General features: G+C 40.4%; 1 protein-coding gene, 5 long non-coding RNA genes and 1 pseudogene across 21 annotated transcripts in view; 2 read left to right on the forward strand and 5 right to left on the reverse strand.

Moving 5' to 3' along the window:
• The window catches only part of LOC140637923 (uncharacterized), a 12,540-nt gene extending 31 nt beyond the window's left edge, over positions 1-12,509 (reverse strand). The window contains exons 1-2 of one of the 2 annotated variants that reach the window (XR_012035025.1): positions 11,719-12,509; positions 1-3,930 (exon numbers count right to left, since the gene is read on the reverse strand). The exon at positions 1-3,930 is cut by the window's left edge and continues 31 nt beyond it. This is a non-coding gene — a long non-coding RNA (uncharacterized lncRNA). Of the gene's footprint in view, positions 3,931-10,911 lie in introns of both variants that reach the window. The other variant, XR_012035024.1, reaches the window with a different exon arrangement.
• On the forward strand, positions 11,803-16,221 carry LOC140637922 (uncharacterized). Its single transcript, XR_012035023.1, has 4 exons — positions 11,803-12,473; positions 12,633-12,709; positions 13,056-13,145; positions 15,851-16,221. It is a non-coding gene; the product is annotated as an uncharacterized lncRNA (long non-coding RNA).
• Positions 13,273-15,264, reverse strand: LOC140637926 (uncharacterized). The gene is made up of 3 exons (XR_012035031.1): positions 14,594-15,264; positions 14,168-14,348; positions 13,273-14,061 (listed from the first exon to the last, which is right to left on the reverse strand). It is a non-coding gene; the product is annotated as an uncharacterized lncRNA (long non-coding RNA).
• A 19,468-nt stretch (positions 16,222-35,689) lies between the features above and the next one.
• LRRC8B (leucine rich repeat containing 8 VRAC subunit B) lies at positions 35,690-121,316 on the forward strand. Of its 13 annotated transcripts, none has more exons than XR_012035016.1 (13): positions 35,731-35,774; positions 65,733-65,838; positions 78,389-78,443; positions 88,173-88,273; positions 89,546-91,710; positions 99,917-100,046; positions 106,107-106,181; positions 108,087-108,197; positions 110,169-110,414; positions 111,740-112,062; positions 114,123-114,318; positions 116,649-116,745; positions 120,380-121,316. XR_012035016.1 is itself a non-coding variant. In XM_072834400.1 (7 exons), exons 5-7 carry the CDS (start codon positions 89,572-89,574, stop codon positions 105,380-105,382), a joined length of 2,280 nt encoding a protein of 759 aa, XP_072690501.1. In that variant the 5' UTR covers positions 35,738-35,774; positions 65,733-65,838; positions 78,389-78,443; positions 88,173-88,273; positions 89,546-89,571; the 3' UTR covers positions 105,383-105,823. The 13 variants fall into 13 exon arrangements, 3 of the variants coding, with proteins under 3 accessions (XP_072690500.1, XP_072690501.1, XP_072690499.1); XR_012035013.1 differs by lacking the exons at positions 116,649-116,745; positions 120,380-121,316 and adding exons at positions 114,745-114,822; positions 115,034-115,131; XR_012035012.1 differs by lacking the exons at positions 116,649-116,745; positions 120,380-121,316 and adding an exon at positions 114,745-114,909.
• LOC140637925 (uncharacterized) lies at positions 68,202-78,297 on the reverse strand. Of its 2 annotated transcripts, none has more exons than XR_012035029.1 (5): positions 78,251-78,297; positions 72,657-76,787; positions 71,440-71,633; positions 70,149-70,281; positions 68,202-69,755 (listed from the first exon to the last, which is right to left on the reverse strand). It is a non-coding gene; the product is annotated as an uncharacterized lncRNA (long non-coding RNA). The 2 variants fall into 2 exon arrangements; XR_012035030.1 differs by having other exon boundaries at positions 72,657-77,721.
• LOC140637924 (uncharacterized) lies at positions 89,546-114,625 on the reverse strand. 2 transcript variants are annotated; one of them, XR_012035028.1, is made up of 3 exons: positions 114,317-114,625; positions 114,040-114,180; positions 89,546-93,692 (listed from the first exon to the last, which is right to left on the reverse strand). It is a non-coding gene; the product is annotated as an uncharacterized lncRNA (long non-coding RNA). The 2 variants fall into 2 exon arrangements; XR_012035027.1 differs by lacking the exons at positions 114,040-114,180; positions 114,317-114,625 and adding an exon at positions 100,055-100,444.
• Positions 121,317-130,869: 9,553 nt separating the features above from the next.
• The window catches only part of LOC140637921 (palmitoyltransferase ZDHHC6-like), a 4,653-nt pseudogene continuing 13 nt past the window's right edge, over positions 130,870-135,509 (reverse strand).

Raw genomic sequence — 135,509 nt, forward strand, 5'->3', positions numbered from 1 at the left:
AAAAGTTACCATTTTTCCATGATCTTATTAATAACAGAGCCTCAAGCCAATGCTCAAACAAATGTCAAATTGTTGAAATCACAGACTATATATTTGGCCACAATAAATTAAACTAGTAATAAAAAGTAAAAGGTAACTAGAAAAAAATTTTCATGTATTTTAAATAACCTGTAGGTCAAAAAGAAATAACAGTAAGAACGAGAAATTATTCTGAACACTTCTTTCTAATGACAAACGGTGTATACGTTCTTAATTTGAGTGACAGTCTCAGGGGTTATTTTGTGCTATCTAAAATGCAGGGCAGGGCAACCCAGGTGGCTCAGCGGTTTAGCGCTGCCTGTGGTCCAGGGCCTGATCCTGGAGACCCGGGATCGAGTCTCATGTCGGGCTCCCTGTGGGGAGCCTGCTTCTCCCTCTGCCTGTGTCTCTGCTTTTCTGTGTGTGTCTCTCTCATGAGTAAATAAATAAAATATTTTTTTAAAAAATTCAGGATGTATTTCTATTCAGTTGGAAAAATACACCATGGTACTTTCACATCAAATATAATTCCCTGCCTTGTGAAAACACATTTTGAGTACCAGGATTGAATCTTCATTGGCTTAATATTAATAACATCCCATAATGTCTCAAGTTAGTTCTTGTTGGCTAGAAGCTGGGTGTTTATGTATATGTGTATATGTATGTATGTTTGTATGTATGTATATCTTTTTGAGAGAGAGTTTGCACATACGTGGGGGAAGGAGAAAAGGGGGAGAGAGAGGAAGGGGCAAAGAATCTCAAGCAAACTTCTTGCTGTCGGGGGAGGGATGCTTCTGTCTCACACCCCTGAGATCATGATCTGAGCCAAAGTTGAGTCAGTCATTTAATCAACTGAGCCACCCAGGTGCCCCTAGGTTTATATTTTTAAACAACAATGGAAGATAAAATAGATCCAATCACTTTATTCTAGTTTTGTATCATGCGTGTCAATCCCTGAAGGGGAAGAAGGTCTTTTTAACGTGATTTTCTGTATGCCTAATTACTTGAGTTTATGAGTAAAGACAATATGCTAGTCAAAATAATTTCTCAGCCTGGTATAAGCATCAGCTTGCTATAATGGGAATAAGTTTAATTTAAAAAAATCTTAAAATGAACTAGCCAAAAGAACACTTTTAAAAATCCTTTCTTTTTTTTTTAAATTACATAAATTAAGCCATTTATTATAGACTAGCAATGTTTCAAATGGTGGAGCTTCTACTGGTCTTTCATCTCCTCCAGTCTTCTGATGGCAGACTTCAATGTGAGGGCAGAAATGGTGTTGTAGTTGCAGGTATGTAACCATTGCAGGTTGTGGATATGTAACCATAGCAGGTGCCACTGGCTATGGTTTTCATGCCAGATGCTCATCTTTTCATCTTGGTTTTGCCACAGAAGGAGCAAGTGTACTTGTCACGCTGGCTTATTTCAATCTTCATCACCATTTCCTGAGGGAGGCACCATAACGGGTCCTGTATTTACCGGTGATTTAGTAGACCTTCTTGGTGCGTTTTGCCTGTTGCCCCAAGCGAGGTCTGAGCCTAGAGACAAAGAGACTTCGATCACAAACCTGAAAGTCCTTTCTTTAATGGAAGATTTACCTGTTGGTGAGTTTCTTTGACTAGCATTGTAGCTCACTTTGATTATGAATTAGTAACTTCTACAATTGAAAATAAGTCACTGAGCCACCATGAAAAGTTCCTGAAGAATCACAGATGGTACATTTTTTTTTAAAGATTTTTAATGTATTTATTCATGAAAGAGAGGCAGAGACACAGGCAGAGGGAGAAGCAGGCAGAGGGAGAAGCAGGCTCCATGCACCGGGAGCCCGACGTGGGACTCGATCCCAGGTCTCCAGGATCGCGCCCTGGGCCAAAGGCAGGCGCCAAACCGCTGCACCACCCAGGGATCCCAGATGGTACATTTTAAAAGGACATTATCAAAATATTTTAGTTAGGAATTTTGAAATATGAAGAGTTATTTCAAAATATTCCTGGTAATAGGAGTCAGGAATGACTTCAATTTATATACATCCCCAAAACTGCTGCTCCTATAAAACCTTAGATTCTGGAAGTAGAAGACATGTGCTTGAGTCCTAGCTCCGCTGCACACTAGCTGCACGCTTAAGTTCTCTGAGCGTGTTTCCTCCTTTGTCATATGGGCATAATGATGATACCTCAAAGGTTTATCTTTATCAAATTCTGTAACGACTATGAAAATGTTTTATAAATTATATATATTAATTAGCACGAAATGCTATTAAGTAATAAAACATATGTTTGTTCAAATTCTACTATCAGTTATTGGCCTTAGAGATAAAGAAAATACATTTAAGTTCTTCCCTATTCTATTACAATATTCAAAAAAGCAAAGAAAAGTATTAAAAACTCTTGGCAAATGAAAGGCATGAGTTGCCCTGGGTATAATTGAATCTGTGGAATACTAAGGAGCTCTAAAAATTGTCTCCAGATTATTCGCCAAGCTAACTCTACAGGGAATATGCCAGCACAATTTAGTAAAAAATTATATGAATACTCTATCACATGGAGGTGATAGTGGCATTTGTTATGGAGACTAGAAAGATAAATAAGGTAAAATCTCTTGTCTTTGAGAGCAAAGAGTAATGAATAGCTCTTAGTCATCCATCATCAGTTGGGATAATTGTTTTAAAAATTATCCCTGCCCCCACGTCTCTTTCTCTCTCTCTGGGTCTGCATGTCTTGCTATGTAGCTGTATTCACTTAAATGTATTCATGTGTATATGAATATATGTGCACAATTGACTATATATTCATATATCATCTTAATAGCCTCAGGGATCATTTCTTACCCACAAAATTATTTATCCCAAAACAAATTCTTATCTCACTCTTTCCCAGCTCAGGAAATGGCACCACCATTCAGCTGGTTGCTCGAACTATAAGGAGCCTTGAAAAGTAAGAGTGAAAATAAACACTGTTTTATAAATGAACTTGAAATTGTAAGAGAAGATATAATAATAATGATTAAAGGTTTATATACCAAATACTGCTCATCTCATTTAAACCTCAGAACTATGCTATCAATAGATAATTCTTTCAATCCAATTTGCAGTTTAGGAAACTGAATCATGGTTTTAATAGCTTGCCCAAAGCCATACAGGTAATGTATTATAAAATCTGGAATTAGGGACGCCCGGGGGGCTCAGCGGTTGAGCCTTTGGCCCAGGGCGTGATCCTGGAGACTCAGGATGGAGTCCCACATCGGGCTCCCTGCATGGAGCCTGATTCTCCCTCTGCCTGTGTCTCCGCCTGTCTCTCTCTGTGTCTCTCATGAATAAATAAATAAAATCTTTAAAAAAAATCTGGAATTAAACCCTAGATCTGTCTTATTATAGAAACGATTGTGTGTGTGTATGTGGTGTGGTGTGGTGTTCATGAAAGTATGTGTAGGGCAGCCCGGGTGGCTTAGCGATTTACCACCGCCTTCAGCCCAGGGCATGATCCTGGAGACCCCGGATCGAGTCCCATGTCGGGCTCCCTGCATGGAGCCCGCTTCTCCCTCTGCCTGTGTCTCTGCCTCTCTCTCTCTCTGACATTGTTTTTAAATTAATTAATTAATTAATTAATTAAATGTTTTTTAAAAAGAAAATGTGTAATTATTATTAAAAAATGTAATAAGGAAAGCAAACTTAAACATCTAATCTGTAATGTGAAAAGCGCAAAAAAAAAAAAAAAAAAAAAAACCTCTGTACATATTGATAATAATCAGATAAATATTAAAAGGCCAAAGTCGGGCAGCCCCGGTGGCGCAGCGGTTTAGCGCCGTCTGCAGCCCAGGGCGTGATCCTGGAGACTCGGGATCAAGTCCCACGTTGGGCTCCCTGCATGGAGCCTGCTTCTCCCTCTGCCTGTGCCTCTGCCTCTCTCTCTGTCTCTATGAACAAAAACAAAAACAAAAAAACTTTAAAAGGCCAAAGTCATAAAAGGACACATTTTAAGGGAATGTGCTGATCCCTTTTTAAGAACTCAGGGGCATCTGGGTGGCTCAGTCAGTTAAGCATTTGTTGATTTTAGCTCAGGTCATGATCTCGGGGTCATGAGATTGCGCCCCACATTGGGCCCTGGGCTGGGCATGGAGCCTGCTTGGGATTCTCTCTCCCTCTCCCTTTGTCTCTCCCCTCCTCCATTCACATGTTCTTTCTCTACCTAAAAATACAGACATACAAATAAAGAAACTCATCAAGATAATGTTAGTGGACCATGTTGCTATCTTGATCTGGTAAATTCTTTCCAACAATGGCCAAAATCCTCTTGTCTCTGGATACCCAGGCTACTTCATCCTGAAGAAATGGAGTCATTTCTCTTCTCTTCGAATCTAGATTGTACTTGTGAGTTTTTTTGTCAAAAATTATATGACAGAAGTGACTCTTTGACAGTTCAAGGCCTAGGTATTAAAAAAAAAACCATGATAGTTCCTGTTTTTACTCTTTTCGAAGGTAGCAGCCATATAAAAAAGCTCAGCTATCATGTTAGACAGGAGCAGCCACTTGGATGAATAGGTGGGTTCACGGAAGAATAGATGGATGAATAGATAGATGATAGATTAGATAGTTAGACCAATAAAAAATATATAGACACCGTGTATATATGGAGAAGCCCTAAGTAATAAGAGATTTTGAGGGAAAAGACAGAAGCCCAGGCAATCTCCAACTGATCCAGCCACCCCAGGTGAGGCACTAGACTTGGCAAGTTAATCTTGTAAATGTTCTGTCTTCAATCGAATCACCTCAGGCAACATCATATGAACAAAGTCAAGCCATCCCCACTGAGTCCTGCCCAAAATGCAGAATCATGAGAAAAAGAATAGTTGTTACTGCCTGTTGTTTTAGTTATTTACTGCCATGTAACAAACCACCCCAATTTATAATACATAACTGAAACAGCTAGAAAATTGGTTCATATTATATTTTACATTGAGCAACAGAACCAAAAGTCATGAATGTATAATGACTTGCTCAGTTTTTTTAATCAAGCTGAAGCTAAATAACAAGTTCTTATTACTTGCAGCTTAGTAGAGACTATGAATCTTTTGTCAATATAATGCCTGTAGTGACTTATTTTTGATGTTCAAATTTGGAAGTAACAGGGCTCTGGCAAACATCCCATTTACCTCTCAAGCGTAATATAACAGATTTTGAAAGGTTAAGACAAAAAAAAAAAAACCTGAGTCTTTTGAGAGATGTGATTAAGAAACTAGGATATCTAAACAAATTATAAATAGAAAATATTCTTCCCAAAGTCTTTCTCAGTTTATTTAGTTTAAAACAGCATAAATTAAATTTAGGGAAGCTTCAGTGTTTGAAAAGGAGAATAAAAGAAGTTTAAAAAGTCAGAAATCATTTTACAATAGCTGGAGACAAAGTCAAGTTCATTTTTTTTTTTTTTTAATTCCTGCCAACCTGGGCAAGACATAGATGAATGAGCTCCAGAGCCCACTTCCATCCTCAAACTAGGCATTGGTCTCAGTCCTTTGTGCACTAAATTTCAACAAGAACTATTTAAAGAGAGCAATATTTTTTTGGATTGGATTTCAGATCCCAGTCTGTTTTCATTGGTCATCTCATGAAATTGGAAATGGCTAGAACACAGACAAAACCAAAGACTAGGAAAGGTTTCTGGAGATTAAGAAATACAGTAAGTGATTGAAAAGTGGACTCAGAAAACCTCTATAGAAATTCTGGAGTAAACAACCATCTGTCTGGCACATGTGTCACTGCATTTATCACCAAATTTGATGATTGAATAAGGTGATTGAGGACCTATCCTCTCAGTAAGTCATAGGCATCTCTATCAATGCTGCAAGGCCAGCGCAGGAAGACAGTATTCCTCACCAAGAGTATATGGTTATCTGCCCTTCCCTGCTGGATGCCCCCCTCCACCCAAATCTCTCTATTTGTAGAAGGGTATTCAGGAAACCTTTCTAAATCATGTATTAAGTGACGAGGAAGTTTACATGCCAGAAATCTCTAGCTTTTTGACCCCTTTTGATCCCAAGATTTGATCCTAGATTTGACCCCAAATCTAGATTACACTAACAAACCTAAACTGCACCACGAATTTAAGAAATAATCAATATATGCTCCAGGCTCTGTGCTAGGATATACATATTAAAAGTAAGAACTCTCGAGAAAATAAATAATCCAAGTAACTAATTCACAAATTATTGAAACTTCTATCTATAAAACTAATTGTTTAGATAAGACTCCCAATCACTGCAATCAGCACAACAAATGTTTTTGCTGAGCCAACTACTCTGATACAAAACAGAGTAATGGTACATTATATTTTTTCTTAAATTCTATTCATTTTGTTTTTAATAGTTAAAATATCCATATGGTTCAAAATTCAAATGGGTGTAGTGATAAAAGTCAAATTCCTATCCTGTCTACCCACCACCTTGTTCCCTTGCCTTGAGTTTCTTGTATAGTCATATATTTTCCCCTTCCCACATTTCTTTTTTTTTTTTAAGATTGTATTTACTTATTCATGAGAGACACAGGAAAGAGAGAGAGAGAGAGAGGCAGAGTCAGAGACACAGGCAGAGGGAGAAGCAGGCTCCATGCAGGGAGCCTGGGATCTGGGTCTCCAGGATCACGCCCTGGACCAAAGGTGGTGCTAAATCGCTGAGCCACCGGGGCTGCCCCCCTTCCCACATTTCAAAACTGTAAGTGGCCACCTTATATTTGTATCTTGTTTTGCAGGCACATATAGATAAATTATACTTTTAAGCCCCAAAACTCCCTGAGGTGGCATTTATTCTGATATTACAAGTGAAGATACTGAGAAAACATTTAAAACACTTAGCCAAGGCAGTGATGGCACATAAACCTAGCTCTTCTTATTCCAGTCAACATTCCCCTAACTGCACTTCAACATCCTTATTTATTCATTCATCCCTCCATTTATTAGTGCATAGATATGTTATTTTTTTTAAGTAGACTCCACGCCCAACATGAAGCTTGAACTCATGACCCTGATATCAAGAGTCACATGCTCTACTGACTGAGCCAGCCAGATGCCACATTTAGCAAATATATATTAAGCTTCCGTTATATGCAAAATAGTATGTTAGATGTTTTAGCATGTATATATTTTGGTGAGACACAATTTCTTCTTCCCAAAAGCTTAAATTGTACAGTGAAAATAAAAGATAGATTGTTACAGTGTAGTTTTACAGCCATTACAATATGGAAGTCCTAAAGAGGAAGCAACTATTTTGCCTTGATATATCTAGAAAGGTTTCGTGGTAGAAATGGAGTTGAGTCAATTCTTGAACTACAAGGAGAACAGAAATAACATAAACATATACAATTAAAATGCATATATTTACAAAGTGGTGTAAGCATGGCAAAGGCATTTAGTTAAGTAAATAAAGAATTTTCCATGGGAACAAAATGTGAAACCTTCCAAAATTCGTTGATTTGTTCACATAGTCTTCTCCTTCTCAAAACCAGAATTGCACATTTAGTCATAAAGATGTGTTACTTTATGCAAAGCATAGAATATTTTGGACATTGAATAAAAGAGTAAAGCACACTAGTCTTAACCTCCACTTCTTGCAATGACAAAGTAATCAGGTCAGCCCTCCCACATACAACAACTAAAAGAAGTGGAAAAAATATGCAAACATATGTTTTAAGGCATCAGAGCATTAAAAAGGTAAAGAAAAATTAGGTGGCCAAATTCTGGAAAAAGAAACCCATAGGGTTAAGCCAGGCAGTGGGGCTGCTTGTCTGCAAGGGATATCCACCAATCCCAGTAGCAACAAGTGAGAGGCCAAGAAGCTGAGCCATGATGTAAACAAATTCACATGGTTAGCAGGACAAAATGAGCTTTCAGGACCTGCCAAGGATTGAAGATCCTGATGGTCCATTAGCGTCTTATTGGAATCCCAAAAGACCCTACAATACAAATAAGGTATTATCTGGAAGGGGCAGGCCCTTCAAGGACTGTTGTTCAGCTTTGAATACATCAATTCCTGATTAGATATCTGGGTTTGCAAACATAAATCCTCTCTAGAAGAATATGACATCATCCTAAAGATCTAACAATCTCTATAATATTCTCACATAATTTTCAGTGTTCAATACTCCATCAAAAGTAACAAGCCATAGGATGAGGCAGGTCAAAGAAACACCAAATAAGAAAAATAAGTACACAAGAGATACAAATAATGAATGACCAAATATGTACTTTTTAAAAGTTATGATTAACGTGGTTAAAGAAATTTTTTTAAAGATTGAGTTTTCCAAGAACCAAAAATCTTTTTTTTTTTTTTTTAAGGATCTCAAAAGAGGAAGGAAATTCTGCCAAAGGATACAACATGGATGAACCCTGAAGTCACAAAAAGACAAATATTGTGTGATTCCACTTATATGAGGTAACTACAGTAATCAAAACCAGAGACAAAGTGGAATGGTGGTTGTCTGGGGCTAAGGAAGGGGGAATAAGGAGTCGCAGTCTAATGGGTATGAAGTTTCCATTTGGAAACATGAAAAAGTTCTGGAGATGGATGGTGGTGATGGTAGCACAACAATGTGAATGTACTTAATACCACTGAACTGTACACATAAATAATTATTAAAATGGTAAATTGTATGTTATGTATATTTTGCCACAATAGAAAATTATTATAAGGAGATAAGAGAATCACATGGAGATTGTAGAATTAAAAAAATAAAACCACTGGAATTAAGAACTCAGTGGATAAATTAGGGGCCAATTAGACTGCCTTCTATTACTGCTGAAGAGGGGTTTGGGGGAATGACAATAGAGCATAAGAAAAAAGCCAAAATAAATCACAGAGACAAAAGATGAAAAATATAGTAAATTATATAAGAGAGGGGATACAGTGACACTTAACATATACTTGAGTTTCAGGGAGAAAAAGATATGAGAAAATGAGGCAGAAGTAATATTTGCAGAGTTAATGAATGAAAAATTCCCACCTGATACCACTAACCTGTATACTTAAAAGTGAGTGAGATGGGGGTACCTGAGTGGCTCAGTGGTTCAGCATCTGCATTTGGCTCAGGGTGTGATCCTGAGATCCTTGTATCAAGTCCTGCATAGGGCTCCCCACAGGAAGCCTGCTTCTCCCTCTGCCTATGTCTCTGCCTCTCTCTGTGGGTCTCTCATGAATAAATAAATAATAATATCTTTAAAAAACCAAAAAAAAGTGAATGATATGTGGGGCACCTGGATGACTCAGTTGGCCAAGCAACCATGTCTTGGTGTCACTCAGGTGATGATTTCAAGGTTGTGAGATGGAGCCCCATCTCATCTGCTTGAGATTCTTTCTCCCACCCCCCACCACACACTCACTCTCTCTCTCAAATGAATAAATAAAATCTTCAAAATAAAAAAATTGTTTAAGAAGTGAGATGTGGGGATCCCTGGGTGGCGCAGCGGTTTGGCGCCTGCCTTTGGCCCAGGGTGCGATCATGGAGACCCGGGATCGAATCCCACGTCGGGCTCCCGGTGCATGGAGCCTGCTTCTCCCTCTGCCTGTGTCTCTGCCTCTCTCTCTCTCTCTCTCTGTGACTATCATAAATAAATTTTTTTAAAAAATTAAAAAAAAGAAGTGAGATGTGAGTTTTATGTTATCTATATTTTACCACAATAAAAATGTAAAAATTTGAAATAGTATCCGAGTCTTAATTATAAAGAAAATTAAAATCACTGCAAAAAACATTTAAATAGGGAGAGAATATAAATGAAGTTCAAATGTTCTGTTCTTCAGCTCTAAAATATAATAATAAAGAGTTGATATTAAAATGATGGAAAAATGATATACCATAGAAACTCTAACCTGGAGACCTGGGAATCGAGTCCCACATCGGGCTCCCTGCATGGAGCCTACTTCTCCCTCTGCCTGTGCCTCTGCCTCTCTCTCTCTGTCTCTAATAAATAAATAATCTTTTTTTTTTTTTTTAAAGGAGTCAGATGCTTCACCAACTGAGCCACCCAGTAGCCCCTGTATGACGCCAGTTTTAAGCACAAATATAAGGGCATTTAACTCATATGTGGAATGACCAAAATTTCACAACTTGTATTTTATAACCCATCCATGCATATTGTTTTATTCTATCAAAGCAGTGGAAACTGCACAAAACTAACTGCTGTTTCCATACACTTCCACGTATGTTCACATTCTCTACCTGTGGCCTACTTGTGACTAAGAGAAGAGCAACTAGAGTTTGTCCCATCTTGCCTTTTCCTACCCTGTCAGCATTTTCAGAATGAAGTGGTTAGCTACTAAAGGGAAGTTGTGTTTCTTGGAAACCATTGCCTCTTTCTGCATCTGATGCAAGTTTGAAAGAAAGCACAGCCTGTCAAGTCCGTCAGCACCCCTTAGTCAGTCTGTAGCTGTCACATACTTAACTTCTTTTGAGTCTTGTTGGACCCCGTGAATAGCCACTCCTCAGAATTCTAGGCTTGTGGGATATTGGTCACATGCAAACAAAGCCACAATGAACTAGGATCGTGCATATTATGGCTTTCTCTTCTGGTTATGCATCCAACTTCATTTACAAAACTCAAGTTTCAAGATAAAATGAGTAAGAATTTCAGGACAGTAACGATAGAGCCTTTAATCAAGTGCAGGGTCCTTGTGAGCTAGGATCCTCTGGGACTTGACAAGATGCATATGCATGAAACCAGCCCTTCCCAGTGAACTGCCTCCAGATTTATAGCCAGATTTATGCATGCATATGTGCACCAAAAGACACGCTCAAGAACATTCATAATAGCCTCGTTTCTACTAAATAACTGAAAATAATTCAAATGTCTACTAACACAAACTGAATAATTGTATAGTATAATATATACATTTATAAAATGAGGTACTATATACCAATTAAAATGGAAGAACTGTAGCTCATCCCAATATAGATGACTCCACAAATACAATGGTGAGCGAAAGAAGCCAAACACTAAAAATATATGCTGTATGATTCCTTTCATATAAAGTTGTAAATCTGCCAAAATGATGCTGGAAGTCAGGATAATGTACACTCCTGGGAAAGAAGGAAGTAGCCATGGATTGAAAGATGAATGAAGATAATACTCTTGTCTTTTGGCCTGGGTGGTAATTATACAGCTGAGTTGACTTTGTGATAGTTGGTTGAGCGGGACATTAATAATTTGTTCATTTTTCTGAATTCAGTCATACTTCTCTTTTTTAAATTAAAAACTAGAAGTATGGAAAAATATGGGAAATATATGGAAAAAAGTATTCCTTTATTTTTATTTATTATAGTAAAATTGTAGGAAATTATGAGTTGATAAGAATTTTTTTGATTGACAAAATATTAATGATGATATATAGCATCTGCTATAATAATCATAAAAACCGTAGTAAATCAGTGCGTTACAGACTTAAGTTTGATGCTTAGGAAATTCCTCTTTCGTTACTATGACAAATCACCATCAGAGATCTTTACTTTTCTAATGACCTTATTTCCTTCTGGTAGTGTAGACTGTTCCATATATCTCCAAATATCACAATGATGGAATGATTCATGAAAATTGTTGAGATTTTTGCTAAAGTTATTATTTCCTATAATATTATGATTTTGTAAATATACATATATAGTGATGTCTTGAATTTCTGCTTACAATTATCATGCATTGAGGAAAAAAACAAGGAAGGAGAACAAACCTTGAATTATTTTATGGACTCCAGGTACAAGAGAATAATAGTAACAATCCAGCCTGTCAGTGATGACAACAATGTCTTGATTCCTACACCTGTTGAACACATAAAGCAAAGCATGTGACTCCATAATTATTAGATTCCCACTCTGATGAGTTGGTTGTAGGAGTAAGTAATCCTTGAGAAATAATCTTTGGTTTCTGATGTAACTGGAAGAAGGATCTGTGGGAAGCAGGGAGAAATTCTCTAAGAAGATTGAACTGTGGCCACAAGAGGGTGTTGTGAGGAGCAGAATGGCTGATTCCAAGGCAATGAGATCTAAGGCCATCAAGTGCCATGAGAGAAATGCTAACATCATCTTCATCACTAGCTGCAACCATTCCAAATCCTGTACAGTTTTCTTCCCTAGACCAACAAGGGTAAACTAAGAAAATTAGGTAATCGGTGACTACTTTTCCTGTTTGTCGACTCTACTTAATAAGTAGCTCTCTTCCTTTTCAGGATGTTGATGTTGAATACTCAATTTAAACAGCTCACATGGATATATTAGGGAAGACTAGAATAAATTTTTTCTCCTATCCTCAGTTCTTCTAGTGAACTCCAGTTCCTACTAGAATAATTATGGATGACAACATAACTATTCTAGAACCATTCCAACCCTTTATGACCATTACATGTTACCTACTTACTGGATTAACACTATCCTGCTCAGCATTTATGTAGAAAAATTAAAAATGTGAATGAAGATTACAATTGGCAAGGTTCTATAACAATTATGTACCTCTCTAAAGAATGAACAGATAAAAAAAAAAAAAAGAATGAACAGATATGCCATGTCTATACTATATCTGTAATATTTCATTGTATTTTGTATAATTTTTATCTATCTTTTTCAAGTTCATGGATTTTCTCTTTATCAGACTTATTCAGGTTGTATTACATTGATTGTTCAAAGTTAACTAGAAATCAACAAAGAGGAAGTATTTACAATGACAAGGTAGGTGATGAAAACCCTTTGACCACATATTATGAAAGAAAGAAATCTGAAAGAAAGAAAAAGCCAGAAGTAGGGGTTGTCCATTCTCACTTCTGATGCGAGAATATGCTCAATTCACTGATGTCAATGCTTTATAAATTAGCCATGCATGCAAGATTTCTTTTTCCTTTAATATTTGCCTAAGGTAGATTGTGAAATTTAATGATCAATTCCTTTAATGCCTTCATATAACTAATATTACTTAAGCCTTTTTTTTAAGGGCGGGATTAAGATATTTTATACTTTAAAATCAGACAACTGGGAAACAAAGAGGTTAAAACATCTTCAATGCTGGATGCTGTTTTAGATTCTAGGAAGATGTTCCTCAGTCAACATGTTGCTTGCAGTGGTTTTGAAGGTATGCCCACAAGTTCTTTGAATCTCCTCCCTTCAAGAGGTAAGGCTTAATTCCCTTCCCCTTGAGTGTAGGTGAGTTTTAATGACTAATTTCTCATGATTTGGATAGAGCAGATGTGATGGTATTCAGTTCTGAGATTAGAGTGTAAAATATCTACAGCTTCCTCATCAGGAATGTGCTGCTTCTGTCCTGGATCACTGACCCAGGGAGAAACCATGTCATAGCAGGCTTGTGGAAAGAGGCTCATGTGAGGAGGAGAAGCCAGGGGAATGAGTGTGGAAATGGAAGCCCAACCCCAGCCCAGCCTTCATAGGCTGCAGCCCAGCTGATAGTCGAACTACAACCATGTGAGACATCTTGCAACGGAACTATCAGCTAAGCCGCTCCAAGCTTCCTGACCTTCAGAAACTGAGATAATCAATATTTGTTGTTTAAAGCTGTAGTGTTTGGGAGTAATTTATTACAAAGTGGACAACTACTATAGATCTTGGTATCTGGAAGTGGGAGGTTGCCACAACAAAAATCTAAGGTGTGGGAGTGGCTTAGGAACTGAGTAGTGGGCACCGAGAAAAACACTGATGAAAGCCCAAAGTGTCTTGAAGTAGCTATTAATAGATGCCGCAGAGTCTTTAATAAGGCAGTGGGTAAGGGCTGGCAGGAAGGTGATGTAATTGTTTCTTAAACATCTGTTTCAATTGATATTTAATTCCAAAATGAGATGTCAGACTGTATATACATTTGCAAGTATATCTATGAGAACCGTTACAGCACTTGTAAAACCCCTCACCTAGGGGCACCTGGGTGGTTCAGTTAGTTAACAGTCCAAATCTTGATTTTGGCTCAGGTCATGTTCTCAGAATTGTGAGGTCAAGACCCACAGTGGACTCCCACTCTCAGCAGGGAGTCTGCTTCAGGGTTCTTCCTCTGCCGCTCTTCCTACTTGCTTTCTCTCTCCCTAAAATAAATAAATATTTTTAAAAATAAAACCCTTCACCTCTTGGAATGATATAAGACATAGAGAGTATACTGCGAGAATGGAATCATAAAGAAATTTCACCTACTGAAAAGAGTTTTGGGGATTCCTGGGTGGCTCAGTGGTTTAGCGCCTGCCTTCGGCCCAGGGCGTGATCCTGAAGTCCCAGGATGGAGTCCCACGTCGGGCTCCCTGCATGGAGCCTGCTTCTCCCTCTGCCTGTGTCTCTGCCTCTCTCTCTCTGTCTCTCATGAATAAATAAATAAAATCTTTAAAAAAAAAAATGAAAAGAGTTTTGGCCTTCTTCCAGTGAGGTGAGGAAACCTTCACGGAGCCCCTGGGAGACCAACCCACGTTCCCTGAGCTGGGGTGTGACCCAAATCCGAGCACTCTGATGGGATACTGAGGCGACTGGTCTGAAGGTCAAGACAGAAATATCTAAGAGATTTGCTGCTGTTGACTCATTAACAGAAAATGAGAGCTAGTCTTGGAATCATTTTTAAAGGGATCTTACCTGTTCAATCACGGCTTTGGCCAGAGAGCAAGAGGTCCCCAGAGAGTCTGGGCTTGGACTGGACTGCTGGCAATTGGAAGCTAAGGAGTGCCTGTCACCAACAGAATGGGGAGCATTACACTCTGTGGGAGTTGAGGTAGGACAGGCCGGACAGGTGAGCTATCAAAGAGTTCAGGCTGGTCCCAGAGAGAGAAAGTCAACTCTAAACATCAGCCACCCTGAAAGGAAAACGAGAGAATGAAAGTACCTAACAAGTAGGTACTTTTTGTTCTCTCTCCCCTTGTCCCTCCCTGAGCTCCGTGCTTTATAGTGTTAAGTTCAGGAGAGACCTGAGGGTAACTTGGTGGGAGGAGCAACCTGGTTCCTCCCTGCCAAGATTGCTAGGAAGCAGCTCAGGATAGGAGGCTGGAGAGAGAAGGGAAGGAAGCCTTACCTTGAAATGAAAACTAAAATTTGGACTAGACATGCTCATTTCTGAATCAAGCTCTGTTTTGAAAGTTAAAGCAAACATGGGACTTCCTATCATTAAGCCCCCTTGAGCTTTTATCCAGTAGCAGGAAAAACATTTCTCTTACTGAATACACTAAGGTGACAATAGGAGCAAAAATAAAATTGCTTTTTTTATTGCATTTCTCAAACCGTGGTTATTCAATATACCAGTTGTACTTACTATAATGGAAATATTATTCAGCCTAAATCATGAAAAAATTTTAATAGGAAATTACACTGCTATCATGAAAAAGTATGATTATAAATAATGGCAACAATGCCTTACATTTTAAAAGCTTTTAAAAAAAAACTTAAAAATCACCTTCACATCTATTTTTAATTATCTCTATAACCCTTCACGGTAGTAGCAGGATAAGATATTAATTAAGTGCTACATCCAGAGACCTACATACCCACAGCTCTCTAAACTCTCAGAGGTTATAAATCTAATATAGATTAATAAAATAAATTTTAAAGGATCCAGCTCAGCTTAGTTCCTCAACTCTCTATTTCTCCCCACCCAGCATCACTAGATCTAGATCCAGGTCCCCCTGGCTGCCAGGATCCCAAGGCCTGGCCCAGGACTGCTCTAGCCCCGCATCCCAGACCTACCTGTTGCTCCCTTTGTTCTGAATCTGATTCTGGCGCTAAGCCCCACTCCTGGTATCTGGGCCTTCACTGAATTTCCAGTTTGAGCATCTACTTCCTTCACTTGCAGTTGGCTTCTGCCCATCTTCATTATTTGCCTATATTCCTTTTCCTTTCCAGGGCTTCTTCTGAAGGTCATGTCTGAAGGACTGGAGGCCTGTCCTAGAAATCGGCCCAGGCAGTTGAGCCTTCACATCCATTGACAAATCTTCCTCAAGTCTTCATTGATGCATCTTGCTCAAATGCCAGAACTCCCTGCTACCGTTCTGTTGCTGACTATTTGCCTAGTGGAACCTGACTGTATTTTTTGGAAAGTCTACTTACCTGACAACATGAACCCCAGCTGAGCATATGCATCAGGGTCCAGCTCCTCTGTGGGTGGTTTATTGTCAGGTCCTATCCCCTCATATGAGCCTGTTCCGATGGCAGTAATTGACATGCTCTACCAAATCTCAATAATAACGACTTAACATCTGTTAATATCTTATTAAGTTCTAGTCATTGTGTGAAATACTTTATTTTTTTATTTGGTCTTACAACAACCCTATGAGCTAGGTACAATTGCCTTTTACAAATAAGGACTTTTTTTTTTTAAGATTTTATTAATTTATTCATGAGAGATGCACAGAGAGAGGCAAAGATATAGGCAGAGGGAGAAGCAGGCTCCTCCCAGGGAGCTGGATATGGGATTCGATTCCTGAAACCCAGGATCATGCCCTGAGCCAAAGACAGCTGCTCAACCGCTGAACCACTTAAGTGTCCCCCAAATGAGGAAATTGAGGCACATACTGGTTGTGTAATTTTCCCAATATTAATTACTCTTAAGTGGAAAAGGCCAGATTTGCTCAACCATGTAGAAGTTTCTAGAAAAATTGCTAATTTAATGCATGCACATTCAGCAGGAGAGAAAGGCATTCCATTGACAGGCAATGACACAGAAAAACTTAAACCTTGTATAAAAGAAGGCTAAGTGCATTTTAGGAAAAGGAAGGACAAGTAAGAACAAATTTTCTCACACAGATGAGAAAAACTACAAAGAGAAAAAAAAAGTCGAGTCTGCTACTAGACGACTGGATATTTGTCAAGAGACAAAAGAGAAAAAGAAGAACCTTCTGTCACCAAAACCCTGGAGAGGGAAGGAAGCCCAGTCTTAGCCCTGCTTGGACAAGAGCTGGAATTGCTCCAAAGTGCTGCAGGAAGCTGTTGGTCATGTTGAGTGCTTCAATTCACTTGTCAGGAGAATTTTCTACCATCTAAGGAGAAAGAACATGGAGCTCAACAGAACAAGGGTCCATAGCATCCAGGCTCCACCTCGGACTTTGAGAAAATCATCTCGTTTTTTCTGAGTCTCAGTTTCCTCAGTTATAAAATGGGAACATTAGCATCGACCACTCAAGGTTAAGATGTTGATAAGAGATACGTATGTCAATAAACACTACAGCTACCTGGTGCAACACAGATGCTTGGCAAATATTTAATGATACCTTGCTGATGTGTGGAGAGAGAAGGGGAAAGACGACCATGATGCCAAGAAAAAGATTCTAAGCTGTATGCCTAGTTCCCGGCATGTAGCAGGCAAACAATAAATATTTGTTGGGTGAACAAAGGAGTAAAACAAGAAATAGATAAATCCTAGTGACTCCATCTCATGACTCAGAATAGAGTTGCTTACATAAGAGAGGGTAGCATATTTGCTGGCATCTGAAGTGCTCTCCAAAGTCCTGTCATCCTCTATGTCTCCCAGGGCTTCTAGATTCTGCAGGCTCCGTACTGCTGCCACACTGGAATGTCCTCGAGGCTTTCCTGCTTTTCTTTAGCATATAGGAATCATTTAAAGTAACGCATGTCATGCCTGTTGCATTTCAGAACTTTCATATGACTAATGAGAATTTTCCCAGGCTTTTCCCTGGAGGTAGGGTGGGTGGAGAAAAGGATAAACCGGTCATTTCATAGGCTAGCCTCCTCAGTTGCCCGGCTGACCTCGTGGTCCATATTCATGTAGTGGTAAAAGGGTGGCAAAGGGCATTACTTGAATATGCACACATGAAAGTTCTGGAGTGGCATAAATGTGACATCTAGTACTTTGAAAAAGAATTGCAAGTTGGAGAGAATCAATAGGAGTTCCAGCAGTACACAGGGTGGATTAAAGGAAAGTCACTATAGAATAAATTCATTCGAGAAAAATGCTTAGTCACACAGCAAAGTTTTCATCACATTCTGAGAGATCGGCTGTGTTCACTCCATACCAAGAATGAAATAAACTACAACATCCTAATGAGCTAAAGATTTTTCATCTTTTCACAAAGAAGGAACAGAGAGTTATGTATACTGATGGCTTTGAGGAGTATTTAAAACTAGTAAATGACGGACACCTGGGTGGCTCAGCGGTTGAGCATCTATCTGCCTTCTGCTCAGGGCCTGATCCCTGGACCAGGGATCGAGTCCCCGCATCAGGCTTCCCACAGGGAGCCTGTTTTTCCCTCTGCCTGAGTCTCTGCCTCCCTCTGTGTGTTTCTCACGAATAAATGAATAAAATCTTGAAAAAAAAATAAAAGTAGTAAATGATGCCAACTTGCACTGCAATTAATAAATACACAAAGCTGGTGACATGGAAAGGGACACCAGCTGCTTTCAGGGACCCACCCTTTGTGTGAGGGCTGAATCCTCAGAGCAAAAATGAATGCTAATGAAGAGAACTGACTATCATAAAAGATGACTGGAGTCATCATATGCTAGTTGGTTTAGTTCCAACTCAAACAGCAGACCAATCTGTGGTACTCTCAGATCTTTCTACAGGCTGGCACCATGCAACAAATAGCCCATCTGTATTGCTGGGGATGGCACCAATGAGAGCAGATATCTATTTACATAAAGACAGATTTCAACAGCTAAAATGATCCTATATTTGGCATGGCTTACTCATGAAAACTGAGCATTTAATATGCCAGTAGGCTATAATTGGTCCAATGAATTGTTTTCTTCATGCATGGTAAATTTTCAGTGTTTTTCAAGAGGCTAAACCTACAATTTGCAAGGGCTTAAAGCTAGCTAACTAGAAAAGTTATTTTACACGAAGTTGAAATGTAACAATCTGGCCCTTTGTACTCAAAAAATACTTATTACTTCCTTTCAAAATCAAGGGGGTTTTTTGGTTGCTTTTTCTAATGGTTTATAAAATGGTTTAAAAAAAAAATAAGAAGAAGCTTGCACTTTGAGGTCTACTGGACCTGGATTGTAAACATCTTTCCAGTCCTTGCTAGCTGTATAGCCACAGTTATTTGTGGACTCTGTTCCTGATCTACAAGATAAGGATGGGAACACTCACCTCAAAAACTATTCTGATGCTGGATGGGACAAAGAGAGAGCACTTAGCAAAAAGTCTGGAAAAATTGAATATTAGATAAATATTAGTTACCTCTGTTTTCTTCTTCTCTGCACCCAAAGTTCTAAGAGAATCAAATACAATGGTTTTAAATTTTAAATTTATGTAGCTATAACTGTAATAGGTATACCCCTAAAGCTAGTGCACAAATTGAATTTTTAAAAATCTTATTAATACTAATGTTTAATGGAGCGCTGGGGTGACTCAATCGGTTAAGCGTCTGTCTCCGGTCAGGTCATGATCTTGGGGTCCTGGGATGGAGCCCAGGGTCAGGCTCCCTTCTCGGTGGCAGCCTGCTTCTCCCTTCTCCTTGTGCTCTCTCTCACTCTCTCTCAAATAAATAAATAAAATCTTTAAAACTAATGTTTAAATCAGAGTTTACACTTAAAGAATCCTGTAAAGTATCCTTGCTTAGAATAAATAACTACCCCTAATCAATGTTTATTTTTAAAGATTTTATTTATTTATTCATGAGAGACAGAGAGAGAGGCAGAGAGAGGCAAAGGGAGAAGCAGGCTCCCTGTGAGAAGCCTAATGGGGGACTCGATCCAGGACCCCGGGATCACGACCTGAGCCAAAGGCAGATTCTCAACTGCTGAGCCACCCAGGCATCCCTCAATCTGTTTTATAATTCTGGGTTTCTGTCTCCCCTATGAATACTTTGCCTCAAATGAGATCTATCTCTTTTAGTTCTTTGTAAGCCAATAATTACATATTTATTCATCAATGTCAGTAGACTTTGAAAAAGAATATTGTATAATGTTTATTATATTTCCTATCTAAAAACATACTGTCATCAGGAAGATAATAACATTGGATTTATTCAGAATCATGGGGTCATTGTTACATTTCAGTCTTCCGTGGAAAAGGGACTGACTGCCTGCGGTGGGGGGCAGGGGTGTATGTGTGTGTGTGTGTGTGTGTGTGTGATCACATAAAACATAAGCATATACTCCAACCTAGGACATAATAGATGTTTAATGACTTTATGATTGCAGCAAATATTAAGCTATTATTAACCACTAACACTTCTTGAATTGGCTTAATGGGACAGAATCTTAAGGGTTAGCAAGAGGAGAAATAGATTGAAAGCATGGAGAGGGTCTTATCCTCTCCATTTGCAGTAGACTTTGGAGTTGTAAACCCTGAAGGGGAAGATAGGGCCATTGAAGATAAAAATTCAGTGCAAATGGAATACGGTTGACAGAAATCAGAAACACTAGACTATTCCTAGTGTATAAAAATTATCATGTATAGATTCTCATCTTATATTGTTATAGTCTTAAAGTGCTCTTCCATTGTTGCATCATAAAATCAAAATGATAACAAAAATAATAGTGAATTACAGATCAATCTGATTTTGTAAGGAATTGAACGTTAGTAGTGGTCATCTAGCAACAGATACCAATCATTAGTACCATTGTTTCACGTGTTCTGCTTAATCCAATTGTGAATTCTGAATTTATTTCCAATGAGAAGAGATAAGGAATAATTTCCTAAGGACAATTTAGTTTTAAATTCTTCTAGAAACTGCTGTAAGAAACCTTAAAAAAAAAAAAAAAAAGCATTGAAATGCCATCTGCTAAACAAATACTCTGGCATGACAAATTTAAACAATGTGAAATCCAAGAGATTAAAAATATGATTCAATCATATTACCAATCTTGGCTGCCATTGAAAAAGCAGATGTTAGAGGAAATTTTAGAAAATATTCCATTTGAATATAATATATCTAAATTTCTCCCAAATGTCTTTGTTTATAACTCCCCCAATATTCATATGTCAATGAGGTCTTTGTGATTTTGTTGTTGAAGTTATTAACTTGTCAGATCGCACTGCTTTTTCTGGGTCTGAAATCAAAACTTCTGTTTTAAAATAAGAGAATTACGGTTTTGTGATTAAAATCACCACTTTTAAATATGTCTGTGGTATTCAACTGGCATACCATTTGGAGTCCTGAATGCTACTGAGAGGGTTACTTACCTGCTAATGTATTTTAAATTAGCAAGACAAAGAAAGTGATTTCTAGCTCCCCACTACATGTTCCCTGGCATATACGGGGTTTAGTTAGGTACCTAACTTACCATTTCAGGGAATATTATTCTTACTGGATGGCAATTTCTCTTTAACCTAACCTTAACAGAAAAGGTTTTGAAATGGTCTCTACCATCTACTTTATTAAACATCTTCAGTGAAAGAAGAAAGCACTTGTCACTCCTAACAATGAGTAGGCTCAGTCTGTAAATCCTCCTTCACTTTGTTCTTACTGAGAAATATCACACTGTCACATACCAAAGAGAGACCAGGTGTGTGCATTTTCTTTTTACAAAAACATAGCTCTTTCTGAAGAGGTTGCCGCAGTGTGGTATTTAAATTGATGTTCATATAGTATCTAACTACTTAGCACTTGAACCACAATGGGGCTTTGGGGGCATGTAGACTTCAACCACTTGAAGTCTCTCAGTTGCCAATTAACCTGAAGGAAAATATTTGCCATGCAGGGCTCTTGCTTTAGGGAAATTGCTCTACTCCTTGCTAAACCAAATAATTTAAGCATATTGAGTGGAAATGGGTCCATGAGCAATGTTCCCAAAATTTTCACTCCTTGGATGACATTAACCAAGGAGATTGCAACATTGTTGGGCTCTGACAAGGCTGATCTCAGAAGCCTTAGGCCAAAGCTAAGGGCCTTTGTATTCCTGAATGACCACTGGGAACATTGTTAGTCCTGCCCTGGCACTCCCATGCATGCCCCTGCTTTTTGCTTTTTTAATTCTTTTCTCTACTGTCTCTTATTCTTTCATTTCTCTCTTCTTTAGTTCTTGAACTCTTCTTTACCTCTGTTGAACTCCACTCCAAATCTTTTTACTAGGACAGAGTATCCATCCCTAGATGAGATGGGTATTGATTGGCTGCTATAGGGCTCACACTACCTCCCTCAAGAGACGCCTGGGGACTTGTGTATCCCCGTATCACCAGTTCTCTAAAAGCTTTCTTCTAAGAAGATTTCCTCAACAAACCACATACAAGGGATTTCCATTTTAGTCTTGCTTCTGGAATGCTAGTCTAACAAATTATCATTATTATTATGATTACAAATAGATCTTCGGCTTTCCACTAGCAACCATAGACACTTCAAGCACTCAGCTAAAGACAATGCTTATCTATACTGGAGCAAAGTTTCCTTTTCCTAGCTCTACTTCTGGCATGACAGTGTGCAACTCAGTTACTCCTCAGCAAAACTAATGAAAGTAAAAAAAAAAAAAAAAAAAAACTAATGAAAGTATTTCTAAAACAACCATTTAAAAATGCTTAACCCCATGGACATAAAAAATGGAAATGGCCCTATGGGTATACAGTAAATGAGGAAACATTTACTTGAGAATATTTACTAAAACTCCATAAAACAGCCTGTCGTATTTGAGATAATATCCATACCCTCCCCGCTAACTTCCAGCTCTATGAGATGGGAACTCCACTCCAGACTAGTACAGTCAAGAATACAAGGTTCTGAATTCCCCAAGCTTCTAATTGGAGGGCTATTTTCCTGGGAGAGATAAGACATTAGCATTTCTCATGGTGTCCCTACCTACTAGTTGCTAAGGCAAATGTCTGGACAAGTGCAGCCAAGAGGAGGGAACTCTAGTCTTCTACTAGCTTCCACTCAGGGGACAAAGTCTCTACCTTGGCACAATAGAACACTGAGGTCCCAATTTCTCTTGCTTCAACTCATAGGGCAGGGATACAATGCCAAGGGAGACAAGCCAAGGACACCTGGTGTTATTACTCCCACATCCACTGAGTTCTCAGTTCTTTAAGCTAGGGTTTTGCGTAGGAAGAAGTGAGCTATTGTTCCTTCCCTCAGTACCAGAGCTGTGGCTCAGAAATTTTGGCAGGTAGAAAAAGCAGGCCATAGAACAGAAAGCTCAAGCTCTTTCCCCAAAGAAACTAACTTCATTTGCAACAGAATATGAAGTTCAAGCCTAAGGGTGCTTTCAAAAACTGTACAGGTTTTGGTGGAAGACAATTGGGAGGAGACTGATAGATTCATGAGAAATATAGGCTAAGCTGTGAACTAAAGAGTTGCTGGGGAAAAATAAGCAAAGAAACAGGTAGAAGAGCTTTCCTAGAGTCTGAATAAACCTCAGACACTGATGTCAGGAACTGTCCCTCCAAAGGAGCCTAAATTTGATTGGATTAGTATATGAAGCAATTTATTCCCCAGGGCATTATTACAAACAATAGAGCAAGCAACGAGCAATTACTGGAGCTACGCAGATGTATGTGGGCACATAAACAGGCAGAGAACCACACCAAAACCACTGTCCCCCCAGAGTGACTGTGAGCATATCCAAGGATGGGCCCCCGAGGAACATCAGAGGTTCATCTTATGTGTGTTTATCAAGGTGGAGAGGAGAAGCAGGGAAGAGACTTCACTAAAGTAATCTAACCAGTCCCTAAATAAGTAAACAAGCTAATAACAACAAGCCCCAGATGAGGAGAGAGATGAAGCCAGTACCCAAGTTGCTATAATATATGATCTAAAATATTCTGTTTCCAAAAAATATGAAACATACAAAACAAACGGGAAGAAAATGTGACCCATATATCAGAAGAAAAGCAACAGAACTGTCTGTAAGAGTGATCAGATGTCAGACTAGTCAGAAAGACTTCAAAGAAGCCATTATAAATATATTTAAAGAACTAAAGGAAACCACAATTTTAGTAAAGTATGATGACAATGTTACATTAAACAGGGGACATTAATGAAGAGATAGCAGTTATGAAAAGAACCAAATGGAAATTCTCGAGTTGAAAAATGCAATAACTGAAATCTGAAGGTTCACTAGACAGGCTAAGTTGAAAATTTGAACTGGAAGAATAAAGAAGTAGAGAACTCAAAAATAATCAACAAAAATTATACAAGCCAGAGGACAGAGAGAAAAAAGAATGAATAAAAAGAAACAGAGCTTCAGAGAAACTTGAGACCCTGTTACGTACAAGAAAATACATGTTGTGGCAGTACCACAAGATCAGAGAGAACAAAACAGAAAATATTTGAAAAATTAATGGCTGAAAATTACCCAAATTTTCTGAAAACCATAAATCTACACATACAGGGAGTTCAACAAACAATGAAGGTAAACTCAAAGAGATTCATATATAAATAGATGCACTGTAGTTAAAATGCCAAAGAAAATCTTGAAAGCAGCAAGAGAAAAATGATTCCTTACTTATAAGGAAATTCAATTACTATTAACAGTCAACTTCTCATCAGAAATAATGGGTGTCTGAAGGCAATGGGATAACATAATCAAACTCTTCAAATTTGGAAAACTGTCAACCAAGCATCTTATCATTCAGAAATGAAAGTGAAATAAAGACATTTGGATAAATAAAAACTGAAAGAATCTGTTGCTAGCAGAGCTGTCTTTCAAGAAGTACTAAAGCAAATTCAACAGACTGGAAAGCAAGTAACCTCAGAAAGTAATCTAAATCCATACACACAAAGAGTACTCGTAAAGGTAATTCTGTAATTATAAAAATATAATACGTATGTATGCAATTGTATTGTTGGGCCTATAACATACAGAAATGTAATGTATTTGCACATAATAGCACAAGGAGGTGAATGGGGACAAAGCTGTCCTGGGCCAAGAATTGACTCCAGATGTTAACTTGAATCCACAGGAACAAACGCAGGGGATCTCAGATGATAAATAAGATGGTTAATATAACAGAAGTTGCAAATTAAGTGCTTGTTCTTTCCACTTCTTTCAGCTTCTTAAAAAAAAAAGATTTTATTTATTTGATAGAGAGAGTGAGAGAGAATGAGCAGGGAGGGGCAGGTGCGGCAGAGGGAGAGGGAGAAGCAGACCTCCCCACTGAGCAGGGAGCCCAACATGGGGCTCGATCCCAGGGCCCCAGGATCATGACCTGAGCTGAAGGCATATGCTTACTGACTGAGCCACCCAGGTACCCCTTCTCTCAGCTTCTTTAAAAGACATACAAGTAATAATAATTACAACAATGTGTTATTGGGTTTATAATATACAGAGAGGTAATACATAATAATATCACAATAACAGAGAAAAGAGAATAGAGCTATATGGGAATGATGTCTCTATATCTCACTGGAATTGTTAATATAATTCTGAGCTGTTTTTTGATAAGATCTACATGGTAAGACCTAAAGCAATCACTAAGGAAATAACTGAAAACATATAGCAATAAAATCATTAAAGAAATGAAAATGCAACTTTAGAAAATATTCAGTTAATGAAAAGTAAGTACTAAAGGAAAAATAGATGAACAAAAAAAAGACTTGAGGCATATAGAAAACAACATGGTAAGTTTAAGTCCATCTGTACTCATAACAAATGTGAATGGACTAAATACTTCAATCAAAAGGCAAAAATTTGTCAAACTGGGTTTAAAAAAAAACAGGATCCAAATATAAGAGATACAGTTTGTTTCTAAATTACAAATAGATTGAAAGTAAAAGGATAGAAAAAGATACATCATGTAAACAACAATAGAGCTGGAGGGACATTTTATAATGAGGAAACTATCAATCCATCAGGAAGGTACAATAATTATAAACACATGCACCTAACAAGAAAACACCAGAGATATGAAACAAATATTGACATAAAAAAAAGGAGATATATATATATGTATATAACATTCCATATCATTTTTAAGCCCTGGCAAGCATTCATTATAAGTCCAGATGCACAGTTTGGGAGTACTTGATACAGAATTCATTCTTGTATATTTTTTATTTTAAAAAATTAGCATACCTGAGAGTTTGCCTAAAAGAAGGTAAAAAGTTTATAAATTCAATAGAACCAAAATAACCAAATTGCTTTCTTTTACTTCTTAATCAGTTGTTTTGGCATTATACAAACACAACCTCAGATGATTTTTTTTAGTTGAAAACAAAACAAAACAGAGATGCCTGGGTGGCTAGTGGCTGAACATCTGCCTTCGCCTCAGGGCGTGATCCCAGAGTTCTGGGATCGAGTCCCACATCGGGCTCCCTGCATGGAGCCTGCTTCTCCCCCTGCCTATGTCTCTGTCTCTCTCTCTGTGTCTCTCATGAATAAAGAAATAAAATCTTTTAAAATTAAAAAAAAAAAACAAAACAACGGAAATCACTTGACAGGTTTACCTCTCCAGGAGATCTTTATATGGCAAAGTACAGGTTTAAAAAATCCACCAAAGCCTGACATTTTGTCCTATGGTTACTGCAACTGGGTGTATTTAGAGGACATTGATTTTGTTTAATAGCAGTTATATTGAGATGTAATTCACCACAAAATTCATCTTTTTAAGGCATACAATTCATTGTCTTTTAGTATTATGCACACAGTTGTGTAATCATCATCACTGTCTAATGTTACAACATTTCATCACCCCCAAAATAAACACCCATTAGGTGTCACTCTCTGCCCCTACTCCCTCAACCCTTAACAAACTATTTGTGTGTGGATTTGCCTATTCTGGATATTTCAAATAAATGGAATCATAAGATATGTGGTCTTTTGCAACTCATTTCTTTCATTTAACATGTTTCCCAGGTCCGTCTATGTTGTAGACTATACTGCATTACTTTTTATGGCCAAAAAATATTCCGTTATATGGATATACCACAATTTCTTTATCCATTCATCAGTTGATGTACATCTGGGCTGTTTCTACCTTTTGGTTATTATGAATAATGCTGCTATGAACATTCAAGTATAGGTTTCTGTAAGGTGATATTTCACTTATTTTGAGGAATAAAATTGCTGGGTCATAGAGATATTCTATGTTCAACATTTTGAGAAGCTGCTAGGCTGTCTTTCAATGTGGGTACATCATTTTACAATCCTATCACCAATGTTACGAGGACTCCAGTATCTCCACATCCTCACTGAGACTTGCCATTGTCTTTTTATTTTAATCATCCTAATGAGTCCGAAGTAGTATCTCCTTGTGGTTTTGATGTGCATTTTTCTACTGACTAATGATGTTGAGTATCTTTTCATATGCTTACTGTCCATTCATATATCTTTTTTAAAGAAATGGCAACAAATATTTTGCTTATCTTAAAATATTGTGTTTTTTGTCTTTTTTATCGTTTTGTCTTTTTGCTTTCTCAATATTGATATTTTAATTAATGCTGCCCTTCTCTTCTTATTCACAATGAGTGAGAAAGAATACAAAATTTGCACAAATGTTTAGATACAAATGCTCTGAAGAAAGGTCAGAAATAGAAGGCAAAGAAATTTGAGTGCAAATCATGTCATCTCCAGATATGTTTTGAAACAGTAAAATGTATCTATCTGCCAAATCCTATTTCTAAAATCCAGGACTTCTGAACTCAAACCAGAATCTGCCATCAAAAGCTAATTAACTGAATTCCTGCACTATGAATATCTCCAGTAGAGAGCACTAATGTTTCTTTTTATTATTTTGTGTAAGTAATGCTAAAATTAAAAGAAGGCTTAGGAAGCAGTTACTACCCTTTCTGATTCCCACACATCTGAGAACATAAGACACAAAGGCATTTATTCCACATTCGCTAGCAGTTTATTGAGCACTCACTATCCCTAGATACCATGTTAGACCTTGGGATATGGAAGAAGAAACCTTATATTTTTCACTCTCTAGAAATTTAGAGTCTAGTACAGAAGCTTGGTCTAATCTCCCAATAACCCCTTCTTTCATCAATCAGAGAAAGTATTTACTAATTAATCATCCACTTTCCTATCTCTAACCACACACATATATATGTATAAAGATGCATAGACCAACTGTCCTTGTTTGAGAACAATAGATTCAGAAGGGCCTCAAAGACAATCTACTCAAAATCTCTCATTTTGTGCATGGGAACTCTTAGTTCAGAGTGGGTCACTTACCAAGGATCATGATAAGAGCTAAATTAATGTTTCTGGAACTATCCTAACCATATTACTCATCTAATCCTTACCACAACCCATTTTTCAAATAGAAGACTAAGGCTAAGAGAAATTAAGTAATAACAAAACTTAAACAGCTCATAAAGGCAAAGCCAACGTTTGAATCCAAGTAGCCTTGCTCCAGAATCCATGCTTTTATCCACTAGGCTATATTTAGGTAGCTATTTCTAAAGTAGTCATAATTTGTTAACTCACATTTTTGCACTGTCCTGCATGCCGTCTTGTATGCTAATCATCATGGGTTTGGGCCTCTCCAAAGCCAATCCTCTGGTCAAATGTTATCAAAGAAATCTCAAGGTATTATGACACTTCATAGCCACAAGACACTCGTTAGAAAAAAATGGCCCAATGCCAATGTGGATGTATATGTTACCAAGAAAGAGGAGATGAAGACCTCCACTGCCATGAGAAATGTAAGTGATCTTGTAATAAGTAAATATTTTTTAGCTAACTTTGGAAAATATTGCAGCTTTGTCGATCATCCCCTTGTCTTCTCAAATTGTCCCTATCTACTCCTTTGCACTTCCAAATCCCAGTCTCTTAAATTTGTTGCTTCTTCATGCAGTGAGAACATATTAAACCTGGGACCTGAAGTGGACAGAGCTAGGGCTTAAATCCTCAGATGACCCTGGAATATACCAAATAGAGAATGTGTGCATTTTAGAAATTTCAGACCTCTTTTACTTCATTTATTCATTCATCATTTGGCAAATATTTATTCTGTGCCCGGAATGAGAAAATCACTGTGTCAGTTTCTGGGGATATACTAGTATATGTGATGGATGTAGCCTTCATCCTCCAGAGGATGTTAGGGATCTGCAATTAAGCAATTGTCATCTTTCCGCCCACTAGGCCACTGAATGATGGCTGGGCTGTAGGAGGTTTAGCAGAGTGCCTCAGCAAGGCCGGGGACTGCTAATAGGTGACAGCACTATTAGTATACAGAGTACAGAAGAAGTAAGAGAATGTGGTTCAGAAATGACTATCATACATTGAGTGATTGGTGTGAACTCAAAAGTAGCTTACAAATAGAAATTATTTGCATTTTTGTTATTTACTCAGAATGCACATATCTTTTTAGTCCTGGACCCTGAAGAGCAAAATATTATATTTGCTTATTGAACTGATAAGTAAGTTTAGTAAATCCAGGAATTCTGTTTAACATTCAAGTTCACTCAAAGATGAAGATAAAATTGTAAAATTTCCACTCACCTATATACCTGTTTTCATCCTTCAAAATGCTTCCCCCTCATCTTTACTTGTAATCAAGTTGTCTGTAACTCCCCCACCTACACAAGGCCTTTGTCAGCCACCAGAGCTGTTCTACTCACTAAAAAAACAGGTTCCATGGAAGCTCTGAGTTCTTTAATTCACTCATCAGATCTCAATTTCTCCAAGAAGTTTTTCCTACCTTAACCCACACTCTCCTCTACCAGTGTAAGCCTTACTACTTTTGCCCACCAGCTTTGCAATGAGAAAGAACATCTGCTTTATTATCTTACTGCCCTTTTTCATAAGGTAACTAGATTAAATTAAACTATTTTTTTAAGATTTTATTTATTTATTCATGAGAGAGAGAGAGAGAGGCAGAGGGAGAAGCAGGTTCCATGCAGGGAGCCCGACGTGGGACTCGATCCCGGGTCTTCAGGATCACGCCCTGGGCTGAAGGTGGTGGTAAACCCTGAGCCACCTGGACTGCCCAAATTAAACTATTATAAAGTATATTTGAGTCATAGGCTCTGAGCCATGTCAGTATCCTGTGTTAGAAGATTCTCCTGGGTCCTATATTGCTCACTTATCTGGTGACCTATTCACCTCTATTTTTTCAAGTTTTAAAAACTTCATGCTTCTTGAGGGTAAGTGTCCTTTTGCCCTTATATGCTCTGAAAACAATAGTTTGGTGGAGTTAGTAAATTAGATGCAAAGAAGCTTACAGGGATAAGTCAGTAGAATAAGTAGGTAATTGGAAAGTGTGTCTGCATTTAGATATGCAGGGTTCAGAAACCCAAGCCAGAGAGGATGGTGTTGTGGGGACAGCCTGGAGTTTGGTTAGTTAGTCCTTATTGATTTATAACATCCCGCCTACCATTCTCTGGAGGAATGCTGAGACACTGTGGACCTCAGGAAGGCAGAGACCACATCTGTCATGTGGACCAGTGTATCCCTAGAAACTAGTATGGTATTTTGCATAGAATAAATGCTTGTTGGATGATAAATGAATGAGTGAAATGAAGTCTGGGACTTCTAAAACATGAATGAACTATTTCTATCTTCTTATATTGTTCATGATGGATACTATTAAATACCTTGTAAAATATAAACTCCTCCCTAGTCTGTTAGTGGCTTGACCTAGGTCTCATGGCCAGAAGAGCCACCAGTAGAACCCAAGACTCCAAGTCCAGTGCTCTTTCTTGCATGTAATCTTTTTCTTCCCCAGCTCTAAAATGTTCTGAATTCTGTTCTTTTACAATTATTTTTTCTTCTTAATAAACCACAGTGCTATAGTAGCTCCTACCTTTAAACAATCAGTTTAGGGGTGCCTGGGTGGCTCAGTCAGTTAAACGTCTGACTCTTAATTTTGGCTCACGTCATGCTCTCAGGGTTGTGAGATCGAGCCCCACATTGGGCTCCATGCTGGGTGTGGAGCCTGCTTAAGATTCTCTCTCTCCCTCTGCCCCTCCCCTACCTCTCTCTCTCTCCCATTCCCCCTCTTTAAAAAAAAATAGGTTTAGATGAGAATTGAAGTCCAGTATTCAAAGTACATTATATTATTTTTTAAAGATTTTATTTATTTATTCATGAGAGACACACAGAGAGAGGCAGAGACATAGGCAGAGGGAGAAGCAGGCTCCATGAGGGGAGCCTGATGCGGGATCCGATCCCAGGACCCTGGAATCATGCCCTGAGCCAAAGGCAGACGCTCAACAACTGAGCCACCCAGGTGCCCTTCAATGTATACTATAATTAGCAAATGACCTAATATCAGACAAGAAATGCACAGGCATGTGCACACCTACACACAGCTGCTGAAGGGTAAAAAATGGGCAGAAATCAAGGTATGGCTGCTTTGAGACCTGAGTTACTCTCAACCAATGGATGGGTTTGCTATGTTGAACCTCAGAAACCAGCCATGGTAACACCACCAGGAAACCTCTTGCCCAGATTCCAACGTGGTTCATGGAACACAGTGCGACTCCTTGCAGGGATCCCAGCAATCACTGTATCAGTCACAGGCAGAACTCAGCAGGGCTTTTTAAAATCACTTAGCAGAAGCTGAGGAGCACCAACTCTGCTTTAATTCTAGGCTTTCAGCCTGGCTTCGCTTGCAAATATTTTCTTAGAAGTCGCCTCCTTTTTATGGATAGAAAGGGACAAAAGTCAGTAACTGGCTGGCTGCTGTATGGTGGATTCCAATATGTGACCCAGATGACAGTATGTATTCTTTAAATGGGATGCATGGGAAACTTTCAAAGAAATATTTGGACAACTTCCCAGAAGACAGTTCAGCTGGGGATGTCGGGTATCCTGCTGCAGGAATTGGTGTTTTTCCTTCGGAGAAGAGGCTTGGAGGTCACCTTTATAGCACTTTTCTCATAAGTAAGGGGCAGCATACAGTTAAGGCGGTGTGTGTGTGTGTGTGTGTGTGTGTGTGTGTGCAATCAGCAGGGTGGGTGGTGAGAACAGAGTAACTCGACATGAATATGTCAGCCTGGGACCATGATAAGGGATCAACTCACACTGAAGTGCACAGCAGCCTTGCACAATTGCAGTTTGGATTTCTAGGTCAGGCTACTTTATTCCAAACACATGTGCAATGTCCTACTCATCCTGTCCTCAGAATTCCCACCACTGAGCTCATCCTCGGGGGTTATTCTCAGAATTTTCCTTAGGCCCAGGAACACTCATGTGAAACCTCTGAAACAAGTAGATTGAAAAGGTCAGGAAAACATGGTGAAGTGTTGGCCAAAAATAAAAATTCTTTATCAATAACAACGTGCTTGGCCATAAGCCGAAACAGGGGATTCAGGCAAACTCTCTGAGAATGCAAAACTGTAAATAACTTCTAATTTTTATTCTTTTCTTTTGGCCTGACATCTCAGTAAAACTAACAAACTTGAACCATGATGCTGAGACAATATTTAAAAGTAATATTCCAGTTTAGAATCTTAAAGCTACCCAAACTTCCTCAGACCCGTTCTCAGTATGATTCTCCTTCAACTCTACGTGGACCGCCAACTCTCCTCTGTAGATGCCATCTGGGGATCCCTGAGTGGCTCAGGGGTTTGGGGCCTGCCTTCAGCCCAGGGTGTGATCCTGGAGACCCGGGATCAAGTCCCACATTGGGCTCCCTGCATGGGGTCTGCTTCTCCCTCTGTGTCTCTGCCTCTCTGTGTCTCTCATGAATAAATAAATAATATCTTAAAAAAAAAAAAGACACCATCTGGGTATACCTCCTGTATGCTATCTGGATATACCCCCCATATTTAAAACCTTAACTTTCAGAACATGATTTATTATATTTATCTCCCTCACTTCTGAGAGATCCCCAGTCTTTCTTTTATATTGTGTAGATATCAATGTTTAATTAATTTAATGAAAGAGGATTTTTATTATCATAAATCATTTTTAGAATGCAGAATTGAAAAAGAACTGTTAATATTGGATAATATTCAGTCTTCCATTAATCATAACAATTTTCTCAAGATTCAGAAAAAATGAAACTCTTATCAACATAGCCACATGGAGCTTAGCTTATGCTGATGACACTCAGAGATGTGGGGGTTTTTTTTGTTTGTTTGTTTTTCTGTTCTCAGAGAATCAGCTCAGAAGTAGCCTGACAATATTTTGGACTTCAGTTAATTTGACTGTGGAAATAGTGACTGAGTCTCATAGATTTTTTCTTTTCTTTTCTTTTTTTTTTTTTTTTACCAAAATAACTTAATCAGAGAGTCCCTTAGAGAATTTCAGATATTCCTGTAATCCTGTAAAGACTGACATATTCTAAGTCATATTCTAAGACTCCACGGGTTCTGTTTCCAAAGAGATTATAAGGTAGTGGTAAAACTGGGTACAGACATGAAAGCCAAACAGGATTTGTGTTTCTCATTATAAGGTCTACCCTGGGATGCCAATAGTTTCCAGTTAGTAAATACTTTCTCCTCATTATGGTCCCATACCATGTGCATAGTATTAAAATTCTCAGGGACTAGCATTAGAGGTTATTCTTCTTTCTCCTCACTGTAATGCAAGCAGAAGCTTATATGAAGCATCACAGGAGGAAGAAGAAACAAGAGAAACATACACTGGATGTTTCAGAGGAGGATTCCCAGAAGCAATATCACAAATTCAAAAGGCCGTGTTCTCCAGTGTCAATAATAAATGCTGCCATCATAGATGGCGACTTAGTTCATGAGACTTGGGATAAAATAAACATATTTATAAGCTACATGCCTGAGATTAACCCAGAGCTAATGCAGTCTTAATGAACTTGATGACTTTAACCTCTTGCTAATGGTAACTTGGGTTACCTAGCATGGAAGTCACTTTTTTTTTTTTTTAAGATTTTATTTATTTATTCTTGAGAGACACACAGCAAGAGACAGAGGCAGAGGGAGAAGCAGGCTCCATGCTGGGAGTCCGATGTGGGACTCGATCCTGGGACTCACGCCCTGAGCCGAAGGCAGCTGCTCAACTGCTGAGCCACCCAGGCGTCCCTGGGAGTCACTTTTTAATTCATACCATCATTAGAATTGGAATCTTAGCAATCACCTAGTTTATAATCTTTTATAAACCAAGAGCTTGATTCCCAAGGAGGTGAAATAACTACTCCCAGTCACACAAGTAGTGATATTGCTGTCATAGAAGATGGATTATCTGTCCATGAATTTGGAAGGAAAGGGAAAAAGTCCTTTCCAAACATTCAAAGATACATATGGAAAATTAGACATTTTCAATTCTGAATCTCATGACTTTATAATCAGCTTATAACACTCACTTTTTTCCTGGTTTCATATTTAATTCTGTTTATCTTCCTCTCCAGGTGGTAAGCCCTTTGAGGAGCACACCTAAACCTAAATTGGCTTAATAGATCTGCACACACACAGCATCTCACATATAAACTCAAAAAAACTCTATGAATGAGGAAGTGCTGAAATGTTCTTTCAACCTTTCCTCCAAGAAGACAGCTGCCAACCCAGAATGGAGTGGACAAGGAAAGAACAGAGCAGTGTCAGAGAGACAGCCTGCTTCCTACTCCGAGTAATTTACTTATTTTTTAAAATTTCTTTTTATTGGAGTTCAATTTGCCAACATATAGCATAACACCCAGTGCTCATCCCATCAAGTGCCCCCCACTCAGTGCCCGTCACTCAGTCACCCTAATCCCCGGTCCACTTCCCTTTTCACCACCCCCTTGTTCGTTTCCCAGAGTTAGGGGTCCTTTCAGAGTAATATAAATTGTAGTCCCAATCTCAACAGTCTTTGCGGACACAATTTGGTCTCACAGAACTCAGTCACGCCAATGACTTTACTCACATTTACACAAGCCCACCAGATAACGCCGCCCCAATGCTTTTAGGGTCTTCATTTTATTCCTTTGGGAAGCCCCTGTACAAACATTTTTTTTTCCCCAAGGTTTTATTTATTCATGAGAGAGAGAGAGAAAGAGGGAGGGAGAGAGAGAGAGGCAGAGACACAGGCAGAGGGAGAAGCAGGCTCCATGCAGGGAGCCCGATGCGGGACTCGATCCCGGGTCTCTAGGATCACGCCCTGGGCCGAAGGCGGCGCTAAACCGCTGAGCCACCCGGGGATCCCAACATGTTTTTTTTTCTAATGGGAATGTGATTGCCATAGCAACTGAGAGATATCAATGTCGCCTAATTGAATCATTGTGTTGATGATACTCTGTGCAAAATAAATAAATAAATAATAAATAAATAAATAAAATAATAATAATAAAATTTAAAAAACCCAGATAAATCTGGGGTGGGGATGCGAGTGGGGCCTGAAGGAGAACGACAAGGTTTAGCCCCCGAATTCCTGGGTTCGAATTCTCTGCCCCAGGACGCGGCGCGCCCCGACCTCGCCCCCGCCCCCGCCCCCCCCCCCCCCCCCCCGCCGCCGCCGCCGCAGGGGGAAGCGAGCCGGGCCCAGGCGGGCGGCCCGCACCGGGGACCTGAGCGCGGCCGGTCGGGGCCGCGGGGCGGGCGGGCTCCCACGTGCGCCGGCGGGGCTCCCCGGCGGCCCAACACGCCCAGAGCGAGCGGGTCGGGGGCGCCCGCGGACACGCCCGGGCCGGCTGCCGGCGAGCGGAGCGCGGGGCCACGCGGCGCGCTGGGGGGGGGGGGGGGGCGGGGGCGGGGGCGAGGCCCGGGGCGCCGGGGTCCCGCGGCGGCCGCCCTCCCGGTCCTCTTCCCCCGCCGCCGCCGCCGCCGCCGCCGCCGCCGCCGCCGCCGCGCAGGCCCCGCCCCCCCGCCCGCCAACCGAGTCAGCGGTTCGCGCCGCCGCGCCGCGATTGGCCGGCCCGACGCGCCGCGTCACAATGGAGCCGGTCGGAGGCGGCGAGCCCGGCAGCGCCGGGGCTTCCCGCTGAGCCCGCCGCGGCCGGCAGCCGGGACCGAGCCCGCGGGGCGGCGTCCGGGGGCGCGGGGCACGCGGCGGGGAGCGCGGGCGCCCGGGGCCGGGGTCGCGCAGGCAGGTAGGTCGCGGCGGGGCGCCCCCCGCTGGCGGCGGCGGAGCCCGGGGCGCGGGGCGCGGGGCGCAGCAGGTGGGGCCGCGCGCAGGTGCGAGGCTCACCTGCGGCTCGAGCCGGGCCTGCGGGCAGGTGGCGCGGCGGCGCGGCTGCCCGGGCGCCCCCGGAGAGCGGGAGCGAGCCCCCTCCCCGAGAAGGGGCGCCGCCGGGTGCCGGGGTCGTTCGGGCGACGGGGCGGGCGGCCGCGGCCAGGAGGGCCCCTGGGTGTCCGCGCCGCCGCGGGGTCCGGGCGCCGCCGCTGGTCCGGGCGCGGTGCGGGGCGCGGGGCGGGGCGCGGGGCGCGGGGCGGCTGCGGGGCCGGGCGGGGGCGAGCGCACCTCTCCCGGGGGCGCCCGCCCGGCCCCCCGCCCCCCCCCCCCGCCCCGGCGCTGCTGCCGCCGCCGCTGCCCGAACCCCGGGTCCCCGCGTCTGACGGCGCTGGCGCTGCTCCCCTGCCGGGAAGGGCGCGGCGGGGGCGACCTCTGCCCACGCGGGGAAGCCAGCACTGTCCTCCCGGGCTCCCGGGCTCCAGGCGAGCAGGTCCCGAGAGGTCAGAGGTGCTGGCTCGTGACTCTGTCCCAACTGACTTCCCAAAGTCCATAGGTTGCCTCCAGTCAGATGACATTTGTGGAAGACTTGCGCTTGGTGCAAGAAAGACTCTCCGCGACCCCCTTTCCCTTCCCAAGAAAAGGAAATTTCGAAACAGAACCCTGCGCCTGAACTTTCTCCAATACGTCTGCCTTGCCTGAAAACTGTTTTTGAGACTCCGTGAAGAGATGGCAGTAGGGAAATCTTAAATTGCAGATATGTAGCCAGTTTGAAATAGTCCATTTGTGCCCCGCTTTCTAGGAGAAAATCAGATGGCCTGTGTCTTCATCAGACTGTTCTGTCCCTGACACCCAAGTGTAGGCTTGAAGTGCTCAAAAGAAGTCAAAACGCAGGATAACCGCATTCCTAGGATGTCCAGGTTGCACCTCCTGAGAAACCAAAACTGCTCCTTTGAGTCGTGGGTGCCAAGGTGACTTTCTTTGGCCCCTGGCCTTCCTAGTCGGTAGCACCACTCGTGAAGAGGATATAAAGTGACAGCTAATCCCCCAAGTAGTTGGGCCTGTGTGATTTAAGAATATAAGCCTTACCATGTGTGACATTACTTTTTAGTTCAAGTAACGAGGGAGGCAAAGTTGTCACAGATTGTATGTACACTTGAGTCACGGCACTTTTTCTTGTACCCACTACCCCCCTAAAGTGTTTTTATTACAGCAAAAAATAAAAATCTCCACTTTAGAATTAAATTTACTATTCTTTCAAACTTGTTCTGTTTTTCTTCACCCGGAAGGGTGTTCCAACATATCCAGCCTAACGTGTATTTTCACATATGGAGTGATTTTATTTGACTATTTGGTAAGATTTCCTTTTGTGAGACCATTCCACGTTGCTGTTTCATTCTTCGGAATCCTCACAGTGAAAGCACCACGTTAATTAAGATGAAAATGGCCCTAATCAATACAACTGAAAAAAGATACCGGATCCTCCAAGTTGGTTTTTTTTTTTTTTTTTTTTTTTGACTTTATTTTTTAGAGCAACTTTAGGTTCACAGCAAAATTGAAAGGAAAGTGCAGAGGTTTCCCTTAAAGCCCCCCCCCCCCATGTGTAGCCTGCCCCATTATCAACATGCCCTTGCCAGAGTGGTACATTCGTTACACTCAGTGAGCCTACCCTGATACTTCGTTATCACCCAAAGTCCATAGTTTACATTAGGGTTCACTCTTGGTGTACAAATGTATGGTGACGCGTTATCCACCAGTTTCATAACAGACTGTGGTCCTAGATCACATTATCACTGCCCTAAAAAATCCTTTGTGCTCCACCTTGCATCCTTCCCTCCCCATTAATGACCACTGATCCTCTCATGGTCTCCATAGTTTTGCCTTTTCCAGGATGCCATAGTTGGAATCATGCAGTCTGTAGCCTTTCCAGACTGGCTTCTTCCACTTAGTGTTATGCATTTAAGTATCCTCTAGGTCTTTTCATGGCTTGATAGCACATTTCTTTTTAGCGCTCAATAATATTCCATTGTCACTCCAAGTTGTATAAGACTGTGTGGGTAATTTTCCTGCAGTGGCCTGAAATTTGTGTTGTTTTTGTCTTGTTTCCTTGAAGCGGGCAAATATTTTAGTAGTTAGAAGATTCATGCTTTAGCCAAAGTTTTTATTTGTGAACGAGTTAAATTTTATTTTCAAATCCTTCTTAATGGTATCTGAGTATTTTTATATGCTTTTCTAATTTTTTTTTTTTTTTTTTTTTTTTTTTACTGCTCATACAGAAAAAGAACCCAGCCTATTTAATCCTTAGGTTTTATTTGGTGTCTCTCAAGTTGAATTTCCACATTTTATTTTTGTTTCTCCTTTCCATCCTCCTTCTAGCATACACTGAAAATATCAGAGATGAACCTACGCCAGACCTGTCGTGTTACTCCAGACTTGGTGGAATGGTTTGCATTGCCTTCCACGTAGCATGTCCCTCCCTGGTCCCCCTGACTAAGAGAATGCTGGATGTTCCACAAACAGTTCAGGCCTGTGACCACTCAAAGGGAATCTGGGAGGTCCAGTTCTAGCATAGGATTTTTTTTTCACCAGCTGTAGAATGCATTCTGATCTCTGCCGTGTATATTTTCATATTCCTGTCTTTACTTTTATTGCTATCACCTACTTTCATTTTATTTCCCATCTATATTTTCTACACTTTCCACATACCTTTATTGTGAATTTTTTTTTTTTTTTCTGTCATTTAAAATAATGTCTTTGGGCAGCCTGGGTGGCTCAGCAGTTTAGCATCGCCTTCAGCCCAGGGCGTGATCCTGGAGACCCGGGATCCAGTCCCATGTCAGGCTCCCTGCGTGGAGCCTGCTTCTCCCTCTGCCTGTGTCTCTGCCTCTCTCTCTCTCATAAATAAATAAATAAAATCTTTTTTAAAAGTAAATAAAATAATGTCTTTGGTGGACATTATTTTTCCTTTTCTGAATTATGAAGATTGATCTTAAATAAAATGAGGCCTAATTCTAATCACTGAATCTCTCTGCTAAGGTCTTAACCACTGTTGTTCATTTAGAAATTGAGGAAAGGGTAATAATAAACTCCCTGTTCTATGACTTCCTCTCATTTAGGATTCTGCTCAATTGCAATACAATTTAAATTCACGTCTTCAATGCTGTTGTGAACCTGTGTAAAGGAAATGAATAAAAATGAGTTGTCGGAGCTCTGTTCTTGAACTTTCCTTTTGCCTTTTCGACCTTTATGCTGTCTTTGATACGGGTCACATGCTTCTGCTTGTCCCTTTCCAGACTGTGTATCTTTGAACTTCATCTCCTGCTTCTTCAATTTCAGAGTTCCTTGTAATTCTTCCTTCTTGTCAGTCTCATCCTGTGGCCATTTCCAGGGCTCCATTCCCCAGTGCTTACTCCTCAGCCAACATGCCAACAGCATCTTTCTCAGAAGCTCCCAGCTGCACTGCTTCTGTTTCTTTTCCATTGCCAGCCCTGTGCAGGTGACTGAGCTCTCCCCCCACCCATTCCTGATGGAGACTAAATTCTTTATTGTTGAGTACCATATTCCTTCCAATCCTTTCTCAGGTGTGCAGATTTGAGAGCATATTTGAACCTTACTACTTTTCTTCCATCAAATTCCTTTTCACCATTTTTACATTGCCCTCTTCCCCCAATATATTGCAAATGATAAACAGGAGTTCTTCAGCTTCTGCCTGAGTGTGGACTTTGTAGAGGGGCCTGATGAACTAGTTGCTGGGTTAGTTAAGATTAGCTGCCAGTTACAGAGACTGCAAAGAACAGTGGTTTAAACAAAGTGTTGTTTCTCTTTCACTAAAAAAAAGTTTTTGGAGAGACAATCCAGGCTGGTATAATGATTTTACAGCCTTTTGAGACCTAGGCTGATTCCATCTTACAGATCTATGACACATCAGAAGAGGCCCTCAACTTCATGGTCCTAGATGGAGCCTTCGCCATCACACTTCGGTTCCAAGTAGTAGAAAGGAGGAAAGGAAGGTAGGAAAAAAGGGGAAAGGCAAGAGACCATGATCTCTTACAGAAATTTCATCATACACTCCTTGTCACATCTCTTTGGCCAGAACTTGGTAATGTGACCTCACCTAGCTAGAATAGAGACTGGAGAATATTGTCCTTATTCTCAACAACCTTGGGCCCCATTCAATGTGAATGATTCACATCCTTAGGAAGGAGGGAAGGAACATTATGGCAGCCAAACACCACAGTTATTCTACACCTCTTCTTTCTTGACTATTATTTCCTACTTTACAGGATGCTTAAAATTAAAGGAAATATTAACATTAAGGCATCTAATACAATAGCTGGCATAAAACAAGCTTTCAGTAAATGATAGTTCATGTGTCTCTATATTCCTTTGTCATAAATTGTCTAGTTTCCCTGCTAATCCTTGGCATCCAAATCCTAATTTTTTAAATTAAACTTAAATATTTGCCCCAGTTGGTAGAATGAGACTGTTTGTAGTCATTTGCCTTTTCATGGGAGAGTGCAATGCATTATTACTATCAGCATTTACTTCTGAGCTTAACACATGGCTTAGATTAAAAATATAGCTCTTATAATCAAATAGACCTGCATGTGAAACCTGGCTCTGCCACTTACTCAGGATGCAACCATAGCCTCTTGTATCCTCGTATCCTCAATTTTCTTATCTTCAAGTTGAGGGTAAGAATCGGGAGGATTAAAGTAGAGTCTCTAATAAACTGCCTGATAAATTAAGTGGTAACTTTTTTTTTTTTAATTTGGCTTAATCTGGGTGAATCTTTCTGAGAATGAACTCTTATTCCATTTTTAAAAAGTTTTAAAATTGTTCATCTTCATACATATCCAAATAAGTATTGTTAAATTGGTGTACACTTTTTGAGAATTGTCTCCAAAATCAGTTTAAACACAAATAGCAGCAAAGTCTTTCCTGTTTCTTTTTTTTTTTTTTTTAATCAAAAACAGAACAGCTCAGCCTTAACCTTCTTCAACCTTGGCTTGAATGATTTTTTTTTGTTGTTGTTGTTGTTGTTGATCTGCTTTCAGAAGCTGAAGCATTTCCACCAATGACTATATTTCATAGTATTTTTTTAGCATCTATTTAGTAAACAGCTCCTGTGTGCCAGGTACTGTGCCAGGTTCTGGGGATAGAAGGTAAGCAAAAATGTACATGGTCCTGCCCCCATGGAGGTTGCAGGTTACTAAAGGAGACAGGTGAATGAAGCAAGTAAATGTAAGTGGCAAGTGAAAAATTGCCACTACAAAAGTTGTTAAGAAGGAAAGGGAAACCTGGATGGCTCAGTCGGTTGTGTCTGCTTTCAGCTCAGGTCAGGTCTTGATCTCAGGATCCTGGGATCAAGCCTGCATTGGGCTCCCTGCTCTGCAGGGAGTCTCCTTCTCCCTCCCCCTCTCCCCCTGCTCCCTCTGTCTCTCCTTCTGCTCATGCTCTCTCTTTCAAATAAATAAAATCTTTTTTTATTTTTTTAAAGGGAAGTACAGGTGGTATAGAAGCACATGTGAATGTCCTATGGTCAGAGGTTAAATGATGACTTGAGGAAGAAAAAAATTGGCCAGTGAGCTGAAGTAAAGAGATGGTGTGGGAGTGTAGTTTGAAATGAGCTCAAACATGAAATGAGCCTGCCCCTAGGCATGAATCGTAATGTGTCACAGGTTTCCAGCACCATTCCAAAGAAGGCATTTCATAATGCTTAGAGCCATCTTTAAAGGAAGTGCATATAAGCTATACCTTCTCAATGTGATACTCTGAAAGGGGCTACATAATTCAGAAATAATTTAATTATTTTATAATTTATTCATGCTACATTAGCAGAGTTTAAATACAGATTTTTTTTTTTTTTTTTTTTGATATACCAAGCAGATGCATCTGAGAAAGTTGGCTTTAAAGTAGAGTCTTTTCAGAGAGGGTCATAGGGTTGATCTGCATCACCCTTAGCAAGTGGAACTTAAAGCCATTTGGTTGAGTGAGGGCCATATGAAAGATTATTGGCAGAAAACTAGGGAGTCCATAAAGCAGCAGTGGAAAATGGCCACAGGATAGGGGGCATGGGCAGTGTGTTCCGGATCGCTGGCTAGACTACTGTGCCTCAGGTGGCCTGTGTTAGTAGACAACCGCAACATCCAGTTGCTCCTCAGCTTTCAGGAGGACGTAGACAAGAACCCAGCTCAGCATATTGGCAATGGGGTACCATTTTTCCCTGCCCTCTAGCTGAGCTATTGGAGGAAACTTTGGAGGAAATGTTGCCTTTCTGATCCAGCTGCGAACCTTGGAGGGTGGGCAAGGAGGTTCTGCTTCTAGGTAGTGTGTTAGGGCATGACCAAGCCTTGGGGGCAGAGCCACCTGCCATTTTAGTGCAGATTGTTTCTTGCTCTGAGTGGATAAATATAAAATGAATTTTGTTCATCTAAAGATTTTAAAGCTCATCTCTCTAGGCAAAACTAAATGAGTTTGTTCTTGGCCCTATTTCAATGCCAAAATAGGCAGTCTTCACTGAGCAATGGCTTGTCTTCCAAAAGCGTTTGTGAGTCATGGTGCAGTTTCTCAGATGCCAGTGTTGTGTATGGTGGTCAGGTTGCAGGCTTCCCCAAGAGAGTTTGCTATGCTAGTGCTGCCCTAAGGGGCCCGCAAGTTTTTCACCTTTGCCCTCCCACACCCTCCCAAGAATACCCTTTGAACTGGGACTTGCTCTCATTCCACACCTGCCCCGATATTTGGCATTTCTCCCTCAGTGACACACCAACTTTGTTCCTACCTCAGGGATTTCTCAATTGCTATACTGTGTCCAGAAATGCTCTTTATGAATTTTCATGAATGCTTCCTTCTCAATGAAAGGTCAGCTCAAATGGGACTTCAGAGATACTTTCTCTGACCTCCTCTGATAAAGTTCCTATGCCCCCCTCACCTACCCCATCATAGTCTTTCTGATCTTGATTAATTGCTTATTTTTCTCCTATTCCCCTTACCTGAAATTGAATGAATGGGTCTTCCTTGTTTACCTGCTCTTGAGCCTGGTATATAGTAAGCTTTCCAAACTATTGCATGTGATATTGGGCAAATTTTTTTACTTCTTTGAACAGAGATTGGGGCTAATACTTGCACTGTCCATTTCAAAGAATAAATGAGGGAGTCACTGTACTAAATGTACTTTTGTTTCCCCAAAACTTGTTATTTGTCTTTTTTTTTTTTTTTTTTTGTTATTTGTCTTTAGGCTCCATATTTTTTGTGAATAGCAATACTATTTACCCAATTACATCACCCATAGAACTCTAGAAGTCATTCTGGGCTTCTCCTTGCCTCATTCCCCAAAACTGCTCCTTATACAGTTTGTAACCAATTTGTCCAGGGGCCATGCCCTTCAGTTTTTTCCCATCTGCACCCTTCCTGCACAGCGCTTTTACTGCCTTGAGTATCTTCCAGGATAACTGCTAATGGTCTTCCAGCTGGTTGTTCAGTTTGTAGTCTTCTGTATCCTCCACCCTGCAAGTTAGTTGTCCATACTGCAGGAAAATAATCATTCTGAAAGGCAAATCTCATACCATGACTGCCCAGTTCAATAACCTTTAATGACTTGCTTTGCCACAGGATCAAGTCCAAAGGCCTTGGTGAACCATATAATCAAGTCTTCCTTTGTCTGCTTCCACAATTTTCCAGCTTCACCTCTTGCCACCCTGTCATTTCTAAATCACCAATGCATCCACCATGGACAGTGTGCATGGTCACAGTCGCATACCAGCCATCCTAAACTATTTGCAGTATAGGGAGCAAGGCATGAGGTAGCCAGGTGGCTGTACTCTATGGCTTTGTTCCTTCCCTCTACTTGGGGTGCTAGTAGCCTCTTGTCAAACATCTGCCCATTTTTCAAGGATCAGTTCAAGCATACCTATACTGAAAGACCTTTGCAGACGCCCTCTCTCTGCCTGCCACCCAGCAGAGCTCCACATTCCCTCCCCTGTGCTGCCTCTGGGTTTTGTACACCTGTTGTAATACCTATGCCAGAGAACACATCTGTCACCTCCTAGGTGCCCCATAAGGATTGTTTTGTTCATCTCCTGGGCTTCCTGGCCCAGACATCATGCTTGGCATATACATGAATTTCTGGGAAAGAATTAGGAATAAAACCCCACATACTTATTACCTAGTCCTGAGATTTGTGTCGGTAAATACTTTTGACTGATATTTGACCAAAATTTGAAAACTCTCTATGAAGATTAGAAGTAGGAAGCAATTTTGCGTATATATGCTGTTAATAGATATCAGTTGAATGGCCAAAATATTTTGTCAATGAGCTAGTGTTTACTGAATATTTACTGTGTTGAGTTATGGATTTGGTAACTTGCAGGGGATGCTTCCGACAGATTTTGCACTTTTCTGAAATAGTCTTGGTTTTGTTTATTAGAAGTAAAAACTTCTTAAGTCAGTGCAAGCTCTTGGCTTAGAGGTAGTTTAGAGTAATATCTCTGAATGTTTTTCTTCTAGATCTCTAAAAGGATTTTGAAAAACTATGTGCTCTCCTCATACATTTTAAAAGTTAATATCTAGGGGTACCTGGGTGGCTCAGTTGGTTAAGCATCTGACCTGGACTCAGGTCATGATCTTAGGGTCCTGGATCAAGCCCCATGTTGGGCTCCCCACTCAGTGAGGAGTCTGCTTGTCTCTCTCCCTCTGCCCCTCCCCTGCTTGTGCTCTCTCTGTGTGTCTCAAATAAATAAAACATTTCAAAATAAATAAATATAAGTTAATAACTAAAGTTTTTAATTATGATTTAAATAGTTGTGAAAGATGACATTTGATACTATACTGATTTCCTTTAATTATTTTTTTTAAAAGATTTTATTTATTTATTTATTCATGATAGTCACACAGAGAGAGAGAGAGAGGCAGAGACACAGGCAGAGGGAGAAGCAGGCTCCATGCAGGGAGCCCGACGTGGGATTCGATCCTGGATCTCCAGGATCATGCGCCGGGCCAAAGGCAGGCACTAAACCACTGCGCTACCCAGGGATCCCTATACTGATTTCCTTTAAAAACTCTTTGTAATGTACCCAATGGAAGCTAAATTAAATACCAAAACGATTTCATGTCTATTATAACATCATCTAAAAAACATATGAATAAAAAACATATGAACAAGCTTTTCCAGAAGTCAGGAATTTTACATAGTTGTTTCATTTATGGAACTCATTTCATTTCTCTTTTCCTATAAAACTTAATCCCAGTGTAACATTCTTATGTTTGAAAATCTTTCATTGATTACCTTTTCAAACTCTTAAGAGACACACACATTTACGAGTACTGTATATCTTTTTTAAAACTTCTTGTGACAATAAGGCCCTGTTAAATAAAATTTCTTTTGGATTAAGTTGTCATGATTTTTACTAGTAAACAATTGATCAGAACAACAAGTATATTAAAATTTTGATGAATCATTTTTAGATATAGGTACACTTTTGCAGGCAAATTATCTCTCAGTGAGATGCTTGGGGCTTAAAAATAGTTTATACATAAATATTACTTATTGGTAGAGTAAGGTAGCCTTTATTATCAAATCAAGTGTTTCTTTTTTTAATGTAGTATTTAAGAAATCTTGCTACATAAATAAGTATATAGGGAAGAAGGTAGTATAATTTTACTGTTTCTTTTTTAGAGGAGAGGAAGGGCAGAGGAAAAGAGAGTATCTTAAGGAAGCTCCGCACCTAGCATGGAGCTGGACACAGGGCTCCATCTCACGACCCTGAGATCATAACCTGAGCCAAAATCAAAAGTCGGATGTTAAACTGATTGAGTCACCCAGGTGCCCCTACTCTATTTTTTAAACTCCTAGTTACATGCCAAAAGTTAGCTAGTGATTGATCACAAAAATGATTTTCAGTTTTTCTTTTCTTTTCAGTTTTCTATTGTCTATTGATTAGGTCTTGCTCTAGCATTTGAAGCAAAAAAATTGGAAACTTCCCCCTGACTCCAAAAAGATTTGTTTCTTAGTCATGAAAGTCATTCACTTTCATTGCATCTATAACTTTTACAGGTATTTCAAAATGGCCCTCTGCTTGGGGCTTGGAGAGTTTTATATCCCAAGGCAATGCACTCACTGTAAGCAGACTCCTGAAAAATGAAATATTTGCCTTTCTTTCAGAATGTGGGAAAAGATAAATGGTGAAAAAGGAAAAAGGAGCTGGCTAGAATCAAGAGGACATCTGGTGTTTTGAAGCAGGCACTTTTAGACAAAGATTAATTGGTGATCTAGAGTAGATTCTACCAAAGTACCCTTCTCTCCAAAAAATGACCCCCAAACCTCAGACCCTGTTTGAAGATCAACTGATTTGGCTGCTACAGAAAACTTTTCAGTCAAATTAGCTATCAACTCTAAGGGAAAGGGCCCCTAACAGGCCAATTTAAAGACTTCCTCTTGCAGTGGGTGAGGGGGGTGGGGGTGGGGGGGACAGGAACATTCACTAGGGAATGAGAGTGGTTCGAGCACACTGACTTCTTTATATATAACCAATGTAAGCTAATTTGATACCAAAGTGATTTAATCACCATCATCCACTTTAAAAACACACAAACTCCCAGAACAGTTAGAAATTATACATAACTTTTTATACTCATTGTTAGACTGGAAAATAGAACATTGCAAAAAAAAACAAAACAAAACAAACAAAAACCAAAAAACAACAACATTGGTAAAGATCACCAGACCCTTATTTGACTGATAGTGAGCTGGGTGAGTAGGTGACTGATTTCTTTCTTTCTTTCTTTTTTTTTTTTTTAAGATTTTATTTATTTATTCTTGAGATACACACACATACAGAGAGAGAAAGAAAGAGAGAGAGGCAGAGACACAGGCAGAGGGAGAAGCAGGCTCCATGCAGGGAGCCCGAAGTGGGACTCGATCCCTAGTCTTCAGGATCACGCCCTGGGCCAAAGGTGGCGCTAAACCACTGAGCCATCCGGGCCCACCCTAGGTGACTGATTTCTAAGAATAAGTCTCAATCCTACTGGAGAGAAAAAACGTGTTTTTCAGAGATTTGTCAAAAATGATAATTTCTAGGGTTCCTGGAAGCATCCAGCTCCCTGCTCAGCTGGGAGTCTGCTTCCCCCTCCTTCACCCCCACTTCGTGCTCTCTCTCAAATAAATAAGATCTTTCAAAAAAAAGAATGCTAATTTCTTCCCAGGAGGAGGTTCTGAATTACAGCATGCAAAAATGTTTGGTTCCAGGCTAGATTTGGGACTTTTTTTTCTTTACAGAGTAATGCGTCCTGAAGGGAGAGGAGTTGAGCCTGGCTGTCATCCTGTTGAATAAAGAGGCTTTACTGGGGTCCTCCCATTTCCTGGATGCTCTGGCCTTGTATGAGTGAACTCTAGAGTGTTGCCTGCTGTTGTACCTCCCTCCAAAAGCTTATGGCAAATCTCTCCTGAAGCACTTTACGGGAAGCCCCACCACATTACTTATCTTTGTAGATTACTTTTTTTTTTTGGTAGATTACTTTTAACATACTAAAACATTTATTCTCCTGATGACCTGCAGTAGGTGGGGCAAATATATTTGCATGATATAAATGTGGAAATGGAGTTTGTAAAGGGACACGTGGCTTGTCTAAGCAAACCCAACAAGTTAGCGGCAGATCTGATATCTGACGAAGCAGCTTTTTCTACGGTATATTGCTTGGCTCCTTTTCCCAGATGTGTTATAAAAGGCGCTAAGGATTGGAAAACTTCCCGTAAGGATTAAGCAAAATAGATATGCTTGCAACATGCTTAGTAAAATGCACGCTGTTAGCAGGCCCCCCGACCCTTAAAAAAAAAAAAAAAAAAAAAGAATGCATTTGAGTTTTTTGTTCTCCCATGCTTTATTTTGTAGCTTTTAAAAAATTAAATCATTTGGGGTTTTTTTGAGCACTTAATGTGTGCTAGGCATTGTGCCAGGCACTGGGAATAAATCCAACAGTGAAAAGAGAAAAAAAACCCTTTTGCATGGAGCATACATCCTAGAGGAGGGGAATATAGATAATAAGTGCAAGATAAAATGTCATGTGCTATATGCTATGAAGAAAAATAAAGCAGTATAAAGGGCTAGAAGGTGGTTGGTGTGGGGTTTAGATAGGTGGTCAGGGACAGCATCCCTGAGGTGGGGACTTGAAAGGACCTGAGTATTATGCTCACCTGAATCTGAGTTCAAAGCCTTGGCCTTATTTGGGTAAGTTGATTCAAGTCATGGTATTCTAGTGTCATGTGGAAGAGACCTTACAGAGTATCTGTTGATTTTTAACTTTATGTCATAGATATCCTTGAGAGTTTCTCAGGATAATACGCATACACTCATATGCATAGCATTTTAACATGCCTTGAGATCAACCTTAGATCCCCTCACGTTCGCATCCCTGGTCTAATTCAGTCCTTTCTTTTTACTAATAAGACATTAAGGTTGAGAAAGGCAAAGTAAAAATTGTCCGCAGAGTCATAACTAGTTAGTGGCTGTGTAAAGATTCCCACAAAGTTGTCTGTTGCTTTTTCCGCTAAAATCTGTAAGTTTCTAGAGTGGTTTTGTTTTGTTTTGTTTTTGAGAGAGGGAAGGGGGGAGAGGAAGATGCTGAGGGAGAGAGAATCCATGCCCAGTGCTGAGCCAAACATGGGGCTGTATCTCATGACCCTGAGATCATGACCTGAGCTGAAATCAAGAATCGGACACTTAATTGACTTGAGCCACCCAGGCATCCCAGTTGCTAGAGTGTTAAACTCTCTCAAACAGGGATGCCTGGGTGGCTCAGCAGTTGAGCCATCTGCCTTTGGCCTAGGGCATGATCCCGGAGTCCCTGGATCGAGTCCCATATTGGGCTCCCTGCATGGAGCCTGCTTCTCCTCCCTCTGCCTGTGTCTCTGTCTGCCTCTCTCTCTGTGTCTCTCATAAATAAATAAATTAAAAAAATTTTTAAATATGTTTAAAAAAAACTCAAACAACTGTAGTCTATGAAGCATCTCCTGCTTTTTTTTTTTTTGTATATACATCATTTTTATTTACATAGAGTAAAACCTGTGTCGTAAAAAGCCTATGGTAGTAAAACAAGTAATTTATGTAGCTAGTAAGGATCCTTTCCCTATTTCCTGACAAGTAATAATGTTAATAAATCGCAGGTATTCCAAATACTCTAGAAAGGAAGACACGGCTGGCAGCAAAAAGGAAAGAGAAGAAAAAGATCTTGGGAAGATTTCTTACAGATGAAACTTGGGCCCATCATGACTTTAAAGAGCATAGAGGGCCTGATCGTGCCTTTGAAGATCTCTGAACCTAGGGAGAGCAGAGGGGCTGCACATGGGAATGGCCTTGTCCCAGTTTCAACAGGGGCAGTGCCTCCCTAAGATGAAACAACAGTCACCCCCCACTCACTACACAGTGATTTCCTTTTGGGACATTTTATACAAAAACTTGGAAGATGAATGTGTCACTTTCAGAAAAATATCCATTGTATCAACTTATATTCTCAGCCACACTTTCTTAACATATGTCTCAACTTTCAGTATTACAAAGTAACCAAAAAATCGTAATAGTAATCATCCATACTGTGAGATGAGTACCTGATTTCCCAAATTGCAAGCTGTTGTAAAAATTTCTATTTGCATACAAGATTTTCTAACAAAATATATTTGGCTTTAAAACCTCAGAAATCTAGCAAGTCTACCTTCTGTAAATAATGATATTGAACTTTTAGGCTGCTTCCTACTGTGGCCTACTTAAAGACAAAACCCACTTTTTCAGTAGCTTGCCCATTAGTGTACTGACAGCTCTGATAGAAGAAACTTTAGCCTTTTCTCTCTTAATCAGTGAAAGGCCCTTTCCCCCATATTCCCCATCCCCACCCCCATTTTTGGGTATTTCTAGCCTACTTTTCCATCTGTGTGCCTTGTTACTATGGTGATGGGCACCATAGAAATAGAGAACAAAGCAGATGTAATGCGCATCTCCTACATGGTTTACAGTGCTAAAAAGGGATCTAGGTTTTTCAGGCATGGCTTGATCTTTATTGGTGGCAGAACTGGACCAGCCCAACTTGGGGGAGTACCTGGGGTTACAAGCTGATTTTGGCTTCACTATTCCCATTGTTCTGCACTTCACCAGACCTTTCTCTACCCATGAGTTATGAAGGTGAAGGAAGAGAAATGGGAGCCTGCAGAGAGGATATAGTACAGAAATTAGTGCCTCGGAGTCAACCCACCACAAAAGACCAATATTCCTGCCAAAGCATATTCCGTGAGCGGGAATCTTGGACTGGTTTTAAGGTTTACTTGTTCCTAATCCTATTGCTTGATTTTGCATTATTTGACTGAATCTTTCAATAGAGCAGATATGCTAGTTTAGGTTTTTCTTCCTTTCAAGGTACTTAAATTCTTTTTTTAAAAAATCTTGATGACTAACAGCTTGTAGTGTTAGCTCCCATTCATTGAATTTGTTTAAGTGGTTAAATTACTAATGTGTGCTTATTGTATGCTTGCTTAGGATTACAATGAAATGTTTCCTAGATATGGTAGGAATTGGTGTCTTCCATAACATCTGGTAGAAGGTGCCGATAGGTATTTTTTTACATTTTATAAAGCAGTCTTTACACCTAATGTGGGGCTTGAAGTTACATCGCTGAGATCAAGAGGCATGTGCCCTACTGACTGTGCCAGCCTGGTGCCCTCCCGTAGGTATTTTTTAACCTTCCACATGCCTTGTTTTTCATATATTCTATCTTCACGAATCATATTCTTGAGTGCTTCTAAATTACCCAAAGATTAAATACAGTGTTCCAGTTACTCCAACTTCCAGACAATTATTTATTATATTATTATTATTTTTTTTTTTTTGAGAGAGAGAGAGAGTGCCTGTATGCAAGTGAGGGTGGAAGGAGAGGCAGAGGGCAAGGGAGAGAGAACCTTTTTTTTTTAAGATTTTATTTATTAGAGAGAGAACCCGGACAGGAGAGGAGCTGAGGGAGAGCATAAACAGGCTCCCTGCTGAGCGGACACAGGGCTTGATCCTAGGACCCTGAGATGATGATCTGAGCTGAAGTTGGACACTTAACTGATTGAGTCACTCAGGCATTGGAGGGACTCTTAAAGAGCATGTACAGGGTAAAATAATTTAGCATAGTGTTTTAGATATAAAGTCCTTGCGTATGAACAAAGTTTTGGAGCTAAGGAAGTTGAATGTTCCATGTCCCCATTGCACTATAGCATGAGAGCCTGAAGTTCCTTCTAGCTGTAACTTATTATTTCTTTGGCCATGTGGTTCCTTTCTTTTTACCCGATAAACCTGTATTTTGCCTGTTTGTTATCTGCTGTTATGGCTTACACACTGGTGTGAAAATATGCTTAGGTTAACCCCATACTCTATGACTTTCTTATATACTTACACAGTGTACCCCTCTCTACAAAGGCAGCTTTCCCCCTTTGTGGAATGAATGAAGACATCCCTGGAGTGGGAGTTGGGAGACACGGTGCTGACGCTGGCTTAGCCTCCACCTGGAGTGGGCTTGGAGATGCATTTATTTTATTTCATTTTAATTCAGTTAATTAGCATATAGTGTATTATTAGCTTCAAAGGTAGAGTTCAGTGATTCATCAGTTGTATGTAACACCCAGTGCTGGGGGAACCAGGGTGGCTCAGTGGCTCAGTGGTTTAGTGTCTGCCTTGAGCTCAGGGTATGATCTGGGGTCCTGGGATCGAGTCCTGTATCAGGTTCCCCACAGGGAGCCTGCTTCTCTCTCTGCCTGTGTTTCTGCCTCCTCTCCCAGTGTCTTTCTCATGAATAAATAAATAAAATCTGAAACACACACACACACACACACACACACACACACACAAACCCATACCCAGTGCTCATTGCATCACATGCCATCCTTAATGCCCATCACCCAGTTATCCCACCCCCCTACCTCCCTCGCCTCCAGCAACCCACAGTTTGTTCCTACGGTTAAGAGTCTCTTATGGTTTGTCTCCTCTCTGATTTTGTCTGATTTTATTTTTCCCTCCCTTCCCCTATGCTCCTCTATTTTGTTTCTTAAATTCCACATGGGAGTGAAATCATATGATGATTTTCTTTCCCTGGTTGACTTAGCATAATACCCTCTAGTTCCACCTACATCTTTGCAAATGGCAAGATTTCTTTTCTCTTTTTTGATGACTGAGTAGTATTCCATTGTATGTATATACCACATCTTCTTTATCTATTCGTCTGTCAGTGGCCATCTGGGCTCTTTCCATAGTTTGGCTTTTGTGGACATTGCTGCTATAAACATAGGGGAGCAGGTGCCCTTTGAGATCACTACATTTGTATCTTTGGGATAAATACCTAGTAGTGTGATTGCTAGGTCATAGGATGTCTCTATTTTTAACTTTTTGAGGAACCTCCACACTGTTTTCCAGAGTGGCTGCACCAGTTTGCATTTTCACCAGCAGTGTAAGAGAATTCTCCTTTCTCTACATCCTCCCCAACAATCATCATTTCCTGGCTTGTTAATTTTAACCATTCTGACTGGCGTGAGGTGATATCTCATTGTGGTTTACCCTGATGCTAAGTAATGTTGAGCATTTTTCCATATGTCTGTTGGCTGTTTGTCTTCTTTGAAGAAAAGTCTATTCATGTCTTCTGTCCATTTCTTGACCATATTATTCTTTGGGCATTTGGAAATGCATTTTTAACCATATAAGCAGCACACAGGTTAATCAGGAGGAGCCACAAGGAAGGTTTTAAAACCACGGCAGCCCCGGTGGCGCAGCAGTTTGGCGCCGCAGTTTGGCGCCACCTGCAGCCTGGGGTGTGATCCTGGAGACCTGGGATCGAGTCCCACATCGGGCTCCCTGCGTGGAGCCTGCTTCTCTCTCTGTCTGTGTCTATGAATTAATAAATAAAATCTCTCTCTGTGTCTATGAATAAATAAATAAAATCTTAAAAAAAAGGAAGGTTTTAAAACCAAAGGTGACATCAGATTTGTTTGGGGACATAATGAAGGTATAGAGGATGTGTTGGAGAGTGTTGGAGATAAAAGAGATTATCTTGGGAGACCAAGTAGAGCAGTGGGGTTGGAAAAGAGGAGACTAATATGAAAGAAATTTGAGAAAGAAGTCATAAGATTAAGTTGTCCCATTTCCTTTCATCACAAGGATCCTATGGCAATTACTTAATACAAACTATGCTCACCAAAGTTTTACTGGTCTGTGTTACTCCTAACTTTTCAATTGTTTTTCATAGAAGGAATAGAATACTCTCCTGATTACTTATTGGGTTCCCCAAAAGCCTCAAATTTCAGAGTATTATTGAACATATATTGGCACAACTTTAAAAATCATAGCTTCCGCTATAGACTGCTTGCCTCCCTCCCTTAATTCATATGTTGAAACCTAACCTCCAAGGTGAGGATATTAGGAAGTGGAGACTTTGGGAATTGATGAAGCCATGAGGGTGGAGCTCTTATAAAAGAGAATCCAGAGAGCTGCCTTGCCCCTCCTCCTATGTGAGAACATAGTAGAGAAGAGATTCGTCTATGAACCAAGAAGTGAGTTCTTACCAGACACCAAATCTTCTGGCATCTTGATATTGGACTTTGCGGCCTCTGAAAGTATGAGAAATTAATGTTTGTTGATGAAGCATCCCCATCTATGGTAGTTTGTTATAGCAGCCTGAATGGACTAAGACGGCTTCTTAGCATGGATATCCTGTGACTGGAAATGAGAAGAGACTTGTTAGGAGAAGTAATATTTGTTCTGTGGGAAGAATAATGACTCTGTGCACAGGAGAGGTCTGCTGACACCAGGTAATCACTCCATGCAGGACAGCTCCTTGTCTTCCAGAAGGCCTGAAAACTGTGGGCAGATTGGCTATATTTTATAGCCAGAAGAGAACAGAGCTTGTATTTGTGGAGAGTTTACTCCTTTGTGGGTGACTGTTCTCTGATCCCTCCTAGGCGAAGGGAGTTTCCGTTGCTTTTGATGGTATCATCAATGGGAAGGTAGAAAGCAGGCTAGCTAGTATTATTTCTGTTTCTTTGATTAAAAAGCTGGCGTCCTGATAGATTGCGTAGCTTGGCTAAAGTTAAGGTAGTTGGTAGGCAGGATTCAGTTCACTCTGCTCAGTCACCTTGCTCAGACTTCTGCTGCACTTTTTACTGAATGAAGGAGGGCATGGAGAAATGCACATTTCATCTTTTGTTGGTTCCATGGAGATAAGCTACTCTTTATTCTTCTCAGATATCTCTTGGGAGATCATTCCTGGGGCGCCTGGGTGGCTCAGCGGTTGGGCATCTGCCTTCGGCTCACGTCATGATCCTGGGATCCTGGGATCGAGTCCCACCTCAGGCTCCCTGCGTGGAGCCTACTTCTCCTTCTGCCTGTGTCTCTGCCTCTCCCTCTCTGTGTCTCTCATGAATAAATAAATAAAATCTTTAAAAAAAAAAAAAGGAATTATTCCCATTCGTGCTAGTTCTACTATTACGAGTTTACTAGTTGTTCAGGCTTAGGTAAATCACACAATTGCTTCAGTTGCTTCATCTGTAATGATGACCCTCCTGGAGTTGTTGGAAGCATTAAATAAGTTAACTGACATAAAGGGTTTAGAAGAATATTTAAGGTATGGTTACCTTGTGATGAGCACCAGCTTCTGTGATTCTCATAATGAACTGCTGTGATTCTCATAATCAGCTACTTCAGCCTCACATCAGCTGGGGCCTAAGCATTCCCACACGGAGCTTGTTTTGTCTTATTTACCTGGAAGGAACTCGTAGGGCAAGTTCTACTTGATTCTTTGGATAGTTTGTAATTTGTCATTTCAGTTAACTAGGCTTAAATGGACTTTTTCCCTGGTCATTTTTAAAGTACAGTCAAATTGCTTAATGTTGACAAATTAGGCTTGCATAGTTATTGATCAAATAGACACACTATAGACAAATTAAGGAGAAATTAGAGCTGTCCCAGCCCCAGATCAGAAAAGTCTCTTGAGTTTTTGTTATAGCCTGGAACTTTTTCAATCCTCAAGTTGTCCAAAATTCGATTTTGAATTACTCAGCAGAGAGACAAGTAAAAAAGAAAACTGAAACCCCAAAAAACAATAGTTTCATGTTTTTAATGGATATTTGGGGATAGGTAGGCTTTAACCTTGGAAAATCTTTCATGCAAATTGACCATCATGGGTACAGTACTCAGTCACACAAGTTGAGGTGTTATAAAAATTATTTTTATTTGTTAGAAATTCTAGAATTCCTCTGTGTTTTTTTTTTTTTTTTCCTCCCGTTGGACATGAAGGTAACAGAATCAGAGACTGGTAGTTTCCTTATTTTAAAGAGTCTATATGAGAGAAGGTTTATTCTAATCATCTCATTTTTGATAGACAAACCATGATAACCATGATTTGAAAAATCTCTGTGAGCGTGTGTTTATGGAGAGCAAGATGTAAGGATACACAGGGGTTACCTGGTGTGTGCAGGGGGAGAGGAAGGAGAGGAAGGAAATTCTTGTTCTCTAGTTTACCCTTTTGATTCTTGTGTTTTTCCTCTCCAGGGAAGTCCTCAGAGATGTGGCACATGGTGAAGTCTTACAAAAAAACTTCTTAAACAAAATGTTTCCTTTCCTAATGAGATTCTGCTCTACTGCTTTGTTGTCAGTGTGCTGGGAATTTTGAAATATCCTCTGCGTATTTCTGTGGTTTTAACCTAATAATTTTATTTGGATTTACCAGGTATAGCAGCTGTTGTTTTCACCGACTATTGCTAAATTGCATTAATGTCCAAAGTTGAAAAACTCTTTTTTTTTTTCTATGTTGGCCAAGATTATTTAGAGTTTTATAAAATGTAAGGCTTTTCTCCAACTCTTGTAATTTTCATTTTCTTGCAAGAAAACTTATAATATGAATATTCTAAAGGATGGCTTAGGCTGAACATCTCTCTCCGGACACTGGTGCAGCTTGTAGTGTGGTATGTAGAACAGTGTTTTCCTGATAAAATCATCTATCCTCTTTTCTGCTGGGAGAAGGAGAGACCTCAATTCCATTGTAATTTAAGTAGTGTTTGGTGTGATATGTTATGGTTGCAGTTTGATATTAATGATTATCCTTTGGCAAAGCAGACTGCAGTGAGGGGCCAACGGCTTTAAAAATGCCCTCAGAGAGCATAAACTTGGAATTACAACAGCTTTGTTAGATAATTCTGCAGTTTTGTTCGGAGGGAATCAGATGATGAATTTTGCCTTTCCATTTAATTATTTCACGTAACATGATTCTTTGTAAATATTTTGCTTTCTATGCAATTTCTTTTTAGGGCTTCTTCAGTTAGTCTGAATTGCAAGGTCGTGGCTTTTGAAATCTCAGAAAGATATGCTCTTATATTGCTCATAGGGTTAATTTTGTGGGTTCTGAATCCCACCTGATCTCTATACTATCTATCATATTCCCATTTTCTCTGTTGAGAGCTTAAATTTTCCTCCTACATTCAGATTCTAAGGCGATAGTTTTACTTGTCAAATCATACAGCCAAGCATTTCTGCATTTATAGGTAACGATGTCTATCAACAACATGCCCTAACAATTACAAAGCTATTTTTACATGTGTAATTGAGTTTGATTCTGATAGTCCAGTGAGGCAAAGAGGGAGCATGGCTGCAGTTAATTCCTATTTTATGGGTGGGCTCTGAGAAATTACTCAGACCCAAAATAACACACAAACAGAAGGGTGGGAACAAGAATCCAGGCCTTTTAACTCCAGTCCAGTGTTATTTCTGCCTGTCATACTGGGCCATTGAACCCTGGTCTGTGCCATGAGACATTTCTCATATAAGGAGTCTGGTCAATATACTGTGTAAAATTGTATTTAAATTAGGTTTAAAGTCAATTGAATTTAACGCACTTCATAAAACCAAAGTAGTATTCTTAAGTTCTTTCCCTTCTAAGCATTTGTTATTGCTCTATATGTGTAGTGAGAGATGCTTTCCAGGCTAGGGACATTGTTAGTGAACAATTTAAGAGGTAAGGAACAACAAAAAAGCAATAAGAGAGACGTCCCAATGTGACATGACTAAGTGACAAGTTCAGTGGAAATGACGTAGGAGGTGAGACCTGAGCTGAGCTTTGCAGAATGACATAGAATTTGGAAAGATGGGGGTGGGTAGGGAGAGAAAATATCAAAGCAGAGCTTTGCAGGAAAGAATACATGTGATGCTGAAATAAATGTGGATGAAATGATATATCCAGGGTGGCTCAAAATAATCCTGAGCATGTGATGGGAGTTGGTAACTGTTGAAGCTGGATGAAGGAGATATTGGGGTTTCCTTATACTATTATTTATAGTTTTGTATATATTAGGAATTATCTTCCTGGTAAAAAGGTTAAAATATAAAAATGGTACAGAAAGGTACCAGGTTGGCCTACCTGGAATGAAGGGTTTATTCAAAGGCATAGTGGGAAATGATGTTGGAAAGGCAGTTGGAGATCAGATTTGGTGGGAGAGGGCGTTCATGACTATACACTGTAGAGTCTGGGTGAGTGCTAATAAACACTAGACTTCACTGACTGGACTTGAGTCTTACTTACTGCAAGGTCAAGGTGGACTTTCAGTGCAATCTGCCATCTTCATCAAGGATGAAAGGATGGCCGCAACCCACTTATGTCTTAGTAGGCCCTACGACATCTCATCTAGCATATTCAGTTCTGGAAGGCACCCGAGTTTCCGTGGTGGGACTTCTTAGGCACAGAAGAGTATCTCACATTTTGCGAATCTTCCTAGCAGAATATTTCATTAACTGAAGGTTGTCTATCTGGAAGGGACTTATTTTCCCTTCTGCTACCCCTTTCCAGACCTCCTCTCTTGTGGGTCTAAGAGTGGGCAGTTAAATGGAAATATAATCATCACTATGATTCTCCAGTGATATGAAGATTTGTGTGCGTGGTGGATTCTAATCTCCTGAAGACCGATTTTAACAGAAGACTGAGTTATACGTGGTGGCTCTGAACCATTTAGAAAGCCTTGATGTGGGGCAGCCCGGGTGGCTCAGCGGTTTAGCGCTGCCTTCAGCCCAGGGCTTGATCCTGGAGACCGGGGATCGAGTCCCACATCGGGCTCCCTGCATGGAGCCTGCTTCTCCCTCTGCCTGTGTCTCTGCCTTTGTCTCTGTCTGTGCGTCTCTCATGAATAAATAAATTTAAAAAACGTTTTAAAAAAAGGAAAAAAGAAAGCCTGATGCTTTACTGTAGCTTTCTGAAGCAGAGCTCCTTCTTTTTTCCCATTTAAAATGTTTCTCTACTGCTAGGGAAAAGGAGGAAAGACATGTCAGAAATTTGGAGAGTTGGTAATATTAAGGAATGATTATTTGGATGGGATTCAGTGGCATGCTAGAGTGGACAAGAGCTGATTGTTGTGTTTTCAGGAACTTTGCAAGCCACGTGTTAAATACAGCCATTAAGCAATTAAATTATATAAACTTGAGATATAAAAATAAATGATACTCAAAGCTCATCACTTCCTAAACATTTTACTATACTTTGCTATTATCCATGCTCCTAAGATTACTTATGTCTCATGTATCTGCAGAGCTCAAGTCCTATATAATAGCATCTGTATCTTTGTTCTCAACCCTGCATTCAGTGCCATCATGTTAGTAGCTTGAAATTGACTCTGGTGAGAATAGTTAGGCCATGCAAATTGACAAAGACTACAAATCAGGTCCTTTTCTTCCCCTGCCGGGAACTGATTTATTGAATATCTACTGTTCAATTGATCTATTGAATATCTAGGTTATATTCAGGTTTTAAAGACTCTTTACCTTTTATTTATTTATTTATTTATTTATTTATTTATTTATTTATTTAATAAATTTTTATTTATCTATGATAGTCACACTCACAGAGAGAGAGAGAGAGAGGCAGAGACACAGGCAGAGGGAGAAGCAGGCTCCATGCAGGGAGCCCGACGTGGGAGTCGATCCAGGGTCTCCAGGATCGCGCCCTGGGCCAAAGGCAGGTGCCAAACCGCTGCGCCACCCAGGGATCCCGACTCTTTACCTTTTAGAGATATATTCTGAAACAAGACAGATAGAATATGATATCTAGAATTTATTTCAAGTAATCCAGTGGGAGTGGGTATTTTGATTGTTGTATCAGAGTGATGGGCGCATGGGCTTCATTATGCCCTTTTTTTTTTACTTATATGTATGTTTAAAATTTTCCATAATAAAAAAGTTTAAAGCAATAATTAAGGAATGCTACAGTGAAAATAAATAAGTTGCCTATACCCAACAGATAATCTGGTACCTGTCGGTCCCCCAAACTTTGATGCCAACATTCCATTGATAAAGTATTTTCTTTTTTTTTTTTAAGCATTTTTTAAAAATTTATTTACTCATGAGGGACACAGAGAGAGAGAGAAAGAGAGGTAGAGACACAGGCAGAGGGAGAAGAAGCAGGCCCCATACAGGGAGCCCTATGTGGGACTGACTCAATCCTGGGTCTCCAGGATCACACCCTGGGTCAAAGGTGGCGCTAAAACACTGAGCCACCCGGGCTGCCCGATAAAGTATTATTTTCTAAATGTAGATCCCTATTTGTAACTGTTCATATAGATCACTGAGTTTAAATGGCTGCTTTTCATGAAATAAAATCAAGAAATCACTATGTGCAGTTACCCATATCCATGAGGACAGAGGAATCCAGGAGAACCCTCCCTAAGACACTGAAAACCTCTCTCTTCACAGTGGGGGAAAAATGCATTTGTTGGAATGCAATCCTGTTTGCAGAACCAGTTGTACAAATAGATGAAAATGAATCAAGTTATTGCTCAGAGGGCTACTTTAGACTACATGACAGCTGTGTACCCTTTAGATTTATTTTCAGTCTAGCTGATTTGAGTCATTGCTCAAGAAAGGAGTGCTGTCAAGTGAATTGTCTTCTGTGCAGATGACAAGAGCCTTTCTAAACATTGCCTCGCTGGTACAAGTGATGTGTTTAGAATTGTTGGCCTATGAATTAAATTAGACCCAATCCAGTGACTTCAGAAGCATAGCATGGGTTGTGTACTGACTGCATTTCACAAAGGGTGCACAAGTACAGTGTGTTTCCTCATACACATCTAGACATCAAATGGAAAATGTGTAGTGTAAATTACATAGACTAAATCTCTTCTTCCCTAAGTTTAAAGTTCTTTTCATTTTATTCTTAATAGGAACTTAGATTATGGTAATACCTTCTTCTTGTCTTTGTGTCAGAATTCATAGTAACTAAATTCAGTTGACCAGAAAAAAAATGATGGTGAGTGAGGGAAAGCAAGTGGTCACTGTGATGATCCCATCACATGGTGTGGTGAGGAAATTATTAGGTTTTATAATTAGGATAGGGACGGACTGTAAGAACCTTGAAGAGAAAGTAGTCTAGAGTATTGTTCTGTAATTTTAAGTTATGTGAGTCTCCGGTCCGTGTAGAAATACACTTAGACTGTTCATTAGGTTTAACCACAGGGGAAAAAAAAAAATCAAAGTGTCAAACAATGAAAACAACAGATGTCAAACTCAGGTATCCTGGGTCAGACTAAAAGGAAGCCTAGACTGAAACAGAAAGTGAGATCAGGAAACCAGAAGTGAGAGTAGCATGCGTAGAACAAGAACCATAACTCATCCTCCTAAGACAGAGGCCAGACAGAGGAATCAATGGGAGAACCTGGAAGGTTTTGAGACCCAGCTGCAGTTTTCCCCATGTTAAAACTCCTTTGCACCTCTAACCTTTAGTGTCCTGTGGGGTCCCACCACAGTGTAAGTCCTGAAAGAATTTCTTCACAGTCTACAAATTGAAATCATGGTTCAAGAGTTAAGAGTGCAGATTGAGACGAGTGCTAATGAAAAACACATGTTAAATTCTTGAAGCGTAAGAATCACAGGACCATAATTGATTCATATACAATATTTTTTTGAGCCCCTATTATCTGGGCTATGCGTTGGGCGTACCACAGTGCACCCCACAGGTAAAAGCCCTGTGTTCTTGGAGCTTACTGCCTAGTGGGTAGATCTAGACAATAGACTAAATAATTATATAGTACATTAAACAGAGATAAATTAGAGGAAAACAACAGGAAATATTCTCCAGAATTAGATTCCCCAAGGATACATTTTCCAACTCTATCAAAGCTAACGAAGATTGATAGTTCTAAAGATACAAAACACACATCTGGAATTCCTTCATGTTTCTATTAATTCTGCTGATAAGCCAAATATATTCACTGTTTTTATAATTAGCAAGTTTAGAGCACAAATGAAGGTTGAAGTACTTTTTTTTTTTTTTAAACTGAAGTAAAATGAAATACATGCCCTTACATATTTTGTGAGAGAGTTGGCAGTTCATGATCAGGAAGGCAATGGTGATTTCTGTCAGGTGTCTTTGATTACTTCCAATCCTGTTTACCTCCAAATGAACAGACAAGTAGAAGCCATTCAAAGCAAAGAGGCTGGGGTGTGTGTGTGTATATGTGTGTATGTGTATTACAAAACACAGACTTTATATATTAGTCAAGTTGATTGCCTTCATTAAAAATTAGTCTCATCTTTAAATGGAAATATTTAGAAAGGAGGGTACAAATGAATTTTTTATGGGAGATGGACCCAGATTACATTAAGTTTTTTTATCTTAAATGATTTTTTTTCCAAGTTACCAAGGTTATAAACCCAGTATTGGCCAGAGTCAGTACCAAAAATGTGCTAAAAATTCATTTATATGTCCTCCTCTCCCTGGGGGGCTTCAGTTTGTATTTCCAGCAGCCTACTAGACCTCACCATCTCTATGGCCCACAGATATTGCAAACTCAATATTTTAAAAACCACACTCATCACCCTCCACCAATTTTTAACCATTGACCATTGGCCCGGACTAGGGTGGTCACTTGTCCTTGAGCCCTGAGCATCTGGAACATCTAGTCTGCCACCAAGTCCTCTTGATCAATACCTGAGTAATCCAAGAATCTATGTCCATAAGCTATTTAGGAGAGTACCTGCTTGAGGGAGTTAAAAGTGTTTGCCTTTATCCCCTCTTCTCCTCCCATCTAGCCACATCTTTGTTTAAACCATCTTCCTTGTTTTACCCCTTGGACTATTGATCTGGTTCCCTACCTGCATTGTACATTTTCCCCTTCTAATGAATCCTCCATGCTACCACCAAAGCAGCAAATTCTAAATTTCTACACTTAAAATTTGACACTGACCAGATGACATCACCCCCTTGCATAAAACCCCTCACTGAGTCCATGACTTGGTGCCCATGTTTCTTTATGATCTAACTCTAAATGTCCTTTTGTTTCACCCTTCTCAGCTTTCCTACTGGCTTCACTCTTGAGAGCTGTACTCAGTCGAAACTTAACTATACCAGACCCCTTATACGAAACCTTAATTAGGTTAATAAATTATCTTTGATTTAAAGTGAAAGAGCAAAATTCACAGACTTGCTCATGGTCTTTAACTAGCACTTTATGATAAGGTCCTTTACCAGCCCCGGTTGATTCCTCTTTCCTTTCTCCATCTCTCCCAGCAGCCAGTATTTGTCAGATTTTCCCTCATAATAGTACTTAAATTCCTTCATCCCTGGTCATTTTCACTGACCCTCCCCTATTCGCATCTTTGCTAGTTATTGAATTACTACAGTAGGATCCTACCTGGTCCCCTGGTCTTTATTCTGTCTTGCTCTCTTTTCTTGCTGCCTGTATCTCCTGTGCCCACTCCCCCTCTGGTTAGTCTTCCTGAAACATCACTTGCATTCTGTTTTAGAATCTCTCATGGTTCTCTTTTGTGAGTCAAGTCAAGCTATACTCTTCATTCTGGAATCTTTTTTTCTTTTTTTTAAGTTTTTATTTATTTATTCATGAGAGATACACAGAGGCAGAGACATAGGCAGGGAGCCTGATGCGGGACTCGATCCTCAGACCGGGATCATGCCCTGAGCCAAAGGCATCAGACGCTCAACCACTGAGCCACCCAGGCATCCCATTCATTCTGGAATCTTAATCCTAGATGTCCTCACTATGTCATGTATTTGTGAAATCATTACCCTCTGACAGCGACTATTCTGTCCTCAGTAGGACCTGCTGCCTATGGCTCTTAACTCCAGGCCTCTTTTGCCTGGACAGCTTTGGATGGTGGGAAGAACATGATGGTTGATGTCAGTTATGGGATCAAGATTTTGTTCACAAAACGTGGCTTAGGCAGCTTGGTTTTTCCTCTCTGAACTGGTATCCTTATCATAAAGTCAAGCAAATGATTTCAATGACTTATGGGGAAGAATGCTCCATAAACTTTAAAGTGTCATGCTATGTATCTCGTTGTTTCAACCATATACTGTTTGTAATATATTTTGATGTTGATAATATATTTTCCCGTTGCCTAATCACTTGCTGTGTATTTCCTATCTTCCTAACTTTTATGTGTGTTTTAAGGGTAGACATAAGACGAAATATAAAAATAAAATGAATTCTCATTTGCTGATTATTATTCCTTCTTGTCTTATTCATCCCACACCATAGCAAACATTTAATAAGTTTTCCCCTATCAAGAGAATCCGATGTATAAAAGTGTAAAGTTTCAGGCACTATAGGAAAGGATAGTATTTGATACAGAGAGTGAGAGAGTAACAGGAAGAAAAGGTGCTAAGAGAGAAAGAGCCCATCTAGGGAACAGGCTTGCCTCAGTATTGACTTCTTTCATGGGTCCATGGGTAAGCTTAGGATTCAACTCCTAGGCAGTCTCTGCAACCTTTTTATACCTCAACAATAGAGTTGCCTCATTTTCTTAAGAGTAACCATTCTTGCACAGAATAAGCTTTCTACTGTTTGTTGAATTCACTTACCCACATACTTTTCCCACTGTTACATATCCATGTGAACACACAGTATGTTTATATGCATACGTATGTCAGTGGATTTGTCTATCACTCCTCGTAATTATTCACATTTCTCTTTCCCTTTAAATTTTTTTTTAAAGATATTTATTTATTTATTCATGAGAGACACAGAGAGAGAGAGAGAGAGAGGCAGAGACACAGGCAGAGGGAGAAGCAGGCTCCATGCAGGGAGCCCGATGTGGGACTCGATCCCAGGTCTACAGGATCACGCCCTGGGCCGAAGGCAGGCACTAAACCATGGAGCCACCCAGGCACCCCTAAATCTCATTGTCACATGTAGCAGGAGTGTGTGTCTGTTTTGTCTGCAGAGTAGCGCTGATAGTCACATTTGCAACGTGTTTGTGCAGTGACGGGGGTGCCTAAACACTTGATAAAGCCATAGGTACTTCCGGGAACTACCTTATTTATTTCAATTACTAAGAAACGTCCATAAAATTTGCATTATAATAGTAAAGTTATTTAAATCATATTTAAATTAATAAGCATAAGGAATAACAATCAGCAAATAACTCATTTTTGCATCAGTATTTTCTAGCCCCTCTCCCACAGGCAATTTCCTAGGCACAAGAGGCATGGAAGTGGAGTGCAGGAGTTTACGATTCTGCTTAGTGTCCACCTTTGAAGGAAAATCTAAACTGACAACTCTTATTGGATAACACTATCGTTGTAACTCTTACTATGCCTGGATCACCAAGTCTTAGTACTCAGTTGAAAAACAAACTAATCAAACAGCAAAATACAGTTCCTGTTTTCAGGGAATTCACAATTTGTGGAGGATAAGGGAATGATAGGAACTACAGCAAAACAATTAGGAGAGGTGGGATTTGCTTGTTACCTTAGAAGTAAATTGTGTATTTCTCCAAAGCAAGTCATTAAGGATTTGTGATTGTTTTGTTTCAGAATAGATTTAGTGGCGTGGAAAATGCTAGCTTAACTGTGTTCTCCACTCACCAGGCGGGCTGGGCGAGTGCTCACATTTCAGATGATCCAGCCTGGCTGCAGGACAAGATATTTGCATAGAATATTGGGGAAATTGCCAAACAACAAAATGAAGACTTATGCTTTTGAAATTCTTCTTATTGCTGCTTTAATTAAATTGAAGTTTCCAAAGGAATGGACTTTCAAATGAAATTTTAATAGTGCCTCAGCTAATTCTAATGTATTCTTTCATTTTACTCGGCTTTCACAATGTGATCATACTTGGTTTCACTTCCTGGTTTGTCCACACAAGCCTGTTGTTGCTGGGAAATATTTAAATAAAGTGTTTATGAAAGAAGAATATTGTTTTGTAATGGATGAAAGCATTTGGATTTGATTTTGATTTAGTTCATGTAGTAATTTTTATAGTAAGATTTCTGACGCCTGAACTGGGAAATCGGTTGCCCAAAGAAAACTTAAGAAACAACAACAACAAAAACCAAAAAAACCTTTGGCATGGAAGTTAATTAAGTTACCTTGTGGTGAGTGGTCTACAGAACTGTTTGATTAGGTACCAGTTGTGAAACCAATGAAATGTCGGCCCATAATTAGAGTAATTGTAACTTGATTTTAAGCAGAGGCTTGATTGTATGGTGAGTGACATACTGCCTAAGGATTTTTCCAGAAGGGCCCAGCATATTCTTAAACTGATGGCTTACTTATGGTGTGTTTCATATGTCCACTAGTCTGTCTGGCACCATTTTTTGTGTTTTTTTTTTTAAATGACTGTTTTTGTGTGTTATATATAGCATAGCATGAAGTTTTTGGCTATTAATTCTCAAAGTGATATTTTTACCCCAAAGCATCTAATTTCACCAGAGTATTCAGGTACCATCTAGTGTTTTGTTTTGTTTTAAAGCTGATCAAATCTATTTCTCTTTTAAAAACATCAGTGAAGCAGGAAAAAAGTATGCTCACTCAAAATCAAATTGTTTTGTCCAGATACATCATTTGACTGACTAATCTGAAAGTTTAAATTTTTTTTAAGTAGGCTCGACACCCAGCATGGAGCCCACGTGGGGCTTGAACACTCAACCTCGAGATCAAGACCTGAGCTGAGATCAAGAGTCGGATGCTTAACCGACCCAGCCCCTCAGGTGCTCCTGCAAGTTTAATTGTTTTAAGCATAACTGTTTTTCTACTTGAGATTTTACTTTTACAGCCATTTATGTTTTATTTTATGATAATACCTTAATATAGAAGTAGGCCTCCTGGTCTTATTGTCAACTCCCTGCAATGAAGTCTTCCTGATGCTTTCAAATTAATTTTCACCAATACACACTAATATGCTTTTAAATGTATTTTTTTCCATCATTCTTCTGCTCCGATACCATCAATGGTTCCTACTGGTTATATGATCAAATCTAAATTACTTTCCGCTCTCATAAAAATTATTTGGTGATTAATTCTAAAAGTGAAATTAAACTGATATAAAGTGATCCTGGAACAGTCATTTCTCAGGTGCTTGTTATGCACTAATAAGACCTGAGCTATCCTTGAAAAGTTCTTAGCCTGACATTTGAGACTTTCTTTATTATTTGACCCTAATCTACTTATCTCCTTTATTTCTGTCTCAGAAATTCCACTCCATCTGTATATGTCTCTACACTAACTTCTAAAATTTACCTTGGCATCCTCTGAGCTTCTTGATTTGTTCCTCCATTCCTCTACATAAAATACTATGTGCCCTATTATTAATTCTCATCCCTTCAACCTCTTATCCCTTCACCTCCCATCTTTATAAATCTTATGCATCTTTCTTGGCCCACTCATAACTCCTATGCAGTAACTGTTATACCTTCGTTGTATATTGCCCTAAGATGCAACTGTAATCCATTTGAGCTTTTTTGTATTCATGCTTTATTTCACTAAAGCAAAAGGTCCTTTTGAGGATCTGGTCTGAGGTTGACACACCCTTCTGTTCCCTGCAACATTTGGAATGATGCTTTGCACCTTTGCAAAGGCGAGGTCATGATTGTCGAGTACACCTAGTGTCAGAGTGGATGCAAGAGATGATGACATCTCTTGCCATGACAAAGTTGGTGGTACATAGGGTCCTCTTTATTTCTACATCCGTTCAACTAGCTATGTTGTCGCCTTCCTTGAGTGGGTAAGACTTTCCACAATAAAAACAGATGGTGTTGTCAAATATGAATGGAAAAATATTATTTCTTGTGTGTGGTAAGGGAAAGAAAAAAGGACTTAGGAAAAAAAAAACACCATTAGCTTTCTTGGCACAATCTCTCTGCCTTTCAAGTTTGGTTGCTAAGAAATAACTGTAGATTCATTTGCTGTGTACAAAGGAGAAACTTAGGTCACTAACCCAGAGATTGTGCTACTTAATGCAGCTGAATTTGTCATTGAGCCAGGAAAAGCCCCACCCTGATTTAGAAGTCATGTGTTAAACTTCCAGATGGGGAATGTGACTTCTGTTTCCTGAGAAGCCATCAAATTTCTTAAATTCCCAGAGGGAACATGGCTTCTCTCCTCTGCTAACACCAAATGAAGCTCCAGAACCCTGCCGAGTTCTGAAGCCCAAAGCCAAGCCCACTGTGCAGAAACACTCTCTGTCACCTTTGCAGTGTGGACATTCTACCCAATTCCTACTACTTATTTGTGGGTTCTTTTGGAAGCCTAACCTTACTCCCTCACTTCAGTATGCCTTGAGTGGACTGAAATTATTCTTAATGCCATGGCTGAGCTAAATCTTTCATCTTTGCTGTTAGGGCTTGGATCTGCTAAATGATTCAAGAGTCTTTACATGTCAAGCAGAATTTGGAGAATTGAAGACATGATGATGTAGTGATTGTAGGAAGTTGCTGTAGTCTTTGCTCCAAGCTAAGGGGTCTAATCTTAATTCTTTTATCCATTCACTTAATGTTTAATAGCGGCTTTTGCCTATGGGGACACAGGGAGACACAGCATGAGACATGTAAACCAGATGTCATAATGTGATAGAAATAAACTTTTAATTAAACAATTGTATGAAGGTGTGTGATGAGCCCTGTGAAAGCAAGGGATAGAAAACTAAAAGAGCTCATCGTGATGGGCTTGGTCAGAGTGGTCAGGGCAGGCTTTCCTTAGGAAGAATGTAAGTCTTTGACTCAGGAAGCCAGTGGCTTAAACAACTCTCTGACTCTCCAGGTTGGGCCTTGAGAGGGAGTTTGACCTTCTAAGTCAACTGCTTTGTACTCTTTCAATTGCAACTATTTTGAATGAGAATAAGGCTTTTGTGACTGTTCTTATGGAGTTCTGTACTACAAGTGGTACAATGTGCATGTGGTCTTTGCCCTGGGCTCCTGGCACAGAGCTTAAAAACCCTTGAAATTTCTTGTTAGGAGCATCTTTTGTTACTCATAACAAGCCCCTCTCCGCCATACCTGAATTTATGCTAATGAGGTGACTCAGGCTGAGCCCAGAGAGAGCTTCAGGTTAGGGGCTAGTCACCAACTATGTAACTAGAGGATTGGAACTTTCCATCTATCCCCAACCTCTGGGGAGGGGGGAAGGGTTGGAGATTTTTAATTATCGATGGCCAGTAATTTAATCGACCATGCCTATGTCTATGGGGAGACATAGAGAGTGCTTGGGAGAGTGACATGTTCAGATTGGGCATGGGCAGCTCCACACCCACATCCCGGGCCCCCACCAAGACTACCCCCAAATACCATGCCCTAGGCATCTCTTCCATTTGGCTATTCCTGGGTTGTATCCTTTGTAATAACCTGCTGGTTTGTAAGTGTTTTCCTGAGTTCTGTGAGTCACTCAAGTGAATTATCAAACATAAGGCAGGCGTTAATGGGATCCATGGGAACCCTTAGATTGATAACTAAGTCAGACAGAAGCGGGGGGTGGGGTGGGGTGGTTGTCTGGGTCCTGAGACTTATGACTGGCATCTGAAGGGGGGGGGAATCTTGTGTGGCTGAGCCCTTACACTCATGCAGTGTCACGCTAACTCGAGGTTGGGTCAGAATAGGACTGCATGGTAGGGCACCCATATGGTGTCAGAAAAAAGGACATCTCACCATGTTTACTCTAAATGTAAACCAGACATTTTTCTGCTCCAGCAGAGGAGCAAATGGAAATCAGTGATTTTGACTACCAGGAGCCATACCCAGGTTATAAACATGAAGTACCGGTTTAACACCAAGAGGAGCGTGGACTTTTTACATGAAACATAGATGCCATAAGAGCTTGCTCTTTCGAAACTGACCTGTTTCTCTGTTAATACTCTTGCTGGATGTTTCACTCTTCCCACACCTTCCAGGGAAGAGATAAGCAGTGTCAGCTGACTGGAATGTTTTCAAAGGCCTCTGGGCTGGGCAGATAGGCATGGCTGCACTCCATTGGTACTGTGAGCCAGAGGTTGTAGGTGTTGTGTTATCTCTTCTTTTCTTTTTCCAATTGACTGAATTATAAATGGTCTACTATGAGCCCATTATTGCAAGGTTGATTTGGAAAAGAATTTTCTACTTCTGTTGTTACCTTCTTCTCACTGTACAATTCTATGTTTGGGCTACATATTTCTACCTGGACCCCTGGGCCTTTTGGAAAAATTCCTTTTGACTTTTGTAGTGGGACTTAAGTGTTAGGAAGTGTCAGGGACCTTGTAACACTCGCTGTTTTGTTTCCTTGGAACCAAAATGGAATAAATTAAGCTCACTTCATGGGTTGTTTTGTTTCGATTTAAGATAATGTTCCAAGGCTAAAGGTATCCTTTTTAAAAATTACTGGCAAAAAAAGAGAAAAAATTGGCATTCTTTATAAGAGCTCACCCTTATATTTATGTGCTACTTTCATGGTTCCAGAGTACTTTCACAATATTTATTTCATCACCAGTATCAACCCTTGCAGCCTAAATGATTGTCCATATTGTAAAGGCAAGGACTGGAGGCCTGGGTTGGATGAGTTGATTTGCTTCAGCCCATAAAGATGGTGGTGGACACAGGCCGCGGACTCAAAGTACACATTTTCCACACTGCAGCCATGGAAAACCAGCCTCTGCCTCTAATTCCTGCTTGTGGGGAGAATGGAGAAGTGAGGCTTCACATGATCAGCAATGGGCCCAGAGTTGGGGGGAACAGGAGATAAGTAAGAATTGGGCAGTTTGCATTTACCTAACGTCACTCTAGAATATTTACAAAGCAGCATGTCAGCAGGAGGAGCAATCACTCTATATTGACAGAATTGACTGTCATAACAATGACTGCTGCTGACCGAGGAGAAGAAAACTTCTGTAAAAATGCCCAGTATCTGGGAGCATAGATGCCAGTAACATGTAGATAGAAACAGAGCTAAAGGCTTTAAAAATCCCTTCTCATAGCATTAGTCTCAACTGTATCAGAATCCATGACACAGGCATCCTGAGCTGGACTTGGAGGGTGGGGTGCAGCAGGGTACAGCTAACCTTTGAATGAATGCCCACAGTGAGCCATAGGATGAAGCATCCTTTCTTCCTAGTCCAGCTATTCTCAAGTGATTGATGATCACAGGATATATGACCCATCTGCCCAGCCTTTTGGAGTCAAGCCCTAGTGTTCCTGGGAAGGAAATAGCAAGAGCCAAGAAGATGGCAAGAGAAGCTGGGTAGTATTTGTTCCCATCACGTTTCATTACCAAGCCCCCGGACCCCTCCCTGTGATATTATTTTGACTTTATAATCACACACACAAAAACAAAACAAAAAAAACAAATCAAGAGGGTTTGATATGTTTTAGAAAGAACTCTCTGACTGCAATTTAAAAACGGGACCAAGGAAGACAAGAAAGGAAACATTTCAGTTGTCTTCCCCAAAGATCCAGCAGGCTCTACCCAAGACAGTGGGAGTAGGGATGCAGAAGGGGTTAGTTAAAGAAAAGAACTGGTATGTTTGAGGGAATCGAAGGAAAGAAGGTTTGGGGGCCGTTGATGTTGCTGTCAACCTTCAGCATCATTCAGCTGTCAGTCTTGTTGCTACCAACATTCGGCGATCCAAAAAAAAAAGTTGGTGTGGTGTGGGTGTGAGCAGGAACGGTGGATTTAGTTTGGGACATACTGAGTGTGAGTTGCTTCCACACCTCTCAATGGATAGCCGGGAAGGTGTTAGGGAGGTGATTCTGAGGCTCAGAGTTAGAGAGCAGGGCTCACTATGTTGTTTTGGGGATCACCTACATAGTGGTGATGGATGATCCTTTAGAGTAGAGTATGTCACTTGAGAAACACATATGCATGAGCAGAGAAGCTACTGGCCAAGGACTGAATCCTGATGAACCCCAGGGCTTCAGGGATGGGTTTGTATTAGGACCCTTGCGTGGTTCCAAGTTACTTTTTTACCTTCAATTAATATCAGTGCTTTTGTTACTATGCTTGACCCAACAACCTTCTTTTCTTGCTATGACTCACTTTGACTCTTTTTAGCAAGACTGACTTATTAGTTACCAATCCTAGACCATTCATTGCTCTCTTTCTAAGAAAACCTATACTGTTTGTCTTTGAGTTCATGTTTTCCTTGGTGCTGTCACCATTTTCTTTTTAAAGCCCTGATCAATTCTTGCCACTCCAGAGGAGCCTTTTCAGATTAAATGTCCCCCAGATCCAGCTGCAATTAATCAACTCAGAGGACAGTGGAATGTTGGAAGTAGAGGGTCTATCTATCATTTGGCTTTCCCTCCAATGTGACAAGTAAGGAAAGTCAGGTCAAATGAGGTGAGGTGACTTACTCAACATTATGCTGTCAGATTGGTGGAAAGCAGGAAGTAGAAATTGAGTCTCCTGACACCTAGTCAGTTTCTTCCTGTTAAGCCATGCTGCCTCGTAGTCTTGATTCTTCCCTATGCCACTGTGATGGTTACTTTCCTTCATTTAAACATCCAGTCTCATTCCTGTAATTCCCTCATCCTCCTCCAGAATAGCCCTACAGAGAGGCAGAGCAGTGATTTCTTTTATTAAATTAGCTCTCATTTGATATGGATCATTACCTCTACCCTCTTGTGCCTTGGATGGTCATTTCCACCCTATATATCCAGGCCCAAAAAAGTAACAAGTCAATCCTACAAAGAATGAGTTCATAATTATGAGAATCTCAGAAATTGATTGATTGATTGATGAGTGTTAAGTGCCCAGTAAGTATGTCTGCTGTCACTAATGCAAAGGGTTATGATTGTTTTTCTTGAACTACTTCCCAACACACAATCTCTCCACATTATCACCAACCTCCCTCTACTCTCCCCATCTGTCCCTCTCCCCAGGCCTCCCTTGCTGCCTTCTGTTAGATTGACCTCTTAATAAAAGAAGATTAATAAGAGGCTCAAATACTTTTCAACCAATATAAAGTTATTGGTGATTTTTACAAACATGTGGATGCTTCCATGGTTATTTTATGGAGAAAAAAAAGATCTCATATGTGTGCTTACCTAGATGGTCACTAGAAGATTTTTGAATATGTTAGCTTCATATATAGCTTATTTCTCTAGTATAAAAGAAAATCTATGCTTTTTTCTGGACAAATTAGTAGGGTCATATTCTCTCATGCAGCCAAATCCTTTTTTTTTTATTTATTTATTTTCAGCCAAATCCTTTTAATTCAAGGTAACAAAATTGATAATTAAATGGTATTTATTATAATCTAAGAATTATGGATTAAGTAAATTTGACACAGTAAACATTTTTTATATGTCAGTATGCCTTCTAGTACATTGAGGCCCACTGTATATTTAATTTGTGTAATCCACTTATGTTCATTTTAAAGCAGTCAGAACAGTTTTTGTTTTACATGATTATAGGTTTTTTTGTGATAAAATATATATAACTTAAAATGTACATCTTAATCATTTTTAAGTGTACAGTTGTGTGACGTTAAGTTCATGCACACTGTTGTGCAACTATGAATTGTAAAACATGGGCTTTGCTTGGGTGACATTGGCTATATCTGACTTACCTGAACCATGATGCTTGACTGGGAAAACAGGCACTCCACCGGGAAGTAGGGGTCACTTGCCTGGGGTAACTCATTTTTGCATCAGCGTGTATTGTTTTGGCCTCACAACACTGTCTTCCCTCTGGGCAATATGCTAAATAATTGAGATAAGCTATGATTATATTTCACAACACTTTCTAGTAACTGGAGTCATGTGATATATTGTAAAATCTGGCATAGAAATCACTCATTTTGGTGGAAAACCAAACCCCCTGACATCCATTCTGGTTTCTCTTACAGGATACTTTAAAGCCAACCTTTAAAGGATTAATTTTAGATAAAACTGCTACTCTGTTAATAAATTACCAATTTTGAATGCTTGCTGGGTACCTGCTGCTGTGCTAAACATTTGATTTATAGTTATCTCATTTAATTCCTAAAATAACTCTATTGTCTCTGTTTTATAGATGAAAAAATTGATACTTAGCTTATCTGAGATCAAGCAGGTGGTAAATGACAAAGTTAGAATTCCATCAGACCTTAACCATCCTGCTGTGCTCCCTTCCAGGTTTCTCAAACATTCATAAGAGTTTTATGATAAGAACTAGGCCTATCAACGTAACTCACATATTGAAAGTAGCTAACCTGCTGAAGGCATGTGACACTTCTTTATTAAGTTATTCAGAAAGAATGTCCTATGTAGGGAATATGGTATTAATTTGTTTTAGCCACATTTTAATAGGAAAGCCAAGAAGAAAAGCCTTGTAAAATATCATTTAAATATAGATTAAACTTCAGTTATTCCTCTTGTTATTATATCGGTGGGAGAATGTTTCTCTGTAAGAGGCTGTGCCTACAGGATGCACTCTTGCTCTAGTTATCTAATGTGTCAATCTTAATTATATAATAGAGACAGGCAGGAGGCAGGGAGCATTTGTTGATTCTGTTTCACGAGATGGAATACTGAGTACGAGCTGGAAAACCTCTATAGATCTAGCTTTTAGACTGTGTCTTTTGGTTCCTCTAAAAGATAGCTTGTAGATTTTTTAAAAAGAGAGCTGCCACTTTCTATATAAAACTCCTTTTTATATAGTTCACTGGAGAGGCGGTGCAGCAGATGGCTCATAGTGCTGGATGGTGTGAATTTGGGGTTCGCTTTGTGAGCTTGAGCAAGTTTCTTAATTTCTCCATTCCTCAACTTTCTCACCTGTAGAGCTGAGATCATAATGCCTACCTCACCTACCTGACTACCTTTTTAATTTAGCAGTTATTACTAAGAAAGTCTCATGTGTTAGGTCCTGTCCAGTACCCTGTATTCTTCTAAGAGCTCAAAGTGACAGACAGGAGGGCATCTAACCCACTCTTTGTGATGCAGTTTAGTGGCAGTATAATAGATCTATCAGGACTCCCTAAATGTTGAGGAAGCATGGAGTATGGAACAACTACTTGTTTGGGGGGTAGAGTGGGGGTAGCAGCTTTCATTTTAAACATCTTTTGTGTTTAGCAGTCATTTAATACTTGGTGAACATTAAACCTTTACATTTTAGGGTCAGGAGTTAACTCGACCTAAATACTAGGCTGATTTTGAGTGCATGACAATTTGATCTTTGTCATTGGGTTAAGAATATGTTCTACTGGATATAGCATTCTTTACAGCTGAGCACTGACAGAAGTTATTGATTTCAGGAGACTGAAACCATCCAGAGACATGTAATATTTTCAGCTTGATCATAGCTCCCGAGAATTGTGGAATTACAGTACTTACAGGGCACCTTGTGTCTGGCAGACCCTGAGTAGACAAGAAATGTCCTTACCTTCCCAGAGCCCAAGGTCTTGGGGGAAGGGGAAGAGGGAAAGGGCTCGCAGATCAGCATGACACACACCATCCTCGTTGGGGTGAAACCTTGATAGTTCCCCGGGTCTTGGCATTATTCCCATCTCATTGTACTTTTAACTTGTAGAAAACAATGGTGAAATCATAATTTGATAAGATATTAAGGTCATATAGGAATGCTGTGGCATTTATCCAGTGATCCATCACTGATTCAAAGTGACTCACCGTCATTAGATTGCAGCCAGGCATGCTAAATTTGACAGCAGTTCTCGTTCAGATTTGCGAGATGTCATATTTGATGGCTAAGTTGAAGAGTATGAGTTTTTCTCCATTCTCCCTGAAGGGTGAAGGCCCAGCCTCTGCTTCTGAATCTCTGGGCCTGTCACCAGATGATGGAAATGCCAGAGTTTCTGTCCCCTCTGCTTTGTTTTCCCACCTTTCCAGACCCACTGTGTGTGTGTGTGTGTGTGTGTGTGTGTGTGTACCAATTATGTTCATAGATCATTCAGAGAGCTGGGACTCTTCCTCTGTACCCTTGGTTCCTAACTGGGTGGTAAAATCTGATTTGGTATTATTTGTTCACTCAGTAATCATTTACTAAATATTCATGGTAGGTATAGGGGCAGGATTGAGATATGGGGGTACAAGAGATAGGCTAATAATTTGTTACCCTGAGCAGGCTGATGATTTGATGCCACTTCAGATTATTATTCTTTAAATATTTGTTTACAACATTTTTAGGAGGAAAAGCCAAGCCTTATGTTAGAGGGAAGGAGGTAGCCAAAGAATCCCTCATATTCTCCTTATGCCCATTTTGAGGATCTCAACTGACCAGAAGAAAAACATCAGACCCTTTCTTTTTCCTTCCAACCATATTCTCTATATTTCTCTCCCGAGAAGAGTTCTGATGGATACTATTTTTGTTTAATCTAGTTAAGTTTCCAGAGATGTTTTCAGCACCCCATTCATGACTATGTACATGGAAATTGCCGTAACATCCAGGCTTTTAATCTAGCCCTGGAAAGATCCCAGAAATGTAGATAAATAAGATGCTGCCTCAGCGCTCAAGGAACTTGAGGCAATAACTTATTATATACTACAAAACAGTGTGAGAGAACTGTTAATGTTATAGGAACACAGATGGAGGAGCAGTGAATTCAGGCTGGGGAGGTCAAGGTGGCTCATGGAGGTGATTCATGGAAGTGATGGCAGGGTGGGACAGATGGGGAAATGAAATGTCCCTCTTTTAAGTACATCTGGTATTCTTAGTTTGAACTTTTCAAACTGATGAAATAGGCTACTTTAATTTTATATAACCTAAAGCCTTAAACTTATGGAATTGCTCAAGGCAGGATGAGTAAGTGTGATATTGCAGTGATTCTTGCCATATCTGACTTACAAAATGAGATCAAGTTACTCAGAAGAAATTCTTGACTTCTTGCTACGGCTTAAAGGGCAAGATTTTATTTAAACCATCACTAAAACACAAATTCATGCAAATGTAAAGCCATTCTCAGACTCCAGAGTTTTAGAGCAGTTCCTTGCTTAACTACAAAGGAGTTCATTTTTTTCAATCTCCCCTATCTCTACTGACCAGAAGGAAATAAGAGCATCCAGACTTCTCAATTTTCAAAGTAAAAGGCAGTGGGGCCTCTTGTTTTTCTATCGTAGTTGATTGTCTCCTATTGTTCTTTAATCCACAGTCACTTGGAAATATTCCCTTGTATGTCCCTCACTGGGAAACCTTTTGAAGGGAACTCTTCTTTGAGAAAGGGAATTCTAAGTGTTATATTTGTCATCTCCAAATCTTCCAGATTTTTTAAGATTCTCTTGGAATTGACTTTTTAAGTGAAAATGAACATGTCTTTTGTACCACCAGTGGGGAGAGAAAATGTTTTTGAGGGGGTAGGTAATGCCAGTTTTGTAACACTTGTTAGCATGGCAATTGGAGAACCCACTGACGCTGCAGCCTGTGGTAGCCCCTGCGTCCCGTCTGCGTTACCCTGATGGTTGAGTCCTGGTTTTCCCTGCCTCACATGGACTATTTATTCTATTCTAACAAGCATTGTCATTTAGTATTTTCACATTTCATTTTTTCTAACTTGTACTTTTGTTTGCTGTTGGGGAGGAAGAAAGGCAATAGGTTTTGCTCTAGTTTCGAAAATTAGTTTGAGTCATTTGGGTTTTAGCCTGGATAAAGAAACTGAGCTACATTTTGTTGTTTTTTCACTTGACAGCAGTGGCTTCACTCTGAGATGACAATTTGTCATTATGAGGGAGCTTTCATTACACTTCTGTCTTCTCAGCAGAATATTCCTCTGGTGTAGGTAAATGTTAAGTAGAAAAGAAGAATGAAACTTGTTAGTAAAACATGTTGAAAAGCATTCAACTCAACCCCATCAGAGAAATGCAAAATAAACAATAAGATAATTTGGAATGCAATTAGCAAAGGTTGTTTGTTTTGTTTTGTTTTTAAGATTTATTTGTTTGCTTGACAGAGAGAGGGAGAAAAAGAGAGAGAGCAAGCACAAGCAGGGGGAGCAGCAGAGGGAGAGGGGGAAGCAGACTCTGCTGAGCAAGGAGCCATATGCAGAGCTCAATCCCAGGACCCTGGGATCATGACTTGAGTGGAAGGTGGACACTTAACTGACTGAGACACCCAGGTGCCTCTTGTTTTTGTTTTCTAATGATGATTCCCATATCTGGATGCTACTCATACATTGTTTATAGAAAAAAAATTAGTATAATATAACCTTCTTGAGAAACAATTTGTTGTTATACATCAGAGACCTTAAAATATTTATGCCCTCTGACCTATTACTCTCACTTTTAGAGATCTATGCAAAGGAATCATATAAACAGAGTACAGGGATGTTTACAGTATTATTAGTAATAAGGGAAATTTTAAGATTCAATAGGGAAATAATTTTGTAAACTATGATATATCTATGTGCGAACTATTATGCTTCCATCAAAAATGATGTTTAGAGGGGTGCCTGGCTGGCTCAGCCAGTGGAGCATGCTACTCTTGATTTCAGGCTTGTGAGTTCAAGCCCCATGTTGGGTGTGGAGATGGCTTAAAAATACAATCTATTTTAAAAAATGCTGTTTAGGTCAGCCCTGGTGGCGCAGCGGTTTGGTGCCGCCTGCAGCCTGGGGTGTGATCCTGGAGACCCGGGATCGAGTCCCACGTCGGGCTCCCTGCATGGAGCCTGCTTCTTCCTCTGCCTGTGTTTCTGCCTCTCTCTGTGTCTATGAATAAATAAATAAAATCTTTAAAAATAAATAAATAAATAAATAAATAAATAAATAAATAAATAAATATAAATAAAAAATAAAAAAATAAAAAAATAAAAAATGCTGTTTAGAGAAACTGTGAGAACATTGAGAAAGCCTATGGTAAATAATAAGAGGCAAAGTATCGTGCCATTGAATTTTATAATGGCATAATTGTGTGAGATAGGCCAGCAAACAACAACAAAACAAAACAGCAATAAAAAACTAGAAAGAGAAACTACCCCAGATATTTCCCCCAGGCCTCCCAACCCTTTTTCTAGATGGAACACAGATATTTTCAATGGGTTCTTCTATTATTCATAAAATAAGGGTGCCTAAGATATAATGCTTATCTCATTCTGAATTAAAAATTTAATGTTTATACTTTATGCCTTATAAATTGCCGTGGTGATGACATTAAATGTGTAATGTGACAGTGATTTGTGTCTCTCCCTGGGTGTTAATTGACAACCTTTACAAGAGATAAGAGAATAATAGCACTCACTTTTTAAGTTGTATGCTTCATAAATTTGTTACAGATTTTGGAAATCTGTAGATTTACCTAGAACCACGTAAGTGCATAACTTGTCTTGCAATCCTGTGATGAATAAAATGTAACAATATGTTTATGATTTCTTTTTAGGAATTTTTCAAATAGAAACTAATTGCAGAGTTTCCGGTTGACCAGCATTCATAGGGTAAGATTAACATTCTGAATTGTGAACACATGGTAAAGATAATTATTATTACATTGGTATCTTGGGGCAAATACTGAATACTTAGTATGTAAAAAAGAGATTATTATTCCTACAGACGTTTTGAATAAAATCCTTTTGATATTTTTAAACAAGTTAATAAATAGAAAAATCTGCATACATTTTGGTAAAATGTCCTCTTCTTGTCCTTTGTTGGTCTTGTATGTTGCAGAGTATATGTGTGCATATGTTTGATGTTTGTCATTTTTCTAAACCTTAAAGATCTGAGGAATGTAATGTCTATGACAGACTTAGACTCCATGATTCCATGTCTATATTTTTCTGATTTTTGTTTAAGATAGTGTTTTTTATGCCTGGAATTTGTTTGCCATGTTTCCATAAATAAACAATGGCCATCCTTTCCCAGATTACGTAAATCAGAAATACAAAAGCCCTATATCTGTTGCTTCCTACAAATATCATTCATCTTTTATAATTTGGAAGATTAATCTTAAATTAGCTTTGTGGCAGAGCTTTTGACTTTGACATAATGAATGATTAATTTGTACACTTTATTAAGTAGCATGACTCGCTAGTATTGTGAATATGACAAATGTCTCAAAAAGTATGTCTGCTGTCCGGCTCTGAACATATATAAACAAGGTGAAGCAGTGGTGAGGACGTTGGGTCTATCCTCTGTGTATTGTGAACACTCTTCTTTTTATAGATGAAGGTATGGATCCTTTGACTTCTTGAATATATCCACATATCCCTGCTGATTTATTGTGTTGACTATGAATTTTTGAAAGCTAATATCAGGGATGCCTGGGTGGCACAGTCAGTTAAGCTCTTAGTTTTGGCTTAGGTCGTGATCTGAGGGTTATGAGATCACGCCCTACGTGGGCCTGCATGCCCTGTGTTGACCTCTGTACTCTGTATAGAGTCTGATTAAGCTTCTCTCTCCATTTCCCTCTGCCCTTCCCCTCCTCTCTGTAAAAAATATCTTAAAAAAGAAAATCTAATGTCAGATCAGCTACATCTCTACTTATGGCCCATTCAGTGGCTTTTCCATCCCTTCTGGACTATTTATTATCCAAACTCTGTGTTTTGGCTGCAGGCCCTCTCACTCTTCCGCCTTCTCCAGGCTCCTAACATCCCAGCTGAGTGGCCTCCCTTCTGATCTGCATCCATTCTAAGTTTTTTGCTCCTTCTACTTGGAATGAGCTTCCCAATATCATTGTATGGCTGGCTTTATTCAGATCTAAAGAGACCTTCCTGACTAAAGGAGCTCTATATTCTTCGTGGCATTTGTGATTTTATAGTGTTTATATATTTGGTTGTCTCTCTTCCCTTCCTCTTTAGTGAGGTCCCTTAGAACAGGGATCTTTCTGTCTTGCATATCTGTATCTCCTGGACACTTAGAGCTCCACCAGGCACATAGCAGGTATCCTACAGACTAAAATCCTGACCTCTCTTTGAGAAATGCTACTGTTCACTGATGTTCCACCAATTCTCTGTGGGTATTTTGTTTGTATAGAATCAAATGTAGTAGTTATTAGGTTTAGCCATCATCCCACCCATTTAGCACTGGTGACAGCATGAGATGGTGGTGTTTTCAGCTATGCAAGTCTTCTCTCCACAATGGGATTGTAAATCCCACAAAACTAGAAACAAGGCCTCATAATTCCTTGGTATGCCTTTGTAGTCCTCGCCTCCCTAATTGAGTGCATTTAAATGTTAACTTTAGAGAAAGGGTTAAGGCTAGTGGCTTAATCCTATTTTCAGTATTTCTAGAGTACACTGGTGTGTCTGTCCCAAAGCTAAAACAAAAAATTTCTCATTTTGATTTATAGTTAAAAAATTGTTTCATAGAAATTTTCTGGACTACATTTGCAAATTCATGTTACAAAGCCCTGTTTATTTTATTAAGAAGGCGAGGTGGCCTTCTTAATAATAATACCTATTATTAATTAGGTGAGGTGGCCAGAATTAATGCTATCAACATCCCAGTTCTTTTCAAATTAGGAAATTTGCCCTAGAGAAGAAATTTAAACACCTCTACGCTTTAGTTTCCTTACTTGTAAAGAGTTAGACTCTAATCTCCATGGTTTCTTCCTGAATTAAATAGCCCATATGATTCTGCTCTTGTGAAAGGTAGGTCACCTATGGAAGAAGTAGGAGAAGCAAATGGAATGATGATCTCTGCTATCAGCCAGACGTTCGACCGGAGAGCATGTAGGTTCACAAGAGACTATACAGGAACAGAGTCTGGCTCTACTTGATGATGGGCTTACTGTGGGTGGTGGGAAGGGGAGTCAAGAAAACGTTTTTGTAAAAAACAGAGATGTTGGAGAAGGTTTTGAGGTTGCCTTCTGTTTACCTAGTCTAAGAATCATGTAGCCACTAGTGGCTTCTGTGTTAGTGTTAATATTATAATGTGACTGTACCTTCTTTCATTTTAAATGTATTCTAGATAATTTGATAGCTTACAAAATGCATAAAAAAACTGAGAGGCCTTTTCCTACAAAGACAATTATCATCTGCATTAAATAAATCATGTGTTCCATAACTGTCAGAAACAAAGAAAAGTAAAGCATTTTTTTTTAAAGTTCAGAACAACTCTGATTTAATTAGTATTTCTAGAGTTATTCCCCTGGTGTTAATTGTCATATTCAGTAACTGTCTTCTGGGGCTTCGGATGATTAATTTTCCTAATGTTTAGAATATTATTTATGATTGTTTTTGGAAACCCATTACCACCGTGCAGCTTTGGGTAAGAAACTGCTGAATTGTAGCTACACATCACTTTTTTCCTCTGGTGTCTCTGTGTTGTTGACCATGATGTCAGACTGTTTCCTTGAAACTGATTTCTGTGTTCCAGAAACACTGTGCTTCTCCTTTATCTCACTGACCCTGCCTCTCTCTCCCCCTTTCCTCTACGAGTCCTTCTTCATGTGATATATTATCCAGGGAAGAGAGTCTGTTCTTCAGTCACTCAATTCTTTCTCACAAAGAACTACTTCATTTCTACAGCAGTATCTGCTACTTCAATGTTCTTGAGTTTCTGTGGTGAATTAAAGATGGCTGGAAATACTGTGTGATTTTTCCAGTTTGTTTCCCTTCCCTTTAAACATCTGGACTGGTCTGGTTACCTTTTTTGAACCCTCCAGTCTGGCAAAAGCGGTGTGGAGTAATTTTGAAGGTTGGATTTTAAGGAGATGTGTCACTTCTGCTATTGTGTACTTGGCAGTGTTCCATAGAACTTAGCCACCTTGCCCCCGGGAAAGCCTAAACAGCCACGTGGAAGAGTGGCAAGGCCCCTGGTTGTTAGCTTAAACTGAGCTGCAGGACCAGCAGACAGCCCAAGTGCCAGTCCTATGACCGAGGCATTTCAGACCTTCCAGCCTTCTCCGCATTCCAGCCAACACCATGTTGAAACAGAACAACTGCCTCACCATCCCACAGAATCATGAGAAATGATAAATGGTTGTTTTAGCCACTAAGTTTTGGAATGTTTTTTGGCATAGCAATAAAGAACTGAAACAACAATTGATACCCAGAAGTGAGGTGCTGGCCTAACAAAACATCTAGCATTGGATTTGAGACCGGGGGGCACAGTGAAGATTTGAAGGGAAGTAAAACAACTATTAGTGATGGCTGGAAAGAGCAGTGAGGACATTGCTATTGGGGGATGTGAAATTGTACCCCTGTTCATACTGACAGAAAAATTGACAAGACTGACACCTCTAGTAACATGGAAGACAGAAAATGAATCTAATGTATTTGTGTGTCTAGCTTAGGACATTTTCCAACAGAATATTAGAAGTGCCCAGGCACCTGGGTGGTTCAGTTGGTTAAACGTCCGACTCTTGATCTCAGCTCAGGTCTTGATCTCCGGGTCATGAGTTCAAGCCCTATGTTGGGCTCCATGCTGAGCATGAGCCTACTTAAAAAAAATATATTGGAAGTGCCAATTGACTTTTTTTTTTTTTTTTTAACCACACACGACCAAAGTATTACAAGAGAGAGATGAATCAAAGAAGAGACTATTCAGGTTTTAAGTAGACTTTAGAGGATATATTTCCATCCAGAATTGTCTAGGATTGTAAATAAAACTGTTCCTCATTCCCAGTTTTTCCACCCAGCAAAAGGTACTCAAAGTAAGAAATGCCCTCAGGTTGAAAGATCAGATCCTATTACTGTCAATAAAACTTAATCTCACAGTACAAATAAAACCCAGAGCATAGCTGTAAGACCCTGTATCATGCCTTCAAAAAGATATAAGGCTGTGCCTCCTGGATCTTCTCAGCTAGATAAAGTCTAAGGACTTTAAGAATGCTGTCCCCACAGCCTCCTAGACCTAATTTAGATGACAAGATTCTAGACTTCAAGCCTGAGCTTGATGCCGTAGTCAGATGAGATTTTTAGGGGGTTGGAAGAAGGTGAGTGTGTGTTGCATATAGGACTATAAATCATTTTGGGGCAAGGAGACCCAGGTAAGTTAAGCATGGATGTACATCTTTTACCACTCCTCCCATTGAGAAGTCACGTTTCCCATCCTCTGAAATCTGAGCTGGCTGTATGACGCCTTTGACTGATAAAATGTGGGGGACATGACCCTATGTAGCTTTGAGGGCCTGTGCAATGAAAGACCTGTAGTTTTCACCTTTGTGCTTGGAATGCATCATCTTAGAACCCAGCCATGTTACATGGGGACAGTCAAATAGCCATGAGAAGTTACAGTAGAAGTGCTAGCCAGCAGTCAGCTCCAACTACCAGCCTGATGAATGAGTACATTCTGGACCTTCCAGCCGCTTTTGTGCCAGCCAATACCATGAAGCAAAAGAACCACCCACAGAATCATGAGAAACAAAACCGTATTGTTTTTTTAAACCATTAATATTGAGAATATGCTGAATAGTTCGCCAAAATCCTTCCCATCTACATGTGACTGAGGGCTAGCCTCTCCCAGGAAAGCCTTATTACCTTAGATACACTCTGCCTAACCTCAATTTATTTTTTTTCTGCTCTCTGATATGCTCAATTATTTACTGTACAAATATTGTAGACCCCGTGCTAGAAACTGTGGAAGATACTGCAATACTATAGACTCAAAATCTGAATCCATTTGACCCCTGCTTCTCAGTTGACCCTTCTATGGGCTATTGCTAAGAGGTGTTGAATTTTCATTTACAGTCACTATTTTATTCATTGTTTTTTTTTTTCAAACCTACTGCAAAATTTTCCTCCATCACTTCAGCCTACACTATTGAAGTAGCCTTTCAACTGGGCTCATTGTCTCTGATTCTTCCTCAAGTCCACTCTGCAAATCTCTATAGTTCAGTGACCCCCTGTTCTACTGCCTCGCGCCCATGGGTCTTAGGTCTCTTAAGGGGTCACAGAGCTGCTGGTCACTGTTACCCCGGTAGTCTTCGGGGAGAGGCAGCACTCTAGACACCTACTGAAACTTCCAGGAAGATTTCAAAGGTCAGCACTTCCCCCACATATTTTATTGCCAATCTATCTTGTAAGCTTTCTCCTCCTCAGGAGATTAGGAGAAAACAAAAAAAGTACTGGTCTCAGCTACATCAGTTGAGTTGCTTGATCAATTGTAGGAGTAGGGCTTGGATTTGAGTTTTTTTTTTTTTTTTTTAAAGTGCTCCAGGTTATTCTAATGTGAAGCCAAACTTAAGAACCACTGTCTTAGATTTTTAAAAATGGTCTCTGCATCAGCAGCATCAACATTAACTAGATGTTTGTTAGAAATGCATTCTTGGCCACCTGGGTGGCTCAGTGGTTGAACATCTGCCTTTGGTTCAGGTCGTGATCCCAGGGTCCTGGGATCGAGTCCCATATCAGGCTTCCTGTGGGGAGCCTGCCCCTCCCTCTGCCTATGTCTGCCTCTCTCTTTAGGTCTGTCATGAATAAATAAATAAAATCTTTTTAAAAATAGTTTAAAGCAGAAATGCACATTCTTAGGGCCTACTTCAGACCTAATGAATCATAAACTCAGAGAGTGGGACCAAACACTTGAGAATATGCTGAGTATATATTATTATATAGTAAGCTCTCCAGTGATTTTTATGGACATTAAAGTTAGAGAAACACTTCATTGTATAAATCTTAGCTCCCTTCTAGGAAGTCTCAAGACTGCAACTAAATTTGGGAAGGGTGTTTAGTATTTGAAATTCGCTCTATTGATAAGATCTGAAATAACTGGTAAAGGACATAAACTGGCATACCAAGTGTCTTGCTAGTGATCATTTAAGTCCTTGAGAAATGCTGAATGATTATCATCAGATCTCTGAAGAATGGCTCGAGGGGTTATTTAGTCTGAAGAAAATGAGCAAATTAATCAAGGGTACTGACACTATTTCCCAGAGAGAGAACTTAAAGAGGTGAATTTAAACTTCATTTGGGTATATGTTAGACCCAGGAAAATATCTTTTGATGAGTAGTACTAAACATTTTGAAGGGATATAAGGCAATTTCTAAATCAATTTGGAGTGAAAGCATAGAGAAACCCCATTTTGAATTGTTTGGTTATATCCCTGCCTGGGGTCAGAGATAGACATCTTTGAAGTAGTGTCCAGTTCTCTGCATAGAATGACTCTAAATACCATCTGACCATCATTTGTTTATTTTTTCACTGGTTATTTTGGAAATGCTTTCAAAGTAAAATAGGGACTAGTGGGAAGTAAAGATGCCTAACTTGAGTGTTCTTGTTTCAATCCTAGAGGCTTTGGGGTGAGATTGTCAAATGAATTCATGTGCTTTCAAAAGCTTTTATGATTTTTTAATGAGGTTTAAAAGCTGAAGGAATGGGATTAGGACCATAAAATCCTTTACTCTTAACGTTGTTTCTTTGAACTGATTTAGTGGATTTGTATATTAGAAATAGAGATCTGATTTAGATTGAATTCTCGTTGCTTGCAAAAATATGGTCTGGAAAAAATTTCCTGGATACATAAACAGTATTAAATATTGTAATGACAAAGGATAGCTATGCTCTAGCTCTTGAGTTAAACACTTCAATTAGAAAAATTAACATCATTTTTTATGTAGGAATGCTTAAGATTCTTCATACATCATTAAATCCGGATGCTATATATTTATGTCTTAGTTCAGTGGAAAATGTTTGGTAGAAAAAGTTTAGCTGCGAAAGTAGACTATATAATATATTACAGGGGACATTGTAGAAGATTGTATATTTGCATCCTTGTTTTTCAAAAGATTAAAATAGAACCCAGTTACAATGCAGTTGTTGGGGTAAGTTGATGTCTTAAGTCTGTTCAGGCTGCTTTAACAAACTGCCACAGCCTTGGTGACTTAAATAGCAGACATTTATTTCTCACAGTTCCTGGAGGCTGAGAAGTTCAAGATCAAGGCATGGGCAGATTCTAAATGAGAGCTCACTTCCTAGTTTATAGACAGCCACCTTCTTGCTGTATCTTCACATGATGGAAGGGGCAAGAGAGCCCTCTGGAATCCCTTTTATAAGGGTACTAATCCCATTCATGAGAGCTCCACCTTCATGATCTGAGGCTCTACTTCCTAACATTCTCACATTGGGAGTTAGGATTTCAACATATGTATTTTAAGGGGGACAAAATAGGGGAGCCCCGGTGGCTCAGCAGTTTAGCGCTGCCTGCAGCCCAGGGCATGATCCTAGAGACCCGGATGGAGTCCTACGTTGGGCTCCCTGCATGGAGCCTGCTTCTCCCTCTGCCTGTGTCTCTGCCTCTCTCTCTCTCTGTGTCTCATGAATAAATAAAATCTTTTAAAAGGGGGGGGGGGACAAAATATGTATTCCATTGCAGTTAGGGAAAAGAGATAAATACTCAGCTTTTTCTTTAGCCTTTAAAAGAACTGAGAGGCATAGTTAGTTGGATTTAATGAGACAGCGTGGTCAGCCCTATACAAGGTTTGAGATTTGAATCTGAGGACCTAGGTTCTACGTGCAGCTATTTCTTGACAGTTTTGTCACCTTAGACAGGATAGCTCCTTTGGGCCTGCTTTATTTTCCATATTTTAAAATGTGTAGAATAAAAATATTTGCCTAATGGTTTATTATATGAAACAAATTAATGTAAATTGAAGTACTTTGAAAGTAGGAAATCAGATATTAGATTATAAATAGTATATTTTTGTATGTTCTCTTATTGGCAAGGAATTCCTCAATGGAAATCTGAATTAGGTGATTAGATGGAAAGTTTATAATTCTTAAAAAGGTAAACAGAAAAAGTTCTTTATAAGTCATCAGTTAGTATAAATATGGTAAACCTGTCATTAGCTGTGGTTCTCTTAGCATATTAGTTATAATAGTTTCTCATATTATATGAAAATTTGTGTTTTAAAATATTACTGTAGTTGAAGGTTTGTGACTCTCTTCTTTGATAGAAATAATGTGTTTAAAGTAGAAAATGTGTTTCAATGTTTAAAAGAAACTGTATTTTACAAGAAATATCAGGATGGCTGAGCAGCATTCTGGAATTATGCAATAAATTCTTTCCTGGTACATTATAGATGCAATACAATGGAAGAATATGTAAAATGTTTCACACCTTAAATATCTTTATCATACTTGCTGCACATAAATGCAGTTGTGTATCATATGGTATAAGCCTTTTAAAAGCGAACTGTGAATGAGAAACTCCTACTCTAGCAGTGCTAAGTAAGTATGGATTAGTACACGGCTAGATTGTCATACATACTAACTGTGCTTTCTGGCCTGCAAAATAATTTGATACTGGATAGTAGTTATTAAGCAGGCTTTTTTGCACATGGATTGGTAAATCCAAAGTAAATTTCAGACATGCCCAACTTTATGATCTTTGAAAATGACAAGGTCACAAGAGTATTACTAAAACCATCTTAAATACAATTTGGGGTTAGTACATTGAGCTGGATTTCAAGTACTTAATAAACCAAAAAAAGATTGTATCTTCAGGGCAAATATATCAACATTCCCAGCAACCTTTCAGAGGTGCCATAGGCACTAAAAAACACAATTTCCATGCCAAGTTAAAGTTTTTTTGTATGTTTTAGAATGTTCCCTTGTTTCAAACTGATCAATATATATGCAGTTTAAATTATTACAAGTGATTGCTTGAAGTAGATGCTAAGAATGGCTTCTATTAACCTACTAGGTTAAAAAAAAGCTAATATAAAGGGAAGCTACATTTAGTAATATCATAATTTCAGAGAATTACAGCCATATTTCTGAGCTGTGTCTTTAAGTTATTAACTTGTGACTATTTCTAATGAAATCAGGCTAAATTTGAAGAGCACTAAATCTTCTTTAGAGAGATGTGTGGTTTTAAATTAGGATGCAGAAATTACATGATTTGACAGGCCATCTGATAAATGCAAATAAGACCAACTGTGTATGAGGACTGAATGAGAAAAATTAACATATGTAGGCTGCTTGGAAAAGTTAAGTGTTCATCTAAGTGTTGTAAATATGGCATTTTAAAATATATTAACATCAAAGTTTCTGTAGAACTTCTCTGTAATTTAAGGGAGTTCAGGGGCTGAGTATGATCTCATATATGGGTGGGGTATTGTATATATAGCTTTGCCAAAATGTCCTCCAGTGTGAAAAGTAAACTGATCTATGAAAATCTATTTGCCGTATCATGTCTTATGATGGGAAGAGGGTCTCTGGAGACAGTATCTCCATTTTTGTTTAAAATACCACAGCTATTATAAGATATCTATGCTTTCTCACAGAATGAAGACAAACACAGAGATGGTGTGTCTAAGAAATTTCAAAAGGTGTCGGCCTCCCGATTGAAGCACAGTCAACATATTGGATTCATTTTTTTCATCCAGTGAGTATAAATATTTAAAGTACATGATTTTGGTCAATGTTGACTTGTGTTCTGTGTTGAATAAATATTCGCTCTCTGTCAAATACCCTTGTCATGGTTGGGGCCATTTGTGTTTACATTCTTCTGCAATTTCAGTTGTATGTCTTTAATCTCAGGACCTTTAAGAGGACAAATACAGCCATAAGCTGTAAGGTAGCAGAGCCTTAGAGATGATCTGAGTTCATTCTCTTTATCCATTAAAACACGATACTATTGTGATTTTCTTTCTTCTTTCTTAACAGATATGTTATTAGATCCAAATATTCCCTTTTGTTTGTCTTCTAGGTGGTCTGGGTTTTACTCATTAGCAGTCTTTTAAACAATTGATTTATGTAAGGTTGAACATTACATAAATCATTGCTATAAGGAGCACTGTCTGGATACTTTTTAATATGAAAAAATGCAAAATCTACCTCTTGTTTTTTGAAGGTAAAAATAATTTAATAGAGTATACCCTCAATAATTTATCCTATTAGTACTTTGCCATCAAAACAGTAATCATGAGACAGTCCCCATAGAGCAATGTTCTAATTGGGTTTTTCTTCGCTATCCCTTTTTAAGCCACTGCTGTTGTTTTGTCAACTTTTAAATACTCTGAGTTGGACGTGAACTTAAGTTATAAAGCAAGAGCTTGGGGGGAAAGGAGATAATGCATTAACTCACAGTTGGTTTCGAACATAGAACTGATAGATCCCTATAATCCTAAAGAATAATTCTACAAAACAGTGCTTGCTCAAGAGTCGCTCCCGATAGTAGTTGCAACACAACTCTGGAGCTATAACTGATGCACCCAGACGTGGGGTGGGGTGTGGAAAAGCACTTATTCAGACCATTTGCAAGGTATAAAATGTGGCCCTAAGAAATAAGTAGCATAAGGATAAGTTTTCGTAATGTTGATTGAAGAAAACATGGCTTCTAGTTTTTAATAGCTTGGCAGAGGATAGTCAAGATCTAGGAGGAAACTAGATAGTTGCTTCACAATCTGCCCCAAACACCTTTATAGATCCAGTCTGGCTACCACCAAATGGTCTCTCAGCTGAAGTACTTTATAATGCACAGCTGGGATGGCTGAAGTTTTCAAATGAAACCAGATGTTTCTATCATCCAATTGGCTCTGCCTCTGCCAGGTTTTGTCCCTGAGCTAAATCCCACTCGGGACGTACAAGCCATTAGAGTTAAATGCTTATTTTGGATACTTGCATCAATGGCTTTTCTTTTATTTTCCTCTTCCAGTTTCTGTACTCCTATAAGGGAAAGTCATGATTACACTAACAGAGCTGAAATGTTTAGCAGATGCCCAGTCATCTTATCACATCCTAAAACCATGGTGGGACGTCTTCTGGTATTACATTACCCTGATCATGCTGCTGGTGGCTGTGCTGGCCGGAGCTCTCCAGCTCACACAGAGCAGGGTTCTGTGCTGTCTTCCATGTAAGGTGGAATATGACAATCACTGTGCCGTGCCTTGGGACATCCTGAGAGCCAGCGCAAACATGTCCTCTGATCCCGGGACACCGCTTCCGCTCCCCCTCAGAATCCAGAACGACCTCCACCGACAGCAGTACTCCTACATTGACGCCGTCTGTTATGAGAAACAGCTCCATTGGTTCGCCAAGTTTTTCCCCTACCTGGTGCTCTTGCACACGCTCATCTTTGCAGCCTGTAGCAACTTCTGGCTACACTATCCCAGTACCAGTTCTCGGCTCGAGCATTTTGTGGCCATCCTTCACAAGTGCTTCGATTCCCCGTGGACCACCCGGGCCCTGTCCGAAACGGTGGCCGAGCAATCAGTGAGGCCCCTGACATTCTCCAAGTCCAAGGTTCTGCTGTCGTCCTCAGGGTGCTCAGCCGACGTCGATTCCAACAAGCAGTCATTGCCCTACCCACAGCCTGGCTTGGAGTCAGCTGGCATAGAAAGCCCAACTTCTAGCGTCCTGGACAAGAAGGAGGGTGAACAGGCCAAAGCCATCTTTGAAAAAGTGAAAAGGTTCCGCCTGCACGTGGAGCAGAAGGACATCATTTATAGAGTGTATCTGAAGCAGATCATAGTGAAAGTCATTTTGTTCGTCCTCATCATAACTTATGTTCCGTATTTTCTAACCTACATCAGTCTTGAAATCGACTGTTCGGTTGATGTGCAAGCTTTCACAGGCTACAAGCGCTACCAGTGTGTCTACTCCTTGGCAGAAATATTTAAGGTCCTGGCTTCCTTTTATGTCATTTTGGTTATACTCTATGGTCTCACCTCCTCCTACAGCTTATGGTGGATGCTGAGGAGTTCTCTGAAGCAATATTCCTTTGAGGCGTTGAGAGAGAAAAGCAACTATAGCGATATCCCCGACGTGAAGAACGACTTCGCCTTCATCCTCCATCTGGCCGATCAGTACGATCCTCTTTATTCCAAACGCTTCTCCATATTCCTGTCGGAGGTCAGCGAGAACAAGCTGAAACAGATCAACCTCAACAACGAATGGACAGTTGAGAAGCTGAAGAGTAAGCTTGTGAAAAACTCACAGGACAAGATAGAGCTGCATCTTTTTATGCTAAACGGTCTTCCGGACAACGTCTTTGAGCTGACAGAAATCGAAGTGCTGAGCCTGGAGCTGATCCCTGAGGTCAAGCTGCCCTCTGCGGTCTCGCAGCTGGTCAACCTCAGGGAGCTTCACGTGTACCACTCGTCCCTGGTGGTGGACCATCCAGCGCTGGGCTTCCTGGAGGAGAACCTAAAAATCCTTCGCCTGAAATTCACCGAAATGGGGAAGATCCCACGCTGGGTATTTCACCTGAAGAATCTCAAGGAACTTTATCTGTCAGGCTGTGTTCTTCCGGAACAGCTGAGTACCATGCAGCTGGAGGGCTTCCAGGACTTGAAAAACCTGCGGACCCTCTACCTGAAGAGCAGCCTCTCCCGGATCCCACAGGTCATTACAGACCTCCTGCCTTCTCTGCAGAAGCTGGCCCTCGATAACGAGGGAAGCAAGCTGGTTGTGTTGAACAACTTGAAAAAGATGGTCAATCTGAAGAGCCTCGAGCTGATCAGCTGTGACCTGGAACGCATCCCACACTCTATTTTCAGCCTCAACAATTTGCATGAGTTAGACCTAAAAGAGAATAACCTTAAAACTGTGGAAGAGATCATTAGCTTTCAGCATCTCCAGAATCTTTCCTGCTTAAAGCTGTGGCATAATAACATTGCTTATATTCCTGCCCAGATTGGGGCACTATCTAATCTAGAGCAGCTCTCTTTGAACCATAATAATATTGAGAATCTGCCCCTGCAGCTTTTCCTATGCACCAAACTACATTATTTGGATCTAAGCTATAACCACCTGACCTTCATTCCAGAAGAAATCCAGTATCTGAGTAATTTGCAGTACTTTGCTGTGACCAACAACAATGTAAGTAAATCCATTCCTCCCTTTGTTTAGCCAGTCTTCTGAGCATCTGCTGTTGCAGTGTATAAAGTGGGTAAAGAAAATGGACTTAGGGGCAAACTAAGCATCATCTGGGCCTGGCCTGACTCCCACTTACTAGATATGTGACTGTGAGTAAATTACCAAAATACCGAGCATCAGTTTTTAATCTGACTTACAAGCTGTCATGGAGATTTTATGAGAAAAATATAAGCGCCGGGCATAGTTCCTGGCACATAATAATTGCTCAATGAATGTTCTCTTTATTCTCTTTCCCCATTTTTTTTTACATAAACATTGCAATTGAAGTATTTTAGACTAATTAGTTATAACAGAGCTTACTTTTCATTTTGGAAAGATCTTAAGTAGTTAGAAAGCTTCATAAAAGTTTTTAGCTTTCCAAATCTGTCATAGGAGAAGAACTTTTTGTTAAAAATACTGGGATCATGAATTATTCATAAATCTTTTTTGTGATGCAGTAAAAGAGACTTGAAATCTACATGCATGTCTAGAAAGACGATTCAAAATGAAAGGCCTGGTTCTATAATGCAACACTAGGGCTTCTTAGAAGCTTTTTCCAGCATCCATACTTTAAAAATGAACCATAATTTGCAACAGTAAAGCCAAGTTAAGGAAAACTTGACTTCACTGAAACAAGAAAAAAAAAACAAATGAGTAGTTTCCTAGGTTAAAATGTGAAGCAGGAGGGAAAAGAAAAAAAAAATATCAAGCTAGCCAAAAGGACAAGAGAGTGATGGTAATGTCCATATGAGAAGAAGAAAAAAAATCTTTCAGAAATCAAGTCTGCCAAAAAATGGAAGTGATCTTTCTGTAGTAGAAAATGAAGGCTGTTTTCTTCTACCCTGCCCCCCAAAATGTATTATCTCCTAGACTTTTTGTAATTCAAATTTCATTCTAAATGTGACTATGAACATGGTGTTGGCTAATGAACATATTAATCACCAGACATTATTTTCAAAAACCATGAATTGTTGGGAAAACACCAGAAAGTTGGGGAATGAGAGCAAAATTCGTGCTGATTTTTTGAACCCTAAGACCTGACTCACATATTAAAAGGCTAGAACCCATTCTAAGATAAATGCGAAATCTTTGGGTTTTAAAGAATTATGAGGCTGTAAAACTCCTTGAGGGTTGAGTTAGATTAGCAGCGTTCATAAGAATTACCCAAAGGGGTTGTTAAAGCACAGATTGCTGGACCCCACTCCCAGGGTCTTCGATTTAGTCAGTCTGGTGTAGGATCCAAGAGTTAGCAGTTCTAAAAAATCCCAGGTAAAAATTATGCTGGTGCTGTGATGACCATACTTTGAAAACTATAGGTCTAGAGATTTTTCATTAGTGTTGTTTATTTATGCAGTTGATTAATACTAATATTTAGGTTATATTTTCCCATTGTTAAGTCAGTAATAAAAAGTATAAAGAATTATATTGAAAGGCATTGGTTCCACTAAGTTATTATTTGGTTATGTCACTATATGAATTTTTGAAAGTTGCAGCTGATTAAATAATTAGCTGGCCATGAATTATTTAAATGTATGTTAATTAATAAGTTAATGTGGTTTTCTGGTTTGATTTAATAAAACCTTAAGACCATTTGTACTTTTGACACTAAGCTTATTGACATCTTGACTGTGTCTAAAAGAAAAACTAGGTGTAAGTATCAGACACAGTTTATCTTGAGTAAGGGAGGATACTTGGCACACATGAAAAGTCCTCTTCTGAAGGCAGTTTATGGCCAAAGTAGAATGATATCTTAGCCTGAGTTGTCTCAGAAGTCTGATAACCAGCAGTTGCCAAGCATCCCAGAGCCATAACAAGGACCTTTGAATGGGTGAAGAACACTCTCCTCAGAACTGTGGAGACTTATTTAATCAGGATATGGAGAAAGTGGAACTCACTCAGAAGACAGCAGCCAGAGAGATGAAAAGTTCTCCGGTGGAATAGTTAACCTAAAGATGGGAAGTATTGGGAAAGGAAGAAAAAAGAATAGTTGGTCTTTAAATATTTGGAAGACTTAATCTTCTTGCAGGTAACCATGAATCTTAGAACGAGGACAAGCAAGGGAAAGGTTTTCCCATATTTCCCAAAAAGCTGCCCCAAAATTAAATCTTTGAGAAGGGGGAAGTGATTTCTTATTAATTAAACTGTCCAGATATAGATTGTCAACCACTTGGTAGAAGTGTTGTTAAAGGGAATCAAGGATTCAAGTTTCAGTTTCAGGGTTCCTTCTAACTTTGAGATTCTTAAGATTCTATGAGATAGACCAAAATATTTTTTTAATTAGAAAATAAAACATGAAATTGGATGTGTAAATATTTAGATATGCATATACTCAAAAATGTGAGTTGATTCATCCATTTTGAATAAAACATGGTAAGGGTTCCTGAAAGAGGAGAGCTTTTATTTTTTTATTATTTTATATTTTTTTTATAAATTTGTTTTTTATTGGTGTTCAGTTTGCCAACATATAGAATAACACCCAGTGCTCATCCTGTCAAGTGCCCACCTCAGTGCCTGTCACCCAGTCACCCCCACCCCCTGCCCACCTCCCCTTCCACCACCCCTAGTTCGTTACCCAGAGTTAGGAGTCTTTCATGTTCTGTCTCCCTTTCTGATACTTCCCACTCATTTTTTCTCCTTTCCCCTTTATTCCCTTTCACTATTTTTTATATTCCCCAAATGAATGAGATCATATGTTTGTCCTTCTCCGATTGACTTATTTCACTCAGCATAATACCCTCCAGTTTGAAAGGAGAGCTTTTAAAATACTCTTCTAAAGAGTTGGGCAGTATACTAGGTTCATGGATGGATGCAATGAACGCTCTCTGTGGTTAAGGAGAAGAGACATTCATTGACAGGATGTTGTGTCTCATTATCACGGAAAAGCCTGCAGAATCAAGCTTAGAAAACAAATGTAAAGTTAGATAACCAAAAGGTGAAAGTCATAGCACAAAAAACAAAATGGTGAGGGTATCCTGCCACTGACCATCAGGGGCACAGTGCTTCCCCTGAAAATTGGATACTCCTGCTACTGCAGCCCTTGCCCTCCTATAAAATAAGTTCTTCATGGTTTCTGCTGCTTTATGACACTAGCCCCAATTTAAAGTCCAAGTCTGAGCACCTGATTGGCAGAGCTTATGAGCACCCACCCCACATTCAAGCTGTAAGGGGATCTGGGAAGCCTGGAATCTGATGTTGTCAGTTCCTCCAATGGGAAGTGGACTCTGCTTCCCACCAAGAGTCCCACCACCAAGATAAGGGAGGAAATTCTCCAAACATTGAAGATAGTGGGCATCCCCCAAATGACAGACATTCACAGAGAGGGCACTCTAGAGTTTCTTCCACAGGGTAGTAATAGATGTTATCACACAAAACACTAAACATTTATTTTTTAACGTTTTTTAAAGATTATTTATTTATTCATGACAGAGAGAGGCAGAGACATAGGCAGAGGGAGAAGCAGGCTCCCTCTCGGGAGCCTGATGCAGTATTTGATCCCAGGACCCCGGGATCACCACCTGAGCCAAAGGCAGATGCTCAACCACTGAGCCACCCAGGTGCCCCCCTAAACATTTATTTTTATCATAGTTTTTGCTGCAGGATTCCTTAGAGCCTTTAGTATTTGAATATGCATTGTGCTTCTCCAAGAGGGGGATATGATATGCAATGTTTGCCAAATAGATTTGAGCAAGCTGTTCTTTTTTTTTTTTTTTTTAAGATTATATTTTTAAGTAATCTCTACACCCAATGTGGGGCCCAAACGTACAACCCCAAGATCAGGAGTCATATGCTCTACTGACTGAGCCAGCCAGGCACCCAAAATGTTCTTTTTTTTTATAGTAACTCTTGAGAGGAGTGTTCCTAAGACTCTGGGGGTTTTGGAAATGTAGAAGGATAGAGATCATGTGCAGAGGATTGCAACAAGCATACCCAGATGTAATAAGAGATGAGAGGATTTAGAAGGTGGGTCGGAATGGAGAATGCCTTGAAGACTGCCAGTCAAGTTCAGATTTGAGTTCACTGGACAGTAGCTGGGGTCAGACTTGAGCTTGAAAGGGATACTTAACATGAACAGGTACCTTCAAAGGACGCTGTAATTGTAACCCATTTAGAAGGGTTGGGAGATTACAATCAAGAAATAAAACCCCTTTAAAAAATTTAATCAGTTATGATTTTGAAGTAGGACTATAAATTCAAAACAAGATCTAAAGATTTACATCTGAAAGGAACACCACGGGCAATCAAGTCAGCAAACTGCAGCCTGATCCCACCCAGGGCCTGAGCTAAGAATGTTTTTAAAATTTTTATACTGCCCCGACCTAAGAATGATCTTCTAAATTTTTTAATGATTAAGGAAAAAAATGTTTAAATAACACTCTGTCTCACATGAAAACTCTATGAAATTCAAATCTCAGGATCCATGACTAAATTCCATTGTTCTCATTCATGAGCCTATATTATAAAAAATATTATATACTCAACCATTATTATATTTTGAATTTCCTCATTTAAAAATGTAGGAAATTTTTTCTCTCTTAATTGTATAAGTACCTACATAATATTTCCAGTTTTACTTCTTAACCCACAAAGCCTAAAATATGTACTATCCTACACATTTAGAGAAAAACTTTTCCAACCTCTGCTCTAGTAACTGCCTTCATACTGATACTGACACTGATGCTCAGAGTGATTTGCCTGAAGTGTGAAGCTTCCTAGCATGAATCTGGGATGGAACCCAAGTATTCCGACACCCACTCTGGCACTCCCTCTACTGCATCTCAGATGTGTCGAGGCAAATGCTGTTACGCGGGAAGCAGTGGTGTGTGTGGATGGACGTGGGAGACGGGAGAGGAGGAGGAAGCATCTCTATGCCAGTACCAAAGTGTAATTCAATTATGATGGTATCGAAAGTGATGGAGAGGCATAGGAAAGGGGGAGGACTTAATAGTTTCACTCAAATCTTAAAAACCACTCCAATTTATACCTAGGTCTTCCAGCTTCTACATTTGTGCATTTAATGTGTTTCTTTTATTGACTCAAAGACTTCTAGCTGGAAGTAGAAATTACTTCTAAAGATCATTTATGTGACGGAGCTTATTTTTGACATCACTACTTAGAAATGGAAATACTCATTTTTGTTTCCTGAAATGAATGGCTTTTATGGATTTGCTTAGCATGTACTGAGATGATGTGTTCAACAGCTAGGAAAAAAGGGAAATCTGACATTGAGACAGATTCTGAAGCAAGGTCTCAGCCTCTGGAAACAGGGGAGTATTTCATTATCAGATGTCAGCAATACATATAGGAAGAGGACCATCCTTCCTTAGATGTTCTGGGGGCTTTACTACAATTTGTTCAAGATATTTTGTTGTCAGAGAATTCTAGGATGTAGCATTAGTTTCTCTCTCTTTTTCAGTTTGATAGCTTGTATGTATAACTTATAATTTATTCTATAAAATCATTCTGCATATGAAGTGTATCAACCCTTGATAGTCTGCAAACATTTCTTTTGATTTTTTAAAAATAAATCAGTAGTCCATTAGGGTCATTTTTTCCTTTTTGGGGGTGTATATCATATTGTCTAAGAAAGAGCATGTTAAATGAATTCAGAATAAATAAATGCTATCTAAAATTTTATTAAATGTATCAGCCTGGGCAAAATGTTTTTGATGTTCTTGTAATACAGCTTCAGGGTAAACTATTTTTAAGGGTTTAAGTAGATTTTTCAGAATAGAAATGCTGAATTGAAGGAAAGTCTTGCGTCCCTACCACAGTTGCCCAGCCTTCTTTAACATAATTGAATTCAGGCAGGTGAAGAAAGGTTTTGTGCCTCAGCTGGGTGCTGACTCTGAAAGAAAGTCCCTGAGATGGACACTTGGCACTCAGGAAGTAGAACGGCTGAGCACAGCCCTTGACTCACTTTCATGACAGCAGCACAGCTGAGGGACCCTGGGGGCTTGCTCCCCTTGCCTCATGAAACCCCTCTCCTGTCTTAGGGGGCCGAGAAGTTGCTAAAATCCCAACTTTGGAAATTTGAAAGAAGATTGGTGAACACATGGTAGTGTTGATAGACAGGAGAGTGATGGCAAGGGCTTCAGGGTTTTCACCCAGTTGGAAAGGAGTCCAATTAAGCAAGGTCCTTGCTGGGCATCTGGAGGCTTTCTGAAGTAAGGAGATGGAGAGTCCCTGCTACTGTCCCTGCTACTGTCCCTCCTTCCCAGCGCCCATGACAGACTAATTATTGATTTAATTGTTTAGTATTTCTCAGTGCACCAGTGCCGCTCAAACGGGGGCACTTTTGCCCCCCAAGAGACATTTGTCTGGAGACATTTTTGATTATCACAGCTGAGAAGAGGCATAGCACTGGCATCTAGAAGGCAGAGGCCAGGGATGCTGCTAAACAGTCTACGATACACAGGGCCCCCCACAAAAGGAATGATCTCACCCAAAATTTCAACAGTGCCAAGGTCGAGAAACCCTGCATTAGACCATGGTTCTCGAAGACCCATCTGTCTATCAGCACTTTATCCCCAACACCTAGCTGGGAGCCTGGCACGAAAGGAGGCTGTCTGTCTGCATTTACTGAATCAAGATGAGCCAAGCCTACCCTCTTTTTCTCAACTGGCTTCCCTGAGTCATTGCTTAGACACTAATAGGCACTCTCAGGGTTGAGCTTGGGTTGCACAGGATGGATTATTTACTCTACTTGTACGTCACTGGCCGTACTTCTGAGCTGCAGGCGTATGACCAGAAGAGGTTGCATGAGAAAGGGGTTACATTTCTTCTGTCTCTTATCTCTCTGCCATAGCTCCATATTGAAATCTACATAGTTATGGGTTTGTATCTGCATTCAAGAAGGGAACGAAATAGAAGGGTCAGTACTTTTCCTTTGCTCCTACCTAGTATTTTGGTGTACAAGGAGGAGCTTTATTGAATGCCATACTTAGCAATGGTGATCATTCGATTTATTTCCAAGGATAGCCATACCGAGTGTATGTATGGACGATGGAGGAGAGAGGAATTTCAAATATAATGAGCACTCCTGAATGCAGTTTGACTATTTTTTTAGTTTGTATAGAGAATGTCTATCTTTTTGAGGAATAGTTCTGGATGGCCTGGAAATTCCAGCAGAGAGCTGGCTCAGTGGGACTGTGTTAGCCCATCAGAGGCGCAGGCTGAGCTCTTGAGTGCCCCTTTCATCCCTGTGTCTAACAAAGCCCCATCCTGAACCAAGAAGCCTGCACTATTTCAGTTGCAAAGATACCCTCTGTGCCGCATTATAGATCGGCCTGCATGCTGTCCAGCACCGCCCGGTGCAAACTCCCCTCTCAGTGGCATGACAAGAGTTGAGGATGCTTGCTCTCAGCTCTTCCGTGGATGTCTTTTCCAATCAACTTTCACAGATGCCCTGTGGCTCGCTTAGAAATTCACGTGCAACGGACCGACCACATGGGGGAGCAGCTCCTTTGAGCAGCTGGAGGAGTTGACCTAATTTCAGGCTATTTATCATATTTTAAATTATTTCTCTGTGATACATGATTTAATTGAAACTGCCAGAGGGCAGGAAGAAGGGTAAATACTCACAGAAGTGCCTATGTAGAGGGAAATGAAATGTGTGCGTCTATATGATCATATCTTCTTGTCTGTGCTTCTGTCGAATTTTTTCTTTTCATAGAATGAAAAGAAACCCTTAGAAATAGCCTTGTGTCTGTACTCACAATGTTTTTGAGGATATTGCTCATTACACTACACAGTAACTCTTTATGAGGACTCTTGAGAACAATTTACTTCTGATCCTCAGCCTCAAGAATAATTACGATTTTCCTAAAATACTGTTGTTGTTGCTTTTTATCCTAGAGGCAATGAGTAGGTGACTAATTAGGTTGTGTTTGAGAATTGCTTGTTGGAAAGCCCTGAATCAAATCTTTTACCCACCCACTTATACAACAAGAGTTTAGGGGTGCTTGGGGGCATTAGTACCCACGTCAAGTCAGGACATTCTTAGGTTTCCTTTTTCTTTTCCATCCCCTTCACATTTATCATCATTATTCTCCGTATTCCTGTAAATGATCAGAAGTGTCTGTGGGAAAAGGTAGGGGTATAAATAAGTAAATGCGTTGTCGTAGGCCATAGAACACCAGTTTTACTGGCTGCTTTCTTTTCCCCTTTCCAGATTGAGATGCTACCAGATGGGCTGTTTCAGTGCAAAAAGCTGCAGTGTTTACTTTTGGGGAAAAATAGCCTGATGAGTTTATCCCCTCACGTGGGTGAGCTGTCGAACCTTACTCATCTGGAGCTCATTGGTAATTACCTGGAAACACTTCCTCCTGAACTGGAAGGCTGTCCGTCCCTAAAGCGGAGCTGTCTGATTGTAGAGGAGAACTTGCTCAACACTCTTCCTCTCCCTGTGACAGAACGTTTGCAGACGTGCTTAGATAAATGTTGATCCAGAGAGAAAAGAATTTTTAAAAGTGTGCCTCCTGGGCTTTAAATGAGAACTAAAGTTTCCTAAGTTATAAAGATGAAAAATGGGTAATAATTATGACTTGACTATAACCCAATGTCTCGAAAGCAACTCAAGTGTCTAGCCCTAAATTAAACAGGTAAAAAAGTGTTAACACTGAACTAAAGTTTTGTGAATAACTGATCTTTAACTTATTAAGATGTGAGACGTACTCTTCGAGGGTGGCATGGGGGACATGAAATTACTGAATCTCCGCCTTGAGGTTTTTACCTTGAAGATGCGATATCCTTTCATGTCCTTCCCCCCAGTCCCCAGTACTTACTTATTTGCACACTTGTTTTAACTGGCTTCTTCCTGTTTTGATATTTATCACCTAGACCATAAATTCATCAATATGTCCTTGATGTATACTCAACACTGTCTTTGATCTATGGTCTTAAATATTTTTAGGCAGGGTGTACATTGTGCTTCGCAGAATTCCTTCTTGGCTTGATTTTATTTCCTGTCCCAGCCCACTCGAGTCTTCCTTCACCTTGTTTTCTCTTAACAATGGCCAATCCTAACAAAAGCCCCCAAACGAGGGTGAACCCTGAGAAAAGTGCCTGCCTTTGGCCCTTCCATAGAAAAGGACAGGGTACTTAGGACAGGTCACCCTCGGGGCATCCTGAAAATTACTATTTCCTAAAATTAATTCAGACGTATCAGCAGAGCCTTTTTTATTTACTAATAATTTTTCTATTAAATGTAAAACATATACTTTCTATGGCATAATCTTGGATTCAAAATCTGTGAAAATAATTTTTGTAAGGTACAGAGAACACCTGCATTTCTTTAAGAATTCACTGTTAATATACTTGGTTTGGGCTGCTCTCGAGTCGCATATTTGTGTGCATCCTGCTCCAGAATGTTTTTCTACTCTGCAACTAATTACTTTTGGATAACAAAAGCCTTGTGTTTCTGCCCTAAAATATTTGGGGGGTTTCCTTATAAGAGGATGGCCACATCATCTACCTCTCTCTTCCCTAGTTGCTGTGCTATTGTACGGGTACAATTAATTACTTCAAAAACTGTGATGGAGGGGAGAGGTACAGATTTGAATCCTTAAAGTTGATTTCAAAAACACTTGGAGAAATTAAGGCTTACAGCAAAATACTTTTCTTCAAAATCTGCATGATCTCTAGATATGATTATAATGTAAAACATTCCACCTCGATTCAGTATTTAAGAATTCTCAAAGCTCACAAAAAAGTATATCCATTTAACTGAAATTCATCTCATGCCTTTGTCTAACTTCCCTGGAATACATTTTGCTCTCTCTCTCTCTCTCTTTTTTTAATAAAGAGCTTTGTGTTTAGCCTTCTATTATCATGCATATTGTAAAATGAATAAAATCAATGGACTCATTTTGCGGAAATGTACATTCTTACCATGTTTTTCTCTAATGGGTCTAGGCATTATGATGCCTGTCTCATTTTGGATGTTAACTATGAAGTAACCTATTAACTGCATCTAGACAAAACTGGAAAACATTATGGGTGAATACTGTAAGCATGGAATTATGATGTGTGATATGTTGTTTCTTGCTCTGCCCCTCCCAGAAAGATGAAAGTGAGTCTTTAAATGATAGCAAAATGTAGCTCCCCTCACCTACCACACACCCCTGAACTGACACTCAGAGAAAGTAATTGCTTGTGTCAAATGTAAATTGAATAATATGAGCTATAAAACTGTAAACACCAAAAGCTGCCTAAAACATTATTTTTATTCTGAAGGAGAAAGAACAGTGTAAAAATGTTAATTTTTACCAAAACTTGCCTTTAGTCAGAACATTCAAGTTCTCAGGGACCCAGGCATAACTGATGAAACTTTCTTCTAGGACTTTAGAAAACACATTCTGACTATATCTAGGGTTTTTGTTATTTCCATTTTTTTAATGTAAGTTAATGGCCATTTTAATGTTTCACAATAAAATTGTCATGTGTACTGATTGCAGTGTTGGATAGGATTTATCTTAAGTTTTTGGAATATGGAATACAATGCATGGAGAGGTATTTAAATGTTTGTGGCCATATAATTAGCCATCGTTTCTCTGAAAAACTCCACCCCCCTCCTTAAGAAGAGTTTTCAAAACAGATTTCAGATTTGCTACCATTCTCACAAACTAGAACTTCTCCACGGCTAGGCACACTGGTTGTGTTCACCCGCAAAAGTCATTAACTAAATCTTCCTTATCGCTTCTCTCAATTTCTGGAAGCATATTACTTACCATCAGGATCAATAACGAATATTGTAAGCTGCTTTCCAAACACTAGGGTATAGTTACTGGTACAAATCTTGTTCCTTGATGCCATAGTCTTTAGATTTCTGTTTTATTTCAATCTTACACACCAGTGTTTAGGTAGCTTTTGAAATAACATAGCCTCGATGCAATGAACTCTGAGACCACCACTTGACATTTGAAAATGTGGTGTTTGATGCCACCTTTATTGCATTGTTGGAGCAGATCTTCATTTTGCAAGTGTTCATATCCATTTAAGAGGATTTTCAATGAGGAAAATGAAGTTTATTCAATTATGACACTTCAGTTGGCATATGATTTCCAAGAATGCATAGTTCATTTTCAAAAAAAAAAAAAAATAGATGGGGATGTTGTTCAGAACAAAGTTGATGACTTATGCCAGCAATGGCATAGGTTCGTTTTATTTGCATACGCACACAGACACACACAGATGAGCTTGTGCACACATAGAGACACGCACACCATAGGCAGTTCTGAGCACTGCTGGTGAGGTATGGTGTTCTCTCCCTAACCTACATTAGGATACATCTGTGTGGCACACAGATACTGTGTTTTCATTCTTCATCCTCAGTCTTAATTTTTCTCCCTGGATGTCACCATACTTCACTATCACTTAACAAATGTTTGTGTTAAACAGGGTAAATAGAGATCCGTAGGCTCTCAGCGCTGTGGCGTGGCTTCAGTTTGTGTGGTAAGCTTACTACTGTGCTGTGGTAAGCTGCAGTGAGTTATTTGCATAATATTATTGTTTGAGAGTGACAATATTTGTTTCTGTTCTTCCTGTGTTTCATGATTCAAATTTTGTATGTTTAAGTAGAATATTGCATAATGATGGGTTCAGAAACCATTAAAATAATCAAACAGTTATTCTGTGGGTTTATAGCTTTATTTCCTTGTGTTTTCAATAAAACGCTCCTTCCATCTTCACATTCTCTTAGCATCATCCTAACTGCATAGGTATGTTTCTTCCCCTCTCTACTCACTCACCTCCTTAAAGTTGGTCAGCACTTGTATATAACAGAATAGATTTGTGCTAAAGAACTCGCACTGATACTTGAGCATGTATTTATTTGGGGGGAAGCCAGGGCCTTTAATGAGGCCTAATTGAGTAGTTCCATTTTACCCATCCCTGCAGTATTTAGAGTTGATTGATTCCATGATTTCTCATCCCTACCAAAAGCATGAGAATATAACTGTAAGTCCACTTTGTTTCCAGGAACCGTATATCGCATCAAAATCTGTGTTCATTTCTTTCTGGAAACAAGAGGAAGGCCGATGGGAGGGGGAGGAACTACTTTGTATCCTCGTTTGAATTATGAAGACATTATATACGTGAAATGGTATAAACTCATGACTGTTGGAAAATGTCCTGGATATAATTATTTCTTATCTTCAGTTGAATGTGAAAGCAGTGAAAACCTGCAGACCTGTTTAATTGGTTTCTTCCTGTTTCTGGTCCATCACTCTTACATCCACTGGGAACTATCTGCTCAGTACCTTTGGTAATGGACAACATTCTCCTCAACTTTTATTTTAATATGAACAATTTCATCAACACTAAAGTGTTAACACCGACTATATGAGCTAAAGTACTGAGTTGAGATAGCTTCCAGTTGAACTTAATTCATGTTTAAGTTTTGCATTTTATTTGTATAATACACCACTGCTGAGAAAAAAAAATTATGAATGCCTCCTGCATGTTCTATATTATCTCTAACAGAGATGGTGCAATTTAAAAAATATAAAGGGGCATAGAATTAGAATGGATATGTTTGTGCATATGCGTGTTGTATGTAAACCTAAATATTTATGTTTAAATATTTTTAAAGCTCCTCAAATGTTTCACTCTGTGTGAAATAATGGGCCAATCTTGGGTAGAGACATTTTCTTTGGTTAGCTTCACGGTGAGAGCTGGCATTATCTTTGTCACATATTTTGAAACATATACGTAACCGGGTTTTGCTTCTGGTAATGAATTATTAGAAAATATAAGATTTTTTTTGTAAGTTGAATATTTCTGGCCCTCAGGTTTACCATGTAAATCTGCATTTTGGTGGTGAATCCCTTTGCCTGAGATTCAGTGGTTTTTGGTAACCTTTACTGTTTTAAAGTACCTTTTGTGTAAAACAAAGATTCAATTTTTATAACAAATGGCAAATAAAAACAGATTAAATGTTGGAAGAAGTTGACTGTACTGATTTGTGCCTGTGCTGTTATATGGTTACATCATTCACCAGATGACCAATTTTAGATTTACGTGTGAATCTCATAACAAGAGTTGTAGTTTTCAAAATATGCTACAATGATCACAAAATAACAAGCCCCCAAAAAAGCTGGATTGATCCTAGACAACGATCTTTCTAAATAGGTCAGTCTCTCCAGTGGTGCTCATCCTTGGGGACTGATGCTCACAAAGCACCCCAGTTCTCCCTCTCTTCTTGGCTCTCATTTCTCCATGCACTGTTAGTTTAGCACTAACACTAATATGGACCAGATCAATAAGAAGTAAAGAACTGCAAGACAAAATTTTAAGAAGCTTTAGTAGGGGATCCTTGGGTGGCTCAGTGGTTGAGCATCTGCTTTCGGCCCAGGGCCTGATCCTGGAGTCCTGGGATTGAGTCCCACATCAGGCTCCCTGCGGGGAGCCTGCTTCTCCCTCTGCCTGTGTCTCTGCCTCTCTCTCTCTCTGTCTCTCATGAATAAATAAATAAAATCTTTTTTTTTTAAATAAGCTTTAGTAAAGGGGGGAAATGGAATTATTGGGGGAAATAAGCATATGATAGTTCCTTCTGGAGACAAGACTTTCTTCTCTGTCTCCCTCTCAAGCTCATACCCACCCCCCAACCCCCCAACTTACCCTTTCAGGGGCACATTAGAAAGCTGATAAAAGACTCCTCTCTGCTGGAGGACAGAACTCTATGTAAACTGAAGCAGATTGTGAGGGAAAGTGATGCTGCTGACACCAGATGGCCGGATTTTACCCTGGAAATGCGGTACTTCAAGAAAGGCGTGGGCCCACCTCGAAGCTTTGGGAGACCCGCTGAGGGAAGGAGGCCAGCGTCTGACGTAAGACCTCAGCAGCCATTCGGGGACTGCCAGGGCCTCCAGGGCAGTGACCGGGCATGCAGAAGCCACATTCCCTTCCACGCTGCAACCTGCCTTTCCAGCATGCGGTGAGGGAGGGGTGAGGCTGTGCCCCTGCTGTTGCGGACACGCTCCCCTTCTCCTGGGGTCCTCTCCAATACTGCAGCCTCTGTCCTCCCCTCCCCCGGGGGCTCTGCAGAAAAGCTGGTTATCCAGAAGCACAGAGGCACACCTTGAACTCGAGCCCTCTGTTCACAAAAGAAGATAGATCTGATGCCAAAGAAAGATGAGAAAGAAAAAGTTCATTTTCTAAAACGCATAAGTTTTTTGTTTTTTGTTTTTTTTATTACAATCTCTTCACCCTGTGTCGCCTCCTCATCCTCTGGACTAACTAGAATCATAAGTCCTGCCTCCCAAATACCAATGATTCTATAGGACTGCCTGTGTGCTACTCAGAAGCTTTTCAGATTATTTCTTACAGTAAACACCTTAAATTTTGTTTGCCTTTTTACACAGGTCTATTGTTTGTGCAAGTAAGGCCTGCCACACACCGTTTTTTACTCTCTGCCTCCCTCTGCTGCTGAGCTGAGAGTAAGTCAAATAGAAGTTGACTGGCTTCTACTTCCTCCCCTTTTTATTCTGTTTCTCCTCGCCTTGCCTTTATCAAAGGCAGCCCCCCAAGGTAAGCTCTTGACAATTCAAGGGCCCCCACTTAATCCCAGTGACTCCATCTCAAATGAGATGCACTTGGAAAGCCCCATGCAGAGCCCGACACCAGGACCAGACCAGGCATGTGGGGGCCCTGGGCAGGTAAGAATTTGGCACCTTTTAAAAACCTGCTTTGAATATCTATTCAATATGCATTTGGTAGAGATAAGGCAATTGGTCTTCCATTAGTAAAAGTCATGAACTTTGGGGGCCCTTGAGTGGCTCAGTCAGTTGAGCACCCAACTCTTGATTTCAGTTTAGGTCATGATCTCAGGGTTGTGAGATTGGGCTCCAAGCTCAGCATGAAGTCTGCTTGTCCCTCTCCTTTTCCTCCTCCCCTCACTCTCTCTTCTCTTTCTCTCTTTTAAATAAGTAAATAAAATCTATAAAAATTTATAAAGCATAAACTTTTGTGTCCCTAATTATTCCCTTCTCCCAAAACAAGACTCTCAAGAGTAAGGGACAGCTGGAGGCAGGGGTTGTAGGGCCAATGAGAGTTCTCAAGGCTCATAGCATTTCTGTCAGACACCTCGGGTGAGAATCTCCTCCCAGGCCCCCTGAGCAGGCCTGGCAGCTGCTGGAGTTCACCTCTCCTTTTTCCCCTTGCAAGTACTGAAGCACCTTACTCTCCTAGCCCCCACCCTCTCTCCCTTTCCGGATCTCTCTCCCTCCCTCTTCCTCTACCCCTCCTCTGGTTGTGCTATTTAGCATTTTCCTAATTACATACTCCATGCTTACATATCCTCACCCATTACTAAATGCCATCTTTGAGAATATTAAGTCATACTAAGAATGACATTTTAGCTTGTGCTCACCAGAATAAGTGTCTTTTGCTTAACAAGATGCTCCCCTCCTGAAAGGTGGTTTCTTACCATAATTTCAAATTCCAAATAAGAGACTTCAATATACAGAATGGGAGTAAGACCAATTTGTATTCCTCAGGCCGGTAACCTAAAGAATTGCATATGGAAACCTGACTTAAGGGATCCCTGGGTGGCGCAGCGGTTTAGCGCCTGCCTTTGGCCCAGGGCGCGATCCTGGAGACCCGGGATCGAATCCCACATCGGGCTCCCGGTGCATGGAGCCTGCTTCTCCCTCTGCCTATGTCTCTGCCTCTCTCTCTCTGTGTGTGACTATCATAAATAAAATTAAAAAAAAAAAAAAAAAGGAAACCTGACTTAACTGGTCCCCTAATTCCAATTAGTTCATTGGTATTAGTTCTGTGTAAATTAGTACCTGAGGCAAATGTTTAGACCCCAGGAGAACCAAATGCCCCCTGTGTGAGTGGCGTCTTCTAGCCTTTGCCTGAACCGGGTTTGGATTCACACCCTTGTCTTGGTGTCTCTATAGTGCTTCCCAGGGAAACCACCTAGATCATTGTGGGGAGAAGAGAAAAAACAGTCCTGTCACCCTTTTCACAACAGATGGAGCCAGTCTCTGGCAATTGCTCTGTGAAAAGGAAAAGCCTGAAGAAGCAGCCAAGTGGAGGAGAATTGACTCAGTCTGCATCAAGCGGCTCGAGGAAAGCTTCCCAGGCTTGTGATACCTGGGCATCATCAATACATCATGAACCACGTTAATGATTTCAAACTGAGAAAAGATAAAAATCTAATTATTTTGTCCATGCTCCTTCAGCTTGATGTCCACGCCAAAGGGGAAATAGCCTAGTGGAACAGAGCAATAATGTTATTTAGCACCTGCCACATGCCACGTACATAGCAGGCTCTTATTCTGTGCTAGCTCGATCCATCCAATGGTCTTATTTGGTGTGTTATTCCTATTTTACAGATGGGAAGACAGACTTGAAAATGGTAACATTTTCCAAGGTCTCATGACTGTTCAGAAGAGGAATCCTATTCCACCTACAGGTCTGCAAAGCCTGTTCCTACAGAGTTGTAGGTAATGAGCACTTGACCTCAGCACTGTGTCCTCTTGGGCCCCCCGTGGAGTTTGAAGGCTCACAGATGAGGCTCTGGTTTTCAGAGCTCACTGCTCTCTTCCCTTCACTGTAAGCCCCTTGCTTCCTCCTGCTCCAGGTCTGTCCTACTTGTTTTCTCCTGAGCCAATGAGTCACTTCCTGTCCATTTCATTTGCTCCCTCATTCCCAAATGTAATTCTAGAATTTTAGAACTTTCCAGCTGGAAGGAACCATATAGACTTTTCTGAAGAAAACCTAACTGGTTCGTTTGAGATCACAGACCCACTGTCTGAGGGAGCTGGCACCTAGCTGTTTGTCCCCTCCGTTGAGTACTCTTTGCACTCTGTGGGCTGGTCCTCAGAAGCACTGAAAATCTGTATTTAACCAGAGTGGAAGGGCTGAGATTAGCACCCAGGCCACCTCCCTAACTCCAGTCCTGTGCCTCTGCTAACAAGCTGCATTCATCTGAGCTGCGTCTTGCATCTTGATAACAACCCCTCCCTGTGCACAGTGCATTACTGGGCGCTAAGCACTTTAGGTTCCTGTCCCCATTTCACCTACAAGAAAACTAGGCTCCAAAATAGACATCTTCAATAGTCACCATATTGAGCATCTGCCATAGACTTTATAAATATCCTTAATGTTTAGAACATACTAAGATAGGCATTATCTCCACTTTAAATGGAAAAAGAAATAGGTCCAGGCAAGTTAAATGACCTATTAGGTTCTATAAGAGATTGCCTAGGTTTGGGCGGAGCCAGGTTTTGAACTGGGGACTCTGTAGCACTAAATCTCCACTTGTTCTATAGTGCACACTGCCATGGTCGTATGGCAAGGGTTGTGAGTCTAGCTGAGGATTTCGGCATCTAATACGATTTTCTATCCTTTATGATGTACGGGCTCTGAATAATCTGGAAAAAGATTGACATACATACACGCACATGCACAGACACAGCTTCAAACACCCTTTAGCGTAAATATAAAACTTCATCCAAAGCGCGAATGTATTTTTAAATGTGGTTATTTTTGAAAAATGCTGTTTTTATTGAAATGTCCTAACCTAAACCCTGAGCACATTTGCAATCATTAGGAGAATGGCATGCCACTGTGAATTTTGAGTCCTGTGGGAGATGTTGGATAAAGACCCTCATCCCGTTAAGAGGAGTTGTTGACATTTTGGTTTTTGTTTCAAGGTACAGATGAGGCTCACAGTCAGTTTGGGTCTTACAACAGAATTGCAGTTTGACTCTCCGAGAGTCCTGGTTTATTATACGGAAATGCTGGCAGACATTTTAGACTTGCAAAATGACTACCAATCACGGTGCAGGCTAAATTCGTTCTGCTGATTTAGACATTTGGAGGAGCGGGTTATGCTGTCCTTATTGAATTCATGCCATGCTCCAGATAAGAAGCTGTGTTTCTCACCCCAAGCTGATGGTGTGTCCCTCCCTGGCTTTGCCTTTTAGCTGAGTGCACAGCTGAACATGGAAAAAAGCCTTAACCCAAGCAAAGAACCCACTCCCTAAAGCACTGATTCCCTTGGCATTTGCCTTTGGCTTCTTCAAAATGCCTGCCTTTCAAGGCAAGTGGCATGTCGGGTCAGCTGTCTCCGGAGTCCGTGCACACAGTGGGACTACAGTGCTTACATGGTGCCTGTCCTCCACTCTCCACTGAGCTCTGCTAAGGAAGGGAAGCTTACTTACCAGACAACTTGGTGCAATCACATTAGTTGTTTTTATATTCTTCTAGAAGATGAAAGAAATTAGCCCCTTTTTTTTTTCTGGTGGTAAGTCTAATTCCTTCAGCTTAGAAAAGAAGCTCCATGGGGAATTTTTTTTGCAAGGATGGAAATGAGCCAGATGGCTTGGGTGCTGTCTCTGCATAACCAGCGGAGACCCTGGCTGGGCCCATGCCTGAAATATATGTAGGAAAATAACACATTTCTCCCTCAGGGTGAGCTGTGACTCGGGGAATCTGGTGGTGCTGAGGATGCTGGAGGCTGGCTCATCAGGGGAGAGGATGTGGGCTCCCTGTGACTTCTGGAATTTAGCATCTGCCCTCAGGATGGCATTTCCAGCATGATCTGCATATATCAGCATGCTCAGGGGCCGGGCCTAACTGAGCCTAATGAGAGGGTGAACTGAGGTGTTCCCTAGGGTGCCTGCGACTCTACTGTTCTGATCTACATGGAATGCTCAGTGAGTAGGAACTGTTGATTAGGGTTAATGTTAATTTTCTTAAGAGTTTGAGTACATCATACATTTATTTTTGAGCTTTTGAAATGACTCATTATTATGGCATATGAATAAGACTTTTATTCACTAAAGGACCTAAAGCATAATAGCAAACGAAGGAGGTTGGGATTATTTTAAAGCGCTCCCTGCCATGCCTCCGCACCAGGAGGGCCTTCATCACGCTCAGGCTACAGTTCCCAGTAATGACAAATGTCCTGAGGTTGCACAGGTGAAGAGCTGTCCTGTGAGGTACTTGACCCTCTTGGGCTTTAGCCCCAAAGCCGGAAATCTGAGCTAACCCATCACCACTGGCACTGAGCCCAGAGTCTGACTTGGGGCCCATGGATACCTCCAAGTTTTCAGTTCTCGGGTTTCTGTTCCATGGGGCTCTGGGCCTCAGTGTCCAAGCAGCAGACACGCTCAGTGGGAGAGCCGTACCTCCGGTCTTAGTTGGGCTGGGACATGTCGGCTTCTCCCTGCATTTAGGGTACAGCTCCAACCGGCTGCCAGCTCCCACACCAAATCGTGTGGCCGTCGGCCTCACCGGCCCTGTGTGGGCTGTCCTGGAACTGTGTGCTGTGCACCTCTCCTCTGTGCCCTGGTGCCCAGCTCAGGACTGTTCCAGGGCTGGGCTTGGGCTCCCTTGTGTCTCAAAGAAGAGAAAGCAAGATCATTGTCCTACACAGGCGGCCAAGCAGCAGGCTACCGGGAAGGCGCTGAGCTCTACCCTGGCTTGGAGTCCTCTCTCCACCAGTCACATTTATATCTCTGAGCCTCAGTTTCCTCTTCCATAAAATGTGAACTCTAGTCTACAAATATCAAGTGTCCGCTCCTACAGCTGCTGCCCTAAGTGTTGAGGATTCAGTGGGATCAACGGGGACAAGAGAAACAGGGCCCCATCTTCATGGCAGCATGACTCTAGGAGGATTCCATGAGATTATCTAAAATGCTGAGCCTCCTGTCTGACCCTAGTAGGTGCTCTCTTCGGGTTAGCTCTGATGACTTTTCCTCCAAATATGGTAGAAACTCTCTTAAAACCAGCCCTTTCCCACCTCGATCTTGCATATGTATTCTTCTTTGCCTAGAAGGCTCTTCCTTGCTCCCTTGGCCTAGCTAACTCCTGTTCATCCAGTTCTTGAGGTAAAACGTCACTTCATCAGTGTAGCGCCTCCCCAACCAGGTCCATGTTCAGGGTCCCCTGTCGTGTGTTCTCATTGCAACTGACACTCTACTTTGAGGTATCCATCACCTCAGTGACTTACTTGTTAAATGTCTGTGTTCCTGACTAGATTGTAAAACTGGTGTGGACAGCATCCGTAGCTACCAGAAGTCTTGGCTCCCGGCTTTGAGATGCTCAACAAGTATCTGACCATCTGACTGGCTGACATGTGAATGGGATGTTCTCTTCCAAATGAAAAAAGTATCCTGGATCAGAAAAAGGAGAACCTCATCCATCAGGAGCACATGGGCCCTTTCTTTCCTCCCTCTCTTCTCTGGCCTAACATGAAGAGGAAGGATAGCCAAGAGATGGCTGAAAAAACAGGCCTTGCCCTGGGCAGCACCTACACATCCCTGGAGGCAATTGGGTAGCCAAGTCACAGTGAAGAGGATGGTATGTTGGGTTGCCCATTGGTAACAGGATTTATCCATCACCACTCAGGGTGCTGCTGAGAACAGGGCAGTAGGAGTCTCTTTTGGGACCATGTACCATAGTCACAGCATTAGCTGCCCCCACCCACAACCAGGCAGTGTGATTTAAAGGAAAAAGCCTTGTCTCTGTAACCAGATAGAAGTTTGAACAAATTAAATCCAGCGCCACATGGCCAGAATGACAGCACAAATGTAACTGTGTTGACTTCATACTGTCAGGCGGTATGAAAGGTGTCCCCAGCCTCAGTACACTGAGAGAGAGACTTCCGCAAACACAGTCGTTTACGTGTGACTCACTGCAAATGTTAATGTTCTTGACCTTTGGGGCCCTGTGGGATTTAACACAGCAGCGATGTGACCTGACCCCAGTGGTTTTCTTTTGGCCAGAATCCAAATGCTCTGGGCAGTGCTGGACTTCCCACATGCATTCCTGCAGCCCACCGTATGGAACTACGTGGCAGGCCTCTTTGCCAGGCCTTCCTTCAACTTCCATGTGTCTTTGCCCACGCTGTTCTCTCCACCAGAAGTTCCTTCCATCCATGGAAATATGTAATAGTATCTGTCATCTATCTACCTGTCATCATCTATCTGTGTATCTGTCAAGCCTACATTTATTCTTCAAGACGAAGATGAAATATCATTTTGTCTCCAACACCTTCTCCTACCACTTTCCTTCTCCGAAATTGTAGTTAGGTGCTTTTATTCTGAATAACTATGTAATGAGTTTATTTATAGATTTCCTCCTCACTAAACTGATGACAGAAACCAAATCTTGTTCCTTTTTTTTTTTTTTTTAATCCCCTTCAACAAGTACAGTGTGTCGCATGTTGCAGGTGCAGAATAAGTAAATGGCAGAAAGCCAGGCATCGGCAAACTGTGTCATGGGGCCAGTGGGTTAGCCAGGATGCCTAACTGCAGAAACTACTAGTGGGTACTTTTGTGGATAGACTGTGAAAACGATAAAGTCATTGAAGGCTTGTGGGCAAAGAAACAGCATAAGGAAGTAGAACATTGGGTACAGTATTTGAAGGTGCAATGCGTATGCTGAAATTAAAGGATGAATATCTTACACCCATTCTACAGATGAGAAAACTAAGGCTCGAGGAAGTTAAATGTTTTACCAAAACACACAGAGCTAGTAAGCAAAGCAATCTGCTTTAGTAGATCTGATTTCAGATCTGATTTTAGACGCTATGCAAAAACTCAACCAAATCTGGAAACGCTCCCTTGAACTTGGGTGCTCCTTCAGCACTTGACTCTACTACCTCTAATTCTGTATCATAGTGAAATAAAGTCCAGCATTGCATGCCCTAAACCTCGGGCACCCCACCCCATCACAGAAATCTCAATCGCACATACACGCAATTCTCTGACTTCAGGCTGAATTTTAGGGTCGAACACATCTGAAAACGTCTGTGTGGTTCAGAGTGAACTCTGAAATGAAAAGTTCCCACCCAAACCACTGAATAACATCCTGTTGTTTTCATCAAATCTATGCAGTAACTCCTTTGATTTGGCTTTCGTTTGGAATAATCTGTCCATTGCCATTTTTCTGAAACATTCAGAACAAGATACAATCTCATTATGGTCGGCTACATAGAGTGGACCTTTCAGAGCATAAAGAAACATCTGTCCTCCATCTGCAGTGCCTAGAAAATAGGGCTTTCAATGGAGTACATTGTAGGACGCTAACGCTTTTTAAAAGGCAAAAGATCTATTTCTACTAAAATCTCAGTAAATGTCTCTAACAGAGTATTTTCATCTTACAAACTGTTTTCCAAAGAGCATTTCAAAGAGCAGAGGGTTTAAGAGCATAATCTCTAGGTTCAGCCAGACCTGGTTCAAATACTTGTTCTGTCATAGACTAGCTGCGTGATCTGAACTTAGGCCTGATGATTTTAAGTTTTTCTGGGACATAAAATAGAATCATAATACCTACCCGAGGCGATATGTTTTCAAAGAGATGGGCCACAGCAGAGCACGAAGTAAACACCAGTTCTTGTTTCTGCTTTGTTACTGCAGTTGTTCATACCAGGGGCAGAACGGCCTGATTTCCGCTGCAGTTGAAAGAACACGGCATCTGGAACGAGAAGACCTGAATTTGCACTCCACCTCGGCCCCGCTTACTAGGTGTGTGACCTTGGGGAAATCACGGAATCCTTCTCCACGCAGCTCCCTCATCTGTAAAACAAGGAAAATAAAAATAGCTAACTCACCGGTAAGGATCATGAGGTGCAAATGAGGTGGTTTATATGAATTCACTTTGCCAGCTGCTAAGCTGTGTGTGTGTGGACTTGTTATTGTTAGTATTGTGGACTGAATGTTTGTGTCACCTCAAAATGCAAATGTTAAAACCTTAACCTCCAATGTGATGATATTAGGAGGTGGGGCCTTCTAAGGTAATTAGGTGAGGTCATGAGGATGGGGCCTCCAGGATGAGATCAGGGTCCTTAAAGAAGAGGAAGAGGGGCACCTGGCAGGCTCAGGTGGAGGACCTTGCAACTACTGATCTCGGGGTTGTGAGTTCAAGCTCCATGTTTGGTGTAGAGATTACTTAAGTAAATAAAAGCTTAAAAAAAGAAGAGGGGGAGGAAAAGCTCAGAGCTCGCTCGCTCTCTTTCTCTTTCTTTCTTGTGATGGGCAGGAAGTCAGCCAGGAAGAGAGCCCTCACCAGGAACTGAATTGGTGACACCTTGATCTTAGACTGCAAACCTCTGCAACTGTGAGAACTCTTTACTGTTTAAGCCACTCAGTCTATGGTATTCTGTTGAAGCAGCCCAAACTGTGACAATAACACCACCAGAACTGAAGAACATACCTAGTTTTTGTTTTTGTTTTTTTTTTGGGGGGGGGGGGGTGGATTTCGATTTATAAAAATCTTAGTGGAGCACCTGGGTGGCTTAGTCAGTTAGGCATCTGACTCTTCACTTCAGCTCAGGTCCTGATCTCAGGCTCGTGGAATCAAGCCCTGCATCCAGCTCCACACTCATCTCGGAGTCGGCTTGAGATTCTCTCTCTCCCTCTCCTCTGCCCCTCCTCCTGCTTGCACTCTCTCTCTCTAAAATAAATAAATCTTTAAAAAAACAAAACAAAACCTAGTTATGTTCTTGAGTGATCATAAACTGACTTCCAGTTAGCCACAAAAGTAGGGATTCTGGGGATGGACTAAGGCAGCGCACATAAAAGTAGAATGTCTACTCTTCCAACAAAACTTCACCATCTCTGTGTCTGTATTAGACTGGGCCTCTGTGAGTACTTAAAACGTGGCCTGGTAAGGAGTTCACATGTCTGAAGAGGTGCTGAGACAGAGAAGGGTTGTCGTCTGTGGTTTCCGCCTATTGGGTGTGTTTTCGATGTTATAACGTTAGTCAGATTTCACCTCCCACCCCCTCCTAGAGCATTTAGAGCAACTAGCAGTTCAGCCATCTCCACCCTCCTGGTTCCCTGCTCCCCTCCGTCCTTCCCAGAGGGTGGAAGTCGTTGGGCCTGGGACTATGATATAAACCAGACTTACGTTGAATCTCGCCTCCAAAACTTTCTAGCTGTTTCACTTTGGGCAAGTCACTTACCCTTTCTACAGTTCAGTTTTTTCACTGTAAAATGAGAGAGAATAATAACCATCTCCCAGGGAGTTGGGAGAAAATTAAGTAAGATAGTACCTTTAAAATTCTTGGAGCCCTATCTGACAGTAGATAGGTATTCATCAGTTTCCCCTCCCTTTCTCTGAGCTCTCTTCCCACCCACTTCTCATTCCTTATACTTGATTATTGATACCTCTCTGGAACCCGTGGTGAGGCAATTGCTAACTGTATCAGTAGCTACTTCGGTGAGCCTGCAAGAAAGTGTCCCTGGGGAAACATTCATCAGTACTCCTAAACTAAAACTCCTGCCCCAAGCTTTTATGAATGCTATGGCTTTGGAATATCTCAGTTAAAACAACAGACTCCTATGGAATACATTTGTTCCTTGAGTATTTGAAAGTGTGTGGTGTGTGTGTGTGTGTGTGTGTGTGTGTGTGTGTGTGTTTAAGCTTGGATATTCACATGCTATCAGGTGGATGCACAAAAACAGGCAACCCTTGTGTAAGATGAAATGAAACGGGGCCACTCATGTCAAGGGATTTTTTAATGGACCCAGGAGGCCATTAGGGAGATGGGCCTTATGCATGTCCTCACCTGGTGGAACCATGAACTTATGAACCAGGCCAAACAGCAAATATTCCAAGGACCTATCACAAACACCTGCAACTTCCTTCAGTAAGACACTTATAGTTTTAGTGACCAATTATATTCAGGCAAGACTGGCTTTCTGCCACCAACGCCAATCAAAACATTTAAAAAAAAAAAAAAAAAAAAAAAAAAAAAAAAACATTTTTTAATTTCTTTTTTCAATAAAAAATTTTTGTATACAGCATATACAGGCATTCCCTTTTGTCTTTTAAATCTTTTTTGGCGGGGAAGGGAGGCGTTACTTGGGTTGCTGCCTGAATCTGTGTTTCCTGAATTGCAATTCTGAGACTTCAAATAAATGCTTTTGCTTTTATGCTAGCTCTGCCTCTTTTCTCAGTTGACATATCCGGTGTCTGGAGACGCAGGATCTGAAGTGACACACTACCTCAACTTGGTGCTGCTGTTGGACCAGCAAGGTAACTGCTTGAACCTTTTGTGCTATGTCGTCTCCCCACAGCCCAAGCTCCTGTGCCCAGTCCTCCTGGCTCTGAACCTCCCCCTTGGTTGTGGTTCTAGCCTCTCTTCGGGTGTCATTTTGCTGCTGGCTTGTACAGAGGAGTGAAACTCCTCTGACCCAATTCTGTTAGGTAGAATTTCTCACAGGGGATTCACACATCCTTGTCTGACTCCATCCAGGACTCACAGGGGATTAACACTTTCCCATCCAGAGTTATCTGGGGGAGTGCTCTACCTTTAAAATTGCATTGGTCACTTTGGAGATCCTTTGACATTCTGAAATTCATTTATTTGCATGCACAGCTAGAAAGGCATATAACCAAGTAAAATAAGTATAACCAAGCATACTTCAGTTGGTATTCGGAGGCCTCCAAGCAATCAAATGACTCAAAACTCTCTTCCTTACAATAGACTAATCCTGGCTTTCTAAAGACAACTCTGACCTTCCCCAGAGTAGAAAGGAGATGGGAAAGCTTTCTGGAGCTCCTGAACCAACCACTGTCACTGCTACTTCTCCTCTGTGTTCTTTCCCCCAACTTCTACCTATATACCCCAAAGTAGCTGTGCTTCTCATCTACAACAACCTTGAAGCCCCTCTGAATCTTCCACTCAGTCAAGTGCCCTTTGAGATAAACTCTAATGAAGGGGATTCAGGAACTCCTTTTTGTTTCTCATCACCCCTGGACTAAAGCTAAATTATGAGCTATTACTGAAGAATTTCCTAATACCCATCAAGACCCTCTAGAGTTTGCTTAAAAAAAAACCCTGGTCATTCAAACTTATAAACCTAGTAATTTTGATCTCTACCAACTTACTCATATGCTTGTTAAATGAAAGCCATGCTGGGTAAACTTGAACTTAGATCAATCTACCTTAAAGGGGCACCGTTAAAAGAGAGGAATCCAAACTACTGGGAGACAATAGAATATGCCCTTTGATTGATGTACAGAAGTTTCTTTTTTTTTTTTTTAAAGATTTTATTTATTTGAAAGAGAGAAAGAGAGTGACAGAGAGAGAGAGAGAGAGAGAGAGAACATGCACAGGAGCTGAGGCAGAGGGAGAAGCAGACTCCCCACTGAGCAGGGAGCCCAATGTGGAGCTTGATCCCAAGACTCTGGGATCATGTCCCAAGCCAAAGGCAGACACCCAACCAACTGAGCATCTCTGTATATTTGGTCTTCTAAAAGACCAGTGATTTCAAAAAACAGTTCTAAAAGGATCCTTATAACATACAAATAATAGAAAAGCCTTTAATAAAAGAATTTGGCCATCTAAGCTAGTAGCCCTAACTTTGTCCATATGCTAAAACCATAATTTGGATCCAACTATTCTTATTGAGTGTCATACCTGAGGCATGGCTAAAATTCAAAACAAAACAAAACAAAAATAAAAACGATTATGTAAAAAAAAAAAAACGATTACATCTCTGTATCTGTATGCGTATATGGATATGTTAGAGATATGTGGTATTGTTCTACTTCAGAATTGTATTGCCAAAATTAGTTCATAAAAGAGCTCTATTTAATTGGCTTAAGAAAAGTCAAGTGCTTATAAAATAAGTATTTTTTAAGATTTTATTTATTTATTCATGAGAGACACACAGAGAGAGGCAGAGACATAGGCAGAGGGAGAAGCAGGCTCCCCAAGGGTGGAGCCTGATGTGGAACTTGATCCCAGGACCCCAAGATCACAACTGGAGCCAAAGGAAGACACTTAACCACTGAACTACTCAGGTGCCCTAAATTAACTATTCTTAAAGTTCTCAGAAGTATAATAAAAACTAACCCAAAATTTTTTCAAGTTCATATAATATAAAATAATCTTTAATAAATAAAAGCTAATTCAAATTTGTTGGCTTAATCCTGTCTTCAGAATTATCAGCATTAAATATAATGAGATCAACCACTTTTTTTTTTAAACCTGGGTTTACTAGTCAAGTAAGCTCATATTATCTCTATAATACAAAATTTGTCAGCAACAGCAAAAAATGACTTAAAATGATAATTAGCTGTATAATGGTTAATCCAAGTGTAATTACTAAAAACAGGTAATTTAAATAAATATAAATAAGATCAAAGCATATACTAAGTTTAAACTAAATCATGGATATTCATTGAATATCTAAATTATCTTTCCAAATAAGACAAACAACAAATGCCAAACATAAGTTTACCTACTTTTGGCTTTTTATTTTTTAATGTTCTTTTTTTTTTTTTTTTTTTTATGATAGTCACACACAGAGAGAGAGAGAGAGAGGCAGAGACACAGGCAGAGGGAGAAGCAGGCTCCATGCACCGGGAGCCCGACATGGGATTCGATCCCAGGTCTCCAGGATCGCGCCCTGGGCCAAAGGCAGGCGCTAAACCACTGCGCCACCCAGGGATCCCTACTTTTGGCTTTTTAATTTAAATTTTAAAATATTATGAGAAAAATAGTTTCATAAAATGAAAAATTAAATGTACACATGGGATAGATTAAAAATAGAAAATATGTGTCAGTTTATTAAACTCTTATTTCAGCTACTTACATAGTCGTATATGTGTATGTGCTGGGACATAACACACACTATGTTTCCTGCTGTGGAAGGATCCAGCATATTAAAAAGCCATTTTTCTTAATACCGCAGTAAACTGAGCAACAGAAGGTCTACGCAGCCAGCTGAAAAGGCCAATACCAAACCACCACCCTTTCTGTCCTGCAGACCCGTGGTAACTCCTCAAGGCCAGGCTGTAATCACTGTTTGATGGGTTCGTACTTTGTTGCCTTGTCTTTTCAGATGTACAGCCTGGCAACATTCCTTGTTTACAAGGAACTTCCCCCATTTCTTGTAACTACTTGCAAGGCTGGGGATTCTGGTGGTGGTTGCCCTGGTATGCACAGCTCTGTCATCAGTGTAGGAGCTGTCCCATCTTTCAAATCTTTATTCTAACTCAATTTAGAACAACTGTCCTCAGCAACAGTATGGGGATCCTATTGCCCTTGCCTGTTCTATCATTTCCAGACTAGCAGAGCAATGTCAGGATGCGTCTGTAGACAAATAAATCTCACCCTGTAATTTTCCTAGAAGTATATGGCTTATTTTAACTATACTATGTAGAAGGAATTTATATTCATTTAATGCAATGCATAAGCAATTATACTATCCTGTAACAGTAAATCTGTTAATTATTCTGTAACAACTGCCAAACATCACTTCTTTTCTAGATAAGTTTTTGAAATTAAAAAACGACCACTTGAGGGGCCACTGGGTGGCTCTGCCTTCAGCTCAGGTCATGATCTCAGGGTCCTGGGATGAACGCTGCTTCCAGGCTCCCTGCTCAGTGGGGAGTCTGCTTCTCCCTCTCCCTCAGTCTCTCCCCCTGCTTATGCTCATGCGCACTCACGTGCACTGTCTCGCTCTCTCTCAAATAAATAAAATCATTTCAAAAAATACCCTGGTACATAATTGGAATTCGATTTTTCTCTCTGTTAAAAGGACAAAGTTTCTTAAATTATTGGATAGCTGCCCTTAATAGAAAATTGTAAACAAAGACTTTTCTTTACCATTAATATAATCTACCTAAAAACAAAGGCTCTATGTTTTGTCTTCATCAGATCTTTGTTTACTCAAGTAAACCAAGTCTTCGGGTATTGAGAGAGCTGTTTTGCTTCCAACTATGTGACCCTTTGTATTTGCCTTTGAAGTCTTTTGGTCAAATAAATACTTAAATATCGCTTTTTAATAATCTATGATTCTATTTCATCAAATGTTTAGACCTTTTGATATTTTTGACAGACTTCCCCAAATCACATTCTAAATAAAGTCTTTTTGACCTCAAAGTAACTAAGAATTTCTCGAGGGCTTCTGGAATTTCTCAAAAGATCTGTTCCCTCTCCTTATAAAAAGAGAGATACTACATTAATTAGGATTATTTGATATGCAAATTAATGGGAAGCAATGTCAAATAAAAATAATACTATGCTTCTCTATGTTGTATTTACATAAGTATATATTATAAATGTTGTAGAAATTATATGAAATACCTAAAACTCTAATTAAAAAAAAATGTTTTCTTAATGTTTTGTTTTCCAAGTTTAAAGGATCTCCTTTTCCCCTTTGCTTTTAGCTGTCTCTAACTTACCACGATTTGGTACAATGTCTTTACAACAAAGGTCAAACATTTATTTTTTTCTCCCTACATCCAGAGTTTAAAACTCTTGTTAAATATTCTAATTTTTCATGACAAATGTATGTATTTGCATAAGTTTAATAGGAATCTGTTCCTATAAAAGGACACCCAATACTCATAGCCTTGGTTTCTTTGATCCACAGTTGACAAAAGACAACACACTTCAATGTTGGAAGGGCCTAATTGCTTCTATTAAAATAATTGTGCTTTGGTAGAGCACTCTTTTCACAGTGTGCTCTTGGGGAATAAAATCTTAAACATCACACCTTATAACTCGGAGATTTTATCTGTTAGAAAAGACATCTCTTTAAAAAAAAAAAAAAAGACATCTCCAAAAAGACTCCCTTTGACCCCATTGGCAAGACTCCCATCAGGTACAATTAACCAATCCTTGTGCCAGCAAACTCCAAGAAAAAGACCCTTGGATTCACAGGTCACATCTCAAAAACAAAACAAAACACCAAATCCTGACCAGACCTACACACCAACTGGTGACCTATAAATAAAATTTTCCAGGAATTGAAGCAGATGAAAGCTGAAAGAGACAACTTTCCCAGGATGACCCCACCAGGTCTGTTTACCATTTTCTCACTGTTGCTTCTACCTTGTTTTTTTGTTTTTGTTTTTTTCGCTGTCTTTTGGAGAGACAGTGCCCGTACCCACATTTCTCAGTTTACTGCAAAAGGAAGAAACCTCTCTGACTGTTAGATCTGTCACCAAAAACTCTGATTTGTTCACAATGTCAGAGACCTCCTACAACTAAGTTCTCTTTAGTTCCAAATGCTACCGTTGATTATAACCACAAGCTTATAAATGCTACCTTACAACCAGGTGTTTCCATACTTGCGACAGCCTTTCCCCAGTCATATCTGTCCTAGCTCAACTAAACACTGAGAAAGAGGAGTTGCCAACAATGACTCCATTTTTGCACTTTGTAATCAATCTTGTTAAAAAATGAAACTGTCCCGTGCCTGCTGATTTGCCAAAATTAATGTAAAGTTTTACTTCCTTAGACCTGCTTTATACTGATCCTTAGATACTTAATAATCCAACATTCTTAACAATTTCTTAGATTAATGTCTAATGTCCATGAGGTTTATATATACATATTTTTTGCTAATTGCTCTGCTTATGCTTATAACCTTGCAAAAACCTCTATAAGCATCTGATTATGGTCAGTCCACAAATTGATTCATCTGGAATGCCAGGTGACCTCATAAAGCCCCACATGAGTAAACTGCTTAAGACCATTTCCTGACAGCCATCTTATTGCTCAAATGGGGCCTGACCCTAATGACAATCATCAGGGATTTAAAATTCTCCCTAACACCAGACATGACTTCCTGGGACAGGTGCATCCCAGCAATGAGGGACTAAGTCACCTGTGGTTGATCAGCGTTGCTTTTAGAGCACGATCTTCATCAAAAGGAGACATGTGAAAGGTGAAATGAACTAAGATTACTTATGTCAAAAAGTATTTAAACAGACAGTTTAAAACAGGCAGTTATAAAGGAGATGAGCCTTATCCACATCCTCACCTGATGGAACCATGAACTTTTGAACTGGGCCAAACAGCAAATACTCTAAGACTGAGTCTGAACACCTGCAACTTCCTCTCGTAAGAGACTTTTTAGTGACCAATCATATTCAGCCAAGATTGGCTTTCTGCCACCAACACCAATCAAAATTTTATAAACAACATATACAGGCATTCCCTTTTGTCTTTAAAAACACTTGATTTTTGTTCCCTCTATGGCGACCACAGGGATGGGGAGTGGGAGGGTACACTTTCGATTGCTGCCCAAATCTGTGTTTCCTGAATTGCAATTCTGAGACCCCAAATAAATGCTTTTGCACTTATTTTAGCTTAGCCTCTTTTCTCTGTTCATATACTGTATACCCTTTTCTCTGCATATCTTGTTTTTGTATTATCTTTTAATTTTGTATCACACGCATGTATTACCTATTCAGAAATCACTTTGGAGTACCTGGGTGGCTCAGTCAGTTAAGTGTCTGCTTTAAGCTCAGGTCATGATCTCAGGGTCCTGGGATCAAGCCCCGCATCGGGCTCCCTGCTCAGCTTCTCCCTCTCCCTCTGCCCTCCTTCCTGTTCATGCTTTCTCTCTCGAATAAACAATTTTTTAAAAAAGAAATTACTTTAAAAATGTTAGTGATGTTGGGGGGTACCTGGCTGGTTCAGTCAGTGGACATGCAATTCTTGATCTTGGGGTTTTGAGTTCAAACCCCACATTAGGTGTAGAAAATACTTAAAAATAACATCTTTAGGTGCACCTGGATGGCTCAATCAGTTAAAGGTCCAAGTCTTGGTTTCGACTCAGGTCATGATCTCAGGATTGTCAGATCCAGCACAGCCCCACATAGGGCTCTGCTCTTGGTGCAGGATCTATCTGCTCGAGAGATTCTCTCTCTACCCCTCTTTCCCCCTGCTTGTACTCTCTCGCTCTCAAATAAATAAATAAAATCTTTTTAAAAATAAAAATAAATAAAAGCTTTAAAAAATGTTAGTGACGTTGAAATAAGTTCTTGATTTACATAATGTAGAAACAATTCTCTGATATCTTGGAGTATACCCTCCAAAGCTTTTTAATATATGAACAAGGGAAACGGTGGCTCTTGAAGCTGAAAACCACTGTCTATTTATAGCCTGTTAATAGCTAGAAAAAAGAGTTTCTAATCCTGTGGTCTCCTTACCGGAGAACATTTGTAACCTCTTTCCTCAAGATTTGTAAAGTAACCATTTGTCACCAATAATAGTAGTAACCTTTATGGAGATCTTACTATATGTCAAGCACTGTTCTGTGTCCATTTCACACATTTCAGGTCAATTTTCACAGCCACCTTATGAAGTAAGTCGTTACGTATTAGAAAATTGAATCTCAGAAAGTTTCCTAACTAGCAAGTGACAGAGCTGAGATTCAAACCTGTTACAGGTTTGTTATAAGGAGCATAGGACAATTAGAAGGATTAAGTGCATTAATGCAATTAAAGTGCCTAGAAGTCTTACTTGCAGTAACTCTCTCCGCTAAGTACCAACACTAAGAATCTGGACTCGCGAGGAATTTTCTAAGTTAGAGATATGATTGGGTCTGCAAAAGTACATGAAGTTATTCTGATAAACTGAAATGCAAGTTAAAGTATCCTTTATCCATGTATCCTGTGCCTAAGAGCTCTATGTTTTTCAAGATAGTTTTCCCCTTGTTTTTAGTTCCTATGAGTGCCATTTCTCAGAAGATCTCCTGCCACCAGTTCTGAGTTATTTGTATCCCTCCCCCCACCACTATTTTTATGCTTTCTCATCATAGAGATTTTTAGCATAAAATCAGAGGAAGGCAACATTTTAAAGCGCGGCATCAGGATGACCATAAGTAATATCTGACTGCCTGAAAATACACCATGTTTCTGTAGTTGAATGTCAGGCTCATAAAAATATAAAGCAAGAGGAAAAAAAAAAAAGCCCTCCCTATTGCCACCAGAACCATGCTGTCCAGTACGGTAGTCACTAACCATGTGTGGCTATTAAGTTCTTGAAATGTGGCCAGTTGTAATCGAGATGTTCTGTAAGTATGAAATACACACTGGATTTCAAAGAATTAGTTAAAAACAGAATAAAATATATCAATATTTTTATATGGGTCACATGTTGAAAGGATAATAATTTGGGTTAAGTTACTTCATTAAAATCAATTCTATTACTTTCTTTTTATTTTTTAACATGTCTATACTAGAAAACAGAAAATTACTTCTGTAGCTTGCATTATATTTCTACTTGGTAACGCTGCTCGCGATTAAAGTCTTAACTTTAGGGATCCCTGGGTGGCACAGCGGTTTCACGCCTGCCTTTGGCCCAGGGCGTGATCCTGGAGACCCGGGATCGAATCCCACGTCGGGCTCCCGGTGCATGGAGCCTGCTTCTTCCTCTGCCTGTCTCTCTCTCTCTCTCTCTCTCTCTCTCTCTGTGTATGACTATCATAAATAAATTAAAAAAATTTAAAAAAATAAAGTCTTAACTTTACCTTGACCTGATCCTGAAGTCTCCAGGACCTTAGAAATATTACTATATGTTAGAATTAACATATACATAATATAAATGTATTAATATATAAAGTGAGTACACTCCAATCTGGAAATAAGCACATTATTATGTACCTACTCAGAGTTCAAAGATTAATAACACAGAGTTCTTGTCCTTAGAGTCCTACTATGAGCCAGGCTCTGGGCCACCTTGAAAACTAGATATCATCATTTCTACTACACAGCTTAACTCCAATTTCACAGCCGTCTATATCTGGGGGCCAGAAAGTCTCTTCAAATGAGATGGGCATAGGCACCATGGTCTTCTCTACTCATCCTTAGTCATAAATACCCTCCTTCTAATCCCAGCCTATATGGCTTAGCCCATTTGGGCTACTATAACAAAATGCCATGGACTGGGTGGCTGCTACACAACAAGTATTTATTTCTCACAGTTCTGAATGCTGGAAAACCTAAGATCTGGTGCCAGCAGGGCTGGGTTCTAGTGACGGTCCTCTTCCAGGTTGCAGGCTTCTGACTTCTCACCATGTCCTCACATGGTGGAAGGGGCAGGACGTTCTGTGGGGTCTCTTCTATAAGGGCCTTGATCCCATGTATGAGGGCTCACCTCACGACTTCCAAAGGCTCTGCCTCCTAATACCATCACATTGGTGATTAGGATTTCAACATATCAGTTTGGTCAGGGTCTTGGGGAGGCGGGGGTTGGGAGAGGGAGTTACAAACATTCAGACTATGGTACTCTGTAACCTTCCTAAAGAGACCAAATAAATGGTTGGGTGGATGTGGGCTTTCTTTTTCCTTTTCTTTTCTTTTCCTTCTTTTCTTTTCTTTTCCTTTTCTTTTTTCTTTTCTTTCTTTCTTTCTTTCTTCTTTCTTTCTTCTTTCTGTCTTCTTTCTTTCTCCTTTCTTTCTTTTCTTTCTTTCTTTCTTTCTTTCTTTCTTTCTTTCTCCTTTCTTTTCTCTTTCTTTCTTTCTTTCTTTCTTTCTTTCTTTCTTTCTTTGAGAGAATTTTAAGCAGGCTCCATGCCCAGTGCAGAGTCTGACTTGGGGCTCCATCACACAACCCTGAAATTATGACCTGAAAGGACATCAAGAGTACGATGCTTAACCCACCAAGCCACCCAGATGCCCTGGACCTGTGCTTTCTATATTGTATGTTCCAGTGACAAGACCTTTCTTTACCTTCAGATTTTGGAACCTTTGAAATCCCATTAGATAACTAACTAGATAATTAACTGCAAGGAGATAGCAATGTTAATAGTGACCATGCTGGGAAAGCACAGAAAATTCATTTCTCAAAATGATTTACTTCTCAGGCTTCTTGGCTTCTCACCGCATGGCGTCACCAGAGGTTACTCCTATTTTTCTTGAAGACAAAAGCAGTCATTCTTTTAGATCTATTGATTTGATAAGTTTTACTGTTTGTTGAGTACCATGTTTTCATTGTACTCATTTGGTTTTCCAATTGGCATCTCACCATTCACATGCTCCAAACTGAATTCCAGATGTGCCATCCCTCCCTACCTATTCCCCTTAACTACTGCCAGTCTCAGAAAATGAACATTCCATTCTTCCTTTAGGTAACCAGCCTAAAACTGTGGAGCCAGTCTTCCCTCCCCTATTTCTTTTTTTTTTTTTTTTAAGATTTTATTTATTTATCCATGACACACACACACACACACACACAGAGAGAGAGAGAGAGGCCGAGACACAGGCAGAGGGAGAAGTAGGCTCCATGCAAGGAGCCCGACGTGGGACTCCATCCTGGAACTCCAGCATCAGGCCCTGGGCTGAAGGCGGTGCTAAACCACTGAGCCACCCAGGATGCCTCCCTCCCCTATTTCTTTCACACCCACATCTACTCTGCAGCGCCAGCAGTTCTTCCTTCTGAATAACATATAGGCCACAATTCAAGCCCTTCTCTCCACTAAATGCCAAGTCCCCTGGTCTTTTCCATCCCGGGCCCCCTCTCAGTCATGGTGATGGCAGCCCAACTTTGTCCCCCTTCAGCATATTCTCCACGTAGCAGCCAGAGTTACCTTACCACAACTTAGATCAGATCCCCTCAGCTCAAAACCCTCTGGGAGCCACCACAGGCAAATCCTCTTCAGTGACCTCTAAAGCCCCACGCTCACAGATTCTAGCCATCCTGGGCCTCTTGCTCTTTCTCAAAAACAGAGGTAGTCCCTGACTTGAGGGCGTCACCACAAAATGCTCTTCCTTTGCCATCCACCTGGCACACGCACCCACACACCTGCTTCCAGCCTCTCCTCGGCTGCCTCCTGTCTGGGGAAGACTTCCTGGACCAGCACATTTCACACCTGCAACCGTCCTGTGCAAATACTCCCTTCCCCTGTTCGGTTGTACTCCATGACCCCTATTACCAGCTAATATATTACGCCTTCTACCCTCTTATTTGTCTCCCCCCCCAAAGAATTAAAACTCCACAAAGGTGAGGGTCCTATTTTCTTCGTTACTGTTTTCCCAATTCTCAGAACAGTGCCTGCCACAAAATAGATGTTCAGTAAGTATTTGCTGGATGATTGAATGATGTTTTCGAATGAGGAAAAGGAGGCCCAGAGAAGCACCGTTTCCTCCCAAGGTCACAGGACGAAGGAGAGCAGGGGTCAGGCCGGGGCTCAGGCCCCGCTCCTTCCACTCTGTCTGGGCCTGGAGCGGAGAGGGGCGGCCCCACTGCGGAGAGGCGCACACCAAGGCTCCAAAGGGGATCTTGCTGGAAGCATTGAGCCGAAGCAGAAACAACTATTTTGGCAGCGTTTTTGACAATCTCTGAGATTAAGGAAAGTAATGTGAAGGCATATGCTGAAGCTTTCTGGGTTTAAGACTGGCTTTAACTATTTTTCTTTCAGCTGTAGCTTTCTGGGGTAATGAATGTACCATATGGCCGTATCTCCAGGTTCTCATACAAATTAGGAAACTAAAAATGCCAGATGATGAAAACAGATTTCTGCTTGTTTCCATGGGAAATCAACTGCCATGAAACCTTCGGCAACGGGAGGGAGAGTGTGCTCAGCTCAAGGTGTTCTCTGGGGAGGCTGCCCTCCGCCTGCGGCCCACGGGCTGCTCAGGATCTGGGGCCCGTGAGGCACCGTCCTAGGCCGCCGCTGTGCTGGTGGCCGCGCCACCCCGTGGAGGTCAGCATGTCTTGTCTGGGTGTCCTTCGGGCGTCGGCCTCCAGGCTCTGGCACTCTGCTCCGGGCCTCGAGTGTCGGGCCCGGCCTACCAGGCTGGAAAAGCTCGTACCTGCGACCAAGACACCTGATGGGGCAGGTCCCCGGCCTCTCAGTGTGGCTTCAGCCACATTTGATGCATCATCAAGGATGCTTGCTGGAACAGTCCCTGTTTGCTGCTTGGCAGCAGACAGAGCTACTTCAGAGGCGTAGGGGAGCACTCTGGAAACGCAGGGGAGGCTGCCCCGAAGATGTCCCCAGGAGGCCTCAATGACTACTTGTTCCCGCCTGCCCCAGAATTAGCACCAATTTGCCTAAATGAGAGAATGCTGAGAGAGAAGGCTGCAGAAGATTTCAATGTTGTCTTCCAGTGGCAATCTCTGGCTTGTCTGGGGGAAATAGGTTCAGGAGCTTACTCTAGATTGGGAGGGAAAAGAGACCCTCTCTCTGCTTTCCTCAAGCACAGTGCATGCACCTCAGTGTGCCTGCGGGAGGCCCAGAGCCGCCGACTCGGATTCCGCCCGGAATTCTCCTGCTGCTTCTCTACCTCATGAGCTGGGAGGCCTCGGGGAACTCACAGCCATGGTTTGAGTCTCTGTGAGGTGGGTGATAATACCTCCTCCTCTTCCCCCAGAGACACTATGAGGCTAAAATCAGTGTCATAACTCAAGGGAAAGCACTCATATGGAGTCTGGTAGGCAAGAGGTGTGCAGTGTCTTGGGGCTTCTCTTTTCCTTCCCTCTGTTGCTGTGTTTTCCAAAAAATTGGAAACATATGTTGGCAAGCAACAAATGGACAGTGGCCTCTCTCTTGCCAAAACACCGTCACCAGAAGCAGCTAGATTCTTCCCCGAAGTGCTACTAGGGTGTAGACAGCACAAAGGACTCCAAGTCTTCACAAAAAACAGACCCATTTACTTATAACTTGCCGGCCCCTCTGTCTTGTCTGGGTGGAATATGTCTCAGGGAAACTAAGTGGAGAAGGACACTTCTTATGTTGTCTTCACCCAAATACACTACTGGTAGGACCCCGTGGAATTAAGACCACAGATCATAATGCATTTCAAATGCCTTGCCCTAGGCTAGTTAAAATAGTTTGACTCTTCTTTCTTCAAATGACTCACAGGCACGGTTCCTTAGCATGAGGCCAACCCAACAGGTTCTGTGTAAGCCAGAGCACAGGAAGCAGTGTTATCATTTTGTGGTCTTGAGGAGGCTTTTGGTAAATCAATCTTTCCATTACAGCTGTGATACCCAAAATCATGCTCTGGTGACACACTCTATTTCTGTAGATTCAGTGATAGCTATTTAATACTGGATTTTGTTTCCACCCACCTGGATTCTGACCCTGACTATCTAGAGTTGAAGCAGACTCCACAAGTTCAGAGCAAAGCCCTCCACAGGATTGTCCTCCCTTCAGATCTAGTCACAAGTCTCAGTGAGTCCCCAGGCCACCCAAACTTCTGCCTAACTGGCTACAAAATTGGGGATTCTGTGACTCCTTCAGGTTTGAGAATTCACTAGAATGACTCATGAAACTCAAGAAAATGCTATACTTATGATTATAGTTGTAGTTGAAAGGACACAACCGAAGAAGAGCCAAACAAAGAGAGCCTAGGACAGAACTCAGATTCTGTGCCCTCTTCCCTTGGATTAGGAGAGAGTGTGTCACCCTCCAGGCACTTCTGTGAGTTTACCAACTGGGAAGTTCCAATGAGCCTTGATGTCAGAGTTTTTACTGGGGTTTTATTAAGAAGACAGGACTGATCTCAATCTCTTGCCCCCCCCCAACTCCCAGCCCCTGCAACTTCTCCTCCCTCAGGTCGGGGTAGGCTAAAATTCCAATACTCTAATCACACATCAGTCCAGCCCCCTTCCTGAAACTCTCTAAAAGCCCACATGAGTCACCTCATTAGCTTAACAAAGACACTTCTATCATTCGGGAAATTCCAAGGGTTTTAGGAGCTCTGTACCAGGAACCAGGAACAAAGACCAAATGTATTCTTTATGATGTCATAGTCTCTTATTATTATTTACAAAACATAAAGTCTTTGAGTTTAAGCTTTTTCCTTTGGGCAGTGGGGAATCACTTAAAGCAGGTGATTTACTGAGCAGCTACTCTGGGCCATTCAGAATATTCATGCTGACAGCTATACTTTTGGAAGGTTAGATAGACAATTGCACGGAGAGTGGTCTGCGAGAGCAAAGACAGGAGGCCAGGAAGGAGGCAGTGGCCCCTGTGTGGCCATTAAGCAATGAGAGCTAACTCAGGGGAGCACAAGTGGAAATGGAAAATTTTGGAGGCATCTGAGAGAGGTTTTCCTTTGGAAAAGGAAGATTGCAATTTACCATCTAACTTGTTTTTGTTTTTACAGAACATCCATTGATCTTTATTTGATTTGATAAAAATGTGCATTATTAAAAGGTAATAAAACTTAAGCTTATATTGAATCTAGCATATTTACTTCTATAGTATTTAGAATATTACATAAGAAGTGTCAGCTGAAGGGGAAGCAGGATAAAAGCATCACTATATCTGCAGGTGTGGTCCATAGTGTACAGCACATGTCCTAGAGACAATGCAGCATTTAGTAAAGTGTTTTTCCTTTTGGGGAGAGGAAGAGGTGGCAAAGAGGGGCGGGAATTTAAAGACATAAGCAGAATGGCTTCTCCATTTCAAATTGGTAATAAAAATATATAGATCCTGGCAGTTGGGCACCTTTGAGGAAAAAAAACAAACCCCACCTTGACCAGAATAGGCTCATTGCATAACTTTTTAGTAATGTGTACAATTTTCAAGTACTGGAGAGGACTTAAAGAATAATTTTACTTTAACTGTGGCTATTTTTCTTGTCACCCTCTCGAGTTTGATCTATTTCAGCATCACACAGACGCTTCTCCACATAGTTCCTAGAAAACCAAACTCTTAAAAAGGAAGAAAGGAAGAAAGAAAGAAAGAAAGAAAGAAAGAAAGAAAGAAAGAAAGAAAGAAAGGGAAAGAAAGAAAGGGAAAGAAAGAAAACCAAAGTCTTATTTTTGAAACACCTTCTATCAAAGGAAAGAATTTTTTCTCCATCCAATCGGTATTATAACTGCCTCATGGCTAAAATGAACTCCACTTTCTGTGCCTTATTTGAGGCTCATCAGTGCAGGGACTCATGAAGATTTTCATTCTTTTTGATTCCTTTTCTCAAAGGACAGCAGGTATTGCTCTTATCTTCTATTGCTTTATACGGAATGCTTCCTCTTTCTCTCTCTCTCTCTTTTTTTTTTTTTTTTTTTTAGGAGAGTGAGAGTGTCCATGATGGGGGGCCAGGGGTGAGAAAGAATCTTAATCAGTCATCACACCTAATGCAAGCGCAACCCGGGGCTCAATCTCATGACCCTGAGATCATGACCTGAGTGAAAATCAAGAGTGTGCTTAACCGACTGAGCCACCCAGGCACCCCTCCTTGCCTCGGACTTTTTTTTTAGAGACAGGGAAGGGCAGAGGGAGAGAGAGAAAGAAAGAGAGAAAACAAACTAGGGGTGGTGGAAGGGGAGGAGGGCGGGGGGTGGGGGTGAATGGGTGATGGGCACTGAGGGGGGCACTTGACGGGATGAGCACTGGGTGTTATTCTGTATGTTGGCAAATAGAACACCAATAAAAAATAAATGAAAGAAAGAAAGAAAGAAAGAAAGAAAGAAAAAGAAAGAAAGAGAGAGAAAATCTTAAAGAGTCTCCATACTCAGCATAAAGTTGACCTAGGGTTCAATTTCCCAACCCTGAGATCATGACCTGAGTGGACATCAAGAGTGGGATGCTTAATCAACTGAGCCAACCAGGCACCCCCCACTCTTGACTCTTGTATCTGTTTTTTGTTTCAATTGTTCTACCGTTAAGCTCTACTGGTGACAGACTTCTCATATTGGCCCCTCAAGCCCATCTCCTTCAGGGACCCTGACTATGTAAATACCTGTTTAAAGTTCTTCCATCTACTTCCCATATCATAAGGTGGTGAAACAAAGACCTCATCTAGTTGGGAATATTGAATTCCATCTTTAGCCTTTTCTTCAATCCATGATTCAACAGAAGTTTTGTTTCTGAGAATTATTTTCATCTGCTAACGAAACAAAATCCTAACAGCTATGGTTGTTCCTAAAGCTAATCCCAAGGCAAACAAGGTTGCTGCAAATGCTGCTAACTCAAAGAGAATGACTGGAAGCGGATCTCTCCAAGCTGCATTCGTATCAGTCTTTACCATGTTTCACCCAACTATAAAGCTGTGTAACCACAGTCATAACAAAAATGAAGGCAGCATGGATACAACCCAGTGGTGCTAAAAGGAGAGACAGTATGAAGGAAGCATGATTTTGGGAACCACAAGAGTTGTCTAAGGACAGTGGTGGTCCATCTTCATGACGCATCTGTTAGACCTTCTGCAGTGACACCACCGTGGTGCCTTGTATGCTTGGCAGAGGCAGACTTTACTACCCTGAGAATTTTCTCGTTTCTACCCCAAAGGGACAAAGCCAGGACCAATAAACACAGCATTGAAATAATGATAAAGAAATTTATAATTTATAACTGATCAACATGATAAAGTCATGCTTCCTCCAGTTGTATGCAAAGGCCAGGACTATAACACAGAGTCGATCATGGGCATAGTAGAACAATATTGCTATATCCCCAAGGGCTCTGATGGGACCCCAGTGACAGTCGCATTCTTAGAGATTTTCAAACTTGATAACCAAGCAGAATGTATCCATTTTGGTGAGAAAGAATGAATTTAGAAAAGCATAAATCTCCTTTTTCTGTGCACACATTTCCGTGTGCCACAAGTCCATGTGTGTTCTTTAATTGCCATGCCTTCAAGTTATGGAATGTTAACACAGATTATGTCATTTTCACTGTTACACGTGCAGAGTTCTTTATCTTGACCAGAAGAATCCAGGGTCTTGGCTTGAAACTCAATCTCTGTCTGGTCCGTGGTACTGGTCCCTTGACCATTGCATTTCCAGGACAGCCTGGTCTCGCCCGGAACAGGTTTTCTCCTCGTCGGGTAGCTCAGTCACGGTACCTCAGTCTAGTGCAAGCAGAAAGCAAGTCTGGGTTGCAGGAGGGTGGAACGTGGGAACTGCCCCAACCAATCTGTCTCTCCGCCAGTTCTCTTCCCCATCCAGTTTTGTCTCCATCAGGAAATACTATGACTAGAGAAACCTAGTTGAAGAGTTAAACTACTTTCTAAAGAAATCCAAGTAATACTGATAAATAAGCTAGCTCCTTTGTGATTAACAGAGCTTTATGTTCTGTACATTCAAAACTCAGCTAGCAGAAAAGATCTTAATATTTTACCTCTTGAGCAAACTTCAGCACCCTGGTCCTAATTTTTAATGTCATATTTCCATTATTCTTCTGAACAAAAACGTTGACTCCTCTTGTCTCCAAATGGCTGAACTATTTCTGTTTTAAAATAAACCTGGTCAGTTTTTTACCTTTCAAACAGACTTTTGAAATTTTTTTCTCTTTTGAATGCAAGGCCCTCCCTCCCCTTGTAGATCACAAATTCATGAAGCAGCTGGGGGAATGTTGGGATGCACCCCTGTGGAAATCGTGTTACAAAAGAGAACCTGTAACATTGATGTGTTAAAACTGGCTATTTCTTCCTGCACGCAGACTTCATTAAACTTTAAAAGCAGTGTTTCAAAATTCCCAGTGTGTAGGCTTTTTTCCATAACATTAACTGAGACACTGAATCACTTGTATCTGCAGAAGTTCTGCAACATAATAGATATTTTACATAAGAATTTCTCAAAAAATAATTTCATGGGTTTCAACTGGGGGGAGAAAGAGAAATAATGATTATTTCATGTATCATGGGTGATAGGTTAAATTGAAATAGAAATAAAGGGCAGCCTGGGTGGCTCAGTGGTTTAGCACCGCCTTAAGCCCAGGGCCTGATCCTGGAGACCTGGGATCGAGTTCCGCATTGGGCTCCCTGCATGGAGCCTGTTTCTCCCTGTGCCTGTGTCTCTGCCTCTCTCTCTCTGTGTCTCTCATGAATAAATAAATAAAATATTTTTTTAAAAAGAAAAGAAATAAAATATAAAAAATATACTTTATCCCTGCCATAAGTACTTACTATGTTTACTTTTTATTTTTTTTAAAGATTTTATTTATTCATGAGAGACGCACAGAGAGAGAGAGAGAGAGAGAGAGGCAGAGACACAGGTAGAGGGAGAAGCAGGCTCCATGCAAGGAGCCTGATGTGGGACTCGATTCCGGGTCTCCAGGATCACACCCTGGACTGCAGGCGGCGCTAAACCGCTGCACCACTGGGGCTGCCTATGTTTACTTTTTTTAAAAAAATTATTATATATCAAGCTGCAAGATGTTGGCTTTTAAGAAAACTGGCGACTGGCAATTCTTTGTGTTTATCAGTTTATTAATTTTTTTCTGAGTAGGCATCACACCAGCTTAAACTCACAACCCTGAGATCAAGACCTGAGCTGAGATCAAGAGTCAGATGCTACTCAACTGACTGAGCTACCCAGGCACCCCTCAATTTATTTTTTAAAAACCGTGAAGGAAATACTCCCCCTTTGACATAATATTAAAATAATGAAGTCAACAAGTAATTTTTGAACCTCAGCTAGATGGGAAGTGAAAAAAAATGTAGTGTCAAAAAAGAGAGGACATGATTAACTTTGAATATTAATAAAAATTGACACAATGCATGATATATCAAAGCACACATATTAAATCTCCTAATCCTCACAACACACTGCAAACTAGTATAATTATCCCCATTTATCTATGGAGAAACCGATGCTCAGAGAAGCTAAGCAATTTAAGTTTTCACAGCTATGCAAGATTAAAAAAAAAAAAGGTTAATTGCTATAAGAGTTTTGAGAAAAGAGAGTGTTAGAAAAACTTCACAGCGATAGGATTTAGATAGGGCATTTAAAGACTGATGCAATTTGGAGGAGAGGAGAGAGAGGAGAGAAGGAAAGTGAGAGAAATTAGGAGTAGTAAAGATATGTGCAAAAATCAAGGAGGTGGTAAAGAGCTGTAAAGCCACTGAAAGCATGTGCAAATTTGTCATCAGAACTCTGAACAGATCTAACCTTGCAGAGAGTTTTACATAAACTTTGCTATCACTAGTTTTCAGAAATATTTTGGAATTTCAGAGGCTGGGCAGCAATCTATAAATGCTGTATAAAAAATGCTTTCCTCACCCTTCTAAGCAATAGTGCTCCAAGATTTTGAAAATTCCTTTCTTTTCCCTTCAAGCATGCTGAAGCCTGCTGATCTTCCCACTTCCATGCTCCT

Source organism: Canis lupus, chromosome 8 (genome assembly GCF_048164855.1).
Source record: "Canis lupus baileyi chromosome 8, mCanLup2.hap1, whole genome shotgun sequence".
In the NCBI taxonomy this organism is placed as follows: domain Eukaryota; kingdom Metazoa; phylum Chordata; class Mammalia; order Carnivora; family Canidae; genus Canis; species Canis lupus.

What these genes read in the sequence shown, in the direction of transcription:
- LRRC8B (XM_072834399.1), top strand. Translation starts at nt 89,572, where the DNA reads ATGATTACACTAACAGAGCTGAAATGTTTAGCAGATGCCCAGTCATCT. An exon ending in TTGCTGTGACCAACAACAAT is followed by an intron (nt 91,711 to 99,916) that starts GTAAGTAAATCC and finishes TCCCCTTTCCAG; the next exon opens with ATTGAGATGCTACCAGATGG.